We start from the raw sequence: 139637 nt of genomic DNA, 5'->3' as shown, positions 1-139637 counted from the left end.
TTCTATTCCGCGTTTGTGCGTAGGCTACGAGCATAATTTGGTGTTTTGGTTTTGTTGCGTGTATGGCTTTCTGTAGAGCACCTTGTTTAGCTCGGAATAGGCTGGTGAGGACCCGCGAGGTGATGTCGGAAGCTTCAATAGTCTTTTGTGGGTGGCCGATTGCAGCAACGACCATGAGATGCCTATGACAGTTAAGTTGAAATGTTGTGATGAACTGAAGAATATATCGGGAGTTGCTTTTGGCTTCATTTGGACTGTGTTGTAGCGCAGGCGCCTGATACCTATCGTTGTAAAGAGGCCGGTTACAAAGGAGGCTATGTAAGTGTATATGCGTTCCATTGAGGATGTCTAGGCGAGACCTTCCAAAAAGATGATATGTGGTTTTATCAAAAACATATTTGCTATACTTCGCCGATAATGCTTTCTAGCCATATTTGTTGGGGAGTATTCGTATATTTTCATACATGAATGATTATTTCATGCGAGAATAGGTAAATGCAGACGCTCCATCATATGTACAAGGTACATGCTATTTCAATTGTCTGGCTGAAGATGTGTTTGGCGCTATCCTCCAAGAAGTTAGGGATAAACGGAAAATAATTGTGTTCGTCACCTCATTTATTTACGTGCTCATTTCACTTCTAAAATTAAGAAACAACCAGCGTAAGACAGACGAGGACGAGCAAGGCCAAAAACACAGCACTGCCTATCTCGTCCTCTCTTTTCTTGCGCTGGTTGTTTCTTCATCATGAATCCATACCAACTCGCCCAACTTGCCATCTTGGTACAATCTCTATAAAATAGTAAGCATTATTATCCCTTCCGGCAAACTTCCGACGGGAGTTTTTCACACCTGTAAATGTATAGGTAATACTCTTTTCTGTTTTCAAACTATCGAAAAGCTTTGTTTTTACTTGCTTGACCAAATCGTCGGTATGACTTAATATATTTTAACCTATTTTCAGACTGGCCACTTTTTTGTTTGCGCACTTTGACAGCCTAATTGATGCTACAGACATTCCAGATGTAGAAGAGTGCGGAGACCAAACAGTAAGTGAAATTTGGAACCCTTTAAACTATACAAAAATAAAAATAAAACAAAGCACACTAACTTGCGCACATTGTCGCGCACAAAATTTAGTTGGGCACTTATTCTGTTTGGGTGCTTTAATGAGGATGTACTACTGCAACACCCCTAGGGTAAGCAGGAATGTCCGGTGCACGTTTCGGCTTAGATTGGAAATCTGATTACACTAATCTGCGGCAAGAAACTGGACAAAACCTTGTTATTAGCATATGCACGCAGCGTCCTAATATATACGGGAGAATACGCGTTTTTTAGCAATAACTATATGTGCTGTGAACGAAAGTGATGTAGCGTTAAGGGATCGTGAAACTAAAAAAACGTGCACTTGCCGGCTCACACGTGGAGTACTAATGAGTCACAGAAATATAACTGAGAGTCCCTGGGATCGATTTCCGTTCCGGCCATTATTTTGCGTATTGGATACCACGCGATATTTTGTCGCCTTCTTCACCTCACAAAGGCGCAATCCTCACCTCCTACGGTACATTTTAGTTTTGGAGGAAAAATTACGGTGGCAGCTGAGAACAATCTAAGACTCTACAGTCAAAAACCGAGTTAGTAGGATTTCGCCTCCTACGTATTCTTGATACTATAGAAAAGCGTTACCTGTTGTCATGGCGAAAGCTTGCGCGTTTTCTTGTTAACGAGAATAATGTGGTTACAATGTGCGTTTGCAACCTATCTCTCATGCCTTCATTGTGTTTTGTGGGGATTCTGTACGCTGTGGATATTATTGACACTCGCCTCTTAACCAACTTCAGGGATTCCTCTCTTGTTATTTCCCTTTCTTGCATTTTCCGTGCCTATTCCAACTTACATATTCCACAAACTCCAGCGAGACAAACGCAGACCATCGCTTATGGTATCAACACTGGCTGCCACTCAAGTTTGAGTCAGCCACCACAGAGCATTCCGTAATGACATTCTATCAAATGGTCTGACATGTCGCCATCCGACCTCAAAACCCAACAGGAGGGCTACCATCTCTAGGGGTTAGAAAAAGATGGGGCTATTAGCTTTTGCCCTAATTACTGCCAGCTTAACAAGGTCCCCAGGGAAGATATTTCTCTTTCGCCAGGCGTCGATGATGCCTTTGACTCGGTATAAAGTGATGGTTTCTCTTCGTTCTAGCTCCGCTTCGGATAATTGGAGGGGCTAATCCAGACACTTACCGCACCAAATCGCTGTTGTTTACAGCACGACGGCTCTTTCAAGTTTTAAGTTACACCATTCGTATTATGCGAGGCACCCACCACTTTTGAGAACATGTTGTATGGGACGGTGTGTACACGTGAATAAACTATATGTATTTGCTTTTAAAAAGATTTTGCTTTAGTTGCGCCTGTTTTTGGGAACAATATTACCCTAGGCCGTAAAAAGGTCTGGAGTATGTAACTAACAGGAGGCTACAGACGAATGCTAAAAGTTTATTTTGTGTCTCAGAAACTGACAATAGCAGGCCGGATTATTTTAAAGGAGGGTGTTTTACCATTGCTTTATAGGCTACAAGTTTTTTTTTGAGTTCTCAAAGCAAACCACTCTCGAAACCCAGCGCGGTTCCTTTGAGTTATTTCATATTGCCTTGCTTAATTCCAAAATTTTATTTCGTTATTGCTGCAGTGACGAACACTGGGCGAAAATCAGGGCGTGCACCTATGGCCTTTTTCACGCTACAAACCATTTCTGACCCTACATTACGGGCTTATGTCACCCTTCATGCAGCGCCATTTCAATACTAGCGCACACTAATAGAAACATATCAATGCCGTTCACATTATTCTCAGTCACAGAGCAAGAGGAAGATAAGAGGGGACACAAAGCTTCCAAGCGCGGCCAGATAATGTCACAAGAGCCCGTCATAGGGTAAACTAGCGGCATCTGCAGCGGATAAAGAAACTGCGCGGCCACCACAATCGGTAATTCACTGCGCAGCCACGGAATGAATTGCGGCCACTATCCACACGTCCATCAGGTGCCGCTAACTTCTCCCTCGCCATCCAAGCTATGAAGCTTTGCAGTGCGCCTTGTGTTTTTTCTCAGATTACCTAGACACTCTCACGCGGTTCATGCCGTGGGCCGTTTCGCCTCCTAAATATTTTTGCTCCGTGTCTGAGTGCAGTGTTCGCCCAAAGGAAGAAGGGATTTTACAAGTACATCGTCCGTACAAGTTCCGCACTCTTACATAACTGGAAACCATCTAATAGGTATTAAAAAAACTCACACCATCTCCATGCCGGGAAGGATGCCGAGGGTGCGAAGCACTGAGACAGAAATTGTGTGTATTATGTGGATGAGTGTTATGTTCCGTGCACGATGATGCCCTGAAAGTTTATTAAATGATTTATGGTGCATTACGTGCACTGCAAAGGGCAAACGTCACATGCAAGAAAAGTCACATCCAAGTGCTTCACACTTTTGGTGTCGTTCACGGCATGAAGATGGTGTGATTTATTTGCCCGAAATGAAACAAAGTGAAACGACGGCTTGCGTGTTTAGAATGCTGTAAACTAGCGTTGAACTGCACGAGCCAGTTTTTGTCCAAGTCCATGTTCAGAAGGTTAACGTTGGAGTCTCAGGACAAGTATAAATGGGGCGTTGTTCCACGCCCCATTCGAACCCACCAAACCTGAACTTTGATTTTGTGTTTTGGCGCAGCGCCCTCTTGTATAGCTCGCTGTAGTCACTGCGCACGGACAACGAGGAACTTGAAGAGACACCGTTGGTCGGCAGACGGACATTGCGAGGCCTTCAGGCGCTCCGCACCTAATAATGACAGAAACTGAGGGCGAGTTTAGATTTCTTAAGGAGATAATACGCAAAAGCTAAGAATTAAAGCATCGAAATGGGATATGAAACCCCGCTGAAAGTAGCACAACAAAACCTTGTGGACGAGTGCTGAGCGTAAAAAACAAGCTTTTAAACTAGATAACTAAATCGCTGCAATAAAATCACTGCAATTAAACAATATTTCAAAAATTGAAACCTTGACTATGAAGGTGAAAACAATTCGGACACTCTGCGGCAAATAGCCGGCGCCAAACTTTACCTTTCGAAGAAATAGAAACTGAAGTTTGTCAACGCGTACCTCTCAAGAATCCTAGCACACAGCCAAACATGTTTCTGGAGTTGGAGAGTAGTCCTAAGTGAGATTCAGTGCTACAAAACGCAAAAAAAGGCCCTCTCGAAGTGAAGGTCTCGGTTATTCACACCCCTCGCCATCGTATATGGAGGCGCATTCGCCGAACTCTCACGAAGATCCTTCGAATGGCTATTGAGCAAAAGAAGGCAAAGGGGTGGCGACAGTAACATTCTGCCCAGAAAACAGGTGGCGTGACCCATCGGGGACATTCACACTAAAGAGTATGTGGAAAACACAGGATAATTCATCAGTTTCCTGCTGAATTTCCTTTTTTCTAGTATTGTTTCTGTGTTCGCGCGCGTATAAAATGCATCACTTTCTCCCAAAAAACCTTCTGATTTATTAACCTAAACCTTCCATCAGAGCAACATTAAGAACAGGAACTTCTTGTTCTTCTCTATCAATTTATTTTCATTGTCGATATCAGAATGCTCACGGTAATATAAAACCCCTCTAGCAAGGAACTTTGCAGGTTTGATGGCTATAAAAAAGTGCTCATAAGTGGCCTGAGTAAGCAAGGTGGCCCCTTCAAAATAAGTATAAGGAAATAATATTATAAAGAAACAATTTCACATTTTTCTTCAATAGCACCAGATTTGGAATGTCTAGTTATTGTGTGTCACAAATTTTTTTAGGCTTATGAAGCGGCCGCCAAATAAACCGACAAACAACTTCTTTTGCACTTTGAAGGCATAAACTACCTTACCAGAAATACTATAAAACTATTACTGGGTGGCGACTTCAACATTGGTGAACAGAAGCCGCGGGCTCTGCAAGAGCCTTTCAGACTAGTTATAATAGCAAACGGCTTTATGATTTAAACTGAAAAAGGGATCGGTGTCACAATGCAAACAGAAATTGTAAATAATATTTTTATCACCATCCCTATTCTGAGCAAAATGGGATCCTGCTGTTTTTTCTCAGGCGAAAGTGACCTCCTACACATTAATTTTTTGCAAAACATCGTGATCACGAAACGGAAGGAAAAGTAGCGCCTTCTCAAATATTTCAGCAAAGAACACCATCAACATTGGATTATTTTATAGCCGCCTTACCAAAGAAACCTAGACTAGCATATACCGCGGCGAAACGTCATAGGACCAGTTATATAAGTTTTATGCGCGTTTAAGTGATGTTGGACAGTTACATACCGCTGCGAAAATGCAGATCCGGCGTACAACATGGTCATTTCAGTCTGTATGTTCCTTCAATTTAAGAGCTTCAAATTATTTTTAAAACAAAATGCCAAATTACACACCCTACATCAAACACGAATGCTTAAAAGGGATAAAGCATCACAATAAATAATACAAAAATTTCAAACAAAATGTACCTTCAGATGTACCAAATTTTGAGCAATATTGTAAGTGACCCCTGTATCAAAAAAAAAAAAATCGGCATTACTTGAACAGTAAATTGCAGCAAGATGTCTGTACAAAATGTGCAGACGTGTGCAGGAAGAACAACAAGTGACTCAGTGGGCTAGTCGACTACCCTAGTGTCAAAAAACGTCTTTGCAATAGCCATCGTGTGCACGGAAAAGAACGTTCCCAGCATACAAATGTATTTTTGAAGCGATCGTTAGGAGTACAACTATCCTAAGAGCAGAAAATGGAATACCTGCAAATTCCAAACAATGCAATATCTACAAATAATCTACAAATTTAGAAACAAAGCAACGCCGGCCAATTCCATGTGCATATATCTTGAACCTACAGACGACAGAGAAATTCGGGCATTATTCTCTCTCCACAACAAAAACGCGCAGGACTTTGACGGCACTTAAATAAGTCCGCTAAATTCTGCCAGTAACGTTTTTGCTCCAGATTTGAATTATATCTACAGTTTAGCATTCTCCATACGTTGATTTTTAAAGTATATGGCATCTTACAGGGTTGTAGTTATTTTTAAAATACGTGATAATAATAAATGGCCAACTACAGTCCTCATTTTATCCTCCCAGAATTTAAAGGTACTAGAAAATGTAATTCCTACTGTAAATGCTACTTTTTGAACTATAACCTAACAATTGAATCCTGAGCACAAGGGCTCTTGCTCTGCAGTTTGGGAGAAATGCAGCGCCCCTCGTACCCATCGGGTCTTGGTAGTATAGGCGCAGACGAACCAAGCAGCATTTCAAGTGTCTTCAATTACAAGCGAAACAAAACTTGGTTTTACTTAATTTACATACGTTTTTGTCCGTTTTAATGATACCATACTGAATAAAAGAGGCCTAAAGTAGTTGCAGAAAAAATATCCTCCAGAACATGCTGATTTAGACAATTTCTTTCGAGCGAGCGGCCGAGACCGACTCCGTTACGATCGGAATACTGACATTGTGACCACCGTCTGCAATGTTATCGGGTTCAATCACCCAACCCTCCCGTCGTCTGGTTTTTGCCGGTTCTTCCCTTCCCCCCTCATTCACGGGAAGCGACGAGGCTTTCTACGCAAGGACAAGGGGGCGACTAGTTCTTCTACTGGACACAAGCCGCTTACTGCAAGCAGCTTACACCGCTTACAGCAAGCAGCTAGGCATGCCTACCTGCTTCCTTTAACAGGTGTACCGTACTGCCGGCGAGTACATTTGAGGAGCGCAGAACACTCCTCCCAGTGATTATTTCCATTTTTTCGTCGCACTACAGGCCAGCATTATTCCGTTGCCGCGACCAGCTACGCCGTAGCGGCAGTTGCATTGCCCCTGTGGCTGCACCTGAGACGTTATTTTTAACTGTGGTTATCCGTGTATGAATGAATCTCAATAGTTTAAGGTGGGTGAAATAGCGGCTCAAAGCTGTTTTATCCGCATGATCGCTGTATACGTGTAAATAAAAAGAACTCCGCCGAACAGTTATGAAACGCGTGTACAGAAACTTCGGAGACGGGCGCCAATCAGAACAGCGCTTTGAAAAGCTTCATGTGTTATTTTATCCGACTAAGTTGCAAATTAATGTTGGGACATAATATGTGGTCGCATGACACATGCCCATGCAGAGGCCACTCTGCAATACTTGTCCAATTTACCAATAAAGCTGTTCTGGTCTCAGGAGAGGCTTCCCGGCCTCATAAACCGCCACGGCGAGAAACGCGTTTTCTAAGGTCAGCAGTGGCGAGTGACGTCACGCTCTCCAACATGGCTGCGCACTGGCCTTTTAACTGTAAACGATATGCAACCCTAAACTACGTTGCCTACGTGGGTGAGCTTCTATCACGTACATACTGCTGCAAGCAGCATTGTGACTGACCCCTGCCTTCCGGCCGCGGCGGCTGCTCTTCAGAGGGAGTCGAAAGGCAACAACGCCCGAGTGTACGAAAATTCGGCGCACGTTAAAGATCCCCAGGCGGTCAAAATTAATTCAGAGCCCTCCACTACGGCGCGACTAATCGCCTGCGTTGCGCCGGCGCGTTAAACCGTGCAATCAATCAATCAGTGACCCCTGGCACTGTGGGAAGTTGCCGCAAGCGTCAAGAGGACGCTAAATACTACAGCCAAAGCCCAACGAAAGTTTCCCCTGAGCGATCGTGCGGAACGCTATACGTATATACGCGCTCACCACCCGCACTCCACCTTCCGAATCTTTCCATTAGCGCAGAAGGTCTCCTGAGATGATGCGACGGCTGTTCAATGCACAATCTCGGGTCGTGCGCTGGGGAACGCAAGGCACTACCACTCCACACTTATGCACCGGTAAGCTTCGATGGGGCCAAATGCCTCGACAGCGTGATCAAGAAGTTTGCGGGGAGAAATTTGTCACAGTTGGCTCACGACCGGGGTAATTGGAAAATTCTGGGAGAGGCGCCCTGCACTGGGCGTAGATAGGCTGGTGGGGATGATGATGATGATGATGATGAAGCTTCAAAACCTCAGTGTGCCCTCTTGGACTACCGCGCACGTACCGCAGCTAGTGACGTTGGGAACAACCCCCGCCTCAGCTGCAGGCAGCCGCTAGCGCAGCAGCGTGAGTTACGCTGTTTCAGCAGATTTCACGGGAATTTGTTCCTCTGTATAAGATGCGAAGCATCTCAAGTTCGGCGCTGTGTCCCCACCTCTCTTGTTGTCGTTGTTGTGCGCCATCCGCACTCTTCTGCGCATGCGCGTCTCTTCAGCCCCATGAGCATTTGGCCTGACGTCAGCGCCGTCCACTAAAAAGATATAGTTAGGCGGCGCCCGGTTTCGATCCCACGACTCTGGTCGCAACGGGAGGTACGTGGCGCTCTTCCCGCTGCGCTACAAACCGAGACGAGAGCATGTGCTACGAACTCGGCTTAGGTCCCTCACTCATTCAAACTTCGTCAACAAGCTACAGATACAACGAAGGCACGCGAAGCTGAACGTCAACGGCAATGACGAACTGAAAACTTTAGAGGAGGATATTGAATTTCCCGTGGGAAAGCTTTGGCGGGAAGTGCCACGCACCTTGCAGCTCAACCATAGAAGTGGACAAAGAGGGCGGGAAACGGGGTAAGAGCGTGAGCACGCAATCAAGAACGACGAGAATCCGGAGGTGTTCGATCAGGTAACGTGGGTGTCGTTCTCTTCGCAGTCTCTACATTTCTCTGCATTTCTGTATCTCTACATGGGGGTTCACACTAAGTACCCATTCGTGCTCAGAATAATGAAACAACATAACGGCAACACAATAGAACCTACACAGAACCCCCATGATGCTTCGCATCCTCCTCATGGATCCGCAGGGGAATATGGTGCAATTCTTTTTATTATTTAGGAGTAGCAGAAAGTGCTAAGATGCAAAAGGCCACTGCCTTTAGTTGGTTTGATTTTTTGTGTTCGTTTCTCACTTATTCTATTTGTTATGACGGTAACGTTGTTTTTCTATATGCATATATGCGTTTTTTGGTGAACAAGATTTCTTTGCCTCATAAAAACTCTAACCCATGCACCTATCTTCGTTTTTCTGCACAATTGCCCTGAATGAATACGTTGATGTTAGGCTGATTGCAATCCTACGGGGGCTTAACCCTAATTTTCAGAAGGGAAATAGCTGCGACATATCATCTGATATATTTTCTTCAAGGTCGGATATCGATGTATTTTTGTTGAGCCAAAGCGACATCTTTGAACCGCCTATGTTCTTCGGAAATGGTGTTTAGTGTTCTGGGTCCAATTATACTTGTCCATTTATTGAGAATTTTTTCTTTGTTTTCAGTGTGATTCAAAAAATGGCCACAACTGCCCGGAGGACTGTTTCTGCCTTTCTGTGGGTAACAATACTGGTAAATGTTACAAATTTGTAGGCGATGAAGACTACACGATCCAAGGGTAGCTTTCTAAATAGGTGTTTCTTTCACTGTAAATGGTGCTTCGGACACAACCCCGCCAAGGCCACACTGAAAATAAACGACTTTAAAAACCTTATTGTTGGATCTTCACGACTCGCCCAGCGCATTTTTGTGGCATTATATGTATTGAGGTTACATTGAAAGTATTCGTGTTGGTTTTACCGATACACACTTTATAGATCCAAGCTCTTTTCAGACAGCACTTCAGACTCTATTCAGACAGAAAGTCAGAGCATATTTACACAAAATCTTGGGGCTATATTGTGGAAAAAAAGACCCGAATACGTTCTCCGTTCAGTGTGACGTCGGGTTCTGGATTAATTTCACGCTGTCTTGTGAATGAAACACATGTACGTTTTTTTAGGATTCAATTTAAAACCATCTTTTTCCGTCCGATTTCCAGTTCTGTTCACGCCAAATTGTATCTGGCTTTCACATATGGACCGATCGCATGACTCAAGCTAATCTCAAAGTCGTAAACATACATTCAGTAGTAGAGTGAGGGTGGCAACAATTCGCAAAGTGAATTCGTTATTATTACGAATAGAGTACAGTGTAATACTTCACCCTGGGGAACACCGTTTTTATGTATGTATGTTCTTGATACCACAGTCCCAACTCTTCCCGTAATGGTTCGCTCCGACAAACAACTTTCAACAGTGTTTAGCGCATGTCCACACACACCGAATGTGTCGAGATCAATCAGTATGCCGTGACGCCAACTTCTGTGGTAGGGTTTTTCTAGCTCAATAAAAACCGAAAGACAGTGCTTTTTCTTGATAATAGCTTCTTGTACATACTACTCAAAGGTCACTAGCTGGTCAGTGGTGCTTCGACCTCAGCGGACACCTGCTTGCCAACTATCCATGATGTCGTTATATTCAAGGAAATGTATTAGCCTCTTGTGTATCTTTTTTTTCAAAACCCTTTCCTAGGCAACTTTTCCGAGATATTGGTCGGTAACTGGCGGGTAGTGCGACATCTTTCCCCTCTTTTAATACGGCAACTACAACTGCGTCTCTCCAAGCGCTCGGAAAGTACCCTGCTGCCGGTGGTTTGTTAAATAGGTGTAAGAGTGTTCAGAGAGTTCTTGAGTGCAGATATCGAATCATTGTGTACGATATGCTATCTGCTGCAAGCGCTGAAGCCTTACAATTTCCCAAGGCGACCAAAAGCTCTTTGATAAAAAAATTGTTGTTGTATGGTTCATCGAATTTTTGTTATCACGAATCGTTTTTTTCTTCATTGATGTTTTGTGTCATAAGAAAGCGTTCGTGTAATGAGTAGAACTTGATACATATGAAAAATGTTTGGCAAGTGTATCTTCTGTAGTTTTGACCAAAGGTAGGCTGTGTGTTTTCAGTCCAATAAACCTTTAAATTCCGTTCGATTCCTTGCATGCATCTGTATAAAAATTCATAGAATTAACGGCAGAGTGCCAGCTTTCCTTTTTTGTTTGATGACGAAGGCGCCTTCCTTGTGCTTTCGCACGTTTTAAGTACTTCAGGTTTTGTGACCTGGGAGACCTGCGCAGGCACCCCATGCCTTATTTTGAGCCTGCCGTGCATGCCTACACTTCCTAATACCAGCACGGTCTCCTAGTATTAGGTGTCGCACCAGATGTTTGCGGAATTGAGCCCTCGTCAGCATGAAGAATATGTGCCGGTACCAGTTCACATGCTTCGTAAATGCCCAAATGGATTAAAGATGTGTATGAAAGTTGTGATAGTTGTTTAAAATTTAACAAATCAGCAACATTTTCCTTAAACCTTTTTATGACAGACGGAACTGTTACGGGCTTTGTCAAGACTTTCATGATGACAGGAAGCGTTCGCTCCAATTACGGTTGTCGCCCACTTCCTATGGAACAGCCTGAACGCGGACAGAAGAGCCTATTGCCAGATCAGTGATTGAGTATGTGTTGCGTGTAGTGTTGTGGTATTTCAGCTCGTTTTTGTGGAAGAGATAAGCTCCGGATGAGAAGAGGAATTTTTCTATGAAGGGGCCCCGGGAAACTGTGCATTGAGATACCCGTAGTGGGCTGGGTGCTTTTAGGTCACCTACTTGTAGAAAAGGTTCCGGCAGCTCATATACGGGATACCCAAATTCAGAGCGGTATAGACGAGATTCCGGGAGAATGTATAGTGAGAAAATTGTGGTTAACCTGTTGAGAATATTTGCCCGGACTACAGCCGCTTTTACGGTGGTGCGCACCTGAAGAGATTGTCAAGGGATAGAGTTTTGCATAACCATAGCTACGCGGCCTTGATTAGTTGCTTCGCAGCCACTGGAGACTGACCAGCCGCGGTGGCTCAGTGGCTAAGGCGTTGCGCTGCTGAGCAGGAGGTAGCGAGTTCGATTCCCGGCCGCGGCGGCCGCTTTTCTGATGGAGGTGAAAAGCAAAAACGGCCGTGTGCACGAGATTTCAGCGCACGGTGATGATCCCCAGGTGGTCAAATATAATGCGGAGCCCTCCACTACAGCGCGCCTCATCCCCTGCGTTGCGTCGGTGCGTTAAAGCCTACAATCAACAACGATCAATCACTGGAGACTGAGAGCCGTGTGAAGTGGGTCTGGAAACAAACGCGTGTTATGGATATATTAGTGTAACTTAAGAAGAAATGGACGTGGGCAGGGTATGTAATGTATTTAATGGTAACAGAGGGAATCCTTAGAGAAGGGACGGGTAGCCGGAGCCGGCACTTAGTTAGATTGGAAGGTGAGATCAAGAAGTTTGCAGAGATAAAATCGCCGCACTTAGCAGAGGACCGGTTTGATTGCAGACTAATGGGAGAGGCCTTTGCCCTGCAGTGAGCGAATATAGGCTGCTGATGATGGTGATTATGATAATAGCTGCGCCACCAGAGCAGAGCGTGCAGCTATCTCTGTCTTCCCTAAGGACTATTGGTTCATAAAATTGGTGTACTTAGGTGCGAAATGTGTCTCCTATAAACATAGGATGGCTGCGTTTTTTTGTAGAATTGAATATATATCATATTGGTTTTTGATGCAGACCCGGAAGTTCCACTGTGTAATGATTTGTTTCAACATAAATGTTTAGATAAAAGATTTTGGCTTGGTTAGATGAGGATTAAGGCTGGGTGTATACTATCCCACTCAATTCCTAATTGGGCTTGTGACAATTGCGGCTGGTGGCTTTTTCCCTCATCCCACCATGATGCGCTGTTCTCTTGCTGCCTTTGGCACTGGCCGAGATGGTGTTAGCTCCACGTCATCGTCTCAGTGCTGTGACAGTGACGAGATGTAGTCCTTCCGGGCTCCGAATCGTGATATATTTATGGTGGAGGCAGAGGCTTCTGCGCCCTCCCCGACTGTTGTATATAGGGCACAGAAGCGATCATGGGACCCACCACATCTACGTCCATGGCCGTCTGCACTCTGGCAGCCAGAAGAGGAGGACTGGTGGCACAACTGTCGCTCCTGATATTCGCAGCTAACACTACACTTGCGGGCGCCACAGGTGTGTCAAATGGTTAGGCTGCCTTGGGTAGCACCTAGGGTTGGGGCGGCAGCAAGTGTTCTTCGCAGTACTGTGAGGCCGCCGTTTCAAGACGCCGCTCGTCCCCCCGGGGAGCTGCGTAGGCATTTGTTTGCGAAAACATCAAGTGGTTTTGCGCACTTCTTGGTAGGTACTTTTCTGGTGACCGCCAGGTTTATGCGTTTTTTCTAGGCTTTGAATTAACCACATAAGAGGGAGTATGCAGTATATTGTTGTTCATACTTGGCAGAGTTCAATACGCTAGAAGCACGGTTCTCTGAAGTGTCATGATGTCCTCTGCACTTGGCGCATGTCAGTTTTCCGCAAAAGGTGGTAGTACTGTTTCCATACCGATGACCCTAAAAGCAGGGGCGTGGGTTTGGTATGCAGAGTCGCACGTTGCAATGAAGGAAGCCCGCACTGAAAGACTGGTCGGACACATCGGTCAAAAGTTGGGAGCACCTGTTTCGTTTTTCCTTCTTTGCCGTCGCGTTTGATCGTTAGTCTTCTTAATGCAGTAACGCCCTGGTCACGCGCGCCCTCGAGACGGTCAAAGTCATTTTCATTAAGCAGGTCCATCTCGGAAATCACGCCATGCGAGGTGTAATGATCCGATGTGGTGTTGCAGTTATTTCAAGGCCGAGTAAGTCGGTCTGGTTCAAGAGATTGTACGGTTGTTTTTACTAGATAGTTCAAAAAGCACGTCGCCTGATGTCAGCTTCTTTGTCTTGTAATTCGCACCAACCGCACTCTCAATTACCTTGGCAGTTAAGAAGACCGACTTTCTTGGTAACTGCCAATTCGTTGTTCTTGGATTGTATCACCAAAAGGAGTAAAGTGTTCTAGGGTTTTGATGATGATGATGATGATGATATCTGGATTTTAATGGCGCAAGGCCAGCTAAGGGCAAAGAGCGCCAAACAAAAGTGATTTCATGACAGCGATGTGAAATTAAAAGTTGAGGGGTTCAGTAAACATACACAAACTAAAACAACCTAATGAAGATGACTGGTGTAAAGGGCCAGGTTGTCATGATGCCTGATTTGAGGTGAGATGTAAAAAATTGACATGGGTGAGAAACTTAAAAACAAGCTTGGTGGAAAACATGAGCTCATATCCTAGAAAGTAAAATGGGTGAAACGGAACGTGTTGACTGTATAGTTGTGGGAAGTGTTTGCGTCGTGTTGTGTCAAGTGCCTTGCATTGGATGAGTACGTGGATTACGGATAGGCCCTCTCCACACCTGCTGCACATGGGTCTTGGAGATCCAGTGAGCAAGTGCGAGTGTATTGCATGTGTGTGGCCTATCCGTTAACTTTGCTAGGGTCACTTCGGTGTGTCTGTTGTGTGAGTCAGTTGTGTATCGTCCCAAATGTGGCTTTATTACATGTAGCTTGTTGTCTGACTGTTCACTCCAGTGTGTTTCCCATGTTTTACGTAAGTGTTGTCTGATGACTGGCTTCATGTCAGTGTACGGTGCTGTTGCTATGTCTAGAGTATTTCTCAGTGCAGCAGCAGCGGCATTTCATCAACAAACTCAGTGCCCGCGATGCCAGCGTGGCCTGGAACCCAGCAGATGGTAACATTCAGACCTGACGCATATGCCGACATCAAAGATTTAAAAACCAGATTGACAATGTAATTTTTGGAAGACCTTTGGGATGATAATGTACGCACGCTTAGTGAGCCCGTGAAAATGATGGAGTTTGCGATGTTATGTTCATTGATGTGATTTAAAACAAGGAGTATACCATATGCCTCCCCTGTAAAAATGCTAGAATTCACATTCATGGTTTTAGAAGCACTAAAATTGGGTCCGTGTTCAGCACAAGACACCGCAATGGATGTTTTTGAAGCATCAGTAAAAAATTCTGTTGCCCCATATTTCGCCTTCAGATACATGAAATGCTGCAAAACAGCAGTTGTGGGCACCGTGTTTTTCTTAAATTGTGTAAACGACAAATCACACAATACAGGACGAAGATGCCATGGGGCTATAGAATCAATGACAGATGTTGTAAAAGTGTCTAAAAACGAGACAGAAAGTTCAGAGGCTTTCTCCATCACCCTGAGCGAGAAAGGCGCAGAAATAGATGGACGATTGAAAAACAGTTGGATGTAGATGTATCGTTCATTATAGACTTAATGGGGTGGTGAGACATTGATTAAAATTTAAAAGCATATAGCAAATCGACATACTCGCGCTGGTACCCCAGGCACCATCTGTCACACTCGACGTACAGACTTTACACGGGGCTAGTCTAGAAAGCACCAGACGCAAGTCGAAGGCCCAAGTGCTGCACTGGGTCGAGCATTTTCAAAGACGTTTCCCTTCCTGAACCATACAAGACACTCCCATAGTCTTACCTCGAGCCTACCAGGCTGGTAAACACTCGCCGCAGAAGTTGTTTGTCATCACCGTACGAGGGATGCGACAAGACCTTTAGAATATCCAGTGTTTTATTACATTTTTGTTTCAGTTGTTTGATATGAGGGATAAAGGAACGTTTATCATCAAGGCCTATACCTAGGAACTTGTGTTCTTTTTTGACCGGTATCGAGACACCATTCAGTTTGATGTCTGGATCTGGCCTGATCCCACGCCTTTTGGAGAACACAACACAAGTGCTCTTAACTGGGTTTAGCTTAAAACCGTTCTGATAAGCCCAGCCAGCTAGCTTATTAACACCAACCTGGACTTTGCGTTCGCAAATTGACATATTACACGACCCTAAAGATATCTGGACATCATCTACATACATTGTACAGGACATGGTTCGTGGCAACGCCTTTCGAAGTGAGTTCATCTTGACTATGAACAACGTACAACTCAAAACGGCACCTTGAGGCACACCATTTTCCTGCACAAAAACATATGAAAGGGCAGTACCAACTCTTACACGAAAGGTTCGTTCTGCCAGGTAGCTTTAAAGAGTGTTAAACAGATTGCCCGAAACACCGAATGATTTCAGGTCGCTAAGTATCCCGTATCGCCAAGCAGTGTCGTAGGCTTTCTCAAGATCAAAAAAGACCATAGCACAAAACTGTTTGTGGACAAAGGCATCCTTTATATACGACTCAAGGGCGACGAGTTGGTCGTTTGTGGATCGCCCCACCGTGAAGCCGGCCTGGCAGCTCTCGAGAAGACCATTGTATTCTAAGAAGTACACGAGTCTCCTGTTAATCATCTTCCCGAGAAGCTTGCACAGGCAGCTTGTACGGGCGATGGGTCGGTAACTGGCGGGAGAAGAAGGGTCCTTACCCTCCTTCAGGAACGCCACTACAATAGCCTCCCTCCAAGATTTCGGAATGTGCTCCGAAAGCCATATGTTGTTGTATAAGTGTAGGAGTGTTTCAAGAGTATCTGGGTGTAGGTGTTGTATCATTGTGTATGTAATCTGATCTGCGCCTGGAGCTGAAGGTTTACATGTGCTCAGGGCAGCCTTCAGCTTATAGAGAGTAAATTCAGAATTGTAACCAGACTTTGACCTGTTATTATCATGTAAGTACATCTTTTCACAAGTGGTTTTATGTCTCAGGAAAGTGTTTGTGTAGTGTGCAGAGCTTGAAACGTGTTGAAAGTGTTGTACAATTGTGTTAGCCTGGTCTTCCAGTGTGTCCCCTGTTGTACTAACCAGGGGCAGGCTGTGAGTCTGTTGTCCTTTTTGTTTTCGTATTCGTGTCCAGACTTTGTGTGTGTCTGTGTAAGAGTTTATGGATGTCAAGAAGGTGTGCCAACTCTCTCGTTTTGCCTCACGGCGCACAAGTTTTCCTAACGCCTTGGCCCGTTTGAACAAGAGGAGGTTTTTTGACGTGGCGTATCGACGAAGGACACTCCACGCCTTGTTCTGGGCCTCTCGCGCCCGCCTACAGTCCTCATTCCACCACGGCCTCCGCTGGTTGCGCGGGGCACCAGAGGCGTGGGCAATGGACTTTTCGGCGGCGTCGAGGATGTGCGCCGTGAGGAGTTGGGTAGCTTCTTCAACGTGCAGGTGTCCTATGGATGTGTGGTGTAGTTTCGATGTCTCTGTAAATGTGTTCCAGTTAGCTCGAGGCTTAATAAACCTATTATGGGAAGATGAACTGCTTGGGCCTTTACCTATAAATGTCAGTGAAGTGGGGAAGTGGTCACTGCCATATGGGTCAGTGCCCACACCCCACTCAAGGCATGGAAAGAGAATTGTCGATCCAATATTCAAGTCAAGATTTGAGTATGTGTTGTGTCGTATGGTATGGTATGTAGGCTGTTTATTGTTGAAAAGACATGCTCCAGAGGATGTAAGAAACCTCTCTATCAGGTGACCCCCGGCATCCGTACGAGAAGAGCCCCATAAGGAATTGTGAGCATTAAGGTCGCCTCTTAAGATGTATGGTTCGGGCAGCTGGTCAACCAGCGCCTCGAAGTCAGAGCTCAAAAGTGTAACATCAGGAAGAATGTATATGGAGCATACCGTTATCAACGTATAAATATTATTAAGCGTATTGCTACAGCCTCAAGGATAGTGTTCAGAGTGACAGGGTGGCAGGCTAAGGATTTCCAGGCAATTATGGCCACACCGCAAGAAGAGTGTGTGTAGCCATCCCTGTCATTTCTGAAGACCATGTAACTATTCAAGAAATTTGTGTGCTTGGAATTCAAATGCGTTTCCTGAACACACATTACACTGGGCTGATTAGCATGCAGTATTTCGTATACATCGTCAAGGTTTTTAGGAAGGCCTCTACAGTTCCATTGAATTATGTTTCATCTTCCCATTATTTAGTGTGAGAGCTACTTGAGTGTGTGTGTTTTTTTATGTCTCCTCTTTCGGGCCTGTAACTCTCGCCTTTTTTGGCTTGTCTGGAGGCTTTGGCGTCGGGACGCGTTCCTTGCGGTGCACCGCAGGCAAGAACGGCTTGACGTCCATCTCGTCGTCCAATATCCTGGGTGTGCCCTTCAAACTCGGCCCCCCGGACTTGGCCCCCCTTCGGGGGCCCTTCGTTTGTCCCGCCACCACCGGTGGTGTCGGTGGCACCAGAAGTGGCACGGGCGGTGCGGTGGCGGTGGGAGCTGGTGCGGGGCTCGTGGTGTCCATGGCGCCCTCCAACGCACTGGACGATGGGGAGTCAGGGACGGGGGCGGCACCGGTCCCGACGGAAGAGGTTGCCACCGCAACTGCTGCTGGCTCAGCGAGCGGTGCGGAGGCGGGTTGGGCTGCCAGAGGCAACCCAGGGGGGGGGGGGCGGGGACGGCACCAAGTGCGACTCGCGGTACTGGGTACCCGCCGAAACCAGACGCCGCTCCGCCCCCCGGCGAGCTGCGTCGGCGTACCTCCCCAGGGGGAAAGAGGTGAACCTCTTTCGCGCCTCTGGGAAGGTAAGGTTCTAAGTGACTTTCACTCTGATGATTTCCTTCTCCTGCTTGAATTTCTCACATGTTCTAGCGTAGGCCCCGTGAGGTCCCTGGCAGTTAACACAGATGATTGTTTGCGATGGGCAGTTTTCTGATGCATGATCATGTTGTGCACACTTGGCGCATGTTAGTTGACCATGGCCGGCGGTAGTGCCATTCCCGAACCGTTGGCACTTGAAACAGCGCCGCGGGTTCGGGATGTATGGCCGGACAGAACAATGAATGAAACCTGCTTTGATGGATTCGGGGAGTGCGGAACGGTCAAATGTCAAGATAATATGCTTTGTCATGATCTGTTTATCATCTCGCTGCATGGTGATGCGCCTCACTGCCGTCACGCCCTCGCCTTTCAGACCTTCGAGCAGATCAGCTTCCGTCTCATTTATCAGATCTGGCTCAGAAATCACACCCTGAGAGCTATTGAGGCTATGGTGGGGTGTGACTCTGATGTCCAGATCTGCCATGTGATTCTGGGTAAGGAGGCTTGTGGCTTGCTGGTGAGTGTTCACCTCGACCAGTACTTCGCCGGTTCTCAGTTTCTTGGCTTGGAAAGACTTGCCCAAGATGCCTTCAAGGAATTTGGCGGTAAAGAACACTGACTGGGAGGCGATAGGATTTGACTTATCAAGAGATTTAAGAATCAAGAAGCGCGGATAGTTATCTGGCTTTTGGGATGCGATTGTTGGCAAGGGTGGGAATGAAGCTTCGGTGCGGCCCCTTTTCTGGGGCCGATCACGTTTGGGGGGGGGGGGTGTTGAAAAATGCCATATGATACATTGGAAAGCAGGGAGACGGGGGTACTTTCTCCTTTGACTTTACCCTGGTAGTCAAAGAGGTCCCGGAGCTCTTTGCCTGGTAGAAAGGCAGGGAGCTCATCGGCCGGAGCTTGACCAAGGCTCCGACGGCTACCGTTCGTGGTTTCTAACCCTCCACCTATAAACACATCGGCACGGTTGGATCCAGCTTATGTTTGGGGGCTTGGGGTCCGCGGTATCGCCAGTACCGTCACCAAGATTGCTCAAGGTGCCCCGTGCGGGGTGTTCTAGGGTTTTAAACTTCAAGTTAGGCAGATGTTTGAATTTTACATCGGTGCGGGCCCTTCTCGTGGCTATCTCGTTTGGAAGAGGGGGTTCCCAAAATACCATGCGACAGTATAAAGCAGGCAAATGATGTACTTTCTTCTTTGGCGTTACCCTGGTGGTGAAAGAGGAACCGCAGCTCCCTGCCTGGTAGAGAGACAGGGAGCACATCGGCCGGAGCTTGACCAGCCACCTTTGACGGATTCTTACCCTTCACCTTTCAACTAATCGCCCCTGTAGGTAACCGGAAAGGTGTGGGGGGCTCGGAGTACACAATGTCACCACTAGCCCTCACCAAGGTTACTCAATGTGCTCGTGTAGGGAAGAAGTGGTAATTAGCGAATGTGTAGAGGGGCTGCAAGAGTTCGAATCCTAAAACTTAAGCAAGCCAGCCCAGCCTTACTCGTGGTTGCCAGTGAAATATTTTATCCTCATCCCCTGTATTTTCGAAATAAATGAAACAATCACCCACATATAAAGTTTGTATGCAAAGGGACCCATTGCAAGAACTGTCATATAATGTGCACTAGCATATTGATGCCTATCTGTGCCGTGACAAAATCTGCATTGTTTCTTCGGTATTAGCCATTGATGGTTTAAACATTTGTTTCTTCCGGTATTAGCATATGAGGGTTTAAACGTTCGGTAACGACAATAAATGTCCTCTACCAAAGCATTATATTCAGAAAACACCTGCATCATAAGCATCCTAAAATATTGGTGCCAAACTGTTCATATTGCCACAGCTAAAGCTCAATCGAAAACGTGGTTTCTATTATACTAGTCATTTACGCCTTAGCGCGCTCTGTGCGCGCTCAAAAAAGAGGACGTAGACTCGGTCGCGCTATAGCTGCTGACTGTGGCCTAATTAAAGTATTGTGATTGGGCTCTGTTGTTCTCCCTCAAAAATAGCTACTGATGCACCGTGGATCAGAGGTTCGCGGTATGTACTGATGAAGGACTTGGGTACGTGTGGTGATCCCCGCTTGCATCGGTTGGACATGCTCGCTGAAAGCGAAGCGCCAAGGAGAAGCTGACATCTGTCAACAAATGTGGCAGTCGTCCACTTCCGAGTGCGTCTGCCAAGTTCGGAGTACTGCCAGCGCAACCACGGGACCGTCGATGCGCCACGCGTAAACGCAACAATGGAAACCACAAAATCATGACATGCCGTGTCGCTGCCCAAAGTTTTAATGCGCCGTGTTTGAAGACGCAGAGTACTGGCCAGACCGATACGAATGAGTAGCGAAATAAAACTGATCAGTCAAGGACACGAAGTTGCACAATGCATGCTTCACGCTATGCGATTACGCAACGACTTGGCAGAAAACTGTAACAACAACGTTGCAAACTGGCGTAGATTTTTTTGCGTAGATTTTTTTCAAACTGGCGTAGAGACGTTTTTACGAGAACGCTGCCCTGCGTGCTCAAACGTAACCCTAAAAAGTTTTGGAAAACGATAAACCCACGTAACACAACGCCAATAGCCATATCAGATCCCAACGATGAATCTTTAGGTGACGTAGACGAGGCTGATACCTTAAACAGCGTCTTTTGTGCTGCGTTCACGATTGATCGCCACACTACCGTAGCTTGTAATACTGATATTGGCATACCAGATCCCATGTCAGCAATTGTCATTTCCGCAAACGTAATACTTAACATAATTAACAACATAAAAACTTCATCTGCAAGTAGAAATGTGTATATAAACAGCAAAGTAATAAAAACACGAAGCTAATAATTAGTTCTCTCCTGGCATTACTCTTCTCTCAGTCGCTTTCTTTCATCATCATCATCATCATCATCCTCATCCACTTTATTTCTACGTGCCCACCAACGGCCAATGGCCTTGAGCGGTGGTGCACAGGATGAAACACAAAATTTGATGCATACAAAAACAACTATATATGTATAGTTTGAGTGACATTGCCGATGACTGGAAACTGGGGAAAATCACTACATGATATAAAAGCGGCATCAAGTCGTCCACATATAACGACAGACCAATATCACTAACGAGTGTCCCATCCAAAATTTTGGAGCATAATTTATTCACCCACATTATCAATCACCTGGAACAGTACAGCTCCATCACCCTTCACAACATGGTTTCTGAGGAGGAGTATCTTGCGAAACGCAACTTGTCGCCTTCATTCATGATTTACATACAAATCTCGACCACAATATTAAGACCGATGCCATTTTCATCGACTTCGAAAAAGCGTTTGACAATGTTCCACATCAAAACCTAATGACCAAACTTTCGTTGCTTAACCTCATCCGTCCGTCTTATCCTGGAATAATAACTTCCGCAGTAATAGAAAACAGTTTGTCATTATCAACAATCCCCGATCTACAACTTCTTCCGTTCTTTCGGTGTTCCTCAAGGAATACTACGTGGTACCCTACTGTTCTTGATATATATTAATGACCTTCCGCAATGCATAGCTAACAAGATCCGCTTATTTGCAGACGACTGCGTTCTTTATGCAACCATCACCACTAAAGCCGATCAATTATCCTTACAAAGAGACCTTATAACCGTGAAGCACTGGTGCGAGATCTGGCAGATGTTTTTAAATGTGTCTAAATGTAAATCATTTTGCTTTCATAGGCGCCATAACCCATTTTTCTCCAACTACTCTCTTTGTGGTTCCTTACTATAATCAATAATTGCTAAAAATACCTCCGCGTACACATTACAAGCGGTCTGTCTTGGTCAGTTCATATTAACCAGATTATTTCTGCAGCTAATACATCTCTAGGGTATTTGCAGCATGCCTTGAAGTTTGCTCCCACCCCTTTGAAAACACAGGCATTTACCACGTCCACCCAACCAAACCTTGAGTACGCCGCACAAGTGTGGGACCCACAACAGAGTTACCTGATAGAAAACATTCAAGCTTTTCAGAGCCGAGGTGCCAGACTCGCATTCTGAGATTATTCATTATTCACAAGTGTTACGAATTAACAAAACGTGCCGACCTCCCTCCCCTCAGCCACAGCCGAAAAATATCAAGACTTACTCCGTTCCACAAACTCTATTACGCATATACACCGAACATTTACATCACACCACGCCCCATTATTCTGATCGTAGTAGCAACTCAAAGCAGGTTCTATACCCTCGACCAAAAGCCAACACATTCGTGCTGTCATTCTTTATTCGAACTGCTAAGGACTGGAACGCTCTACCGGATAACGTTGTTATAACAAAGGTAAAGAAACATTCAAAAAGTTACAAACAACCCTTTCGGAGCCCCAGTGACCTATTGCGTTTATTGTTTTTGTGCTCTTTTTTTTCGCCCCAAACCATTTTGTATAATGTATGTTGAATTAGAGTACTGATTTTCGCGGTTGGCCTTTTGCTGTTCACATGTAGTTACTAATAATTTGTGCCACTGCGATTATGTCTCCCCCAACCGTGTAAAGGATTCTGCTATGTCACGCAGCATTCCGAGTGTATTTGCATGCCTGTTTGTCATTTGCAGTTGCTAATGTTTGCCACTGCGGTTATATCCCCCCCAACCGTGTCAAGAATTCTGCCTATCTTACGCAACATTCAAAATGTATTCACACATTTTAGTGTCTGCGTTTACGCAGACGTTTGTTTGCTGTTTTTGCTGTTTTTTACACGTCTCCTGTTGTAACACTCAAATCTTTGTATCCCCACCCCTCATGTTGTGTCCGGTCCAGGGACCCTTGAGAAAGTAAAAAAAAATAAATAAATAGATACCGCCGCACGTTTATAGCAACGTAAGCACGCAACAATCGGAGAGAAAGGGATGATGTCGCGCAGAGTTGCTTAATAGAGCGTTCATTCGAGAACGTAGCCATGTGCTATGCGGACATGTGCCATTTCTTCAGATGTGCGGCCCTGAGCGTTTCCGTTGACGAAATCCGCATCACCTAATGCCAGACATTCAGCAGAAATCGTTTGCCGATCTCGGGTGCATACCTGCTCTTACTGTTAGTTTTACACGAAGCACCGACAATTGAAACTATGATAGAGCAGAGTCGCAGGCTCTAAGACATTAACCAAGATGGCGCATTATCAAAAACGCAAGCTGCTTGCTTCGGTGCCAGCCCTGGCACTTTACGTGATTTCATCAGCACAGTAGTTTGTGAGGAACTTTGCCTAACAAAACTAGCGAAGACTACGCCGACGTCTGCCTCTCTAGCGCACGTTCTTTGACAGGAAGTAGGGCAACTGGGTCTAGAACCTGTGCAGCACGATCTGCGGCCGCTGCCAAGCACTGTTACGACATAAGCAATAGCTCTGCAATAACCCCTTCATACGCTGTTTCAAATTGCGCCGTAGCCACGCCCGCAGCCTCTGTTGTGCCCAGTAACGCCATTATTACTTTATACAGCCTAGGATCCAGCCGGCACAGCTTGCTGGACAGGCGACCGCCCGCAAGATGGATTTATGACGTGTACAACGGCCACTCTTCTATCACTCAGGTTAGGCTCGCCATATCGACAGTTTGGGCCCATATCGCCGCGCGTGACTTCACGACTTCCTCCCAATGCAGCCTACCCCCAAGATACAGAAAATCCCGTTGAAAAATCAGGAACAGCCATTTGCACACCACGCGTCACCTAAGTACACCATCGGGAAGCCCGGCAGGCATCATCTACCCATTACCGCTAGCAGAGCCCTCTGGCTTCTGTCACACTCTCCTGGGCAACTGTCGGCCTGCCCGCATCCGGCAGGCCTAGCGGTACCGAATAGCGCTCAGCGACCTCTGGATGCTGGGTAACTCATAGGTGAGTCCGCGTAGACCTCCATTATGTTGACGATGACACACGTGGAGCTTACGCAGCCAAACTATACCAGTAAAGGACCTACTCCTGATGTCGCCGTGACTATCGACAATTGAGACGTCATTGCGCTGGTGGACACAGGGAAGCGCTACTCAGTTATAAGCAGCAACCTTCAAAAGCAGTTCAAGAACGTAGTAGTGCAGTGGAACGGCCGTGTCATTCCTGCGGCCGGCGGATACCTGATTGCCTATACGGGTATATGTATGGCCTCGGTTGTATCCGTGGCTACACCGACGTCGTGACCTGACTGTATTTCTTAACTGCGCGAGAAGCGCTATACTGGGCATGCCCTTTCTACAAACAAAGGCTGCATCATTGACTAAAAGACGTCTTCTGTAACTTTCTCGAGAAAGGTACCCATCGCCACAAACGACTTGAAAAGGTGGCGTACGGGCCCTCTGCATCGTAGACGAAGACAGCGGTACCAGCAAGATCAGTACTGTGTTGCGGTAATAGGCGACTCTTGTGGACCTTGTAAAATCTTGGTGGACACGAAAGTTGGATTCTTTCGAACAACTTAAATTTCTGTTGGAAGGAGCCGTGGTCTCTTGCGAGATGGCTTCGCAGACACCCTGCTGAGAAATATTGCCAACAAGCTCCAAAAAGACCTCAATAATACCATCATCGCCACTAATCACGAGTTTGTTCGATCGACGAATTTGTGCCCGGTGGGGTCAGGTTTCCGTGAACATTTGGCTCCAGAAGGGGTTTTCAGGATGCTCCATATATATTCGACCTGGAAACAGATGGTGAGACAAGTACAAGAGAATTTCCGAGAATTTTCTGTTACTTGAACTAAGGAGCAACAACGGGTGTTTTTGCTCAACTGCTCTTACAACAGAGGTTTTGCAAACACGTGTTGTAGAACATCTAATCGTGTACGCAACCATGACGCCTATATACAAAGACCTGTACCGCATATCCTATACGGAGCTAGACGCCCCCCTAAACCAAGTAAATGAAGTGGTACAAGTCCGTGTATTTACACCGCCAATAATTGCCTGAGCACTCGTGTGCAACAAGATGTGTGCTTGCAGCCAGCGCTAGCGCCTTGGACTGGCTACGGAAAGCAAAGTATTTCTAATCATTACATATCAAAATTGGGTACTGGCAGGTTGCGGTTCACTACAGGAACTGAAATATTACCGCATTTGTCACGCCTAATAAACTTTGTGAACTTACAGTGCTTTTGTTGAGTTCCTGCACGGAAGCAGGGAAAATCCACCGAATTATTGACACTGTCTTAGCTCGTTTAAAATGACAGCCAAGACTCTTTTGTGTGGACGATGTCCGTGTCTCCTCAGCCACCTTTGGAGAAAATTCGGGCAAGTTGCGGCTAGAACTAAAGGCCATAAAACCAGCTGGCTAACTATAAAATCTGACAACGGCAAGCTTGGCTACAAAAGCCACCTGTTCCTGAGAAAGGGAATCCCCGCACAAGGAACCTTACCCCAAGTTCAGACTGTAGTCGAAAGTGTAGAAATATCCGTAAATATTGACGCAATTTGTGGGATCACTAAACCGAACTGCACGAAATGCTATTTCGTACACCCAGAGCTGATTATGTGCCTGTTACGTAGGTAGGGGAAACATAGTAATACGTTAACGTCGGAAGATGGCTGTTTTAGCAGTTTTTCCGAGGTATGCTGACAAAAAGGCTTTCAGGCACTTTCTGGGCTTTCCGGAATGCAACAGGCGCTCTGTTGAGAATAATTGCAACCGGTTTGCTGGTGCAATAAGCGCATGTCAATGAAAAAATAAACTCTATAAGTGCCACGAACTGTTGGCCACCGCTAAACAAGCCAAGCGCTGCCAGTCTACGCTGCGCGCGCCTCCAATCTTATCTCCCTCTTCTCCTTCCCTCACCTTTCGTTATAAAAACCCAAGCCGGACAATAAACGCTCTCTTTTGGCCCTGGGCACTCTGTTCGTGCATTTCCGGGCGCGGCCCAGCCGCGGGGCAGGTTGCAACAGTGCCGACGAGTATTTCAACAAAGAACGAGACCCAGCTGCTTCCTGAAGGCGGGCAAGCAGCCACCCCATCGACAGGCTTGAGTCACCGCCTCCCGGAATTCAACGATGACACAGATAAGTGGCAAGCGTACCTCGTGAAGGTTGAGGCATATTTTGAAGCAAACGAAGTCACTGACGTTGCCAGGAAAAGAGCCCTGCTGGTCGCCGCACTTGAGTCGCGAACGATTGATGTGCTATGCGGTAGAGTGGCACCGCAGAAGCCAAACGCACTCGGCTACGATGCGGTCGTGAAAGTTTTAAGCGAGTATTATGACCCACGACCAAACGAAATTTCAGAAAGCTTCAAGTTTTGCCACCGAAACCAGAAGGAAGGAGAGTCTGTTCACGCATTCATTGTGGAAATACGGCACCTAGCGCATAACTGCATCTTCTCGTCCATGCTGGATAGGATGTTAAGGGACCGTATCGTGTGCGGGGTACGTTCAAGAAATTTGCAAAAGCAGCTGCTCGCGAAACCTGAGTTGACATTACAAGAAGCAGAGACACTTGCGTTAGCGGCAGAAAGTGCAGAGTTAGATGCGGAGAACATAAATCGAGAAACGCCCCCGGTAACAGTGTCGGCAAAGAAGGAGCAACGCTGGGTGCCGCGAGGCCAGAAGAAAAACGATGGCGGAAAGCCATGCGAGTGCTGCGGAAAGCGTAATCATAAGCGCGCGACCTGTTCAATGCGTGGGAGGCACTGTTACAAATGTGGAAAACAAGGGCACTTGGCACGAAAGTACCACAGGATCGACAACGCGCTGAATGTAACAGTCCAAGCCGACGACAGTGATAGCAGCGCGTCGCAACTTTGGTCCGTAACTTCGAAGAATTCAATGGTGTCACCGATTCACGAAACGTTCACGTGGAACGGCGTAAAGCTGAAGATAGACGTTGATACCGGCTCGCCCGTATGCGTCATTCCTAGAGCAACCTACAAAGCCCACCGTCATCAATGGCCGAAGTTGCAGGAGCCGAAGATAAAGCTGGCGTGCTATTTGGGGAAGCTACCCGTACTCGGAGTACTGTGAATGCGTGTATGCCACAAATAGGCGGAGGTTGATTGTAACCTAATCGTCTTGGACTGCGAAGGTCCTCTCCTGTGCGGTCGTGATTTGTTGCAGAAACTACAAGAGCAGGGCGCAGCAGTACTCCACGTAGCTGTGCCCCCACTCGGGTCGAGCCCGGAGTCTCCGCCAGCGCCTGCTGTGTTGGACCGCTACTCCGACCTGTGCATGGAGGGCGTAGGACTCATGAAAGGCCCACCGGTGCGCCTTGACATCAAGCCTGGAGTGACGCCAAAGTTCTTTAAGGCAAGAAAGGTACCCTACGCTCTGTTGGATAAAGTTTCAGAGGCTATAGATCGACTCGTGGCAGCTGGCATTATATCACCAGTGACGCACTCGGAACGGGCTATGCCCATTGTTCCAGTCTTAAAGAAAGACGGCACAGTTCACATTTGCGGTGACTTCAAGATTACTTAGAACTTGGTATGCGAGCTGGAACAATACCCGCTGCCTCTTATCGAGGCAATTTTTGCGCAATTAGGTGGGGGGAGCGGTTCAGCATTTTGGATCTGCGCGACGCCTACAACCAGATCCCGCTGGACGAAGAGTCACGCAAATTGGCCGTGATAAACACCCACATGGGCCTGTTTTGCTTCAACCGCCTCCCGTTTGGGATTGCTTCGGCACCGGCGATATTTCAAAGGCGGATTGAATCAATCCTGCAGGGCTTGCCTGGGGTGCAAGCGTACCTCGATGACGTGTTGATAGCGGAAGAGGGTGACAGTCAAAACCGCAATCTGATGGCTGTGCTCGAGCGCTTTCGTGAACATGGCATTAAGCTTCGTGCTGATAAGTGCCGGGTTAGCGAGCCCTCTGTTGCATATCTAGGTCACCGTATTGACGCGAACGGTCTTCATCCCATGGAAAAGAATGTGAATGCTATCAGGCTAGCCCCCTCTCCACAGAACGTCGGCGAGCTACGCTCATTTCTGGGCATGGTAACCTTTTACAACAAGTTTATGCCCGACTTGTCTACCATTTCGGCACCGTTGTACAAACTGCTGGAAAAGGGCGCTAAGTGGACGTGGAGCACAAAAGAAAAAAAAGCATTTGTCCAGTTGAAAAATGCGTTGTGTGCGGCACCCGTACTGAGTCATTTTGACCGGAACCGTGAGCTCTTCTTGGAGTGTGATGCGTCTCCATACGAATTGGTGCTGCACTTTTTCATCGCACCGAAGGCGAGAAGCGACCAGTAGGGTTTCGATCGAGAACGCTGACAACTGCCGAAAGAAAGTACTCTCAGGTCGAGCGCGAGGCGTTAGCCTTGATATTTGGGGCCGTATTCTGCTGGGCATCCGGCGCGCCTCGGATTAGATCCGAGACGCAATCCGGTGCGGTCACGTGAGGAGGCGCTCGGATGGGGTGTCACGCGATTGGCTCGGAGCGTTGACGTCAGCCGGCCTGCGTCACGCGGCTTTATTTTTGATATATTTTTGCGGTTTTGGTGACGTCACGTAGCCAAAGCCTCCCGCTCGTTCTCCCGCCACCGGCGCGTGAAATCCGGCGCGGTTGACAGCGCATCGGATTCTGAGATGGCTGCGTATATGCCGCCTGTCTTTGCACTTTTGTTGGAGCTGCTCCCGTGCCTGAGCGTCGACTGAGCGACGGCGACTTTCAGCGCCGTTTCCGTGTCAACAAGGGCCCGGCGCGGATGCTGTGCGACGCACTTGACGAGCACGTTAGGCCTTGAGGTGCGACGGGGCTATCTACGGAAGCGAACGTGATGTGCGCGCTGAGGTTCTTCGCTACCGGCAGCTTTCACAGATTGTCGGTAGCGGTGATACTCTTGGCATGACGCAGCCGTCGGTCAGCCGCAGCATTCACGCCGTTGCCGAGGCGCTGAAATTGAAAGCCCTTATCGGCCATCGAGGTGCAGCGAAGTGTCAACAGATACGAAGGTGCTGTGCGTGCTTTGCCCCTCTTCGCAACTGACAGTGTGCAAAGTGTTTTCTGCCACCATGAAACACGGTCGCACCCCGCCGCCAGTCGCAGCGTTCACACTGTGGTGTCGGCACTGACGGAGCTCCACACACGGGGGTTTTGGATACCCCGGCGACGTAAGCACGGTGTAAGTACTATTTCTGGCTACGTTTGTTACGGAAGCAAAAAATGATGTAGCCCCATTGTTTTGCATCGAAGGGAAAAGAAGCGCGATGTCTGAAAAGCAGTCACTGAAATGCTTTTGTTTTGAGCGGTGTCGTGTGGTGGCAGTGATCTCCCATAAATTTCGCAATTGTGAATGATCAAATAGTGTGTAAAAAAAACAACTTAGCAGATGCATGCGTATGTAAATAATCTGTTAACTCTCCGGCCTATGTTCGCCTAAGTGAAATTATATCGAAAAGGTATGTCAAAAAATGTAGCTAAAATGAACACGTTCACAGGTATCGAATAGGGTGGCGTCTTGAAAGAAAAAATGCTTATAAAGAAAGATGAAGTATCGTGTTGGGCGTCTAAAAGACTTCATAACGAACCGTGTAATATATTCTTAACGTATGTCGCCCTCGCCCCGCCCCCCATCATCTGTCAACTGCTTCGGCGCCTTGTCACTTCGGCTGACATGTTTTGCCCTCCTTGACACATAGTGAAAAAGTGACAAGTTCAGCTTGTCGGCTCGTTTTAAGGGTTTACCGATTTCGAAATGCGGGGTGGGGAGGGGAGGTTGTGTTCCCCAGTTGTACCGCATAGACGGGTGGGAGGGCCCTTTCTATAGTTGTAAGTAACCAATTTTCCTCTCAGGTCGCCTGCATGCTCTAATTCCCCTGCTACGCGAAACAACGAAGATTAAAGAAAAGGCACATACAACACACCGACGTCGTTCGTCGTTGCATGCAGTTGCGGAATGAATCAGTTCTGAGTAACCCAGTTCTTTGTATTCTTGCTCTTGTTTATTACCTTTTCCTTTTTTATAACTGTGTACTTGTTTAATGCTTTAGTACATAATTGTGTTGTGTATTTCTTTCAGGTGTGCGACGCCTGTATTAAGGCCCTGACCGTGACTGCCGACTACAGTGCCTTTGTGTGACTGTGGCTGTTCACTGTTGCGCGCGACGTGTAAAGTCTGGTGCGAGTTCTGGGGTTGATGGTGGCCACCTGTTGGAGTCGTGGCTCATGACACCCCCCGCTCGTCATCCAGGCCCCAGACACCTGAAGAAAAGTACAGTGCCGCACATGCTTCGATGTGGTCTGTCGTGAAGTGCAACATTGCAGTTCTCAAGAGCTGTTTTCCTTGCCTGCAGTAGCACCAGCTTTTCTTCATAGGCCTCCTCTAGCAGCCAACATTGTCAATGTGTGTTGTGTGGCTGCCTGTTGGAACGACAGACAATAGCTGCAGCAGCAGCAAGTGGACGAGGGCAGTGATACAGACGACGCGGCTGAGGAGGTGCCTGCCCCCGACATGTGGATTCTTGCTCCTGAAGGACAGGCAGGTGCAGAGCAGGGCAACCAAAGCATCATCAGACAGCTTGGTGGCACTAAACGTGTCATTTTTAACTTTCGTTTCTGATTGTGTGTGGTGTGCGGTGTTTGTTTTGTTGGGAGAAAGTGGTTTTGTTGTTGTTTCAAGCAGCATATACTATGCCCTGACGCGTCATTGTTTCCTGTAGAGAAGCTTCTTGTCGTTTTGTGTTTGACATGGTGGTGTGAGGATAACAGAAAAAGTTGCTTTGCTTTCGACCACTATATACTATGTCTTGACACGGTGTTGCTTGATCTGGGATAGCCAGTGACTACTGTTTTGATGGGTCGTGAGGCCTTGTGAATATAGGGACCGGGCAAGATTCTCTTCAGAAAATTCTGTTTATTACACTGTAACCGTCATTCTGCTGTGAAGCAAAGAATGATGATGCATGTACCACAAACAAAAAAAAATCAGTATACTGATGACTCTTCTGGACACATTTAGTTCAGTCCTGTCAAGAGTTATATTATGACATAGCGCAACCATTGCACGGTGACTTTGTTTGGCAATCCCTGACAGATCAGTTTACTTAAGAGAACACGACACGCAAGTATGCATCTCCAGTGTTGATACAAAAAAATAAACATGCTTAAAATGTTGGAGGCTGTCTCTTAACGCAGAGTTCACTGTCATGGTTTACTCTGACATTCTCATGATAAGTGGAAAAATGGTTACAAAAGTTTCATTTACCCCATAGTCGCCTGTATTCTAGCACTCAGTGCTTTGATGACTGCTTGCTTAGGTTTGTGAAGAGTGATATTGCGATTTTTTATCATGTAGGACACCTGCTTGTAAAAAATAATTATGATATGCCAACAGCAGCATCTACAAAGGTGTATTGAATTTTTCCTCAATAAATCAGAGTGTGACAAGTTATGTTGAACTGTTTCCTTTTCCCCTGCATGCAGCAGCACCGTCCAAGAGTAACCAACACTTGGAAAAAAATAATCGTGACAAACTCAACTATAGCATTTCTGTAGTGATCGTACACAGCGTTATTTAAAGTGCACAGGGACCAATGCTATCTTCATTGCAAAAATAAAAAAGGGCACATTGATGTGTGATGCAATGCCAAAACTGCTTTCTCTACTCCAGCTTGGTGAAGTGCTCATAGTTGGCACCTATTGTTAAGGGCCACAGTACTGCTTGGTCGTGCAGGGCCTTCCACGTCCAGCAGCTATCCAGATGCAGTGTGTCTGAAAATGTGTTCATTATGAGCTTAACGGCCAAACAACAACCAAGGGTTGAAAATTTGGTCTCTATCTTAGTTAACGAAGCGTATTGCGATATGCTTTACCTATTTAACCCTCAAGGATAGAGGCATTAAATAGGGAAGTGGAATTACAAAATATGCTAACGTAAGGATACAACTTACAAAAATTACACCTCATTGCATAGTTGTACCTATGCTTGTAGAAAGAAGTGGTTATCGCGGATGAAAACAATACCTGCGGGAAGGCGGTTTGATTCTCGGGATGTTTTAAGAAAAAAAACTGAGCAAACTACTTCAAGTTGCATGATTAAACACAAAATTTTATGGGCGTGGTCAATGTGACGTGATACATGCTGAGGCTGTTAGAGCAGTTCGTCACGCAGAATAGCACGTTAATATAGCTCATGAAACAAAGCTAGGCGGGTAACGTATCCTCGGGACGCTAAAGATTGGAGGTCAGTACTATTTTTCATTGACGTTGCACTTGCAGCCCTGCTTTCATTCAAAAAATTAAAACGAGCTTGCCATGATATTGCCGGGAACCATGTATGGGTTTGTTTATTCTTTGTTTTTACCGCCAGGCCACGCCTGGCCCTGTTATCTGTGTCCGCGAAGCGCGTCTTCCATTCTTTATTTTTATGCCGCACGGGCTATCTCATTCCGATAAGCAGACTGTTTCGCCCTAACGGCACTAGCCCAGAATAATCTTCTCTGATCTACAATGTTCTGTATTTCAATGGACGGTTCGAGAAACACTTGCGCCGAAAGATAAAAGCGTGCAGAGCAGACGCCGCGGCATTCGATTCGACGACACTCGCCTGCACAAGTCACTCTGTTGACCGCTGCTTCGCCGCCTCTGTATTCTTTTGAGCTGTTAGGGGAGCACAAGTTCGCTACAATAAACGTACTTTTCCTTCAAGACAACTGCGTCATCCTTGGCTTCGTGACAATATAAGTACGCAATCTGATCGTGTGCAAAACGCGCACACATGCGTTTTGAAAAACGGGTTTAATTCACTGCACAAGCGAGAGTGGCCCTACAATGACATGGCGTTAGAAAATCGATCAAAATATCGTACTCACGTCACAGTCCTCTTATATATAACTGACGGGCAACAGCGTACCGTTTACGTCGCTTTTCGTCCCAAGAGAACGCCCTTGTGGGACGAAATCTTTGTGCAGCAACTGTACTGAGCGTTCAAATATGCCTCCTTTAAAAACAGCTGTGCGGCGCGCAGCGCTCCCTGGCGCCTCATAACGGAACAAAGTAAAAACATAAATGCGTGTAAACCTGTTAAACTAGCATTAGCAGCAACGGCAGTGCCCGTGAAAACACACAAACAGCAAAGGCTTTGTTATATTTAAACAATTTTATTCATTCTAGCAGCATTTCAAAGTTATGAGATTGTCCCGGAAGGCGTTGACACGCACTTCCCGGACATGACGTACTGCCCGCGATCTCCCGAGGCATGCTCCGAGGGCGGAGCTTTGGCGATTTTACGTCATTTTGACGTCACGAGCATCCGAGGCGCATCGGATCAGCAGAATACGGCATTTGGTGTTACTAGGTTTCGGGACTACCTTTTGGGGCGAGAGTTCACTCTGGTTACGGATCACCAGCCGTTGCTAGGCCTGTTAAAACACGACCGTCAGACCCCCGACATGGCGGCAGCCAGAATCCAAAGATGGGCGCTACTACTTGGTGCATACAAGTATAAACTGCAGTACAAGCCTGGAAAATTTATGCTCAACGCCGATGCATTAAGCCGGTTACCCCAATCTCTTGAACAGGAGCTGCAGGACGCCGAGGATACGGCCGAGTACGTCCTCGTCGTGGACCAGTGGGACGAGCCTGCGGTGCCAATGGAAGAGCTTCAAGCCCTCACGCAGTCAGACGGCGTACTGTCAAGTGTGTGCAAGTACGTCATCCAAGGTTGGCCACAACGCACTGCTGAGGAAGGCACAGAGATGCGGGAGTACCACAAAAGGCGGAACGAGCTGTCCGTGCAGTATAACTTGCTTCACTGGGGCCATCGTGTTGTCGTTCCGGCGGAAGCCAGGAAGAAGCTACTGAAGTTATTACATGGAGCTCATCAAGGAGTTTCTGCAATTAAGGCAGTTGCACGGTCAAAATTTTGGTGGCCTGGCTTGGTCCACGATATTGAGCGCATAGCCGCTGTGTGTCAGCGCTGCGTACAGGCGTTGCCCATGCCACCCGCGCAAGCACCCATCCGCTGGCCAGAGACGCAGGAAAGATGGTCGCGACTGCATGTCGACTTCGCGGGCCCGATCCAAAACAAGATGCTGCTTGTCGTCGTGGACACTCACAGTAAATGGATTGAGGCAATTCCCGTGGCTCACGCGACCTCGCGCAACACAGTTGATGCTCTGCCAACGCTGTTCAGTAGATTCGGTCTGCCACACACAATAGTGCCTGATAATGGTACGCCATTCACCGGGGGGGAGTTCAACGAGTTCTTGCAACAGAACGGGGTAGTTCACGTGCGGGCACCCCCCTACCATCCACAGAGTAATGGGCTCGCCGAACGTGCGGTGCGAACCATCAAAGACGGACTAAAGAAGTGTGCGGACGCAGACTTGTCAAAGACGCTGGCTAGAACCCTGTGCCGCTATAGAAACACGCCGCTCTCGTCCGGACGCTCACCATCAGAAATGTTGTTGGGTTACCGGCTCCGCACCCGATTAGACATGTGTTTTCCTCGCAGGAGCCGAGCAACAGGGGATGTCAACTCTGCTGACAGCTACGGGTGGAACTTCGCACCGGGAGATCCTGTGTACCTTCGCAATTACGGCCGCGGTGACAAGTGGACACCTGGGATGGTCCGGTCAACCTATGGTGCACGCATCGTGTCTGTCGATACGGAGAACGGGCTTGTTCACCGGCACATGGACCAGCTCAGGCGGAGAAGCATCGAAGAACCTTCGAGTCCAGAGGCTCTCGCTAGCCCCCAGATAAGCCTGGACCCGCCAGTACAAGACCGCGAAGCTCCAACGGCTACTGGCCCCGGGATTCCGGGCCACCCGCCCCCAGAGCTACGACGTTCCACACGTATCAAGAAGCCAGAGAAGCGTTATGGATTCTAAGGAAGAAGGAATGCCACGAACTGTTGGCCACCGCTAAACAAGCCAAGCGCTGCCAGTCTACGCTCTGCGCGCCTCCAATCTTATCTCCCTCTTCCCCTCCCCTCACCTTTCGTTATAAAAACCCAAGCCGGTATATAAACATTCTCTTTTTGCCCTGGCCACTCTGTTCGTGCATTTCTGGGTGCGGCCCAGCCGCGGGGCAGGTTGCAACAATAAGTATTCACGGGATAGGCACCCACGTCACGCCAGGTGCGTATATCTCCGGTTGAAGGCACAAAGATTTCAAGCAGGAAATATTTTGCAAGTCGAATAATCAATTTACTCATCTTGCCTGGAGCTACTGAATTTGTCAGAAGAATTTTAATAGCGCATTACCAATACAGTATATCCACTTTCACCTGAACATCGCCGATTAATTTAGTTTTCGAGGAACTCAAACTGTGCTATGATTTCATTATCTTAGTAGGTTACCTGAGTGCTCATAAATGTTTCTTCCAACCTTTCCGGTCATGTGCTCCCTAGTAAAGAATTATAGGCGTAAGTAAGTAAAAATCAACATACAGATTGAAAATATCGCAAAACATGTTTTCTCCTTTCACAACGACGATTTTTACCACTTCTCTAACCATTTCAAGAAGAGTGGTTGAATGCAGAGCGATACAGTTGTGACCTTTCAGCAACATTATACCATTTACGTTCAAATACTTTGGCTTCCTTTAAGTCGAACCAGAATCACAAAAACTCTAAATCTTAAAAATCAGTGATTTTTCTTCAACTTTTTAAAGATGCAATTCGACATTCCTACAAAGCGAAAGAAACAAGGAACAGCAAAACTCGTGGTCAAAGTTCCAACCCAGAACCAGACCCCAAAACGCTTGTGTCATACTGGCGCCGCCTGTCTTGACACCAAAGTGACGCCACACCGCAGCGTTAAAAACTCCAGGCCGTGATTTGGATCCCGGTATAAGAAACGCAGCTGAAGCTGATCACCGTAGGGCATTCGAGGTGAGCGCGGAGCAGCAGTAAGGCGGTAAGAGGCTTAAGCACACGCAGAGAAAAGAAGGAATTCGCAACCAAACGCTTTCTCTTTTACTTATGGCCAGTAAACACTCCAGCAATTTGTAAATGCAGGTTTAGTTTGATGTCTAGTTCAGCCTCACATCCCTAACCCGCGTCGCTTATTTCCAATTAGAGGTTCAATAACGGCATATGTCCTTCCATGGCTGATTTATCTACTCTAAATATGCCCAACGGGCCATTAAAAAACTTCGATTCATAGGAGAGCTCCGGGGATCACTCATTAGTCAATTGACTCAGCTCAGAAGTCCGCGCTCGTGCTCACCAAATCCAATTCAAGAAATCGAAAAGCGTGCGGTACACCGACACAGCAAGCTACTCAAAGAGGCCAGCTATGGTCATCAGCGTTAGTGATGACGACATGCGAGAACGAGCAACCGCGACAGTCAATACACAACGCGCTTTAGATGCAGACATAACTGAAAGGGGGCTAGCCACCACGTCCGCCGTTCGAGCCAAACACTTATCAACCGACTCCAAACAGTCGGATACTAAACGATTTATTATCCGACTCTCACGAAGCCCGTTGCAGCTTTAGCAAAGCGGAATTTTTAAATCGGCCGTGAAATACATACAAACCCTTTGCCCAGTCAACTCCCCACAACCTCCGTAATCGGAACACCAGGACAGAGCGCCCTGTACGGGAGCAAACAAGCACATGCATCAGCCCCAAGCTATGATTATCCGGACCCCGAATACTCAGGGCACCCGTTCCAGTATTCCCTTTGAGATATCATGACATTCTGCAGCATCAGAGTTTGAGTAGCCGCTCTCGCCCTCCGCCACATAAACATCTAACCAAAGAAGAAACAGTGGAATGGCACCTGCTGCAGAAAAAACGTACCCTCATCTTAGTCTGCTACACTTGATATACTCCGCAGTGTACCCCTCAAATCAATGACCTCTCTGCGGACGAGAAAAAGCGACTCTTTAGCCCGTCACATGGTCATATCACAAAACTACGACAGTACCCGTGAACGAAAACCTAACGACTGAATGGTGGGAAGCCGTGCTGTTCAGCTGGGCTCTGGAAGATCCGTGCAGCCTGTTCAAGAGGGCCCTGGCTGCAGCAAAAGCTACGTGGCTTGCGGTATGACAGCTCTCCTAAACTAGGAAGACGAAGATCTATTTTTGGACGTCGATAAACCTCTTCCTCTGCTCCTCCTAACTTTGGATGAAGCTTAGCGTTAGTTTGAAGGATCGTGAAGATAATGTGTAATCGTGAGATTCAGGCACGCGTAGGTTTGAGCGCGAGTGATTACGAATGCGTTTGAGCTCAAGTAAGCCCCACTGAAATTGCGTAGGCCTGATTCCTAGCAAGTTCGAACCGGAGTGAACACAAGTGAGTGGGAGTACAAGTGCGACTACTTGACAATGCTTGAGACTGCTTGTCGCTAAGTCATTATGAAACTGCAGAGCTGAACCGGCCGTTGTGAATTACGGGTCTCAGCAAATTTCCTACATCGCGAACAAAGGCTGCACTTGCGGAATATGGGTTTTTTATTAAACCCAAAGACGTGTCATCTGTTTAACTGAACCTATCAGATTATAGTATAGCCGATGGCTTGCAGCTCATCTTGTAGGAGCTATAAAACAGCGCTGGAAACAATGCTGCAGAAAGGGCACACAGACGGAACGGACTAACAACTGAGTTTATTGTCACTGAACGCGCAATAAATACGAAAAAAAAGAAAGACACTTGAAGAAAGAAATGGCCACCGCTTGCCACCGCGCCACCACCCGTTGTAGAAAGGTTACTACAACGGGTGCTGGCGGGGGGGCCAAGCTGCTCAAGACCTGGAAAGACGCGCGGACGGTACTGATCCCGAAGTCGGGGAAGCCAACACATCAAGAACCTGCGGCCGATCTCGCTGACGTCCCGCGTGGGGAAGGTGCTTGAGCCCGTGTTACTCAACCGTTGGCAGACGTACCTGAGGAGGCAGGGCTGTACCCGGACACGATGCTACGCTTCAGGGCCAAGCTGAGCACGCAAGACGCGATGCTGCTGATCAAGCACGAGGTGATGGACCAACCGAACCGTTCCATGGAAAACCGCGCGGTGCTGGCACTGTACCTGCAGAGCGCGTTCATCAAAGTCCACCACTCGGTGGTAATCGAGCAAGTGTCCCGACTGAACATGGAGAATGCAGGTTCGCTTACGTCAAAGACTTTTTGACGACCGTCCGACGACGATCGTGGCCGGCGACATAGAACTACCGAACAAGACGCTGCGGAGCATGGGCAAGCCGCAGGGCGGCGTGATCTTGCCGGTGCTGTTTAACATGGTAATGATCGGGGTGGCCGAGGGACTGCGGAGTCTCCCGAACGTCAAGAACTTTATATACGCAGACGACATAACGCTCTGGGTGACCGGCGGCAGCGATGGCGAGATCGAGGCGCCACTGCAGCGGGCGATCAACGAGATAGAAGACCAGCTGCGGGGCACGGGGCTGATGTGTCCGCCGGTGAAGTCGGAGCTCCTGATCATACCGCAGCGCGGGAATAGCCGGAGTGACACGACCGAGCCAGATATCAACCTAAGACCGAGGGACGGGACGGCCATCCCGCATGTGAAGACGCTAGGGGTGCTGTGGCTGCACATCGATGTGCTGAGGCACAACGGTCTTACAATTGCGAAGCTGGACGCGAAGGTGCCTACGCCATTCGTCTCATCAGGAAGGTGTCGACGCGGCACGCGGGAATAAAAGAAGCCAATCTCTTGAAGCTGGTGCAGTCGTTTGCGGTCAGCCACGCGGCCTACGTCGCGGCTTTTCACAACTGGAAGGCGGCGGAGCGCCAGAAGGTGGACGCGATTATACGCAAAGCATAGAAGGCGGCACTGTGCTGTACACGCACAGGAGCACAGAGCGACTCCTAGAGCTGGGGGTGCATAACACGCTAGATGAGATAGCCGCGGAGCAGCGAACGGCGCAGCTGGGTAGGTTAGCGAGAACTAGAACGGGGCGTTCGATACTGGAGAGAGTGGAATACTGCGGGGGGCTGCAAGGGAGTGCGGGCTGGTCGCCGTTGCCGTGCGTGCTGCTCCGCTCGTTGCAGGTGCCGCCGATCCCGAGACACATGCATCCCGAGGTGGACCGAGAGCGTCGACTGGCGGGGGCGAAACCTCTCACGGCCACGCACGTGCCGGACAACGGAGCCTTCTACGTCGACGTGGCGAGGTACTCGGACCGCCCGGGCACGTACGCGGCGGCCGTGGTAGCGGCGACCTCCGGGGAGCTGTGCATGGCGGGCAGCGTGCGGGCGCGGAGCTCGGAGCATGCGAAAGAGCTGGCCATTGCGCTGGCGCTGAAGAACCCGAGGTGTACGACGGTGATAAGCGACTCGCAGAGTGCGATCGTTAACTTTGCGACGGACAACGTGTCCCCGTGCTCGGCGAGGTTGTGCGGGGCCCTAGGACACACAGCAGTGTCAGTGACGGTGAAAGGGTTTCCGGCACACATGGGCCCGTTGAGCATGGGCGAGAACCGCAACGAGGATGCGGACCGATCGGCGCGCGCGCTCACCAGCCACGGCGCGAGCCCGAGCCCCCAACTTGCGGTGGATGGCGACGAGGTGGTGCCGATCGCCTCGTACAAGGACGTGTTGGACTGGTACCGGGAGGGCAGGCGGACGTACCCACCGCCCCACCGTAAGCTCACAAGACAGGAGGCGGTGATGCTGCGGCAGCTACAGACGCTAGTGGTGTGAACACCGGTGGTGGCGAAACATGTGTGCCCAGTGGTGTATGCGAGTGACGTGTGTGCGGTGTGTGGCGAGGACCGAGCCACCATGGCGCACATGCTATGGAACTGCAAGGTGCAAGACGGTGTTACAGACGCGCTGCCGCCGCGCCTAGCGAGTGCGGTGCGAGTTGGACTACGACACACATCGCGAGGCAGTCCAGCAAGCGCTGGAGGCCCTCCAGTGCCATCGGTCGACAGCACCGTCTCCTCGGAGGCTGGGTGGGAGTAGCAAGCGAGCGCTGGGTGGCAGTCCAGCGTGACGTTTAGGCCGCGCCTTTTTGCCGGACAATAAAGATGTTGTTTCTCTCTCTCTCTCTTGCCTCAGTGACTCCGCGTCGTCCCATCGGTTAAACAGCCTGACCTGTTCGACTTGCTCCAACCAGCCTTCGGCGTCCTCCGAAGGTTACCCAAAGAATGGTAGGGGCTCCCTGGGTTGCTGAAGAACAGAGGCAGTATTGGTAGCGCTGGTCATGCAGCCTGCGCTGAACATGGTGGTGATCACGACGTCTTGTTTCTTCACTTTATCCGGAAGCAGTCCAAACTCCGGCTGAATACCTTGCTGCCAGCTGCTTACACGAGTGGGGATTGTTTGTGGGCTTGACGAGGGCTTAGGGTGCATCTACCTAGCACCTCCACCAGATGTCACGAAGTCAAAGACGACGCCGTTGTCTTTAAGGAAAACACGTTTCCTGGAGCGACCTTGTGGTCCATGAACAACTCCAACAATACACCGGCGGCGAAGCAGCAGTAAACAAAGTGACGTATGCAGGCGAGCTGCAGCGATTCGAATGCCGCGGCGTCTGCTCTGCAGGCTTTTATCTTTCACCGCTAGTGTTTCTGGAACTGCCGATTTACATCAAGAACATTGTAGATCGGGTAAGATCATTCTGGGCTAGTGAATTTAGGGCGAAAGAGTCTGCTTATCTGAATGAGATAGCGCGTGCGGCGTAAAAATAAAGAATGGAAGACGCGCTTTGCATGGGACACAGTTAACAGAGCCGAGCTTGGCCGGGCAGTAAACAATCTTCAAATAAACAAACCCATACATGGTTTGCGGAACTATCTTGCCCATAATATTTAAAACGGAAGATTGGGCGAGTTGGTACATGTTCATAGCAACAGCGCTAACAATACAAGACAAAGCAAAGGGGGCACAAAATTCAGCACCACCATGTTTGTGCCCTCTTTTCATTGTCTCGTTTCGTTAGAGCTGTTACGGTGACCAGATTATTTATTTTATTATAATAATAAACTGATTCTGATTCTGGAGACAACAACCTCACGCTTTCCAATGAGGATTCCAAAACTTCAATCCCGAACAATTCCCAGTGACCCGGTGACCCTGCAGTCCGGTTGACCCTTCGAATGACTTCACTGTCAGAGCCACTCTCTTGACAACAACGCCTCCGCGCCTCCGGCGCACTAATGCGTTAATTAGCCCTGGCAATATACGGTAGCTTCACAAGGTACCTTTAGCACCGCTCTCACTTACAAACCTCTCCCGAGCATGTAACTATTTTATCGTTCAGACGCGTATCGTGTCCTCCCCTGACAAACGATGAAAGGTGAAAAGAATCCTCTCTGCTCCGCTATTTATCCGTCGAACGTCGCGTAAACTCATGGAAGCAAGCGGAAGTTGCCGCCCGCTGCGTGGTTACTCTTCTGCATTTCACCTTCGAGGAAACATATACCGCTGAAGGGCTGGCAAACAGGCCAGATTATAGGAAGAGAAACAGTTGCGACATCTAGATTTGTGTGCTCGAGCTTTTGCAACAAAAAAACCGCCAATTCCTATCGATGTATTGTTTCCTGAAAGAGCGCCGTTCCTGCCGCTCCTTCATAAACCTAACGAGTTACCATTACAGCTCCACCGACCAACAATGAAACGTTGGCGTTCCTTCGTTCCTTAAAAAAGAACTAGTTCAAAGAACGCCGTTCCTTGGAACGTCATTCTGTACAACACTGATGCTAGGTCAATCTGCCTTATAACTCTTATAGCCTATCACCTTCTGTTTACTCCGCTTGTCGACCCCTGCATCCTCCCCAGATTTTATAGCCCATGGGGTAGTCGTCTAATTTACTGCTCTCATTGCACTCATGCAACTCGTTAATGTGTACCACCGCCCAGGCAACGGGGTTCCGCCCCTTGATTCACTGTTCCCCGCAAACACTCGTCAGACACCACCAAGTCTAGTCCTGGGGACTGTAATAGCCCCCACCACCCTTTGGTGTTACCGTCGAATCGGGATTGGTGGCCGTGCTCTTGCGCAAATAGTACAGCTCAAATCGTACTCCCTTCTCACAGATCTCAATTTGCCCACACGTATTAGCCCCAGTGTTCCCCGAGACACAACTCCAGACTTAGCTTTCTACGTAGGCTCAGGCTGCCCAACATGGTCAGACACGCATGAGTTACTTGGCAGTGACCATGCTATCTTGGAAGTCACGTTATCATCCAGTGGTCTACGCGCCGAGCGCGTAGCCCACTAAATTAAGATTGGCATGCAGTAAGACAGGCCTCTTTCCTCCGTTAATACCCGCGGACCCAGATGCTTGGCTTCAACAGATGCAGGATCTTTTCCAGCGGTACACTAAACGCGTCTACACGATAACAGCGGCGCCTTACACCGACACCCACCTTCTGCACCTATTGGATGCCTGACATTCTCTTAGGCGTTGGCGCTGCAAGAAACACAATCCGAAACTGCGCCTCCGCATAAATACCTTAACCCAGGAAGCTTAAAAGTAAGCTTATTAACTTTTTCGCTCGAACTGGTTGAATATTTGTGATGAACTTAACCCACGAATACACACTTAACGTGCTTGGCGCCTCTTCTGTATCCTTATTAACCCGTCCTGCCCCAATTGACCAATCCTTGTATCCCGCTCAAAGCTGGGGCTTGTCCTACAAAACTCGCTAATGATCTGCGGATCCTCCACTTCCCTGCCAGTTCCGATAACCCGCTGCCTGGTCTTCTAATTCACATATTTTCGCCATTTTCTCTGGATAATCTCTTTATGTTGACCGACCTACGCAATGCTCCGGACCGTCCACGACGAGATATCGCACCATGGGAGGATGGTATGTAATATATTCTCCTCCCGAACTTCCCAGATGCGGGTATTCAAAGATCTTCTCCACCTTTTCAATAGCATATGGGAAAGTGACCGAGTTCCAGAAGCTTGGAAACGTACAAAAATTGTTCTTTCTAGATCTGGCAAGACCCATACGCCCACCAAATTAGGCCTATTTCGCTTACCTCTTGTGTCTGGAAGCTACCCGAGCGTAGGGCTCTCACTCGTCTTAAGTGGCATCTCACACATCACGCTCTCTTACCTGCCACCCAGACTGGCTTCCGAGCGCACCCCTCCACCTAAGTACCCTACTCCACCTCAAAGAGGTTGTGTGCAAAATTTCGAGCGTAGCCCAATTGTGGGATATTCTATCTCTAGGCTTCGAAAAGGTCTTCGATCACGTAGCTCATGCCCCCACCCTCGACACATTGGCATCAACGTGGTGCCGCAGCTCTATATACAATTACATTCAGGATTTCCCCTCGAAGCGCTCGGGCGCCTATTTGATTCCTGGTTCACAGGCTACCATTTTTTATCTCACATCAGGAACCTCTCAGGGCTTTATACTCCCCCCACTATTTCAACCGTGCCTTGTCGTCACGGCCCCCGCGACTAACCGAGATCCTCGGCCTCAACCATTCCATCTACGCGGATGACATTACCCTTTGGGTGAATGCCGGTAGTCCCACAGATATTGAGAAAATCTGACAATTGTCCTGCGATACCATTCTCAAGCATGGATCTTTTATTGTGCTTAACATATTAGCTTCTAAATATGTTTTTTGTGGTGTCTAACCGAACAAGCCCCGGCCCGGAGCGTTTTTTAATACCGCTGTCAATTGGCGGAGCCTCCATACCAAAAGTGGATTCACTAAGGATTTTGGGCCCCACCCTTGCACGCAGTGCATCTGCCATTCCTCAACTACAAATACTCCACTCCCAGATCTCTCAGGTCCCTCATTCCCTCAAGCGTGTTTCTAACTGCACACACGACAATAAATAGCCTCAACTTTTAGGCATTGTGGACTCTTTCGCGAAATCACGTCGTGTACACTGTGCCCTACCTCCGCCTCTCACTTGCCCAGACAAACCGTCGTTTAAGGAGCCCTCTATATCCTGCGTTTGGCACTGCGGATACCTCATTATGCCGTCACGCAAGGAGTCTTAGCCCTAGGCATCCACAATACCCTCGAGCAACCGGTCGCATCTCAGCTCCAGGCCCAGCTCGAGCGCCTAAATCTCTAGGCTTCAGGTAGGACAATTCTCACCCTCTTAAACTACCCAACATACACTCTTGCCCTAATCTCTCCGGATTCTCCCTGGTCCTTCTTCCCAAACCTACTGATTGGGCATATTTCGTGCCGTATGCACCCTGCTCAAAACTTGGTCCGCAGGCAACAAGGCACGAAAGCATTGCGCAGGAGAAATTATTGGATTAAACAAAATAGTGTGGCAATCTACTTCACGGATGCCAGTTTTGACCCAAATTCTAGAGATGGTGCTATCGCCCTCCATAGCTCTACCCGATCCATAGAAACCATTGTCCACTTCAAAAAGCCCAACTTTTGCAGGCCTATAAGAATTCTCCATAGCCGCCGCCGTCGAATACTCTGTGAAAATTGAGCCCCCTGCCTCCCTACTTTTCGTTTTTAGTGACTCGCCGGAGGCGCTACGAAATATTTTTCTATACACCACGCACCCTCATACCTCTGACACCCTCAACTGCGCCCTTCGCGCCCATCCTCCATACAAGATAACGCTGGTATGGGTGCCCGGCCACGCCAAGTGAGAGTGCACTGCTCGAGCGCAGGAGCTTACCCTTGTACTCTCCCCGGGTCCGTCCGTATTGTGGTCACATTTGTACCACCCTGGCACTCAAAAGAGTTAACAACATTAGACACGCATTCATCGTTTCTGCACGCTACGCTAAGCATGCAGTGTTTTCCGATCCCCCACCTCATCCTCTCCCGTAAACCACCACCTTTGTCCAGAAAGCAGAAACCTCCTCTCTTATCACTCTATTCTGTGAACACTAGATGCATGGCATCCTCTCCCGTCCTAATTGCCCTACACCCAACTGCACTTAATGCCCATCAGTACGACACCTTTATTGGGAGTGCCATCCGCCAGACCTACCACCACCCTGCGTTGGCTCATCCCTTTCTGGGAGGACTGGTTGAACCCGGGTCCTGGCATAGATGTTGAATCAGCGCAAGAACTTCTGGCGGCCCACTGCCTTCGTGTTCGTGCGAACCTCTGGGAGTTTTACGGACCAGCCGCCCCTAATGACGAGACTTTGGCGCGACGGCCCGGAATAAGGCTGCTTTGAGAATAAAGTTTTATTTCTGTTTCTCTCTCTGCCACAGAAAAAATACGGGTAAACGCCGCTCAGATTTCTTTCCTCAGCTGATCGCAAAGCAATGAGAGGCAAAATTCTTAACAATATTTGAACTCTCAACGCCACAACTAAGCCCGTGAAAACAGAATCAATATTGGTCCCACAAATCATGCTTTTTTTCAAAGCAACCAAACTGTGCAACCGTAGCATGCCAATGCTGGACCTTTATTTTAAAAATGAAGCCCTGTTTATGTTTATTTCTTGGTTCTGTAAGCAAGGAAACATTTCGCTCGTATGACGCTTACTTCTTACTGCAACAAATTATGCGTAATTCTGGTTTATAAGAGGTAGTAAATACTGGGTGCGGAGGGAATTTAGGGACGCTATTCTTTATCGCCATAGACACCAGCAGGGTGATGATATATATTTCGGCGTACAGTTTCCTATTTTTCGACCCCTTATGATGCATACTGCGCAGTTTGTTCGGAGATGGAAGTGTACGAGTTGTAGGAGGTAATAAAACGCCATGCAGTCCTCGTCGTCCTGGCTGTGCACCCCAGAGACTTGGAAACTGCTACCTTTATGAAAGGAACAAGGTGTTTCGTTTACAAACTGCGGACGGAGGTGGTGTATGTGGCGGTAACGTGCCCTGTGTTGCGTAAATGAGAAAGCACAGTCAGCGGTCAGACATCGTCAGAACCCCTAATTCTCCGGTGGTGGTGTTATTTGTTGCCCGCAATGAAGGTGACGGCATGCTGCTACACTTTTTCCATGACTCAGGGTTATTTCTGCTGCTTACGTGCATGTGCTTACGTGGCCGTGGAAAGCTATAGATAGAGAGTGTTTCGAAAGAAAGATCTTATGTCTTCCAGCAAAATTTGACCACTGTCCTCACCGTCTCCGATACCCAATATTGCCAGGCTCACAACGTCTGCGACCCCGTCGCTCCCAACTTTTATCCTCCTATGTCTCCAGATTTAAATCTTCTTTACTACCATTTCTGGGACGACGTTGAGAGAGGAAAACGAAGGACCGCCTCATATAAAATACTGGCTGAGGGCCGCCATTTCTAACACAGCGGCCAACATCTCTAAGGGACACCAGATCCTTGCATGCTGCCGTTAGCGAAGCCGCACGAATCACTTATTGCTGCCGATGGCGGATTTATTAAGAAGTTATGAAATTAAACTATAACAGAATTACTTCGCAAATTTTGCTAAAAATATGTCTGATTTTTCTGTAGATATTCTGTTGTTCCTGACGTCAACGTTCTGTTCTCCAATACCTCGTGCACCCGGTATATGAAAAAATCTAATTACGCTAACTTTTCTGACTACACTGAGATCTCTATAATGAAAGCATTGAGCGGATTACGTTTTAAGGACGTTGCCCTTACGCAGCACAAAAGTGCCATTTATGTACGCTGGTGCTCTAAATACCACTGATCAGTTTCGAAACCGAGGCTTTTAATATGACTCGCCCGGAAAGCCCCGGACCCCAGGCGGAGCCCCAAGTGCAGCACTGCGTCAAGCATCTTTAGAGGTGTTTTTGAGACAGACGCATACACTACACTTCCGTAGTTCATACAGGACCTCACAAGAATGTTAAAATGCGTGTTGTATCTGCACCATACGACTGGGGGCAAAAGAGTTGTAAGATGTTCATAGTCGTCATGCCTTACATTTTAAGTTGTTTAATATGTCGGATGAATGGAAGCCTATTTAAAACTACTTCAAGAAGCATGTGTTCTCTTTTTACAGGTATGTCAACTCCCTTAAGTTGTATGGTCGGTTGCAGATGCAGCCCAAGCTTCTTGAAAAAGAGAACACAAGTGCTTTTCTACGGATATAGGTTAAAACCATTTTTGTCTGCCCACTTGGCTAGTCTGTTCACAGCAACTTGGATCTGCCGTTCACATATAGAGGAGTTGCATGACTTGAAGCTGATGTGAACGCCGTCAACGTAGATTGAATAAAAAATGGTGGGTAGTAGTGCTCTCCCTAACGTATTCACTTTTACAATGAAAAACGTGTAGCTATGCACTACTATTTGGGGAACGCCATTTTCGTGCGTATACGTCCTATATAATGTTGCACCAACTCGTACCCGAAATGTTCTATCTGACAGGTAGCTTTCCAGTGTGTTTAACATATTTCCACAAATGCCGAACAATTGGACGTCATGCAGGATGCCATACCGCCAGGCGGTGTCATAGGTCTTTTCAATGTCAAAGAATGCAGATATACACTTTTGTTTTATGAGCAAAAACTTCTTTACCATAAGACTCAACAGCTATAATATTGTCAGTTGTTGATCTGCCCAAACGAAATGAACTCGGCAAAGTCGGCTGTATGAGATTCAGATAAGAAAACCTCAAGTTCCTCTGCCTCCACTCTCACTCGGATAGAGAAAGCAGAGGAAGTGACGAACGGCTCCAAAACAGCCTTTCTCAGGATGTGTTTACAATATTAGCATTAAGCAGATTACGTTTTAAGGATGTTGCCCTTACGCAGTACAAAAGTGCCTGGCAGCTATCAAGAACAGCATGATATTCTAAGAAATAGATAAGCTACCTGAAGATGATCTTTTCAAAGAGCTTGCTCAAGAAGCTTGTCCAGGCAATAGGCTATATCTTTTCGCACAAGAAGCGTCTTTTCCCGCTTTCAATATAGCTAACACGATTGCCTCTTTCCAAGCCTGATGAAACTACCAAGCACACCATATCTTGAGGTACAAGAAGAGAAGAGTATTGAGGGCATCCACGTGCAGGTGCTGAATCATTGTGTATGTTATTTTATCGGCCCCGGCACTGAAAAACCGAATGAGCTGCGAGCTACCATAAGTTCCTGCAGCGAAAAAGGACGGGTATAACCGTCATTAAATCTCTTGTTTTCACAACAGGCTTCCTTTCAATTGATTCTTTGTATTGTAGGAATGTCTGGTTGTAGTGGGAGGAGCTGAAAATATGTTCAAGGTGTTCTCCCATGGTGTTTGCTTGGTCTTCAATTGTATGGCCAGTGGTCCTGAGAAGAGATGTGATATACGTTTTCTGCCCCTGCAGTTTCCGTATCCTGTTTGAAGTTTGCACGCGTGTGTATAGGAATTTATTATGGATAGAAAACACCAACAACTATCTGTTTTTGACTGACGCCGGATTCGCCGTCCCACGGCTTTTCCGCACTTGGCGTAAATTATCTCATGTCTTTGACATAGAAAGCGTCTTTTCGCCGACTACACAATCACTATTCGGAGGATTCTTCTAATATATGTCTGTGACCTTTAAAGCCCGGAGTGCTGCCGGTGACCAAATCGACTTTTTGAAAGGCGGATGCCTCTCGAGTCCCTCTAGTACCTTTTCTCTCGCACTTTCTGCAATGTACTCTGCGGCGGATGCAGTGTCGGGCGATAGTGCATCAATGCTGCTCTGTCGATGCGGTGGATGCTGTGCAGAGCTTAGTCTGGATCAGTCATTCACTGATAGTTGTGCATTCAACACGCAAGTCACTGCCGTCCTCTCAAGCGCCGGAGTCAGTTTGCCGACCGGGCCTTGCAGCGTCCACCCAACCGAAGTCTTTACCTTGGCTAATCCTTTCTGTTGCTCGATTCTAATACCTTCTCCTGCCAATGTTGTCCACAGTCGGTCGGGTCCTACGAGCAAGTCGATGTCTCGGTCCGTACTTCCTTGGGGAACACTTTGTTCGTCCGTAAGTCGATAGCCTAGCTTTCTTAAATATATCGTAGAAGCACTCATGATATTCGTATTTAGAAATTCATATTTAGAACGTTCGGACAAATGGTTGGTATGGTAATGGTCGGTACGGTCATTGCCTGTAATCTATGCCCTGCGTCATTAAACTGGCTACGCAGTCACAGTTCCACCAATTTTTGTCGCCATTCCTCCAAAGGCGCTGCCGACGCAAATGCGTTTACGGCTAGATTCGTCTCTCCAACTACTTTTATTCCCAATTTTGCCACGAGGTCTTCTTTATTATAAATTCCCTGGCTGTTACCGTCTAAAATGGCTCGTGCGTAACTAACGTCGTTGGAGGTGCCCTCCTTTGTCCTGCTGGCAGCTAGCGAGGGCAGAAGATGCCAACTTGGTGTTCTGCACCTGCACCCCGAACTTGGAGGTAGTTTTATTTTAGTCATCGTTTTGTCTCGCCTTCTAGCTTGGGCCGCACATGAAGGTTGCGCGCCATCGCTTGAATATACGACACGATACATTTCGCCGGCACTCCTTTGATCGATGGCCAAGCATCGTGCATCTATAGCATCGCCTCTCCTTTGCAAGCCGCTTCTTAATTTCTTCAATGCTCTCGAAGCCTTGCATGCCTGAGTGAGGTGCTTTGCCGATTTGAAAACGAAGCACTCGTTACGTTCCAGCATCAATTCTTCAGAGGAGTGCAGAACCGCCGTTGACTGGCTGTTACGTGGGAGGGGTGACTCGATACGGCAGATGTCCCCATTGGAGTACATTTCTCTCTTTCCTCGAGCTCCATCTGCGCGTACTGCTAGAGTTGCTCTACCTGATGGCAAGCCGTCACCTTATCTTCTCCAGAAGATGATGCCATGCGCGGTGCTTTCTCCTGGAGGCGGACGTGCCGATGAAATGCAACCTCGATATCCTACGGCAAGACCCCGATCCAAATGTCGTACACCATCGCGGCGAAGCTGCTCGTCGGAGCGTCCACAATTTTGAGGCAGTGAACATTCAGCTGGACGCAGTCGTAACGTCTGCGCAGCTCCGTCTCCTCAGAGAGAGCCGTCACCTGCTGTAGCTTGTGTAGAAAGGCCGCTGTACGATCCAGTGCTTCTCCCCGAACCTGTACTGGAGCTGCTGGATAGCACTATCATAGCATGCCTTTGTTGTTGGCAGTGCGGTAATGGCAACTGCTTCGTCAGCTCCTCGGTAGTTTCGGAGGTATTGAACCTTGTCCCTTGTGCTGAGAGTCAGATTCCAGTGGACTGCGCCGCTAAACTGCTCCCCGAATGGCGTCTGTTGACTCACGTCCTCATAAAAAGGTTTGATGGTAAGCGCTCGGTGAGAAGGTCCGAGGAGGGGCGAAGGAGATGTCGGTGGAGCAAATGGCGTAGTAGTCCCAGCCGAGGGGGGAAGCCTGCACCGTACTGCTGACGTTGAGTTCCTCGAGCCAGCACGTAAGGCGAGTCAGAGCCTCGGGCATCTTGTCATTGTAATGCGGAGCCGACTCATACCCCCTTTCCATCTCGTCGACAGGGATCGCGTCCTCGACATGGTCGTCGATCTTGTGAAGATCGCTGGGGCTTGGGGCTGGCCATGAGCTTGTCCATCACCTTACGGAGCGCTATTCGGTCAAAGCAGCCGCTCTCAATGAGTGCTGTCGCCTCGATCAAAATATTTGTCGCTTGGGCTTACGTATCAGCGCGTTTCGCTTTCAGCCGTTCCATAGTTGAGTGAATATTCAAGCTTACTCGCTCGGCAGGCACGAACACAATGCAAGGTTGGAGTGACTACTCGAGGTCATCCGTACGTCGGGGTTAACGCTGAAGCCTGAAAATCGCCGCCTCGCGAACAAGGAACTGAAGTTTTTGGGCCACGTCGCCAACGCCGCTGTCCTCCTGTCTGATCGGGCGAAAACGTACGCCATAGTGAACTTCCCAAGACGTAAATACAAGAAAGGCGTCCGAAGAATTCTCGGACTGTGTGCATACTACCGGCACTTCGTAAACTTCGCACGCATTGCCGAGCCACTTACACACTTGTGGAAAGACAGCACCCCTTTCCGCTGAGAAAGTGACGCCAGTGATATATGCTTGCGTGCGGTTCTCATCTCAAACCAAAGCGGCGTCGAAAAGGTAATCGCCTATGCCAACCGTGGTCTGTCCAAGGTGGGGAAAAACTAGTCCGCCTCTGTGAAAGAGTACCGAGCTATCATATGTGCCATCTCAAAATTTCGCCAATACGTGTATTCTTGATAAAACCAGCGCGAATTCAGACGAAGACAGAAGGAAGTAACCACAAGGACAGCTGCTGGTCTAACAACTGAAATTTAATATCAGAAAGGGTGAATATAAATACTGAACACAAACAATAAAGTAATCAAAAGACAATGCGCATGAGCAAACAAGTTAGCAAAGGTCACATTGATACCACAAGTAGATGTGCACATGTTACAATCAAGGCATATGTAGATACGCTATAGGTTTAGGATGGAGACACATGGTTGTTTTGCTTACACACTTCTCACCTCGTCATCTATGTGGAATGCCTCCATGATTTCGCGGGTGGTTTGATTACGGTGCCGGAGTAAAATGTTAGTGGCAGGAAAATAATCTCGCATCGGCTGCACTTAGCGCATTGCAAAGAAAGATGGGAAGATACAGGGCCTTTCAAGGGAAATTCATGTTCTCTTAAACGCACGTCGATACATCGGCCAGTTTGCCCATCATAGGTTCGGCCACAAGGCAAAGCAATGCTGTACACAACTCCCATTGCGCATGCGACCTACCGGTTCTTGTGGTTGACACCACAACCAAGCCCTTTCTTCTCACCTCCTGCTCTATCTTTCTGTCAAGCCTGCCACATACAGAACGAAACTTGTTGCGGGCCGTGATAGCCACTTGCACTCCATAGCTATGGCCCACTTTTTTAGGCGGTGTGTGATCGTATGAATGTATGAAATCACGGCGACTTTTTTTATCTTTTCTGTGTCCTCAGCAACATCCCGGCCGCCAGACTTTGTTTTCAGGAGTTTTAGAAATTTTTCACATGAGCATGACAAGAGATGCTGTGAAAATCCCGCCTCCCTTAACTTTCTAACTTGCTCATTGAAGCTGTTTGTCATCAAGTGCAGGCACGATTTCAAAATGGCTGAGCGAAAACATGTCAAGGCAATAGCGTTTTTAACGAGCTTGGTATGGCCAGATGAGTATTTCATCAAAGGCTTGACCGATCGTGGCGCATACATCCAGCAAACATACTCCTTCTCAAACCGAAGATAGAGACCCAGATACTGGATGCCATTCGGTTTTGCAGTTTCAAGCGTGAAATTGAGTCCCAAACCCCTTTGCTTAAATACCTTTAAAATATCCACAGTCGCTCTTAGGCTGGACGAATCCTCAAAAATAGGCAAGCAGTCGTCTACGTAAAGGAAAACTTTTTTGACCATACCGTTCAGGTCCCTCTCAAGATAGCGATCAACTTTGGCAAGAAAAATGTCGTTTAGAATTGGAGCCGCTCGCGAGCCGATAATTACTCCCGACTTCTGAGTGTACACTGCACCGTCCCGGCAAACAACCAAAGAGTTTCGATAAAAAGTGAAATGTTCCAAGAAAGCTGGAACAGGTATGCCGCTTACATTTTTAAACGCCATTTCGTCGTTATCATTTGTAATGCACTCCTTCACTGCGGGCAAAAGGTCGGCATGGGGAAGCGAATAGAACAGATCTTCCACATCTATGCATACTCCTTGTTGGTAGACATGAATTGGGGCAAGTTGGCCGAATCGGTAAAAAAGGCTAATAAGCTTCACCTTGACGTTTTCTACACACCCAAAACCTATAAGGCAGGAAACCCATTTAGGGTAATTGTTACTGAGTGGCAGACATTGCAGTACTGTGCATCTGGGTTTTTACAGAAGTGTCTTCCCACTGTGCACGTTGATGGTCCTTCCTTGTTCCAAATTTCCATGCTGTAGTCAACTATTTGGAAATGCATCACCTTTCTCACTGCTTTGCTATTAGCATAGAAGTGGAAGATCTGTTCTATTCGCTTTCCCATGCCCACCTTTTGCCCGCTGTGAAGGAGTGCAACACGAATGATAACGAAGAAATGGTGTTTAAAAATGTAGGCGGCATACCTGTTCCAGCTTTCTTGGAACTTTTCACTTTTTATTTAAACTCTTCGGTTGTTTGCCGGGACGGTGCAGTGTACACTCAGAAGTCGGGAGTATGTATCGGCTCGCGAGCGGCTCCAATTAAAAGCGACATTTTTCTTGCAAAAGTTGATCGCTCTCTTGAGAGGGACCTGAACGGTATGGCCACTAACGTTTTCCGTTACGTAGACGACTACCTGGTTATTTTTGAGGATTCCTCCAGCCTAAGAGCGACTGTGGATGTTTTAGAGGTGTTTAAGCAAAGGGGTTTGGGACTCAATTTAACGCTTAAAACTACAAAACAGAATGGCATCCAGTATCTGGATCTCTATCTTCGGTTTGAGAAGGAGCATGTTTGCTTGATGTATCCGCCACGATCGGTCAAGCCTTTGATGAATTACTCATCCGGCCATACCAAGCTTGTAAAAAACGCTATTGCCTCGTCATGTTTTCACTCAGCCATTTCAAAATGTTGCCAGCACTTGATGACAAACAGCTTCAATGAGGAAGTTAAAAAGTTAAGGGAGGTGCGATTTCCACCACATCTCTTGTCATGGTCGTGTGAAAAACTTGTAAAAATCCTAAAAACAAAGACCGGCGGCCAGGATGCTGCTGAGACACACAAAAGACCAAAAAAGTTGCCGTCATTCCATTCATTCATACGATCACACACCGCCTAAAAAAAAGTTGGCCATCGCTATGGAGTGCAAGTGGCTATCACGGCCCGCAACGAGTTGCGTTCTGTATGTGGCAGGCTTGACAGAAAGATAGAGCAGGGAGGTGAGAAGAAAGGCGTTGGTTGTGGTGTCAACCGCAAGAACCGGTACGTCGCATGCGCAACGGGAGTTGTGTACAGCATTCCTTTGCCTTGAGGCCGGATCTATGTTGGGCAAACTGCCCGCCGTATCAATGTACTTTTAAGAAAACTTGAATTGTCATTGAAAGACCCCGTATCATCCCATCTTTCTTTGCATTGCGCTAAGTGCAGCCCATGCGAACCTAGTTTTCCTACCACTAACATCTTATTCCGGCACCGTAATCAAACAACCTGCGAAATCATGGAGGCATTCCACATAGCTGAACGAAGTGACAAGTGTGTAAGCAAAACAAACATGTGTCTCAATCCTAAAGGGATTGCGTATCTTCGTCTGCCTTGATTGTAACATGCGCACATCTACTTGTGGTATCAACGTGACCTTTGGTAACTTGTTTGCTCATGCGTATTGTCTTTTTATTACTTTATGTTGGTGTTCAGTATTTACATTCACCCTATCTGATATTAAAATTCAGTTGTTAGACCAGCGGCTGTCCTTGTGGTTACTTCGTCTGAATTCGCGCTGGTTTTATCCAAGAATGTCTCAATTCCAACTAGCCCAGCTTGCAACCCTCCTGCAATACGTGTATAGTAGACCGCTCAATGTTGTGACAGACTACCATGCGCTGTGTTGGCTATCCGATTTGAAGGACCCCTCCGGTCGTATTGGGAGATGGAGCCTGCGCCTAGAAGAATTCGACGTTACAAATCTGGCAGGAAACACTCCGACGCAGACTGCCGGTAGCGCCCCCGTCGACCCACCACCTCAACACTCCAATGCGGACAGCGCATCATGCGGAGTCGTGCCGGAGAGCAACCTAGCCGACCAGCAGCGGGCCGACCCCGAGTTACGCTTCATGATCGACTACCTCGAAGGACGCAGTGTCGCCCTGCCTAGGCTCCTTCAAACGCAACTTACCCGCAATGTGTCTCAAAACCTCCCTCCTCGTGAAAAAATTATCAGCCTCAGAACGAGAACAAAGTATGTTCTTGTAATCCCTTCACACCTTCGCGACGAAATTTTTGAAGAGTGCCACGACGAGTCGTCGTCGTGGCACTGGAACTGGAACGCTGGAACTGTTTTTGCGAACCCGTCTACCATCAAAAGATTTTGATTGAAATGCGGAAGAGTGCGCGATGGCTCATGACTCTCTTCAAACCTCGCTTCCTATTGAAGGCGTTGACTCTTCACTAGAGGCGTGGAGAGCTCAAAGTAGAAGACGATATCTGAATTCGGACTGTCACTGAAGCAGGTGATTCTGTTTTTAGAAATTCCACTGACATTCCCAACTCGTGGGGTCCTCGGATAGACGCTCTTTTTGTGTGGAAGGAATGGAGTCGGCATTGGATATCTTCAAGCTATCTTCACCATCTGTGGGCGATGGAGTCACATATGCCACCCTCAGCCACATTGTAAACGACGCGCAGCACACCATTTTAAGCCATTTTAAATGGCGAGGGGAATGCAAGGAACGCGGGATCCTTTATAAGCCAGTAGCGGTACAAGGTCAATGTCGGCAAAATAGCCGAAAGGCATATGCTGCCGCTTCTCGGCTGCTACCGAACCTATTCAATACAACCCGTCTTCGGTGCGGGAAATCAAAACATATCGGAAAACCATTGAGCATTGAGCTCCTACTCTAAATCGTTCTAAAATTATACTTTGACTTTCCCATGTACCACCGATCGTTAATGTGTACCTAAGGGTAACTTTGCTTAATGTTTCTACGTTATGGTATGCCAACATTTATGGCAATATCCAGAAAAACATCACTAATATAGGAGTGACATACACATAGAAATTGTTTCCAGCCTAAATTACTCCGTTTTTTTTATATTTTCTCCTAAGCCGGCGATCGGGCACTGGTGCAGTGTTCGCAAGGATGGAGACATTTCTTACAGTGACATTTCTGCTTCAGAAGTACAAAGTTGTACCAAAGAATCCTATTCAGTCTTACCTGGACAATCCCGACATTTTTGTGCCCCCGACAGGTAGATGTGAGGCTGCGGTTCCGGCCTCGCGATCCTTCAAATGTTTCAGATATTCTCAGCCCTTCCATCTAAAGTAGGTGTGCCGTTAAAAAGAGCACTTTCAAGACGAATGAAATATTCAGTGCATAGTAATCGGTTCATGTAAAAGCAGTTAGAGGAATGAAATTAATCGATTATTGTTATCATAGGCACCTGTTTTGATGTCCATGGCATGATTAAATATTTTCCCAAAGTTTTCTGTTGCTGCTAAAGGAATGAAAGAGCAGTGGTGACGCTGGTCCTTCGCTTCAGCACAAATTTAACTCGAACACTAGTTTCATGTGTAAATTGAATCTGGATTCATCGCCCCCTTGTAAACGTGTGGTGTGCTTGGTGGTGTCAGATACTTCATGGATTGACCAGTTCGTGTGATACAGCACTCAGCTTTACTTAAAGAACTTCGCAGAGGGACGACGTCGCCTTCCTCTTTCGATGACATGCCAGTCCCAAAAGGGTCATGGACCGCTGAGGCGGAGCATCTTGCATCTTGCCTAGAATACCTTGACTGACAGAAACCAGTGTGACTTCTGGTGATTGGCCTTGAACCAATGTAAATGGTAGTTTAGGTTGGAGCACTTTTCTTACTCGCAAGCTAGGCAACCTGCATGCGTTCGTGAATATATCACTCATTCATTCACTTAAACTGCTGCTATTATGTCATTTCATTCTGCTTTTTGACTCGAAATTTTCTCATCGCTTACCTTAGCCAGGTTATTGGTCCCTAACACGCGTGTGTATTTATTGTTGCTCTCCGAAATTTGATGTGTGTGCCTAAGGTATTAATTAGGTGCGTGGAAAGTCGCAACTTTTGACGTGTAAAGATATCCTCGTGTGCTGTACATTTCTCAGTCCCTACAGTGCATCTGGTTGCCGCAATTTTATGCGAGGTTTGACCGACCGTTATTTAAGTCGTCCTTATCATCATTATCAACATCGACAGATTATTCAAGTCCACTGCACGACGATGCCATCTCCCTATACCCTCCACCGGCTGCTGTCCTGTGCGGCCTGAGTTTGTTGTTTGCTCAAGGCATTTCTTATTTATTCTGCTCGACGTCTTAATGTCCTTCGTTTTCTTCTAGTCCCGAATCTTGGTATCCATGCTATTACCGCATCTTCTCCGCCTGGACGACACGCCGGCCCACACAATGGGACCCGTTTTGAATCCAAAGCTGGTCTTTTTTTCTTTTCACCGCTTTATCACCGATGTACCTCCGATCTCACGTGCCTGCTATCTTCACGAGCGAATAAATCTCGATAGTCAACTAGAATGGCAGCACAACCTCGTCTAAGACGGCGTTGCCGCACATTTTTACCTTTCCTAAAAGTTCTACTGGCCCCAATAAAGGATGCTTTTTCCGAAAAAACGCTAGTTCTGCTCGGAGCAGAAGGCACGAAAATTTAGACGTAGACGCCCTTGTAAACCCTTAGAACCCCGACAGGAGGCCTGATTAAAACGCTCAAGCAAAAAACCAACGAGTAAAATACCTTCACCGCGGTTGTCTATAGTTTCGAGGACACTTCGCACATAGCGACAACCTCATCTGTAAAGTTGCCATTCTAAACAATCGCGTCTGGATTGACGGCGAGTACCGAAAATTTTCAACGACAGCCAGGCACAAAATAGGCCATACGTGCGTTTAAGAATAGTGCCTCAAAGACGCAATCAGTGACAGACTAATCGCTAGCACCAAAAACCTCGAACACAATGAGAGAGAGAGAGCTCTTTCTTAGAAGAAACGGAGAGATCTGCACGTATGTATTCGGCTGCATGATACCCTACGGAGATTTGGTGAATAGAATAAAGGAACCTGAAGGAAGCATGGCGGAAGAAACGGAAAAAAAGGGAGAGGTAAAAATCAAGTAACCTGGAGTGTTCCTTCGGTTACGTAAAAGTTCAGGTGGTCTCACCGTAAGACAATGTGTAGCTTTACATTGACTCTGCTACCCCCATATTGTGTAAATAATCACAAACTGCATCTAATTTTTGCGCTGGGATGATAGTTATGACCATGGGCCAAGAAGATCTTTCAGTAATGAAATTACGTTGTTGAGGCACTCCATCTTCTTGGCGAGGTAGTTCCTTTCCTGGCTGTACGCCTGCCACTCTAATATGTTCAACAGTTTCTGGCCCACCACCGAAACCAGAATAATGGTTTGTGGTTTGACCGAGACGATGTCGATGTTAAGTGTTGTGTTCAGGCGCTACCGATGTTAAAGCCTCTTAAGTCGACGTGGGATTCACTGTGGAAGCCTTATTCTCAGGTCGGAGTCTATATGCTACGCCCTTTGTGTACCGCATAGTGTACCATATGCTTACCATATGTGTACCTCATTGAAACTCATCACCCTTTGGTGATAAGTTTCCGGGAAAGACAAGAGGCGATTTTGTTCCTCTAAGGAAAGCTGCTTCACTAGCGCAGCAGCCTAGTGCTTTTTAAGGAAAATTTTCCTAAAATTGCGCAGTTGAAGCCCTCTGCGAGCAGCCTCATCTGCCTTCTCGTTGCCGAGAATGCCACAATGCGCGGGTATCTATGTAATGTCGCACGATGACCAGCGGCCTAGGCAAGATGGTGTGGGTAGGTGACGTCGCGGGATACATGGCCGTGAAGACTGAAGCAACTGGCATGCCGCAGAGTTTCTAGCACTGTCTTCGAATTCGTGAATATAGCCCATCCTGCTGGTGGCTGACGAACAATCTAGCGGAGTGCTTGCTTATTTCATGTAGCTGGACCTACGTGAATGAGGTTGCATGTTCAAACCAGCAGGACAGCGCTTGGCCGGTTGACGAAACTTAGATAACAGAAGAATTACTCTGAGGTGTAGATGAGGCCTCCATAAAAATGTGGGTCATATGTTAACAACGGCCACTGATGTGGGCAAGCGCTAGTTGAAGAAGGCAGAGTTGTTGGAGAGGTTGCTTTGATTTGACACTGGATATGCTGAGTTTTATGAACACTGGTGAGAGAGTCCGGGGGGAGGAACCAGACGGCATGGTTGGACGAGCTTGGGCACATATATGTTAATACAGTTCATCATCTCTGCGAACCTGGAGCTTTTGTTGCGCGATACAGCACGGGTCAATGCTTGGTTGTGTGTAATTTATACCTCCAGTATATTAGGATTGCCTCCTCCAGCCGAAAAGCCTCTAAGAGCAAGCTACCAGCGTCCGCAACGGTACCAGCGCAGGACGATCTCCTAGGAAAGCCAAGGCAGGTGCTCAGAAAAGGATTTCTTGCCCCATCAAGCTCCTTTTTCCTGGTTGTCGACAGCCGTTGCAAAACAGGCAGGCTGTAACGCAGCAAGCAATTGAGATAAGCCTTTGAAAGAAGCACCATCGATCGACAGTCACTTCCCATTGACTTCGGCAAGGTATCCACTGACTTGCGCCGCAGCGGAAATGTGATTACGTAGTTTCCGATCCTTAAGGGGCCCAGGAGGGGTTTCGATCCATGGTTATCCCGAGCTGTCTTTGAGTGCACACATAATGCAGGCAACGACATCCGAGGTGTAATGGGCACTAAGTCATCCGCTTGCAGGTGAATACCACTACAACCCTCTTCTCAGGTGAGAGGCAGAGGCCCGTCGGTACAAGAAATTCAGATACATTTTTAGATCTTCGCGAAGCCTCCGTTGTGTATATAGACGTGGCTTTTCTGCACTCCAAATGCAGATGTCATCGGCCGAACTTGTGACCATGACGTCAGGAGGAAGCACCCGCTTTAGGACGATTAGTTTAATGTTGACTTACAGATGACCTCAACGGCTTTGAAATACCCTTTCATTATACGTTAACACGACGTAAGAACTTCTGGTGTGCTCATAAAAACCACTCCTTCTTCCAAGTAGCTGAAAATCTATGCATACAGCCTCTTACAAAGACCGAGTGCAGCAAGGAACTCTAGAATGGCTGTATGAGAGACTGAATACATGGCCACTTTATGCCTAGATACACCCCTGTTGGTATGTGTCTGTGGTGTAATTCCTTTTCTAGGGACCCCACGTGAGTAAGGATGTTGTCGATGGCAGACCGGTATTCTCAAAATGCATTTATTTCCGACGAATAAAGACAGCTTCCCATGTACCCAGTCATTCTTTTGAAGATCTTTTTTTATGATTTCACCACTACAGCTATAACACAACTATTGGGCGGAAAGAGTCGTATCGTGATGGGTGTTTTCCAGGTTTTAGGATTGCTGTAATTTTGGCTCTTTTTCATTCTGCAAGGAGAGCACCCCGCAGTCGCAACGAGGCATAATACTCCAAAATGCTTAAGCGGGAGTGATGAGAGGGAGAAATCGCCTCATATGTTATGGCGTCGCAAACTGGAGAAGAGCGTTTTTTAACGTTGGAGATTGCCGCATTCAGTTCGCCTATCTAAAATGAGAGGCCCATGGCTGGTACTGATGATAGTGGCACTGCATCAGAAACAGGTAGAGAGGCAACAACCTCCAAATTTTTGTTATCTCTATTCAGCCCCTCCTGTCCACACGCTCTACGTGACGGTATCTCTCCGACTGCTTGACTGAGCTGGCACGGACGAACTGCTCCCTCTGTTGTCGCTGATGGTTAGTTTGTTCCCGCTAGCGAACTCGTCCGTGCATGTTCAGACGGGAACTCCATCTTTTGGTGAGCAGCAAGCTGCCATATGATGTTCATGAACTATTTCATTACTCGCCAGAGTCTGTCTGTCCTGTTAAATTTGCGGTGTACGTGCGTGTACAAGCCTTCCAAATTGTGAAGAGCGCCAGGAATTCAATGCTGAATATCTTCTGTGTCGCAACGAGGGCACCTTCGTCAAACATTTGCGAAACATGGAACGTCAGGCTTCGGTTGGCTGCAGGAATTCTCATACGCTTGCCTATAACCGGAAGGTTACCAAGCTGTTGACTCCATCCCCAAGCAGAGGAAGGCAGACGTCGAACACTGACGATGATGTTGGACGCCATGGCGATCATGATCCTGGACAACAACGCAGTGCAATTGCAAAGGGGACTTTTCCAAGTGTAACTGCCACATGAGAAGTTTCAAGTGAAACTTTCCTGGATAAAAACTGCACGTTTGTGAACTCGCCGACTGACCATCTTGGGCCAGCGGGAAGATGTTGCAAATAAAAAAGAGGGGAAAGCGGACCGGGGCACGCGGCGCATTATCATCATTAGGATAAGTGGTTCGATGACATGGAATAAAGGAGCATGTATCCCTCCGTCTAGGGCTGCGGGCCTTTGATTCGCGCTAGCTTGCGCGACCTCTTTGTCAGCCTCGTCATCATCATCAGTACACCATCGGAATCATCATCGACTGACGGCCTCGGGAAGACCATGTTGTTTGCTCTCGACAAGCGTGCGGCCGCTGTTTTAGAACCCAACGAGCTCGTGGCAATAAAGCCGATTCGATCAGCCTTAAACCCCCAAGATCCATCGTCGTATCGGTGAGATACTGTTGGAGGAGCTGGGTACGTTCACACGATTCCCGGTGGCTATCGGCGATCCCGCCAGCCGAGTCCAATTCTAAGCCCAGGCCAGCACGCCTTCGTGGAGAACGAGGCTGGCACAAGGAGGCGCCTGCAAGGCCGTAGTCCGGAGTTCAGACTGCTACCACACGGCCCCAGGGCCACAAAATTTGCAGGATAACTTTAGAGGCACAGCAAACGGGTGCTTTTTACTTCCCCGTTGTGAACTCGCCCATTAACCCGAGCAATGTTGCGACATTCCATGGCAACTCTTATGAGGAAGTCGATGACTGGAGAGGTCAGTATGAACGGGTGGGTCGTAACAACGGATTGACCTCAGATCTTTGCCGGCAAAGCTTCTATTTTTCATTGGATAATACGGCCCGTACATGGCATTAAAACAACGAAGCATCGCTGACCACGTGGGAGGTTTGCAAGGAGAGATTGACGCGAGCATCCTGTACCATCACCAACGGCAAAGGGCCGAAGACCTCTTTCAACGCCGAATCCAGGGCCCTAACAAAAGTTTGATCAGCTTTGTCGAAGACGTCCTTCGGCTGAGTACTCACGCCGACCCACAACCTACTGAAGAAAAGAAGTTACGTGCATTGGTGAGGGGCGTGCGAAGTGATATCTTTGGTGGCCTTCTTCGCAATCCACCAGCAACAGTCAATGGATTTGTCATGGAGGCAACGAATATGAAGGGAGTATTGACAGCCAGGAAGGATTACTACCACCGATTGACAGTTGCCCCGACAATTTCAGCTTTCGAATCGGCCCACTTCTCAAACCATGCATTCGAGGATGCATCCGGGAGATTGCCCTGGACGTTGTTTTAAAAGGGCTCCAGAAGCTGCTGCCTTGTTCGAAGTCGCCAGCTTTTATTTCTCTGTTTCAGACTGTCCATAAAGAGGTGCAACGACCTCTTCTTCCTGGTTGCTCAGTTGATGTGACCTTCTAGCGCCCGGCTGCAACCTAAGCTGCCGTTGCCAACCAACCGCATTTGCTTACTGCTGGGCCGGACATGAGCACACCGCGACGGGATAGATTTGACCATACAAAGTTACCAGCAGCCTAGGCAACAGAAGCGTGTGCCCCGAAAGACGGTTTTCTGGAGGACGGCAACAACCGCACACTCTGCTTCCACTGTGGTGAAGCCGATCACGTGACCAGCCAGTGCCCTACCCAGAGCTTGGGCTTCAAGGGTTCCGTCCTAAAGACCCACGCCCAAATTATGGTCAGCAGCCTCGAGAAATCGAGGACTACCTTCGACGCTCACCTCCGCGGCGCGTGGAGTACCTTCTTCGCTCGTCTCCGCCGCGCGAAGAGTACTTTCGACGCTCTGTACCGCCGCGATAGCACTACTTTCGACGTCCGTCCTCACCTCTACCCCCTAATGTTCGAGGACCTCGCTCGCCGTCCCTTCATAGCCCCGCCTCTCGTCTTCAACAATCTCGCCTCGAGAGTCAGTCTCCGCTTCCTCACCGGGAAAACTAACCCCGGCAACTCCTGGAGGTTGTGTTGCCGATGTCAAATAACCTTAACATAATTATCTACGGCCTCGGCGTGACGGCGCTCGTCGAAACAGGGGCAGACTATTTCGTTTTGAGGGCCACGTTATCTCGCTGCTTGAGAAAAGTAACCACGCAGTGGGACGGTCCCCACATGCGCACCACCGGAGGCCACACTGTGGCGCCAATAAGACGTTGCACCGCCCGTGTCGAAATTAATGGTGAAGAGCGCCCAGTGAAGTTCTCCCTACTCGAGAACTGCTCCATGGACGTTATCCTTTGGGCGGACTTTTTGACGGAATATGGCGCAGTTATTGACCTAGGAACGAAAAGGCTCACCCTTCGGACACCTACACAAATTCAAGAGATCCCTTCGTTGACGGCAGCACCGGTAGGTGTCATCGCCGATAACATCAAGCTGCCCCGCGCACCAACGTATTCTTGTAAGTACAGGCAAACATGCCACATAGCGGAGAGGCTGTGATTGCCGGCAGCGTCCAACGTCTTCTAGAAAAGGGGGTCTGCATTGCTCGAGGCATCGCACACCGTCATGAAGGAACATTTGGATGTCCATGTTAGGAACTTCAGGAATGAGTCCACTCTTCCCGGCGCCTTGTTTTCTTTCGCTGCGACATCTGTATTGTAACGTCTAAAACGGTGCACGCTAACAGGAGATGCGCGGAAACTAAATCGCGGTGCGCGGCACCCAAAAGCGCAGGGGTAACCACACCCCACCACATATGTGATGATCGCTTATCCACCGTATGCTGGACTGAAAAATATTGATATAACTCGGCAGATCTAATATGTAATCGTACGACGACAATTTCAAAAACACAAACAAAAATGACCGCGAGAAACAGTACACACTACAACATGAGCCTCTAGAATGATTTGGTTTCCGTTGCGTTAAAGAAACGCAGCGCCAAAATCTTCCTTGTTTGCTCGCCCGATGTCCTGCCACGTGTCTCACGATTTATCTTCTACTCGCAACGTTTACGAGGGTCGTCCGCAGTATGCGTTTAGCATGCGGCAATGATGCATACATTTCAACACAAGAAATATACGGCAGCCGCCTTGCAATGAATATAGACAGGCGCTATCAGCGTGGTTAGGCGACCAAGAATTCCGAACGCTCTTTGTTTTAACCCACGCCGAAACTTAGGGCCCAATGTTCACTGTCCCTGTGCGGTCGTGCATGCCGACAGCTCATAATGCCAAAATCATTGCTGAGCCATGTGTTTTGATGACATCGTTTATGAAAATAGCGTTCTAGAAAAGAAAGCCAAGCTGGATAATGACCTATAGTGCGTAGTAAGTGCATGCGTATTTTTGATAATTTGATTATTTTGGAATAAATCTGTAACACGCACTGATATCCCCACGTATCCTTATCTTAATAATAGTGGCTTCCGCTGAGTCTGCCCTCTGCATGCCGTATCTGCGTGTCGTAGTTTACAGCCGGACCAACGGTTGAGTGGTGGCCCGTGTTCGGATGTTGAAGAGCTAAGGGGAGGGACAAGTTACACGTCGTAAAGCGTGGTACTATGCGCAGTCGTGACAGGGGAAAGCTTTCTTCAAGGGTACCCCCTCTTGCCCTTCAGTGCTAGTTAAAGGAATACTGAAAACTAGTCTGGATTTACGAAGGAGCAGCTGTTCGTGCAATTCAAAGGGTTGGGGTGATTTGACATTTAGTGTTGCATTCAGAAGCACCTAGCCGCAGTAATCATTTTTCAAGCAGCACTCAGTCTTTTACGTAAGTTCTGCAGCAAGAAGCATCTGGTTGGGACGTTTTGAGTGTAGTTTCCTGGAGCGCAGTGAATTATACAGTATTGTGGTATGAGAGAGAGAGAGAGTAAACATTATGAAGTAGGCATAATTCAATGTGTGCGGTCACAGGCACTTCCAAAAAAGACGAAAAGAAGCTCTGGGCTACAGCTCCGCATGACACGAGTAGAGATACTGAAACAATACGACATGTCAGCTGAGTAGTTAGTATTCATACCGAGGTTGCGCCAATAAGTTTAGTCTACAAAAGCTGAAAAAGTAGCGGACACTTTTAAAATCGCTATTTGGAACAGCTGGATGGCTTCTGTAGTTTTGTAATACATGCAAACTACAACCAAACTACTATGCACCAATTGACGAAATGTAGTCTAATTTTTGGGACGCAGGGAGCAAAAGTAGCGCTTCTCTAGCGTCCAGACGTAAGAAGCAGAAATACCGCGGGTAACGGAATACAGATATCTGGGTACATGGATAAATCAAGGTCAATTGCATCTAAAAACTCATGAGGAGCATGTATGAATGAAAGGCAAAACAAACACCTCTATCATGAAGACCTCTATCATGAAGACCTCTATCATGAAGTCTTTGACCTTGGGACCTCCTTCTGTATATAAACCCCATGTATCATTTGGAGATATTAATAAATTGATTGATTGATTGATTGATTGATTGATTGATTGATGGAGCACTGTGGGGATATAACAGATATGAAGTGGCGAGATCAATGTGAAAGGGAGGAGTGGTACCAGTATTCACCTTTTTAAACGGAGTTGTGTGTGTCAAATCAGAAATTCAATCAGGGAAAGGAGAAAATCAGAGGTCGATAGGTCGATTGGCATTAGGAGCACAGAGTAAAACAATAAATGATGCAGATTAGGGAGACATGGAATGGGACTCCTTTGAAGGAAGAGTAGCGAAGACTAAAATATGTTTTGAAGCACGACTTCGAAATATTGATGACCAGAGGGGCGGCCAAAGTGGTACGGTATTTTTACATGAAAAGCGTAGACACACAGTGGAGGAAGCGTACCAGAAGGCTCAGGACAATGTATATGAAACCTCAAAGTGCAGGGAAAACACCAAGGCAATAAAAAATGAAGTGAAAGAGTCAGAGACAACGACCTGGAAAAAGAGAATGAAAGCGAAGAAGTATTTTGATACCTACAGGATCGGGAAGCAGGAAATCACAGGGGAAAAATGTTTCGATAATACTAATGGGAGTGCGTTGCTTTTTGAAGCACGGGCGGGTTGCTTGAGGACACAAACGCTTACACGAGCGCAGCTACAGGAACAACTGTGCTCAGGTTGTGGCAGAGAGCCAGAAACCGGAGCGTAAAATATTGCAACGGAGCGTAAACGTATCCCTCCAGTACTTAGTGAGGGAGCCGTCCAGCTTCCGGAGGCCCTTGGGTTTACGGTTAAAGGAAAAGTCAATTAGACAGCAGTAGAGGTTAGTAAACGAAGTTTAGAATGTTGGTTGGAAAAGAGCAGAGAACAAACTGGGAAGACATGCGAAGAAAAGACTCACACTAGCACAAAAATTTCATAAAGGTATTTTCTTCTTACTTTATTTTATTTTATGTTTTTATTTTTTATTTTATAATTTTTTTCGGTGAGGTGATTGTACAGAGGCTTTGCGATTAAGGCCTCTGTGCAACGCCACACCGTTTCAAAGAAAAGCCGCCAAGCATCCTCATCATCATCATCATCGCCGCGCGTGAGCGCTTTCAGTTGGGTTCCCCAAACTCTCTGGGGGGCCCCAAATGCCGCGTTCCCCCTTTCTAAAACTATCTTAATAATTACACTCTGCTTTTAGTGCAGCTCCTCCGTCAACTGAGCGCTCTGCAGGTAGCAGTCATCCGGGAGGTCAACTTGCTTTGGCGACCACTTATTGCGGCCGCTGCCACACGCGACCTCAGTCCACGTTTGGGGCTGCGCGTCGTCGCGGGGAAATATTGGATCTTGGCGTTGGCCGTCGATTCGATTGAACAGCCTTTCCACTGAGCAGTATTTCCCATTCCGTGAGATTGCCATAGCAGAACTTTCGCGATTTCGATGACGCCGGCCCAGTGAAAGGAAACACCAGGCGCGGGCCACGAACTCAAGAGCGAAGACGTCGAACACAAAAAGTGCGCGAAGTTTACAAGCATTGCTCGCAGATCTACACCCGTGCTATACCCACGCCTCCTGCCGAACAGAAGACTACCGACAACAGGAGCGCAGGCTATCGTTTCCGCTTTAAAAAACGACTATATGTTGTCACCCTGAACCGGCAAGATACGCTGGAAGGTGTTTCGTCATTCCGATAGCGGTTTCGTTAGTGCTGCCGATTTGTAGTAGCTGCGGAGTAGCTGGAGAACTAAAATCGATTTTTAATGTGATTTCAGCGTTGGATCGCTGCACACCTATCTGTGAGGCATCTGTTGAAACGACTGAAGCCAATTAATTATTCCTTAGGCGTCAAATGTTGGTGTCAGTACTCTTTTCAATTTTCTTAACGCATATGCTTCCTCTAGTTTATTCATTACTTCCACTTTTCTTACTTATATCAAAAGAAATGAGTGTTCAAGCATTACAAAACTCGCACATTCCCTCGCCAAACCTCTAGTTAACCTTAAAAAATTACGCCTACGGGAGTTTAAAAAAAAAGGATAGCCCAAATAGCAAAATAGGTGCACATGTAATAGATGTGTAGGTATGAAGTAAAAAACTGAAACACTAGCAATATCTGAAGTACTTCGGCATATTATGTCGGAATAGCGCTCAGAAATAAAATATCCGCAATATGCAGCGTAAGGCTTTCCTGTAGTCAAAATAACGTCCGAATATAAAGTATCAGCAACATAATCTCCACATCGACAAAATTTTTATAAAAAACTTGCATGTATTGCGGACCTCTAATAGATATAGTGCTGGGAAAAGACTTTCAGACCGTTTTAGGATTTCGCAAAGATATCAGTGATTTGTTCAGTAGGCCCGCTTACAGACATATTACTCAGTGGAGATAAGACTAATAAGATCTGTAAGAAGAAATCCAACTGAAGTGCAAGGCATCAGCATATTTACGAGTGATTCGTAAAAAAAAACGAGTGGACCTAGCCTTGAGTGGGGATAAATAATTGTTCCACCCGAGAGCTCTTTTTAACACCTATAATGGCCAATCACCAAAAGTCCGCTTGGTATGTGTGATTCATACATTTCAGGACAAGACGTCAGATGTCCTGAGTCAACAATCTAGGGTTCTTTAACAATATTCTGGCGTCAAAAGAGGATGACAGAGCTGTTATTTATTGAAGTTCCTTAAATATACCTGAGCGCTCTCTTGCGCGCCCACGTTGCACACAGGTCCGATGAGGTCAGATTCAAACCGGTAAGACAGGCGAGTGTTCGGGAAAAATTTATCCGGATGAGAAACAGTAGTGGTTCTTCTGCTGTTTCCATTCCTTTAATAAAAAGATGCTTTGGGAGATTTCTAAATCCCGCAGTGGGCATAAATTAGTCAGAATGTGATAACAATAAATGCTTTATTTTCTTCTTCCAGCTGTTTTTCTCATTATCGCATTATAAGGCACTCTTTATTTAAGTTTTCTTTAGGTCGTTGTTTTAAGGTTATTCTCCCGACTGAGAAAGCCACGCCGGCATTAGACTGGTCGAGTAAGAATCCGTCCATCATTTCAAGGACGGCGAGGCAGGAACCGGAGTCTCACATCAACCTCTCGGGGTACAAAAATGTCGGGATTGTCCAGGTCACGCTGAATAGGATGTTCTGGTGCAATGTTGTACTTTTGCAGCAAAAATGTCACCATCAAGAATATCTCCATCGAGGCGAACATTTCGCCGGGGCACGATCGGCGGCCTGGGGAGAAATAAGAAAACAACCGACCACGATGGGTTTACTTTTGTGGTTATGTTAGACATACGAATGTAATTCTTTTCCAGATATGGCCGTACACTTTGCAAGATCGTCACTCTCAAACATGACAAAAAACATGGCAATCTTTACTCATAAGCCCGAGATATTACACTGCAAAATCAAGTTTTGAGTTCAAAAAGCTTAAGAATCGAGAATTACATCTCAGTGGGTTTTTGAACCTACAGAGTGCATGCACAGGATAAAAGTCGTTCTGTACTCTTTGGCAAGTGGTAGGGATTTTGACGATGCTGGCGCGCCCCAGTGCTATCCTAAAAAAGCTTCGGTGTGTTAGATAAGTCTTCCCGCCAAAAGAAAAGATATTTATTCTTATTTATTTATTTATTTTTACACATCCTAGGGACCCGAGAAGGGAATACACAGTTGGGTGATTTACCCCATTACTTGTGCAAAATACGCACAATGAAGCCATACATAATTTTATAGAGCTTTTATGCAAAAGCTCAGGCAAATACCACACGACGGAAGAGAAAGGGTCAAAAGAAAATATGTATTATTGTCTCTATGCGCAAAAACGTATGCTTTTATACACTACAAAATGCCTGATGTAGTAAAGTAGAGGTGCATAAAAACATACATGCAGAACAATCAAACAACATCTGCCACATTTCCGCGGAGCTGCACTAATCAATGAAAATTTATGAAAATTATTTTCAGGGATTGAGAAGGGATGAAAACACTGTTTTATTGGCTATATAATGCCAATAGACCCCATTCCACCATAAAGAGAGCTAGAGGGTGGTTTCGGCATTCCTTTGTTCTTCGTTCTTGAAAAGGTGGTCTCTACATTGTTAGTTACCATTACTGGCTTAACTGTGTATATGCGGAATGATAATTCTGCACTCAGGCGCTGAATTAGGAAGGTAGATTAAGTTGAAAAATGACAGCAGCTCATGTTTGCAACGGAATTCAAGGCAGGACAGATTACGAATTATGAAATTTGAGCTAAGTGGACATACAGAAAAAGGAAGATAAACAATGCGCAACTCATAACTATTTATGTGCATGAAAGGAAGTGGCCCAAAATACCAATTTACATTAACATAAAATCGTAAAGGCACATAGTAAAAGCGATAAAAACTCCGCAATACTACAAGCCCATATTGTCACGAAGCCAAGGACGACGCAGTTGTCTTGCAGGAGAAACAAGTTTATTGGACTGAACTTGTGCTACCCTAACAACTCAAAAGAATACAGAGGCGGCGCAGCAGCGGTCAACAAAGTGACTTGCGTCAGCGAGCGTCGCAGAATCGAATGCCCCGGCGTCTGCTCTGCAGGCTTTTTATCTTTCGGCGCGCGTGGTTCTGGAACCGTCGATTCACATCGAGAACATCGTAGATGCAAGAAGATTATTCCGGGATGTTCACGTTAGATCGGAATGCTCTCCCTATCAGAACAGATAACACATGCGGCACAGAAGGAAAGAATGGAACACGCGCTTCCCTTTGCACGGAGATAACACAGACCGGCGCAGCCGGGCGGTAAAAGCAAAACACAAATAAACAAACCCAATGCATGGTTCGCGGCATTACCCCCCCCCCCTCCCCCCTCTAAGAGTGCATCGACCCGATGCTAACATAAGCGACAGTCCGAAAATGAAAAAAGTTCGTCATCGTTCGTAGAAAGGTTTTAAGCGAACCACGTGGGCGACTTCGGGCCGCTACGTCGTCGTGATATGCCGGAGCCACCATCGGGGATCACTTCGTAGGTAAGTTGGTCAACACGTCGCAGAATCTTGTAGGGTCCGAAATACCGTCGCAGAAGTTTCTCGCTCAGTCCGCGTCGTCGGATGGGAGTCCAAACCCACACACGATCCCCTGGTTGGTACTCGGCGTCTCGGCGTCGGAGGTTGTAGCGGCCGGCATCCACCAGCTGCTGGTCTCTTATACGAACTCGAGCGAGCTGGCGGGCCTCCTCCGCACGTTGAAGGTATCCTTGGACGTCGGCGTTGAGGTCGTCGTCTTCTACATGCGGAAGCATGGCGTCGAGCATCGTAGTCGGTCGTCTTCCGTAGACAAGCTCGAACGGTGTCATCTGCGTAGTTTCCTCCGTCGCTGTATTGTACGCAAACGTGACATACGGGAGGACTTCGTCCCAAGTCTTATGTTCAACGTCGACGTAGATGGACAGCATATCCGCAATTGTCTTGTTCAGACGTTCTGTTAGTCCGTTCGTTGGGGGTGGTACGCCGTCGTTCTTCGGTGATCCGTGTTGCTGTAGCGTAAGATTCCTTGCATCAGCTCCGCGGTAAAGGCCGTTCCGCGGTCCGTGATTAGGACATCAGGGGCTCCATGTCGCAGCACAACTTGGTTTATAGAGAACTTGGCGACTTCTTGTGCAGTCCCCCGCGGAAGAGCGGCGGTCACTGCGTAGCGCGTCATGTAGTCTGTCGCTACGACAATCCACTTGTTCTCCGATCGTGACGTCGGGAACGGGCCTAGAAGGTCCATTCCAATCTGTTGAAAGGGCCTCTACGGGACGGTGATCGGTTGTAGAAGTCCGGCGGGTCTTGTCGGCGGCGTTTTTCGTCGCTGGCAGTCCCGGAAACTCCGAACGTAGTGGGTGACGTCGGATGTAAGGCGGGGCCAGAAGTACTTCGTCTTAATTTTTGCAATAGTGCGAGCTGTGCCAAGATGTCCGGAAGACGGGTCGTCGTGGGACGCTTCCAAAATTTCGTCACGAAGGTCTGCGGGGATGACAAGTAGATAATTCATTCTTGTTCCCGGGCTGAAATTCTTCTTCACGAGGACGGAGTTTTTGAGGCTGAATGCTGGTAAGAGACGCTTGAACGCTATAGGCACGGCGACGTTTCGTCCTTCGAGGTAGTTGATCATTACTCGCAAGTAGGGGTCGGAACGCTGCTGGGCGGCTAGGTCGCTCTCCGTAACAACCCCGAAGAACGCACTGTCTTCATCGGAGTCTTGTGGTGGCGGGTCCACAGGGGCGCGGGACAGGCAGTCGGCGTCGGAGTGTTTCCTGCCGGATTTGTAGACGATTGTAACGTAGAACTCTTGAAGGCGCAAACTCCACCGCCCAAGACGGCCAGAGGGGTCCTTCAAATTGGCGAGCTAACACAGCGCATGGTGGTCTGTTACAACCTTGAACGGTCTGCCATACACGTATCGGCGAAATTTTTAAATGGCCCACATAATACCCAGCACCTTCACCAGATGTCACGAAACCAAGGACGACGCAGTTGTCTTGCAGGAGAAACAAGTTTATTGGAGCGAACTTGTGCTCCCCTAACAACTCAAAAGAATACAAAGGCGGCGAAGCAGCGGTCAACAAAGTGACTTGCGTCAGCGAGTGTCGCAGAATCGAATGCCCCGGCGTCTGCTCTGCAGGCTTTTTATCTTTCGGCGCGCGTGGTTCTGGAACCGTCGATTCGCATCGAGAACATTGTAGATGCAAGAAGGTTATTTCGGGATGTTCACGTTAGATCGGAATGCTCTCCCTATCAGAACAGATAACACATGCGCACAGAAACAAAGAATGGAACACGCGCTTCCCTTGGCACGGAGATAACAAAGACCGGCGCAGCCGGGCGGTAAAAGCAAAACACAAATAGACAAACCCAATGCATGGTTCGCGGCAATATACCGCATTCTGTGTAGAAAACAGAATTTATTGCTAAAAAGTGATGGCAATAATTATGAGTGCGCGGATTCAAACGAAAGGAGTCCTTTGGTCGCACGGGCACAAAAAATCCAACACCCATCCTTTTTCTGCTACGCAGAAGACAACGTTAAAAACCTCAGGTTATGCCCTTTTTGCTTTTCATTTGTAAAGTTCAAGCTGCCGCCCGAATTCCTGAAGGTCTCTCATACTTCTGCAACGCTTTCTCCGTAACACAGACCCTTCGGCCTTTTCCGCACAATCTAGCAGTCGTCTACATATCTAAAGATTTTTGGACCATTTCATTGTTCACGTCGCGTAGTAAATCTCGGTCTAACTGTTAAAGAAAAATAGTTGGCAGAACCGGGGCCACGCATGAACCGCTACAGATTCATTTTTTTCTCTGTGTATGGCCAATCGTCATGCTTCACGACCTTGGCCGAAAGGTAGAACTCGAGGACGGACAGAAAATTACTAACAAAAATACCCGCAGCATTCGGAAACCTTGTTAAGCCATTCTCCTCAATACATTCTTATACGCATGTCAATTATTCAGCATGTGGTTTTGAAAGAAACCTCTTCTATATCTACAAAAAAGTGCACCAACTGCGCCATTTTTCTGTAAATAGTTTACTTCATGCAAATTCCTCGCGCCAGACGGATCATTGGTGTTTACCATATTGTTTGTAGGTACCTGCTTAGCTACCGTGACCAACTTTCCTTTCCACTAACAATACATCAGAACGGAATCCCAGCTTTATGGGTCTTGGCAGAAAATAATCGACAAGCAGGTCCCTCTACTTCCCCTAATGCATTTTATTTCGTAGTAACCCTTAACCTTTTACTTGCCAATGTTCCAAAAATGAAATGCAGAAAACGTGACTTTGTATTTCCTTCCCTATATACCGAATTTCCGTATTTTTGTTTTCGCATACTCACTGATGTTTGTGGAACACATCACAGTTGTAATTTTTGTTAACAGCCTATTTAGAAGCTTTGAATAAATGTTTACAAAAAGGCATATTTTGTGTTTGTTCACCACCACGTTATTGTTGCGACATTTTGCAGCAAAATGTAATGTTGCAATGTGCAAAGCAGAACCAAAATATTAGGAGATATTTAGCGATTACTCTGCGAGTAATATAAAGAAGAATATAGACACTCAAGCTTTTTTTGGAGAGTTTTGTGCGAATGTTCTTTTTTTGGAACATTGGCGTTTCATAGAGCCAGAAATACGGAGACCGACCAGCGCACTTCGCGTCTCTTTTTCTTCTCATTTTCACTGTGTTGGTGGCACCCTCTAGTTAACACTTGCAGAAGCTTCATTGCTACCTCACGGCCGGGCTGGAGGAGCGGCGGGCGCGCACTTTCATACGGCGTGCGCTTCGGGTATGGTTCCCACCATCGCCGGCGCTAGTTCGTGGCGCTGCGGACCAACCCTCGCCGGTTGACCTATAGCACGGGCGGGGTAGAGCGGCGGCGCGCGCATTTGCCACTGCCCTAGCCCTGCCGTGGCTACACGTGATATCTGTCTGTGTAAATTTACATGTGCGTCATTAAAATGGGCGACTCCTTCCCCCCTTCTGAAATTTCCGTCTAATATGGTCAAACAGTCTAATATTATCACTCGGAAGCGCCTAATCAATAAATTGAAAGAAACATTTTAACTCGGGGCACAAGAAGAAAAATATGCGAAGCCTTCATATCTTATCAGCGATTGTATTATATGAGAATGGTGAGGCGGGTATTAAACTCGCCATTTTCCGTAACTGAAATATCAGTTCTTAATTTTCCTTTCGGATGATGCCTTGGTTTGCACGCGCACAGGGCATGACCACTGACGCCAATGATTTCCCGCCGAGCGAGATACGGTTATCGCTTAGCTAAACGTGTTTCTGCTGCTCACGCTCCGGTCGGGCTGAGCGGACCGCTGGCAGTGAGCGCACTGTCAAAAACACAGCTAAAACTCTTAATCATGCAACTGAAGTGCACAACGAGTCCTCTTTTTGGTGAGATATAGCAGCGAAGGCATTCATTGGTAGCGGTGATATTCCGCGGCAGATCCAAAACACGTGCGGCAAGCGTTGTCGGCTCGCTCGGCCAGAGACGATGCGTCGACTAAGAAAAAAGAGGGTTGGGAGGGTAGAGGGTTGGTTCGAAGCGCCCTCACTCTGTCAAGAATCTGCTGTATTGTTTCCTTATTGGGTGCGCAGGCCGGATGAAAGTGCGCGCTCGTCGCTCCTCCAGTCCGGCCGTGGCTACCTTGTGGCCTCCGCGATCGGCTACCGGCGGCGCGCCGTTGCTCCGGCCGCCGTCCCAATCGCCCGGAGAGAGCGTAAGTTGAAAAGGGGCGTCGCCGCGTTTTTCCCACACCACGGCGCGCGTAACCTGAGGTCGCTTTTTATGGCGCGGGCGGGCGCAGAGGACGAAAACTCGGCCTTCGCAGCCAACTGCAGCCAACTCGGACACACGTCGCGGCGTGTGTCGGAGTTGGCAAAATTTCACCGCTCCCCTTGCTTCCGCGCCGAATGGGACGGTCGGAGCAACGGCGCGCCACCGGCAGAAAATCGCGGACGCCACAACTACCTTTCCCGCCTTTCCTTGGCATTATTTTGAGATTCTCTGGCCCGTCGAAGGGGCGCCATTCAACTGCAGCGAATAGCCGCCTCAGTCCTCGTGATTGTAAGGGGGAGCGACTTTTTTGCTACCATACTTCTGCATAACAAAATTTTCGTTTATAGGTTATGACTCAACGCTTCCTGAGCTGAGTTCGGAGGCTGCAATTAACCTTTTTTTCGGCTTTTCCGATGAGGATCGCGAAGGTGCATCTATATTCCAATTGCCTCCTGATGAAGATGGCAACATCACTGACGAGAAGCACGTGCAGGAAAACGACTTTTCTGAAGTTGTTCCCGATGGTATTTGCGGGTATGCAGAATTTACGCAGTGCAGCGATGAAGCCGTGTCGCCTACTAAATGTTTGAATCCTGAGCCACGAAGAAGAAAGCCATCGCGAAGGCAACTGACTGTAGAAAAAGCCCGCAAATCTTCAGCTATGACAAGGAAAACGAAACCCTTACAGCCGTCGCTTGGAGCAGACTGGGGCGACCAGGTCACGTTCTATAAACCACTGGCCAGCCACAACCCTCAGATGTTGCTAGAGACATTGCCTGAGCTTGCGAACATGAGCCTATTTGAGTTGTTCAGCAAATAATTTCCCCGGAATACCTTTACTTACTGGCTGACATGACTACAATGTACGCACTCCAAAAGGGGACAGAGGTACCAGATACCTCCAACCAGCAACGAAGTGGAGGTGAGCGCAGTGTATAAAAAAGATAAAAACTAACCAGTGCCAAGAGTGCCAAATGCGCCTGCGCAGCACGTGCTTCATATCCTACAACGGTGTGTGAAATTCTGACTGACCTACAGTGAGGACGATTTTTCTAGATAATTGCTTTCACTCTTTATACTCTTTGGAGTCATTTCAAAAAGATGCCTTGCCTTCGGTTACTAAGAGCAAGCAATTCTACTTTGAAGGCAATAAAATTTGTACCAGAGAAATTTTGCGTCTTGTGTTTTGGAAACGCCGATGTTCCAAAAACGAAACATTCCCAAAAACGTGCGTAGTTATTGTGAATGTGGCTGGATTTTTTGTCACGGGTAATGTATAAGGCAAATTGAAATTATCAACACCAATTTCAGTTTTTTGAATGTTCCTTCTTATTACGGCGTTTAAAGGTTTAAGGCCCTCACTGGAGGGTATTACATATAGGAGGGGGGAGGGGGCAGATACACACTGACAATACAGATATCTTGACCGCAGTGTTAAAAAAATAGAACAAAAAATAATGATAGAAAATAACAAAAAAAGAAAACTTCGGTACAGCAAAATGTGGAAGGAATGCAATGGGATTTAGGAGAAAAATTTTGAACTAATAAACGAATTGCCCTTGCGAAAGAAGGCTCTTACCGACCACACGAAAATTACTCAACCGAACCACTAAAATGCAGTAAAATAGAGAAAAGCGACGAAGAGCGAAAACAGAGAAGAGCGCTTCTGCATGAGAATATATTTCAAGGAACAATGCTATTTTACGCATCACAATTGGCCAAGCAACTGTTGAAATTTAGGGATGTCTGTTTGGGTTGCTAAATGTGAGGGTATATTGCTCTAGTAAGTTATGGTGTGGGGCAGGAATGAGTGTGCATACAAGTACGAGTAACACAGTGGGCGCTTGAAATCTTTGGGATAATCCCTGAGCAGAAAAATAGCTGATGGAGGCTGAAAAAAATCGCTGTGAAGTGTTTGGTGGAAGTAGATTTTACCAAAAAGGGACAAGTGAACGTATGCGCGACAAACACATAATTTCTCCAATTCACCACGCTGTGTTAATGCTGTGACGCTAGAAAATCAGGAATAATTGAAAGAAAGATGAAGGGAGCAGCACGGTTAAGTAATGACTCGGTGTTTTTGGTTATATACGATTTAGGAGGACCCCAGATTTCAGAGGCATATTCTATTTTTGGACGAATAAGGGTGCGTGTGCAAGCCTTTTTAGATAAGATGGGGCTTGTTTTAGATTACGCCTCAGTAGTCCTAAAAAGTGATTTGCTAAGGCACAAGGGTGACGTTAGTATGGTGCTGCCATTATTAATTATTTCCTAAATGAAGACAAAGATGTTTCTTAGTGTTCGTTACCTCTATTGCATTATGAATTATTTTGTAAGTAGGTGCAAAAAGGGGTTCCACCGAAAAATGACATTGCTCTTGTTTTATATATATTAGAGGAATAAACTATCTTAAGCACCAAGAGTTCGAGTGTATTGTTTAATGCGCCGACAAACGAAGGCGATGAGGTGTGCCAAAGTGAAGGGGTGCGTTTTGGCCACAGCAGGTCAAACGTCAGATCACAGCCGAAAGCACAGCGAGGCCTGAGGTGGTATCATATTCCTGCAAGTCGCTCACAACATTCAGCGAGTCACTACGAAATAGCGAGTGCTATTGTGTTTTTGGCACCACGCAAGCTAGGTTGGTTGTACAGCCGTATCAGCGAGAAAAACAAACCTAATATATGCCGGAAAAACATGCCATGAATTATGTGGGATGCAAAGTTTCCGTTTATAACCAGATACCGCTCATATGTGACGAGCTATATGTTGGGCAAAGTGGACGTTGTTTAAATAATCGCCTCAAAGAACACGATTTATCAATCAAGACCAATCAAGGATGGCACTGGATCACACTTGCCCATTCACTGCCGTGATGGCGATTCTACGCCAGGTCTCACAGAAACTATTATCATTGACAGAATCCGCGACACTGTGGCGCGTGATCTTTCGTAATAGTACGTCAGTAAAAGAAATCGCGAGGAGTGCATCACTCAATCGTCATTATCGCTTTTTAGTAATGAATTTCGCCTAATAAAGAACATGCCATAGGCGGACTCTTATTATTGTGGTGGTGTTATAGCTTTTACCATCTGCTTTTGTGGTTTTAAGTAATGTATGAGCCTATTTAGGGCAAATTCCTTTCCTGCAAATAAATAGTGAGTTGCGCATTTTTTGTCTTCCTACGTCTGAATGTCCAGTTTGTGCAATTTTCGTAATCTATAATGCACAAACTAGCCCAAGCGCACATTTTAATGGGTTCCGATTAAGGTATTTATTTCTGCAAGTTACGGTTTCACAACGCGAAGATGACAATGTGATGGAGCGGGCAGCGTTGTTCCTGATAGATACAGCCAGGTTAGGTAACTCTGCAATGGGAGGATGCCATAAGGGTTGGAGCATATTCAGGCGATGGTCTGATCTGGGAAGTGAATGAATAAATTCCGGTTTCCTTGTCAGCGAGACGTAGTCGCCATTTGAGGATGCCAGCTTCCTTTCTTGCCCTAGTAGTGACATGTTCAGTGTGAATGATCCAGTTTAAACTGAGTGTGAAAAATACCGCAAGGTATTTAAACAACAACGCTAATTCAATGCGAATATCATTTATGGTGTGTGTGTTGCGGGAAGGTAAGAAGCAAAACTAAATTTTAAAGGCTTAGTTTTTCCACAGTTATTTCTATTTTCGGTGTGTCACTCGAATCGGTCAACCTATGCAGGTCATATTGTAATGTGGTAATGTCCGCACTGCTATTTATTTCTCCGAAGACAACGCAACCGTGAGCAAATAGTCGAATTTTTTAGCGTATGCTACACGCGATGTCATTATTCTCTATTAAAATATTAGCGCTCTGAAACTTCACCTGTCCCAACTCCTGATAAAACACTAGCAAGGTTAGAGACAGAGTTACTTTATCTTAAAGATCAGTTAGTAAGAAATTCTAAGGTCCATTTTTTGAGTAATGGTCTCTCTTGAAATTTTGTATTTTCAGTTCTAAAAATTTGTAGCGAACCCTTTCAAATGCGTTTGAGAATTCAATAAAGATGGCAATGACACCACGAAAAGGCTTTAGCACAGAAAAAAAAGCTCAGTTACTAGTTCGAAGACCTGCAATTGACATGACGAGCTTTGCTCACAACCGTGTTGGGTGTTTATGAGCAATTTACGTAAACTGAGACCAGCCATTACAGTTACGAAGACGGTATATAGTGAAACTTGAAGAAGCACGCGGTTCTGTGGAACGAACGGGGGCGTACCTTTCTCGCATCAACATTATGGGCTACCCCTGTAGATCAGTGGCGGCTCTCTCGTATGATTTGCAATAACTGCATCCAGCTAGAAACGCAGGGCGCTTTATCTGCACGTCCAAACAATATTAAAGTCCTACGTTGTGCGGCCCCGACCATCTACAACCAAGCCGCTGCTAATCAGGATCGCAACGCCGTGAGCGGATGCAGCAAGCCGCTGGCTGCACGAGCAACCCAAATTAAGCCACTGCAGTTACAGCTTGTCGCTGCCGGCAGTTTATAGGTAATGGCGAAACAGTTACACAAGAAAAAACGCATGTGCGGTGTTGAGAAAATTGCGCTGGGTGTCGCCATCTGCACTGCTAGTAAAGTCAGCGAACAAATAAACATGGCAACACTTAAGCAAACCTCTTTACGTGTACTGCCTGGGAAGAATCTGTTGACTGACGTGGTTGAAACTTTTGCTAATAGCGACCGTTTCTAGTTGGTGCTTCCATTTTGGGCTTGTTAAGTATTTATCGTCCCCTAAAGCCCAGTTTACCTATTCTAAAACACCCTCATGAATCAACTGGAACATCAGAGCCTGCATATCAGTTGCGTGACAAAGCACTTGCGACGCCTCCTTTCACTAACAAAACATGCGGCTGAAACGTGTGAAGGATGATTTTTATTTAGCTCTGTTGATTCCCCTATAGGTGTGGCTTATGTTGCTTTATTTGCCGCGACAAATGTCAACCGAACTTCAACCATGGAGATGCTCCTCTCCACGCACTTGATAATTACACCAATGGACGAAATATTTTCAGTAATTCAAACTTAGGCGGCACCAAAGAAATGCCGCATATTTTCCCCTCGCCTGCCTACATACCATAATTTGATTGCATAAAATATTCTGCAGCAGGGTCGGTGGGTGTAATATGTTTGAGAATCGTCAGAAAAAATTACAAACCGCTGGTCCAGGTTGTAATGCCTTAGACCACTCTAGGACATAGCACGGTCGATAAGCTCTTAAAAAACCACAATATAAATACCGTATGGTGGTCGTGCAACGTTTTTCACTCCTAAAAATGTCACGAACAAGGTACCTGGAGTCATTTGCCACGAGCGAGAAAATTCAGAATTACGACTACTATTGTCTCCTCACCAATGCTAAACGGTATCAGTTGTTCTGGCTTCTGTGATAATTTTCCATCGTCGTTCAAAAAGCGTTGTGGGTTATATTTGTGAGGGTCTTCCCAGAAAACAGGGTCATTGTGACATGCCCATATATTTGGGATCACAGTAGTGCCTTTCGGAATGAAGTATCCGTCAATCACGACGTCATCAGAGCTCCTGAAATAGACAGATGAGTTACCGCATCTTTGTGAATCGACATAAATAAAGCAATGCAAAATTTGCCCCCAATACCGAATGTTACATCACCATTGATGCCTAAGCAGATACTACAAGTGCATAGGAAGTGAATTTAAAATTCCTATCAAGTAACGAACATACTGAAATAGAATAACACTGAGAATTGAATACTGACAATAACGTTGTTTTATTTTGAGGTAATTGTAAGTATCGCGCTGAGTCATTGTACACACCCATTATGCGTATCATATAACATGGTCAACTATGCGAAAATATTCCTCCTCAGTTCTTCTCTTTGTCTCACGTTCTCTTCACCACCCACGCAAGTGCATTGTAATTAGCTTCTGACCTTTTCGTCTGCTGAAAGATTTACAGCTCATTAAACCACATATTTCAAACACACTTGATTTGTAAACCGAGGAAAAGATGCTGAGCCCAGAGGTTACTCAGCTAGTGTGGTAATGTATATTACAAAAATTTACAGGTTTTTATTTCATAGGCTATGTTATTGCATCAGGTTGGCACATGTGGTTGTCTGAGTAGACGATGAATACTAAACTCCTCTGTTAGGTGCAGCTTGGCGAAAATATAAACTCTAAACCTATAAACTCAAAAAAGCCGCTTTCGAAAAGGTGAGCGGAGAAATTGAAAGGGCGGAAACAAGGTGAATTGGGGTATTGTGTAGGATAACCATTGCTGCAAAACCGCTGGAGAAATCAAACACCGACTCACGCCTTCCTCCTAGTCTAGACTACTGGCGAAAGCTTCGTGACTTCGGTGAACTACACGCCTCTTACGATCAAACGTACTGCCCAGAACTGGCCTTCACTATCCGAAGAGAAATCACGTCAAGGACATCGCCATTCCTCGAAATTCGACCAACGCACGTGTGATTTTTATTAAGGAAACTTTGTCGGAACAACTAGTGACACTACAGTGGGCACCTATTTTTTCCAGTTATTAGCACACTTTCTGAAGTACGTGTGGAGTAAGTGTAAGTGGTGTGGATATGTTCTCTTTCTTCGCAGCTACTCGTCTTACCCTTTTTCGCCTGTGAGCTTACAACCTTTTCCAAACAAAATCGCGCCGCAGAAATGACGTCCGAAGCCGGTTTTGTCAAAATTGCCTGATAGCTTACAAGGAAATGTTCTGACGGATAGGCGAGTGCTGTGAGCTGGATATGGTGCACAAAGAAAGTCTTATTTATTAGAAGAGCTCAGTATGACTGGAACTGAGCTGTGAATGGTTGCAGCGAGTGCAAACGCCACATGGGAATAAAATGGGAAAGAGAGAAAGATAGGCAGAGACCAATTCTGCTAAAAAATTGAGCGCTGGTGAGATCTGCTGAGTGTTGCAAACTTGGCCGCTGAGAAAGAACCAGCGAGAGAGCCCGCTGTTTTTGCCAATATTCAGGTTGGGAGTCTGTTTGGACCACAGTGGTTTGGATACCCGGGTGTACGCTCTCTAGCGCCTCTTCGCACTGGTCATTCGAAGGAAACGCGAGGAAAGGGTCTCTGATACGTGCTAATATTATGTGGGGAATGGCGTCGGGGGTGGGCCTGCTTTGCACTTCGGTTAGGTTTAAAATTGATGGTGGTGAAGGTGAGTGTGGCTTGGATCGGGAAGGTATTGGTTTTGTTTAATCGCCACGTCTGTCCATGTGAACGTGTGAGAAGCGCGTTGGCCAATGGGACGTTATCGCGAGCAAGGCTGTAGTGCGTGATTAATTCTCGATATGAGACGATCCTGTGTGTGTTGGATGTGGCACTATGAAATGGGAACGTTCTTGCCCGACACGTATAGTACGTTTTCAAGCCATGCAGTGAACGGCCTCTTTACCCTCCAGACGAGCGTACGGAGGAGTTCATACTAGTTCAACTGGGGATTGCAATGTGTGTAGTTGCATAATATTGACTGCCTATAGTGAGGACAAGCCTCGGGCAATGTGTTAAAAACCCATCTTACGTAGAAGGGTGTGATGTAACGGCTTGATCTTTGTGCAGGCGGGATAGCTATAGTCGACTCCTCCGGAGTTGTAAAATTGAAGGTGAGTTGGCTTGGAAAGCTTAGAGAAGGGTGTTGTGTGTTGATTCAAGCTACCGCGAATATAGAACGATGTTCATTTTCCCACGTCTACATTGGTCGTCTCCACGTGTGTGTGAAATTGTTTCTCTAAAAGGTTCCCCCTCTGCTCCTTGCAGCTGGCGTGGTAGAATGTATTAAAATTTCTCGGGATCGGTGTTGCAGTCAGATTTTTTAATTTTTAGTGGTAGAGGAAGCTTTTCATTCCGGTACATGATCAGGTTTATTTCCAGTTGTTTTAGGATGCGGTTCTGAGTTGGAGTTTTGTTTCAAACCAGCTATTTGATATCAATGAGACCTTTTGTAAGCTCTTGAGCTGTGTTGTGTACCCCTAAAACCTAGAAACTGGCAGTGGAATTACAAATAGGCGATGAAGCACCCATTTGAAGAACGAAGAAAGTCTGGGAGAACAAGTGATTCTGCTTCCGAATAACAATTGTATGGGCTTGATTTTTTCTTGTTTTCAGATAAAACGAACTTCGGCTTCATAATAATAAATGCAGAAGAAAATACAATTTCACTGGCACTGCTGACCAGTTATAAAAATATTAACTAGTAGTGCCCTTGTTGACGGTGACATCTTCATGGCAAAGGTGTTTAAGGTGAGTCCATATTTTGCTCAATGAACTGCATCCACCTTGATGGCTTCTCGGTCATGACACGGTGCGCATTCTAAAGCCAGCTGTGGTGCCCCTTACTGCCCTTCTTCGGCGGAGGGCCGTAATTAAAGTCAAATATTTTGTTGAAAGTCTTGAAGTTTTTACAAGATCACTGTCGGCGTCAGCAAGAATCGTCGGAAGAACAGTTTTTTAACGTGAGAAAAGAATTGAGCAGTCGGTAAGTGAGGTTGAACAAGAGATTACGCTGAATAAACAAAAACGTTTAACCTACTCTCTGGCTACGCCAAGCGGTGTTGGAGTTTTCCAGCGTTCCACCTCCCAGATGCAGGCCATGGTATATGGCAATTGGTTGCGGTCTTCCCACGTTGGCCTTCGCTCTGATCCGACACCTTCGTCAATCTCTCGCTGAATCCTTGCCTGAATTGTATCCGGGTATTTGGCAAAAACTAGTAGGAGCCACCACATTGTCCAGGTTGTGCTCGTTGTGCCTGCTATTGTGAAGTCGTTCACGTTCCCCAGCAGGGTTCGGTCTGAATTGTGCGGCATTAAAAGTAATTATCACACAGCGTCATACGTCGAATCATCAACATAGGCTAACGCAGCTAAAACCAAGTAAATTTCACGACATAGAAACGGACATCACATGTTAGTGCTCATGATACAATGTTCCGCGGCAATGGACTGTTTCACCCTCGTAAATAAATATTACTGCGTTGCACATCTTAGACAAGAGGTACCCAAATGTTGAAGAATTCAGAAAATAGCCCTCAAATAATGAAAAACGGGACTCTTTCACACTTCAATCATAAGAAAACTGGTATGGCCCCGTAATGTGGGATAAGATTCGATTGCGGACATTGTTTATAACGAGACGCCCAAGCAATGCGAACGATCCCAGCTGCGTTGGTTAATCGCTATTCCATCTTAAATTATATAATGCGTTGTTGCGGGTTCACGTTTATGGCAGGGTGAAAGCCCGAATGCCACAGATTTTGTCCTTCATGGCCCTTTGCAGAGTGAGTGAGGTTGCCATGTTGACGATGACCAACCCGAAGGTTGCGGAGGGTATTTTTATTTTTTAATCACACCACTACATTCACCCACAGGACATTGTTGCATGAGATACCTAGAAACTGTCGTCGATTCAAAAACAGCAACATGAATCTCACACACTGTAAAATATAGAAACATAAAAAAGAAGAGAGGAATTTCTTAAAAAATGAATGCAGCCAAGAGCATTCTACAACACAAAACGACAACGCACACGAAGGAAAGGAAAAGAAAAAAAGGAAACAAGACAGAAGGCGAAAAAAGAAAAGAAAAAAAAAACAGCAACCTATAAAAATCATTCACAGAGGTAACGAAATATTGCAATGAACAACACTATCCAGCTGCAACCGTGGATAAAAATTTAAACAAATAAGAGAAAGGATAAAGATCACTGCAAACTAAGACACTGTTTTCCTTGCCGTCACGAAGATAACGCTTTAGAGTGCTGTCATATCTAACATCAGATGCGCAAACAAAGTTTTCCGGCAGCCTATTGGAAAACGCACGTGCGCGCGGAAAGAAAGGGCGATTTTTAAAAAACGACGTTTGCAAAATTATTTTTCCTAATTTAGGGCTATTGTCTGTCCTCTTTGATCCATAAGCGGGCAGTTTTAAACGTCTGGCGGTTAATACCTGTTAAATAAGGGGAGCTCTTTCACCACATTTGCAATGTCAGTCAATGGCTGATCGATAACTGAGCCATTTGCGAAAGGCTATCGCATGCCGGCCACTTTCAAATTTGTCCCGGCGTACCCACCGCGTATCGAGGTCACAGATACGTATCGTTTTTTTTTGTATTCGCGGGAAAACTATTGCCCAAGATACTTCCGGCACGCCTGCTCTCTCCAAATTTCCCTAATGGCTACGCTTGATTGCAGATTCACGAGGGCGGTTGTTTAGGTCTGCCGCGTCGTCATTTCCGCTTCACCGAGATGACATCCTCCGATGGAAGTGCGACGAGAAAGGCTGATTACCACAGCTGCCCACACGTCTTGCGCCCCCAGAAGACCGCTTTAGTGGTCGTAACTGTGGAGTGGCCTTTAGTGGCTTTAGTGGCCTTAAGTGTTTTGCCTAAACAGCGACACACTGCAGCCCTGCACTTCCCCTTAGGCTAGCCAAAAACGGACAACACAGCACTGTGCTTCGTTAGAAAAAGGTTTGTTTTTGTCTACTGAATAGGTATGGGAGAATTGGGACGGTAAATTGCGAGATTTCCGCACCGCGGTGGTTGATTGGTTAATGCATTGTGCTAGTGAGCGCGAGTACATGGGTTCGATTATCTGCCGCGGCGGCCGCTATTCGGATGGAGGCAAAAAGCAAAACCGCCTGTTTGTACGAGATTTTGGCGCATGTTAAAGGTCCAGAGCCGTCTACTACGCCGTGCCTCATCGCCTGCGTTGCGTCGGTGCGTTACACTCAATCAATCAATCAATCAATCAATCAATCAATCAATCAATCAATCAATCAATCAATCAATCAATCAATCAATCAATCAATCAATCAATCAATCAATCAATCAATCAATCAATCAATCAATCAATCAACAATCAATCAATCAATCAATCAATCAATCAAAAAATCAATCAATCAATCGATAAATCATTAAATAAATCAATATATAAATCAATCAATCAGTCATCAATCCATCGATCGATGAGATTTCAGCCACTGCCTTGTAGTACGACTTAGGAGTGGTAAACTAAACACTTCTTAAAAGAATAAGGCGTGGTTTACACAGACCTGTCTGTCTAGCGAGAATGACTGGGGTTTTTCTTCTCAGCTGAGGGTGGCAAATAAAGGGGATCCTAGGGAAACGATCTTAATGTCCGCAATTTTAGTCCAAAAGCAGTATTTTTTGGTAAAAAAACACTTTCGTGCAGCGTCCTATCAAACATTTGTTACGATTGGAAGAATCCGAGCAATACTTAGGGTCGTGTTGTATCTCGGCTGGCATTGGAATGCAACATCTCATGTTACCCCAGGTCGCCGGAATAATTGCACGTACCGCATGTGCGCTCAATTCAGGGTAAACAGATTATTCGTAATGCTTTTCTTATATTAGTCACCAATCTACGACCTACATGCATGAACATACTCAGTTTCTATGGCCGTGAACAGAACAGTTTCTCTTACCCAGTGCATGTACCCTGCCCGGGAATCTCTTTGATTCTTGCGCTTGACGCGCCAACGCAAGGCATGCGATGAGGCACGCCGTAGTGGAGGGCTCCGGATTAATTTTGACTTCTGGGGATATTTACGTGCGCCAAAATGTCGTACACACGGCCGTTTTTGCTTTTCGGGTGCATCAGAAAAGCGGCCGCCGTGGCCGGAAATCGAACCCCCGTCCTCGTGCTCAGCCGCACAACGCCATAGCCACTGAGCCACCACCGTGGGGCTGACCGGGAACCTACATCCTCGCCTAGGGTTTTGTGTATCTAAGTATCAAGTATTGTTTGTTTTTAAAGCTATATAATATTTACGAAGGCAGATGGTTTCTGTAACATTCTCCTGATAATTTTCTTCTTTTTTATAGTTTTTGTTTGTTGCTTTCAATGTTTTCCTGTCTAACGGTTGCCTTTTGACATTCCCCCATTCTAACCAATAAAAATGGTTTACTGAAACGTTTCTTTATGCGTCGGCATTCTCTGCTACTTGTTTTTACGGATATAGGTAGTTTTTTTACTGCTTTTCATATGAGTTTTCAAGAGATGAGCAGCAAATATAGCACAAAACTGACGTAACTGAGATAAAACACGGTAAATGTAGGCCTGTTTGGGAATTCAACCCACAACCCGCGCACAGAAGCCTACCGAATGCGTTGCATTGCACGGCCAGCATTCATTTTCAGGTAGGGTAGGTTGTGGTAAAACGCATGGGTCAGGATGGGCAGTCAGAAAACAGGTACAAAGGGGATGAGAGGCTTGTATGGAGCTTGCGTTTTTGACGCTGGATTCACACGCGGCATAGCATACTATGTGGCTATGCTGCGAATGCGGATAATTTTATTGAATAAACAAAACGCGTGCCTTGCGAAAAACCTCATGCGTGTCTGCAGACATATCCCAAAGCAACGTGACGACGAAGCTTGTCATAGCTTGCCCTTAGCTAAACTACAACTCAAAAAAGAATCGCGCCCCTAGCGAATAATATTGCCTTCCACGTTTATATGCCGCGTACATCGCCTAATACAGCAGAGCGTGAGCTGATAGCTAAAGTTAGGGCACGCGCACAGGCTCACACTTTAAATGCCACATGATTCGTAAAATCTTCAGACAATGAAACCAGCGATTAAGGCAATGCCAGGGGTGCCGTGTAGTATAGCTATAAGGTTTGACGGATCTGCATCATCTTCAGCCTCGTCCGCGGAAGAAGGGAAAGGGAGCGGCTATGCCGGCTGACTCACAAAGCGTGGTCCCCTAGAAAAATCTACATTCCGCGCAAAGAAATTGGTGCAAGAAGGGAGAAGAACCCGACCTGACGAGGCCACTGTTCCTTACAATGGTGGATCTGGGAACCTGCTCCCACCTCTGCGCGCCGTACCACCTTAAGCAGACGGACAAAAAAGGCGCGGCGTGTTTCACCGCCGTTTATATTTCTGGGGGAACTGAAAGAAGCTGTGAAGACAAAATGCAAGTTTGATTCATTCAAAAGATTGCCTCGTTGTAATACCCAAGACATAACTTTTAACGTAAACTTCACTCAAAAAAGAAATGTAGTTAGGCAAAATGAGAAAGGCCATTTCCGCTCATTTCCACAGTACAAGATATGAGGTATGTGCGATTGGATGCGCAATTGGCTGAGGCCAGCAAAAGCAAACACAAGTTAAGCAGGGCTTCTAAGCTTGCAGAACAAGCTACTTGCGCCTAAATGTTACTCATAGCTTTTTTATACCAGAAGGAATGGTGAGTATACAACGCAAGTAACGAGCACAAACGTAAACACTAAAGCACCAGTGTGCATTCCATAAAGTCTGCCGGTAATAGATGCGCAACCGTTCGGCGAGTTGAGCCTACACTGGCAAACTGGCACAAGCGACCTCTACTCCGTGACAACGATTGTTGAGCATACCCAATGTTTCACGAAACCATTGCTATTAACCACAAAACTTAAGTCGGGAACAAATCCAGGCAAAAAACACGAGTGAGGAAAGCCGCCCTGAGCAACAGTAAACAAAGCTTTTCACTTTTCGCTCCAGGCCCAGTCAGCATAATCACGTCCGCTTAAGTATCGGCCTCGATACGACATCGCAGACCTCAGTAAACATGCGACACGGCGGGCGAATAGAAATATTAGCTGAATATGTTTTCGTTGTCATTAATTAAAGCATCGCTTGCTGCCGGACAATAAAACATCAAACATTTTGAAGAAAAGAAACCTGTACATTGTTTTTACCACGCATCTCAATCTGCTTACCCGCTTGAAGGCGAAATTGTGGTTTTACTTATTTACGACGTCTTTAGTCCTCGGTCACATTGGCTTCACTTCATCTGCCGCTACATCGTGTTTGGGGCAAACATTTCAACGCACACGCTCCTATCGGGAGGTAAGCTTCCCTACCCTTAAGAGTATTGAGCAACTTCACTGCCACTGTTCTACTCGTTCACTTTCATTTATACAAAGTGAACGGGTAGAACAGGAGCGCGGTGATCGCGCATTGTGCTTCTACGCTGGATAAAAGCGTTCAAATTCCATACCATAACCCCAGTTTTCAAGCGAAACTGGCATTGAATGACTGGCGCAGTTGCCAAAACTTCTTGCGGTACAGCTACGTTTATACACCTGGGCTGCTGATAATGATGGCCGCGAAGTAATTTTTATGTACGCACTCAGGGGAATTGGCCTTTCATGAAGCCCTTGGTGACTTTCTTCTGCTGGAGCATGCACATTTACTGGATCTTAGGGCGCAGCTCTTACTCGCCTTTTGGAGATTACGCGAGCGCGCGCACAAGGGCTGCCCGAGATCACCTTAAAATGGGACCCAAGAAGCGCCTTCGCTTACATCACGCCTCATCTCAGGTGCGGTCGCAAGCTCTCGTCGGCCGGTTCACCATCTAGCGCGGCGTGATTAGATTTGCTAATCACGCGGAAAAACGGGCAATCATTTAAGGTAATCTTTTTGCGACAGTTACAGGAGAATGACCAACAATAGCATGTAGCAAATATTTGCATTCACGTAAGGCTCAGTCAAATAAAAGAATTTTGGTCACTTCGTGTTGATTTTGGATGTAGTGTTTGCGTTTTTCTTTTTCGCGGTCGTAGTGTTTAAATTTCGGTAGTTTTTGTTTTCACTTCAAGTCAAGCTTTGTATGCACCCCTGTTTCCAGGTGGAAGGTGTCGGTCGTTTCTTTTTTTAATTTTAACACCCGCGGCTATTTTCTTGAACACAAATTGATGGCTTCTCGCAAAATTTTTTCACTTTACGCTTTCCACTTCCAAACAAATGAAAACTATAGGCCCACAACTCAAGCTTCATTCTTAAATACTTACGCGTAAACGGAGAACGAGGATCTTGCGTGGTTTCCTCTATCTTTTTCATGTACCCGTGAATAAAATCCTGGTTGACATCGACGCCTACATCAGCTTTATAATCCAAAATAAGCTTTCTGCAAAGTAAATCGAAAGGTGATGGCGATGAGCCAATTTAACAATCTTGAGATAATTTAGGATATCTATTAAATTGAAAACTCTTATATAAGCACGAGACAAGAGGTTATTCTTCAAGCCGAATCGAAACTACACTTTAGAATAGTTTTTTTCTAGATTTTAAACACCACAGAAAAAGTAATGGAAGGGCTGGAGGCCTGTATTGTTAATCAAATTGATACTACTTTCCCTATGGGGCGCTTATGTCTATACAACATAGGTAGTACGATCACCTTGCCAACACTTTTTGGGGTATTGGCGGTTTACGGGAATCCACTGGGGAATCCCGGAAGACTCTCCAGATTAATAATACAAGATACTTGTGTTTTTATACTGCGGCAATTTAGGTGCTTTGTTTTTTGTAATTAAAAACTATTACATCGTCACGCTGCGAGACGCGGCCAAAACTACAATGTACAAAAAAGTATGGTCTTGAAACAGCAGGTAAATATATGTGAAGCATAAATAAATGATATGACAATCGGCCAACTTAGCGAAAGTGTGTCGTGTAAAAGGAAAATGTGGTTAAAAAGTTGAAATAATGACCGAGGTTAAAAGCAAACTTTTCATGCATTTAGGTACCTTGAAAAAGTAAACATCACACACAAATATCTCTACAAGTGATGTTATTATTTCGTATCTGTTTAGGTACGTTGCCAAACACGCCACGAGTATTTTTTGGGGCTTCTCATAGGCATCCGCTAGAATTCACTATTTTTACAGCTCCCCGAAACTATCTTTCATCAGACGCTTACTTGTGTAGTTATTTCTACTTGTAATACAGTGCTTGCGGAGTTTGCAAATTCGTGTGGCGCGCTGGCTTTGGATCGGGGAGAAAGCCGCTGCTGTGACGGCGCGAGGGATTCCGCCATGGCGCAGGAGGCTGTTGCTCATAGAGCGGAGAGGCAAACCTTTGCAGTGAATACCTTATGTTGTGTGTCCAGAACGTTCGACTACCCTTTTCGGACGTCGGATAGAGGGCACAATTTATCGCAGACATTATAGGAACGAAGAAATTATTAACCTAAAAAGGACTGCAAAGTCGTTGCCGCAAGGTTGCGGTCAATATTTCGAATAGCAGTTCTCAGAATGTTGTTAACGTAGAATTCTGCGTCGTGCACCGTTTTGGCTGGGCTGAGTGGTGGTCCAAATGAGCTCCTTGTTCCAGTAGCTACCGGGACTCTGCAGTTTTGTATATCGTGTTGTGTCCCTTTTTTTAGTCAACTACTTTTTCACAATGACCACAAGTGTCCCCACCATGTATTACCGAGCTGGTTCATTGTTGCAGAATTTTTTTCAGCGTCCTGTAAAGCTGCGTTAGAACGCTATCTCCCCAAAGTTCTGGTAGAAGCAGCGACACCCGCTGTATTCTAAAAATCTTTGATTCGCAACCTTTACATTCAATTTCGCTATCGATTCCTGCGCTTTCGATATGATAAACACGGAAAAGTGAGCCTGCTCAACAACGTGACACGGTAACACTATACTGCGCTCCTTTAATGTTGATATAGACCTTTGCGCCCCTGAATGGTGAAGCGGATGAGGTTTGACATTGCCACGCCATGCACAGACCAGACTTTGATTAATTGGGGATGCTCAGTCAAAAGTCCGGCTCAAAAAATATGAGCCATTGCCGTTGAAGAGTAGTCATGGGTGGATCCGCTTGTCCCAATGTCGTCAGTATGCCCGTCCGAGTGGTTCATCCCGTTAAAACAATTTAACATTCTAAATGGTATTCGAACTCTTTTTTGCCGCTTGCAACTAGAAAAATACTTGGTAAATGTAAAGGATGCCTATATTCCAACCAAGAATATTTATGTACGGATCGGAAGACAGAGCAATTTATTTAGGTAACGCCTGCTTTCTATCTGCTTGCAACATTTTCTGTTAGTGCATTTTCTCCTAGAAAAAAAGTCTGCCAAATAAAGAGTTCTCTACGAAAGCTCGTTGAAATGATTGAGCATCGACTACCTAAAACAGGTCGTTTAACAAAAAAACGTACGTTTCATTACAAAATTTCACGCAATAAAAAGCAAAGCGCATTCATTTTTTTTAATTTTAGACCCATCTGGAAATTTTAAATAGACGTGCCGGAAGTTTCGTACTGAAACTGGGAGTACAACATGAGTATGTTTTTCAAAAATATCTAGAGTCTGGCAATGCTTGGAATATATCTTTTCAGATACAATTAGTGTGTATCGTACTAGCAAGTCCTTATTTATAAGGCCCACCATTTCTAATTGCTATAAATATGCTAGTAAAACGGGATGAGTTTTCCAGAAAAGAAATGGATCTTTTGAACATTTATAGGGGAATTATTTCTCACCACGTAACACAGCCACCCATATTTATACCAGATGTGCGACGTCGTGATAAATTTTTCTTACTCTGTGAAAGTGCCGAAGGCGGTCACGGCGGCATTCAGTTGACCAATCTTCGTGAATGGCAGGCAGCGCAAAATCCTAAATAGGGGTATCGGGCAGAAATGTAGCATCGGTAAAGTCTGAATATTTGCGAGCATGTCCAAAATAAATTTTTGAAGTTCCTGGCGAGTCGGATGATCACTGGGCAATCGACGGGCGTAGAAGAAGGAGGCGATGTTGCTGGAGGCGCAGTACAGAATATATTCTCTTATGTAGATTGGTGCTCCATCGGTTTTTCTGATCTTTTTGTCGAGGTAGTCGAATTCCATCTGCAATTTTCACAATAAAAACACGCTCTAACTCCACGCCTGCTGGATACGTCACTTGGGACAATACCTACGATGCAAAATGAATTGGATGTAAACGGAGTTTGGTTGTTGGTACGGCTTCTTTGTCAATATAGATATTTAGATAGGCTAAAACCGTACTTTAAGCGAAAACAATGGCATTGTGGTTCTGTCATGCCATGGAAAACAAATCCTATCAAAATGGCTTTACATTTTGATCATAAGACAAACAAGAAACAGTCGACGTTCGGAGTTAAATGTCCTTTTATGCACCTCCTCAACGATCGTGCTCTATGCGGAGCAAACATTGGTATTGTCTTAGCATAAGTATTTTTGCTTACGTGTTTCAAATCCCAGGTAGGTCAACCATGTTTCTAGGTCAACTAAATACCTCAATCGATCATGATGCACCCCCCTACAACAGGGGACAATTAGCCTTTTCCAGAAATGACCTGACTGAGACAAATTTACAGACATAAAGCAAATATTGCCCTAATTAGGGCTATGAATCATTCACCCCTATGAACGTGAATGACCAACCTAGCTATTTAGCAAAAAACATAGATGAGATTGATAAATAAGTGTAAATATATTGTGGTTAAACGCCGTTAACCCAAAGTTGTCGAGTAATGGCTCGGTTCCCTCCGCGAGATCGACCAGTCAGTGCGCACACATTCCCACCGCACCACAAAACACACACCGTGCTCAGAGTAGTCTCCGCTCTAGCGCAAAAAAACTAGGAACATAACGCTAACTCACTGCGCTAACCCACAGAACACCTCCTTGCATCCTTTCTTCTTAGATAGGGGAAAGAGCAGTGGCACGTTACACCTCATGTTCGCGCCCTTTCTGTGGGAACTACCCAATGATTAGACACTTTTCCTGCGTACACGCTCTATGTGCTGGCGCCGCCTTGCATATTTTCTGACAGCAAGCGCAGTTATTTTGAGCCCATTATGATCTTCTAACCACTCCTGTTGGAGGGAACCAGCCAATAGACGCTACGCTTAAAGTTGAGATTGACGTTATGTAAAAAGACGAGAATTCTCTTGACTTGACTTGGACTATAAATCTTCGCTTATAATAGCTATTTGTGCTCTTGCGTAACAAACCTCCACAAAGCGCGGCGAGGATAGCATCATCGTTTGAACTCCTGGAAATTAGTAGCATTGACAGGGTAGACGTCGCACTAGCACCCTTAAATTTGCGTACTTGATTTGAATAGGAACGATTAGTGGAAATAATAACATTTCTGTCATACGTTTTACCTGACAGTACTAATAGTGTTGCAACGTTTTTAAGACACGGGTTCACAATTCAAACTTATCGAAATAGCTAGGAATACTCCCTCTGTAAAACGCACAAAGCAACAGCAGTGCGAATTATTTACTTTTTGGGATGCTCATGCTTTGATAACCAAGACGCACACACCGATATATGCTCCTAATGTATGTGAAGCCATGGTGTAAGAATACAAGCGCCGAATTTGAGCTGGATATATTGTAACCGAGCAGCGATACATGTATTTAAACTCGGTCGTATTATGTAATGGGTGCATCAAAACAGGAGGCTTTCAGAATGTATCGTTATTTTTTGAGTCAGCAGCCCAGTATTTCACAGCCTAATTACAATTGTCGCGTATCTTTCCTTTGAGAGTTTTCCTTAAGCGAAGCGAAACACTGTATCGAAGCACCAGTGTTGCTTTTTTGTCAAAGTATCGCCCATGCCGGATATATTCACCATCATCTTGTCTTCCATGGTCGTTTTGGCAAATCCCAAGTCTCGCAACATACTCATGCAAAACCGTTTGTTTACATTCCAAGGTTCACCACTGATGGATCCAAGTCCTGAAAAAATCAGTAAACTGTTTATTTACAATAAATAAATAGATGTATCATTTTGCCGCAAACAATGCCTTGGATTTGCTTGTTTATGTTTTGTTTTTATGGCCCGGCCGCGCCCGGCTGCGTTATCTGTGTCCCAAGTGAACCGCGTGCTCCGTTCTTTGTTTTTATGCCACACACGGGTTATTTCATTTTGATAAGGAGAGCGTTTCACCATAACGTCACAAGCCTAGAACATTCTTCTTTGATCTAAAATGTTCAGGTTGTAAATCGCCGGTTCCAGAAACACTCGCACCCAAACATAAAAGACTGCTGAGCAGACGCTGTGGTGTTCGAGTGGCCTCCACCAGGCGTACACGCACGTCAGTTTGCTGACTGTTGTTTCACCACCTGTGTATTCTTTGAGTTGTTAGGGGAGCTCAAGTTTGCTCTAATAAACTTGCTACGTGACATCTGGTTAAGGTGCTATGTACGGGGCGGGGTGCGTCGTGGGAGAACACTCGCAAACCGAGCCTCTTGTAGGGGTACCGACGGTAGCTGTGGTGGGCCTCTCCGCATGGATACGGACGATTATCGGGGGATCGCATATGTCCGTTTTCCTCGGCTTCTGGTTTTGAACTACAGGGGGTCCGGCGGGCGACAGTGGACGGCGGTACAGCGGGGCTTCCTGAAGACGAGTTGGAGCTGGCCGGGGCCGAAGAACAGCTTCGAAATAGGCCTTAGCTTGTGGCTCACGGGGTGCTTTGGACGGCATACAAGTTCCCAGTTCGTGTTGATCTTCTCCGATCGTCTCGGTCAAGGAGGCTACTTGGGGTTTCGGCGTCTTGGGGAAACGTTTCCGCAAATCCTCCCTGACTACGGCGCGGATGGTTTGGCGTAGTGTATCGGAGCTAGTAGCCCCGGCTCCGCTCGCCCCGAAAACCAGTGCATGGACTGGACGTTTCTGCTGGCTTGTTCGAATTATGAGCGTCTTCTTCATCGCGGAAGCCTCAGACGCAAATTCGGACACAGTCTTGGGGAAGATACGAACAAGGCACGCGAAGAGCTCTTGCTTTACCCCTCTCAACAGAAACCTTAGCTTCTTTTCCTTTGTCATTTCTGCGTCTGCACGGCGAAAAAGTCGCTTCAGCTCATCGACAACGATCATCAACCCTTCGTTGGGGCGCTGTGTCCGAGCAAGAGAGAGAGAGAGAGAGCGAGAGAGGGACAAACGTTATGGTACAAGGCAGTTAAGAGGGCGTGGTCGCCGCTGGAATGAGCCTGACGTCGATAGTTAATTATTTATTTATTTATTTATTTATTTATTTATTTATTTATTTATTTATTTATTTATTTATTTATTTATTTATTTTACCTTCAGGGCCAGAGGCATTACAGAGGGGAGTGGTTACAAGTCAAAGAAATACAGAATACAAATACAGTGTAATTGTTAATAAGAACGATACATGACGTTGCTCCTAATTATACAATCTTTGCTACGCATGCGCGAAACAAATGGTTACCGGCAATGGTAACAATATCTTCGGGAAGGTGGTTCCGTTCACGAGATGTAAGCGGCAAAAAAGACTGATAAAACGATTTCATGTTGCTTGGCTGAAAACCAACTTTGTGACGATGATCGATGCGAGAAGAAAGGTACAGAGGCCGGGGGATTAGTTCATCGCGAAGAGCAACATGATGATAAAGCTTATGAAACAAGGTTAAGCGAGAAATCTTTCGGCGAGATGTTATAAGGATGGAAGCCCAATGTTTGACTTCATAGCACTTTTACTTGCACGTCGGTTATAAATCGATAGTATAAATCGAACACAGTTGTCCTGTACCAATTCAAGTGCGTTAATTAGATTAGCGTGGTGAGGGTCCCAAACACTCGTAGCGTATTCCAATTTTGGTCGAATTAGTGTTTTGAACAGTAGTAATTTAAGCTCTAGCGGTGCGTTATAGAAGTTTCGTCGTAACTAACCTAACATGTGGTTAGCGCTGTTCATTATATTTGGAATATGAAGGGACCAGATTAGGTTACTTGTTATGTGGTTACTTAAATACTTATACAACTCTACAGCTTCTAACGGATTGTCGTTTATATAGTAAGAAAATGTAGTGGTATTAGAGCGGGATATTCGCTTAGCTCTGCATTTGTTAATATTTAGTTCCATACGCCACGAATTACACCAGTTAGCGACAACATTGAGGTAAGATTGAAGAGTGGTAGTGTCATAATCGGAGAGTACTTCACGAAATATTACGCAGTCATCGGCAAAAAGGTGTACGTTAGAAATTACAAGAGAAGGAAGGTCTATAATGTATATTAGAAATAAGAGGGCACCAAGAGCCGATCCCTGTGGTACACCTGAATGAACCTGGCCGGGTAGAGAGTTATGACCGTTGGCTGAAACGAACTGCAATCGGTTAGTTAGAAAGCATTCAATCCACTTTAATAAATTCGAGTCGATATTTTGTTGCTGAAGCTTATGAAGTAGTAATTTGTGAGATACTTTGTCGAAGGCTTTCGAAAAATCTAAAAAAATACAATCAACACACGAAGAACGTTCTAAAATGCAATGTAGTTTGTGTGTGAATGATATGAGCTGGGTCTCGCAGGAATATGATTTCCGAAAATCATGTAGAGCTGGTGTGAAAAAACAGTTTCTTTCAAGAAAATTTACTAGGTTTGTAAAAGTGACGTGTTCTAGTAATTTACAACACACACTTGTGAGGGAGATAGGTCTGTAACTCATGGCGTTGGTATTGTCCGCTGATTTATAAACTCTGACTATCTTACCAATTTTCCACATACACGGTAGTGAAGACAAGTTTATTGATTGCTGAGAAATTCTTGTTAATACTATTGAACTTAAGGCGCTGTTATTTTTTAGAAATTTCGCATTGATGCCATCATGGCCAGGTGAGGAGTGATTAGGCTGAGTTTCAATGAGTATAGTAATATCAGGTACATCAAATACCACGGGTGGCATAATAACGTAATCATAATGATGCGTGATAGGGAGATCCAAGTCAGAAGTTGTCGAAAAATGTTTAATAAAGGTGTCATTAAGAATAGACGCACAATCGCTGGCAGGAATAGGGTTCTTAAATGAGTCAAAAAGCGTAATGGAATTGTTGGTTGGTGGGTTAATAACACGCCAAAATTTTCGTGTATAATTTGTCAGCATAGAAGGTAGCACACTAGTTAAGAATTAATTTTTTGCATCCTTGAGTGCCGAAACGTAGGTTTCTGAGGCCAACTTGTTATCTGTCCAGCGTGCTTCACTAGGGGCAAGTTTCGCACGATGATACGTAAGTTTCTTTTTATTAGACAGGCGTTTAATATGAGCGTTATACTATGGCGCAGGAACGTTGGAGGTGATGGTGCGGCTTGGGATGAACTTTTCAATTAGCTCATTATCTTACAGGCAAGAATGTTCCAGTCAGATTCCACTGATCATTATCAAAATCTTAAAAAAAGGGGTCAGTGAATATCGATAATTTCTTATTTATGGCGGCAAAGGTAGCTTTTCCGTAGTCGTGAATTTTTTTCCTGGTTATGCTCGCTTTTGGCCTGGTTACATTTACAGAAAACGTAAGGAGTGATCGCTTACACCAGGGAGATGTGAAATGGAGGAAATGAAATCGGGTCTGCTTGTTAAATATAAGTCCAGAATATTCGCTACGTTAGATGTGCGTCTGGTAGGCTGTGCTACTAACTGAGATAATGAAAACATCGAGCACAAGTCAATGAAGTCATTTGCCAGCGTTGAGAATGGTGACAAGGATGGTGGCTGGGTGTTTCACGGGATATTAGAAAAATTGAAATCACCCAGTAGGATTACTTTGGAGGTAGGAAAACGAGTGTAAACCAGGGTAAGTGCGTCGTGCAATTCATTAAGAAAATCGTGCGAGGAAGACGGAGGCCGGTAGCACGCGCCAAGAATTATTGTATAATGACTGAGAGTTAGTGAAACTCAGATAATTTCCAGATAACTGCGAATGTGTATTGGTGAGGACGAAATATATTTTTTTGAAATGGCCAACAGGACTCCGCCACCGCGATGCGCTGTCCTGTCGCAACGGTATATGTTAAACTGAGATGAGGTGTAAAACATTTCGTGGTCGCGGACATAATCGTGAGGCCAGGTTTCAGTTAATGCCACGATATCAGCTGAACAAAAGTCGACAGCAGATAATAACTGGTGATGTTTGTTGAGCACGCTTCGTACATTGGCAAAAAGGACAGATACTTGGGGTGAAGAGGTTGGCTGCGATATTTTGCCACTTCCCCTCGCACTTTCCTAGCTAGTCATGGGCTACGGAGGCTGTGTGCTCTGGCTCACAGGTTCATTGGGCTGCTCAATCTGTTGCAGGCTATCGGTGGTTGTCTCGTAGATAAAACATTTTTTGTTGACAAATAGTTTGTTGTGCCGTAGTTCACCAGGGAGATTTGGATCATCGAATCTGAGCTACCCAGCGCCCCCTCCCAGTGGTTGTCACGCGCTATGGAGGGGAAGGGATCCTTTGGACATGCCCACATAGAGTGCGAAACGGTGGCTAGAGCACCGCACGAAGGGTCATTAGGGGAGGGAAACAGTGTGGGGTGAATATGGTGCTCCACTGCACGACATGAAAGAGTTTCGGTCTGCAAGAGCTGCCACGTGCGTTCCAGGGTGTTATTAAGGCTGACACGAGCGGGGAAAAACGCGCGTTGGGAGAGACGGTAGTGTAGGACCAAGTCGGGATAGCTGAGGAGGCCAGAACCGATATGGCATATTGAGCCGATATGGCACCATGTTAGATGACAAGACTAGGGTCCACTCGGATAGTGAGTGCTCGAGCTGTAGTGTGGGCCACCTCGTTACCACCCTCCCGCCCCCACCGGAGTGGGCTAGGGTCCAGATCAGCTCTACCGAGGTGGTGGGTCGATTTTTGGAGAGAATTTGGAGGGCGTGCGCGGTTAGAAGACCCCGGACAAAATTTTCAACAGCCGCCTTGGAATCAGAAATTACGGTTGCGGGGCCTGGCTGTTGAGTATTTCTAGTGCAATTGCCGTCTCTTCCGCCGTCGAGGAACCGGTGGTACGGACGGAGAGAGAGAGGTGACAGGGGGGTATGCCTGGATGTATTAGAAAGCGCCGGCACAGCTCTCGTGCTCTATGCTCCCTGCGACCATTGTGATAAATGGGGTGCGTGTTGCGCGGTATGGGGTGGACTATATGCCACCCATGCGTATCGCGGGGAATGGGGAGTCTTATCAGTAATTAAAAAGGTGCATAGCTTCAGATGATCTAGTATGTACCTTCCGGTGGGGGCTGCCGAAAGCCTCCGCAGTTGATTAATATGATGGGCTTCTACGAGTTCCTCCTCGGTATTATAGACGCCCAGACGTTCGAGTCTAGCAGTCGATGAGTGCGTGGGCACTTGTAACGCGGCTGTAAAACTTTTCTATTGAGGCAATCAATTTTCTTGAATTTAGTTTTCTTACATGAAGATAAGAGATGGAGTAGAGGATGCGGCTTGTGCCGCCTGGAGTTTTCCTTTCTCCGTGAGGTTTTTGTGACTGGTGGTTTTTCGTCGAGTTAGGCCGATAGTTTGGTTTACATGTGCGATGTAATTTGCGATATAAATTGAGTGTTTGATCTGTTACGCTGTATAAAAAGAACCAGAACTTTCATACTTCCTACAGTTGGTACGGTGTTGGTACCTAATCACAATTTTTATGTCCGGTGGGGATTGTGATCTACGCTTTGCGGGTAGAAGAAGGAGCTCAGATTTCTCAGGTTTTTTGTAACCACTATAGTAAAGGTCTTAAGAAACTCGCATTTTAATTGAGTCCAGTTGGCCAATACACCTCGTGGTTATCGAACCAAGTTCCAGCCTTGTCTACTATGTAAAAAAACATGTCGGAACGCTTCTTTTTCGTGCAACTTGTTAAATATCCGGACGCGCTCCAGTTTCTCCAACCATTCATGTGGGTCTTCGGCGGGGGCTCCTCGGAATGATGGCAGTTCTCGGGGATGCTGCAGGGCGATTGGCGACATTGCTTCTTGCAGTACGGTGGTGGGTGCAGCTGTCGTTCTCTTGGGTCTTCTGGCAGGAGACCAAACTCGGGCGGCAGACCTTGCAATCGGGGGCTGGCTCTAGTTGGACTGGCTTAGCGGATTCAATAGGACGTTGGGAACATAAAGGGTGCATACCCCGCACCTCACCAGATGTCACGAAGCCGAAGTTGACGCAGCTTTCTTGAAGGAAAAACAACCTTATTGGAGCGAACTTGAGCTCCCCTAATAACTCAAAGAATACGCAGACGCCGAAACAACACTCAACAAAGTGACGTGCGGGGACTGGTGTCGGCGAATCGAATACCGCGGAGTCAGCTCTACAGGCTTTTATCATTCGGCGCGAGTGTTTCTGGAACTGTCGATTTACATCCAGCACATTATACATCAAAAAAGATTATTGTAGGATTGTGACGTTAGGGGGAAACGCTCTCCTTATCAGAATAAAATAAACCGTGCGGCAGAAAAGTGAAGAATAGAACACACGGTTCGCTTGCTACACAGATAACACAGTCGGGCGCAACCAGGCAGTAAAGGGCAATTCGCACACAAACAAACCCAATGCATGGTTTGCGGCATTCCTTTGGCATTACACTTGCACTACCCATAACTATGTGTCAGAAAATGTGTTTCTTCTTGCATTTTTTCGAGACCCAACAATAAACCATCTTTTATAGATAACGTTTTTACCCTCAGCATATGGAAATGACTGCTGGATGTACTTTCGTTATCTTTATGTAGAAATGCAAGATTTGTTACCAAAGAAATATAAAACAAGGAATCTTGCACAAAATTCAAATCTGGTCAGCCCGTGAAAGAGAAATTGCCACATTGGGATTGTTTCTTGCCTGAAACACAGCACCAAGTAGTGTCATTCTCCCTAATTACTTTCTTACGCGGTAAAACAATTTTAGACCAATACACTCGAACAGGGCACGCAACCCTAAAATTTGACTTTTCACTTTACTGTTACATGTTAACACAAAACTTTAAAAATCAGGACGACGTTCTACGTCGCAAATTACTTCAACGCATATTATATTCCAATAATATAAGACTATAATAATGGCGTGGTTATTTTTTTAGAGAGACACAATCGTTGTTATTGAAATTCTAATCTTCTGAGAGGTTTTATATCGAAACACAAGCAACGTTGCGCAACAACCTACTTTGAAACAAGCACATTCGATGAAACTACACGTGCAATTGCTTTGTTTTGTATCCTCTAAACGACTTCGACTTGCATAGGATGGTAGCATGCCGCTGGTAATAGAAATGACGGTGGTCACGTCTCCGACAAAAACGAAACGCTCTCCAAACGCCAGAACGCCCATACACAGAAAAAAATAGGGATAAATAGCGGTGGCTCGGGCATACAACTGTTTTAGGTACGCGTGCACGCGTATTTAGGCTGTGCCTCAGCGTTAGTTATGGCCTCGGAGAGAGCGAACCCACGCTGCTTAGGGCTCCGCCTTGCACTTCGAAATTTTGAACACACACGTTATATTTTGTTAACCCTCCCTACCCTTACGCTTCGTTTCATCGCGTAAGAGAAAGGGCGTTGTTTTTTTTTACTGTTTACTGTCTAATAAGAAAAGCCTACCCGCGGAGTCCACAAATATTTGTATACAAACTTCTTTGTAATGTCTTATAGCAACGCCATGTATCCTGTCCTTCAAGCCAATGTTATGTAGTCATATTGCTAATAACAGCAATTTTGAGGTCCCAGCATAACTATGTAACAGCTAATAAACACGGGTTTAAAACGAGGATACAGAGATATTATAATAAAAATACGATGTGAAAATGAGCATAACAAAATTTGCGCCAACAACGTGTCTGGCTGTTTTAAACCACACATACCGGCGCTGTTACACACTCTCGCCTACAAAAAACCAGAAGTATGACTGATTAGCATTCGATGCCATTGAATAATGATAATTGTTCAAGACAAGTTTATGCGGGAGATTTTTTGTTGGTAATATCTTGCAAAGTACTTTTCCTCCGGTTTGAAGAATGTACAGTGGACATTTTTCCTGATCCAATGACATAATGGTCGAAAGAAAATTACAATTTCTAGGTTTATTTAAACGAACTCTTATTGGCAAAGTAGGTACCTCTCAACCTGTTGAACTGTGATAATTTCGAGAGAACCAAACACTGCACTGTTGCAATAAATGCCTAGATTTCGAAAAACTTCATTTCCTGCCAACAATACTAACTTTGCAGTTCTTACGGCCTTTATTCCTTTAAGCCTAATTTTGTGTGTTGGGGAGGGCGAGGCTTAATGCGTGCAATATTTCGTGCAGTGCATATGGTTACCCTTAGAGAAGCTGAAACAACATAAACTAAAACAACCATTTGAGTACATTTAGCTTCCCAACAATGTAGTATCGAGGATCCTATAACTATTGCCTGCAAGAATCATATACACGTAGTCTGTGCCATTATGGAAAGTTCATCGAGCGCAGGGTTTGAGTAGAGCCGTGACGTTAATTTTTTTTGCAAATGAGTCACTGAGAATACAAAGCAATTGAAGTACAACAGGGCGCTGATAAACTGTTTGGTCGCACACATCGAAATTGAAAACGTGTTTCTGACATACTATTACTCCAAACTGTAACAGTGTTTCTGTAACCAAAGTCCCATTCATTTAAAGCAGTGGCCTTTTTTGCCAGACAGAAGCAACCATCATTATTAGAAATTTGTAGAAATTCAGGCAAACATTTCTCCCGTTTTACCGTAATTTTATGTGAAGGAAAGTTTGACATCCACCTAAATGCAGCCATACGGCTACAAAGGCTACAATTTTATACAAGAAAACTATAGGGTAACATATTTTGCTGGTAAAGTCTCGTAAATTTAAATAGTAAATCTAACGAACCAAGTCCGCTTTCCTTGGTACTTTGGGCAACTTACGGCATTACCGGAGTATTCTCAACAAGATAATTGGTTTGCTTACTCTGCCCGAGTAAAAGGTACACAAGGTCAAGTAAAACATATGATCCTAGAATTGGCAAAATTTCCTCTCACGTACTACTGCAAGGTAGCGTAGAAACGTCAGTACTGCAATGTGCATATCAGGCCGTTGTTCAAAACAAAAAATATTAGCTTTTTGTTTTTCCCTATTACTAACGTTTTTATCTCAAGATTTGCACTTGTGGTGACATATTACAATGTGACTAACAGGCTTGTAATCTACCCAAAAACCGAGCGTTTTCAAATAATTGCTGTTTGTTTATATCTTACGTCGATATACGAATGTTGTGTAATATGTATTATGTGTAGCATGTACGCTAATACTCAGGGATAAAGTATTGTTTCCTTTATATGCCAGGTAAAAGCAAACTTTGAACTTACCCTGAAAATATTCCGAACGAACCTCGAGGCATCGGCCACGATTAAGAATTTCCTTCGTTTTCAGAAACTTTTTGATGCTGTTAAAATCGTTTAGAACAACCATCTCCCAGCCATTCAACTTCAGTCTGGAGAGGCATTGAAGAGACGAAGAAAATGTATTATATTTACATTGTTTTACATCGGCTTTTTGAAGTTACTTTTTGGTGTCAGAAATATTTCTGCAATATTATTTTATTTCATCTAGAACAATAAGCTGTACCGTGGAACAGAAGCGTCATAGTGTTCTCAAGTTTGCATTTCAGTCTACAGAAAAGAAAAGCTATCCGGAGAATGTATCTGTGTAATAGTAAGAAGTGTTCGCAACAACACTTACACACAAAACATTCAAGTATTTTTATACAAGAACAGTGAATGAGGCAGACAATACGTGTGGAAGGGACGTAGTCAATCCTAAACCTTGTTAAACAAGTAGTAATATCAGCAAGAAAACAAATCTTCGGTATAAAGAGAACGGTTCTAGATTATTTATTGATGCCTAGCTGTAAACGCTAACAATATTACCCCAAAGAAAAACAATACCAGCGTATCTAAACACACCAACATGTATATCTTTTAACTACTGTCACTTTTTGAACTAGAAACAAACAATATCTTTTTTTTTAAAAACAGCAAGGCTTGATGGATAACAATGAAGCTTTTTCATGGCTGCAATATTACAAGTATAATCGTTTTACGAAGTTTGCAGAAACATTACTAGCGCGAATAAAACGATACACAGTATCACATTTGGCTGTGAACGTTGTTCGGTATCGTCAAGTGTTTAAAGAGCAAAGCCTACGCTCTGCTTTTTGCGTACTAATCAGCCTGAGAAGTAAATTTGACTCTTATAAGCCCCGCGCTACCAAAACAGCATCTTCTTCCGGGGAACGCTGCGGACCGCTATACTACCCTAACTGTGTTCGTACATTTTGCGAGTCGTGCGGAAGAAAGTGAAAAGAATGAAGTGAATATGCAAGCATCCGTGTCCCACCCGAATGCAGCCGTGTACACACGCGAACACCTGCCCGGACGGTGCGGAGCGCGGCCCCGGTAGGATCCTGGCAGTGCTTGAGTGCAGCGATGCACGCAGGCAGGGCGATTGCAGTTTGTTGCCGGTTATCAAAAACGAAATCACAACGAAAACAATTGTGTGGGGAAAATTGCGCAGGTGATCATTGTCCACGTTACTACTCAAATAGCGAATCAAATATCTGCAGCTATTTTAGGCCAAGGCTGTCGTTCACGGGTAGGGGCAGTTCAACTGTGGGCTCGGAACCGTCGCCACAGGGCGTCCTTTCCGATTAAAGAACAGCAGCCTATTCCTGCTTGTACTCTGCATGCGATTAAAAGTGTTCGGAGGTGCCTAGCGTGCTAAAAAAATTGCCTTTCATAACTGCTCTGTATGAACGTTAGAACGTCAGGGCACGCCTCTCTTATTTTTGTCGAGTTTCAATCCGTACCAAGCAGGCCTTGCGGGACTAATTTGGTTCGCTTGCAAACCCGGGAGAATTTTAGGCAAGTACTCAAACGTGTAAAGACTCACATAAGAAAGCAGCACTTCTTTTAACTATGCTACGTTGAAAGACCAACCAAAACTATCAGACTTCATGACACGTTTGCATTCGAAGGCGTGAGTTTTTCTGCTACCACTGTTAAGCTGGAAAGCATTTCGTTACAGCCGTTTATTTGTAGCATTGTTGAAAGCAGACAACATTTGCCCCGTTCTCCTGATTCTGAATTACTAACCCCATTGTACTTTCCGCGAATATTTATATTCCCACAATGTGACGCATCACTGGTGATTGCCAGAAATAGAAAGAAAGATAAACTTTAGGACACCATCGATACATCTTCAGGTCCTCCAGTCTCTCACGACCATCTGCACGCCTAATTTCACACGGACAAAAAGCTACTAGACTCCATGGGGCAATAAGTTTTTACTGGCCACAACATTCACAATTTGCACAGAGTACTTTTTTGCAAAAAAATGTACCCGAACGAAATGTATCCCGACCTGCCAAAACAACCGTCATTAGACCTACAACGGCCTTTATACGGTGCAAATTGACTCAAGATACAAGGCTTGCAACCTACCTATACACAGGACCGCAAACTTGGGCCCACTCAAGTGCTTTTGCCTTAAAGAAGTTGAAGGTCTGGACCTCGACGTGTCCCCTGAAACTACTGGTTGGTGGCATGGGCGGGAGTCGTGCTCCAGGCGGAAGTTGACGCTTGAGAAGGAGGCCTCGAAGACACCGAAGAGTGAACCAGACCAGCGGTGCAAACGACAGGCATAGTACGACGGCTGTTGTCAAGCCCATGACTGCGGATACCTTGAAGTCACTCCTCCCTCAATGCACTTCACTGATGGCTGCGAAGAAATCTGAACAAAAAATTCACACAAAATGTGAGAAAGTGAGCCTATAGACATTTATTTGCATGCATATTATTATTTCTGTCTTGCGAAATTCCGGTGCAGTCATTTCCGGCCAACCTACTATGTGTTGTTTCTGGTGAGGGCGTGTCTACGCTTTTTACCTGACGCGCACTGAAACTGCGCATGCAAAGCTTCATTAGGGTAACCATTTTCAGTCTAAAAGAGGCTAGAATGATACGATAGAGAGAGGTAGCAACTGTAGAAGGCATTAATCTATTCAAGGAAGAAATGTTCAGCAGAAATATTCTACAAGTAAAAGAAACTGTGGTTGATTCCTATGCCATAGGAATCTATAAAACACGAAAGTGAAATGTGCAGCGACATCTGCAGCTCAGCATGATTTGCTAGTCGGTGGCTGTCTTGTGGCCGTGCTTGCCAGAGACGTCGTCCTGGCTTGCCGCTTCTGCAAAAGTGTACCGGCGTCATTTCCATGACGGATATGATGTCAGCGAGATCTTGGCGTATACTGGCATAAAACAATTCGGTGTTAAAATATAAAACCAAAAACGAACAACCCAAAGTACACGCACTCTTTAGTAGTAAAGGTTCCTTCTCCGCAAGAACACCCAGTGCGCAGGGAGAAACCTTTACCAGTCCGTGCTTCATTGTAAAGGTGTCACTTCCGTGAAAGATATGACGACACCGAAATCTTGGTGTATCCGGGAAAACAACAGTTTCTTCTTACAAAATGGCATAAATTTGCGCAATAAACACATGTGGGCCGGAGCTGAGCATGCCTGCGTTTGGATATTCTATCACAAGAAAATCATAAACATTAAAGTGAAAATGTTACTGCGCTTTCACACTTCACGACATTCTGAAACAAAATAAGCAGCTTTAATGCCCGGTAAATTGTTTCTAATGATTTTTTTCAGCCAAAGAAGATGCATTGTTTTGATTGTTTAGAGGTGCAAAAAAACCATCGCCAAAAATAGGAACTAACGAGACTCCTGAAGAACCTCATCTTAAGGAGTTTCATTAGGCATCAGTGAAGCGTAAACGAAACATCAGGCATCAGTGAAGCGTAAACGGAAGTGATCCATGCTCATTCATTAATTGTAAACCAGTCTACTTGCTAGAATCCCAGTAATATTGAGAACATTGTCGACCAAAAACAACACCCTGGAGGAGATGTAAACTGATTTCAATGTTTTGCTAAAAAGTGAACAAGGCACACTTTGTCTAACACCAATCGAAACAGCCTGCTTTCAGCACGATATAAGAAACATCGCCGTGGGTAGACGTAGAAGAATGACAGAAAAGACTAATTTTGTGCTAATTTTGGAATCGCATCCTTTAAATGCTCGCGCTCACTGATCTTAAAAGAATACAACGTAAACAACAAGAAAGAAGTTAGAACTCAGTGTGATATCTGCCTATACAGCTGAGCCTCAGTTCTCTCGTATCTACTCGAACCTGAGCAGACGCTTGCTTGAAAACGTAAGTCTGTTCGCCGCCCGCATTCTACGTTTTACGCAAAGTAATAGGAGCTCAGGACCCTATTCTCGACTCCGTTTTTTCTCCGAACTGGCAGTGTGTTTTATGGAGTTAACTCATAAGTAGCCCGTGACGTGGGTACAATAGCACTGAAAACATGCACTGAACTTTTTTGTTATGACAGCAAATATTATAACATAACTGGGTCGCCGCCTGAGCACGCCATTCGACGCCGGTCAGGCTAAGAGGGCTAACGGGGGCGCCGCAATCACCTAGTCAGTGCAAGCTTGGACATGGATCAAAGCTAGGCCGGGCCGTTTTTTTCTGTGCGTTGTGAAGGAGCGTGAGGCTTTGAGCCACCGTCAGCAACCGGTGTCCGACCACCACCCAGATATCGCCCGGCGATCTCCTTCATTGGAGAGGGTACGGAACGCCAAGCGCACAAACGTAGCGTAGGAGATTGAGGAACAGCGAGCCGTTTGGCTCGCAAAACGGCTGAAGCGGGACCACAACAACAAGCACTTCCATAAACATAAGTTAACGATGAGTGTATACCGAAGTATAAAAATTACATATAAATCAAAGATTTACCAGGTGAAAGCAAGCCTTAACCCGGATAAATCAACATTTGCCTTTGCATAGCTACCATTAGATGGGCTTACCTGCAGCCGTTTTTTTCTGGGCTCTTTTCCTCCCAAATTTTATCATGTGGCCAACCAGCTCGACAAAAAGAGCCTAGACCACATCGGTACTTCTGGTTCTTTGAAATAGGCCGGATGTACGGTCCATTGTGTTGCTGTTACCCCAAACGAGGAATTGATACTTTATTGCCATAGGCAAAAACAAAAGACGGGGCGTTATTTTATGCTCTATTATTGCTGACTTTAAAGGCTCTTCAGATATTGTGGCTTCTGCTAGAAAAGAGTTTTTAACCGCACCTCGTTCGAAACTGAGCGTGTCGCAAATTCGCGGGGCGTCGTGGCGCTGAAGTTCACTCCAATTTATCGCCCCAACTTCCCCCGATTACAACTGCCATTTTCAAGTTATTCGGCAAAATAGAATAAATTTTTGTCAGGCTGTTTCAAACTATTGATTATTACGTTCCCGCCAACTGCTTATATCAAGTTACGTCTTCTCAACAGTCACATAATGAGCATGATCTACAAGCCATATTTTTGTTGAATAGCAAATACACACCGCCGTTTTTCTGTCCTTTCATTTCGCCTAATTTTTAAAGCCGACCAAGAATACTGTGCCTTCGTTACGAGAAAAAAAGCAAATTTCAGAAATGTCGACAAAAACAATATTATATGTCAAATTCAAGAAACTATACGTGGCCACTTTGTCAGTCAGAAGTGCGAGACAACAAAAAGTGTGGTTGATCTTTCTTTCAAAGGAATCAGTAAAACACAAAAATTAAATGTTTCTTTACAGGAGCATTTCAATGTTTACTGTGCATCGTTGTGAACTTCCACATCGCTATTTAAATTTTGTTGGCAAGGCACTGTTAGACCCACCAACATTTTACGCTGGATTACACGCGCCCGAGCACTGCGTAAATCCGATTGAAACCCCAAGCACTCGAAAACCGCGTGAACGAAACCGGACGGGTTGCAGCGAATCATTTCGTGAAGTCACAGTCTGCTACAGCGAAAGGAGCGTGATTTGCGGGTCGGCAGCAGTCTTGCGGGTGTGCTTGGCGAGTGGCATCCTGCTGGCGGGAACTTTCAGTAAAGGTGTGATCACATTGGTCCTGCTCCATAGCGTCTACGCCATACGCTTGTGTTGTGGAGAGCTCAGCCTGTGGAACGTGGCGACGGCGTTCCACAAATTCGGCAGACACATAAAATGCATATCATACGATGCCCTTTCGAGGACGAATAAACACAACTGGTATACGCTGCCGTGTCGAGGCGGCAACTATCGGCGCTCATTAGCATCATGACGCACTGCTTCGCTTCACCTCTCCTAGACCGCAGCACCATGTGAATGGAGAAGTCAGAGGGAAGGACATAAGGTGCGTTCGCACAGCTATCCAGGCATAACTTCATTGCTCAGTCGGTAGAGCGATCGCGGACTCGAAACCTTGCGCTGCCGCCGCAATGGTACTTCTGGTGGCATCATTTCCGAGACAGATATGACGTCGGTGAGGTTTGTGTAACCCGGCATAAAACACTTTCCGGTTAAAAACAATGCGAATCACAGGATGTTTCCGGCGAATTCGCAAATATATCGAGGATTCACGAAGTCAAGAACGAGGCCCAGAAGGTCAGCGGCGTGGTGTTCCCACCTCTCTCCTTCCACTTGCGTGACAAAGAGGAACCCGCCTCTGCGAGACTGTGGTGCCTCCTTTCGGTGGTTGTGGGAACGAGCTCCTACTCCTGCGTGACGCACATCCTTCAGGAGACGAACCAAAAGGATATCCCTGCGCGGAGTCTTGTCTAACAGTAGCGTTTAAAGCACGGGTTATATTCATACAAATTTCCCAGAATACCTTCGGCCATGGGCATTGTCCTACTGTCAAGGAAGGACCACCGGAGAGCGCCTTTGAGAAGCGTGTCAAAACGGCTTTGTAACGTGTAAGGCTTTATGTCGTTTTATTGATGTGGAAACTGACTGTTGTACATTGGTAGTTATTATTTCTATTGCGTGTACACCCATCTGGTGTCATAGATGACATCTTGGGAAGTTTGCGGAATCATCATCGAGTTTCAAAAACATTTGGTCACATATTGTCGGTCCAGTTTGTAATAAGGTGATCTTCAAGAACGTGGTAAGTTGGCACGTTGCTATCGCCGATTTAATTGTTTATTTGGCGAAGAAGTAAACGGTCCTCCTAGTTTTATTCTCAACAGTGGGGCAGGGCTCATTGCTGCTCGTTGCTTTCAATGGCCGTAGTAAGTGGGAAGGGACTTAGTGGTTGCCTTGATCTGCTAGAATAAATCAGATTCCGCTTCATATTTCCGGAGTATCTGTTCGGCAGACCTGCCAATGCTGCTTCTTGTGGAAGGGCTCTAAACGTTTCTCAGTTACTGAGGCGGGAGCGCTAACACCGTCCACTCGGTATTCACCAAAGATAACGGACAAACGCCTCAGCTCCCACCGCCTAATAATGATACAATCAACCCAATAAATATAACTGACGAAGGAATCTGTAGCCTTTTGCTTGAGCTAGACCCTAAAAAAGCTTCGGGGCCCGATTACATTCAACACGCATTTCTTCGGCGATATGCAGAATGGTGTAGTAAATATCTTGGCCTGGTTTTCCCCAAATCTTTCTCGTTGTCATAGCTTCCAGACGACTAGAAAAAGGCCAACGTTACACCAATTCCGAAGTCGGGGGATTGCGACGACCCTTGTAACAGTAGACCAATTTCGCTAACCAGCACATCGTGTAAAATATTTGAGCATGTTATCCTAAAACACTTAACAGTTTTCTTGGAAACAAAGGGCATCCTGTCACCTTGCCAACACGGATTTCGCAGCAGATTATCAACCATTACGCAACTAACAGAAGTTGTTCATGACCTAGCATTGTCTATTAACAACTGTTCCCACACTGATGTAATATTACTAGACTTTTCAAAGGATTTTGACTCCGTATGCCATAATAAATTAATTGCGAAGCTCCGACACACAATCGGGGACGCAACAATAACACACTGGATAAGATTATTCTTGATTGACCGTTCACAGTTTGTCATGTTTCCGCAAGTGGCGTCTGAAACCGTTCCTGTTACCTCTGGGGTACCACAAGGCTCCGTTCTTGGGCCACTGTTATTTCTCATCTTCATTAATATCACGAAGAACGTTTACTGTAACAGAACGCTATTCGCCGATGACTGCATTGTTTAAAAAGAAATTACCAGTTTTTCCGATCACCTTGAGCTGGCTGAATCATTAAACCATCTTGCCCAGTGGTGCACCGATTAGCAAATGCCGATTAACCTTAAGAAAACTGTGTGCATGAGTCTAACAAGAAAAAAAGATCCTATAAACTACGTTTACAGTATTAACGGCGCGAGTCTTCAAAGAGTAAATAAACACCAATACTTAGTTGTAACAATTACTTCACAACTTAGTTGGGATGCACACATTGACTAAATAATTTCAAATGTGCTGCGAAAGCTGCTTTATCTTCGCAGATGTCTTCGAATGGCTCCACACTCTGCCAAGCTTTTAGCATACATTACCTACGTGAGCCCAGTTCTAGAATATGCCAGTACAATATGGTTTCCCCAAACAGTCACTAGCGTAAATAAACTTGAAAAAGTACAAAGGAAGGCAGCGCGCTTCACCTGCAATAGATATAGGCGTACTGATTTCCCGACGAATATGTTATCAATCCGTGGCCTTCCAACACTCGCCGCTAGAGCAAAACAGGCGCGCCTGAAATTTCTTTTTAAGTTAATTCACAACCACTACAGAACCGACACATCCAGGTACATTCTCCTACTAGAATCCCGTACAACCCGGCATACACACCCCCATACTCTAAAAGAATATTCTTTCCAGAACGACACCTTCAAGAACTCTTTTTCCCCCTCGCTATAGGAGAATGGAATAGTTTAGACACCTCCGTTGCTAACAAAAATTCGCTAAAAGACTTTGCCTCAAAAAAAGAAAATGCAACATCTTAGCCCCCCTTGCCTTCATTGGTAGATGCATTACAGCCTCCTGTTAAACTATTTGAGTGGCCGAAAACGCTATATGTGTGCAGTTATTTGTAGTGTTTTATCCCGTTTCATGTAACATTCCTTATCAGCTAGTGTTACTGATGTTTGAAATGTGTTTTTCTGTATTTCCGGCTACAAATGAGTGTTTTGAAAGAATTAGCTTTTTGTGTGTTTATCCTTTGTTCTGTAAATATGTTTATGTATAACTATACTGAAACATATTTCGTATTCTGCTGTGTATACTTTAAAGGCCATCCGCGTTTAAGATTGCAGTTCTTCTCTCTCGTGCTTACCGCATTTTTCTGCTGTTTGTGTAGACTACGTGTATTTAAAATCTTCAAGCCCAGCTGCTATGGTCTCGGGAAGAGACTGGCAGTATTGTAAATAAATTTAAATAAATAAAGGTCGAAGTTCTTTTCGACAAGTGCGGTGCTTTTACTGCAGGACGCACTAAGGCTGCGATTTGACTCTGGGTGGGAAAAATGTTAGGCTGCCTTTTACGTCTCTGTCACCAAGCTTAAAACACCTCATAATCATTGGGCGCACATAGTTTCTCTGAGGTGCAGGGCGTTCGAGATGCACCTGATGCTGATTGGAACCGCACTTTAAGTAGGAAGATCTTTGTTTTTCGTCATGGTAGTATGTTGAGCCCTAGCCTGGCAATTGGGATTTATTTCACGGTATGTTTTCTTTATATTTTTGTGTTCGTCTCCGCTTTTGTTCTTTATCGTGGGCTGTCAGTCTTAAAATCATTTGAACATTCGTTCTTTCCAGCTATCAATAGTGTGTCTCCAACCCAAATAAAAAGCTATATGTAGTACGCCATTTAAAGTGCCGTATCCCACAGCGCAGTTGAAATAATTTCGCTGATACAGTATAGTGCCTTTTCCATTTGAAAACAAAACTAAAGGAAGGACGAGCCACTGAGTCCCTTTCTAAGGGCACAGTAAAGTAAGCGTTCACCTTGACGCAGCGCAGACCTACAGCCTTGGTGTATTACCGTTCAAAACACTTTATGAAAAACTAAGCCCCGAAGCCCTGCTGTTTAACAAATACGTATCCTTTCTTGGTTTAATCTCGCGCTTTTATTTTTTTATTTAGAAATTTTTATTGTCTCTTTATTTATTTATTTATTTATTTATTTATTTATTTATTTATTTATTTATTTATTTATTTATTTATTTATTTATTTATTACTTCAAACGAAAACACGTGGTCCAAGCAGGACGGGCAATCACGAATCACAATTAGCCAAATGGCGAACAACGCTTCATCACGAACGCAATAAATACCAGTAAGCCCAATGAGAAGATATATGCAGTGCTACATAGTGAAACATATACAATGCGACAAGTATACATGCTATGCTAGGCGTCACGCTCTGACAGGGAGTTTCACTGAGACATCGTGTGTGGAAAACAAGAAAATTTATAGGCATGTTTTTGGAAAATATGGTTTTGAAAAGTTTGGTTGGTGATGTCGTGTATGTCTGGTTGACAAAGGGGTTAAATTTAATGGGCGGTCAATCGCAAATTTATGGTTAAGAAATGAACTCAGGAAGTCCAAAAGGCGACGCCTTCTTCTCTACAGAAATAGTGGAATGTTGATCGCTGGCATTAGTTCCGATAGAGAGTCCGTGCGAAGAAATTTAGAATGCATAAAGCGGGCCGCTTTCCTCTAATTTCTTTCCAATATATCGATGTTACATTTTGTGTACGGATCCCTTAATATGCATGCGTGTTCTAAGTTTGATCGAATGAAGTATTGATAACAGAGACGTTTTACATTTGGTGGTGATTTGCGAAGCTTGTGTCTTAAGAAACGTAACTTTCTCAAAACAGACGCACACATGTTTTTAATGTGTGACTTCCAGGACAGATTAGCAGTGAATGTTACACCTAAATATTTCAGGGTATTGACCTGTATAACTGTAAATGAACCAATGGAATAAGAATACTGAAAGGAAGATGTTTTTTTTAGTTATAAACATGAAAACTGCTTTTTCTGCATTTACAATCATACCCCAATTGTTGCACCCTTTGTATAGGTAGTCCAGAATTTTTTAGCTTTATTTGAATATGTGTGTTATTAACTTCACGAATATAACAGAGTCATCTGCCAACAATGGAAGCTTGCAGGCTGGCTCAATTACATCGACAAAATCATTTATGTAACAGAAAAATAGCACGTGTCCCAATATACTGCATTGGGGTACAACTGACGTGATTGGCAAAACACTCGAATTGTGACCCTCGATGGCGACCTACTGCACCCGATTTTTCAAGTATTCAGCTACCCATGTGACAAATACCTTCGGAAAGCTACTTTGTTAAAATTTTCGATCACTTTTTTATAAGGAGTTCTAGCAAAGGTCTTAGAAAAGGCTAAAAAATGGTGTCTGAATGTTATTATCGAAAGCGCCGACAAACTCATCCCTAACGGTAACAAGGTGCGTCACGGTCGAATACTTTCTTGTAAAGCCGTGCAGAAAATGTGTTATTATAGAGTGTGTTTCTAGAAATTATGCAATCTGTTTCGCTATAATGTGTTCTATTGACACTTCCCAGCCATCGGACACACCAACTATGTTTATTGGGAGAGCGCCTTTTGCTTCACGGACCGTAAACATGTGCCAAATATACAGTAATGCATTCATTTTAGCTCTTGCTTTTTACCTGGCCGAATTCTTTCTACTTCATGGCCGTTCTTGTTGTCAGACAATTTAAGTGTCGTTTAACGAGAGCTCGAAAATTTAGCGTTTCGAACTCTTGATGCCAAAGCACGGAAATGAGAGTTGTAACTTCTGTATTGTAATTGTGGTTGTGCGGGTAAATTGAGGATCATGCGGGTGTTTTCCGAGCAGTTATTTTCCAGTGGATAGAACTGGCTATTCGCGAAACAGAAACCAGGACAGCTGTGCTCCACTGGCAGTTGTTCTTGTAAATTAGATATCGGCCAGTTCTTTTGTATGTATTTTTCTGCTACATTTTATGGTCTGTCCTATCTACGCGCTGACTTTATTTGAATTCTGATGGACGTTATCAGAGAATTCCGACCTTTTGTGACACGAGACACCTTAATTTCCATTTTCGCTACTACCGGGCCTTCAAGTCAAATGTGTCAATCATGTATGTTTCTAGGTTGGCAATGTCAACGACCTCTTCGAATCCACTGCTAATGGGGAAGAATAAATCTGCCAATGAAATGTCAACCATTTTTGTAGCCAGACACCAGATGAAAGAACATATTCGGAGTTGGGCTTTTCTATAAAAAAAGCTATTTCTCTGGCGACCACACATCCCTTAGAAGATCATTACCAATTGTGGCCTGTGATGTAAAAAATGATTCGATTGCACAAAGGCTGCCCTGAAAAAGCCTGGTAAGCGCTTCTTAAACTTTGAGCGCTTGCCGTTTTTTTACCGAAGTAGAAAATGTGGGAAATTGTAGGGCGATTCTTTTCTTTTTCTCTTATGAAACGAAGACAGTGGTACCTACGGAGTGGTACCTACGGAGTGTAGAAGGTCAAGTGCACTTCCTAGCTCTGATACTACAAAACTATATTTCAATCACTTCGATACTCTTATGCTTTGCGGGTTAGGCAGCAGGATGTGAATCGATTTTTGTATCGCTGGAGCCAGGAATTGCTTTCCACTCTCATAGGCACTGTCACGGTTTCTGGGGGTGCTGTTGAGAATACTCGGTGGCCGGCTGTGGTGAATAAACTAACCCATCGACGCCACAGATTACCAGTGATTGGGGGGGGGGGGTGCTGTCGTCTGATGGACGGCTTTCGCAGACAGGAGCGCACATCATAGATGAAGTAAGGAACAGGCACGAGGACACAAAACATACGAGACTGGAAACTCAAAATAGTACAGCCACAAGATGTCAAACGTTGCAGAAATGGTAGAGATGAGGAGAGTAAAGGCCAATGTTATGGAGTAAAGAAGTTAAGTAAAACAGAAACAGTTCAACACCTATGTGAGACGGAAGGGTCTTTTATTATCACAGACCAGGCCGCAGATGCGGCGCGGTCTCGTACTCAAAGTGGGCTACCTTCTAAGTGTTGATCCGGTTCAGGCCAGGTATTTCGGAGAGGAAGGCGAATATTCAGGAAGCCGGGACCACCTTGCAGTCCTCAAAGTCTCTGGTCGCCGTTGAAGATGCAGGCACGAAGAAATGCCACGGTGACATCACAACATTGCAAAGATACTACATGGTCTTGTCTTGAGCGGGCGTTTCATAGCCGCACCGAATCGGAAGAAGAAAAACAAAAAGAAGAGCGCCCGCCGAAGTCTTGCTGCCCCTTTTTAATTCGTCTGCCACCTGGCGCTCTTAGTTTCAGTGGCCTTTGTGAGACCGCCTGCTTTTTGTGGTGCCTGCTGAGGAGTGGGGTATACTTTGGGAGCTATTTGCCGGCGTGCTGGCTTTGCAATACAATAATGCGAGGATTTTGATCCCAACAAAGGGCGAAGTATTCGTAATACACGCCACAATTCTCCACGCAACCACAAGATTCCGAAAGCCTCTCGGGAGAAAGAAGGGACATCCGCATTTCTCAACCGCAGTCAACATAATAAGACGTGCACAGGGTGGTTGACGATCTACAATAGTTACAGATGCTGTACGCGGGTGTCTGTGACCGCCCATAAGGGTGCTGGTTCCTTTTTGAGGGAACTTGGCTTAGGAGCTGGACATTTAAGGCGATGAAAGCCGGAACGACTTCGTTTTTGTTTGTACGCTCGGTACAGCAAACACCACCACCGTCTACAGCCGACAATTCCGACCACACTTTTGGGTGGCCAGCTTACCGTTGCTGACGCTGGGTGGTTTGCCTTCTATAAATGTCACCGCTTCAGTTATGAAATTGTCATTAAGGAAGATGAGCGCCAGCTTTCCATGCGGTTCATGTCTCCTCTGCACGTTGTGTCTAACTTGAACTGTTTCTCTGGCAACTTCAGAGACGAGATGTCACGAGGTCGGTCCGCCCAGGTTATTTTCACCTGTGTCTAAACGTTTGTTTGTAATAACAAGGCTGTTGTCGGTTTCCCCCTGAATGAAGTTTTTGACAGACAATTCCCCAGTGGATTCTTCCTAAACTAGGTCTTCCTGCATAATACCCTTCAGTATAAGTGCGTTGCGGAACCACCCTCGGTTAGTCAGACACTCCCCCGCAGCCTCTGGCATCCGTTCGTCTAGGGTCTTCAGTTCCGGACGACTTGTTCCCCCGGTCAGTTATTCATCCAGAACAAAGCCCTCTGTCACAATCACTGTGCTCTACGTGTCTTGACTTACAACGACCGCATCATCGTCTGCAGCCGAGTCATCGAAGAGGGGCATCTAGATACCTTGTTTCTCAATCATGACCGACCATGGTTAATCTCCATCATTGGAATTATAAGGTCGTCCGGCGTCCTAGCTCCGGGTATACATTGCCGTGGATGAGCCTTTACATCCCCTTTCTATATAAAGGCGTGTTACTGTTCGCGTGCAGTAGGGAGCAGCCACCTTGGTCTTAGCTACCGGCCAGTGCCGCATTGAGCCGCCCATAAAGAAGACAGAGTTTGTTTCCCCGGTGAGATTTTCTCACTTAGTAAGTGCTTTCGAACAGTCACTGAGTGCGTACGTATGGAGCAAAAACAGTTATAATTTAGCGTGAAAATGTAACCGCTACCACAGCAAAATCTTCCACTCCGACGTCGTCATAGGGGATTTTCCTGTCCTTGTTATCCCCATTGATCTGGCAACGGGTTATGGTAATCCAAGTGCGCTACCGCCAGGCGCGATTCGATATTTGCTTTACGTCACTGTGCTCTGGGGCAATTATTGAGTGTCAGATATCGAGTATTCCTATCCTAAATAGTGGAGACTCTTCTATCTATGTGCCACATCGCCCACAAAAAAAGAACGACCTACCACAGCCATTTTGTTAGACTCCCGAAACTTGTAGCAGTGCACTTGGCTATAGAAACGCCATGTAGATTTCTGTGTACCACTGAAGCTTGGACCTTGTTTTTTTTCCTGACTTATGTTTGTCATGGGAGTACGGATGCCAACAAAGATTATCGTCATCGCACAGGTGGCAGGTGCCCTGATTAGGTAGGTTTATATTACCCGAACAAAGAGTTTCGCCATTTAAGACAGAACCACATACGAATTTTGTCGCGCTTTACATCGGTATCCAGAGAAACTATTAACTATCTGCTTGTTTACTCGCAGAAACAGTTCAAACCATGCACTCTGCACGCGCCAATCAGACTGGGTGCGGGGGTCACCAACCCACCAAGGGAAATCTCATTTCCATGTCTGTAGCAACAAAACCCCAGATGGCCATAGCTGCCGGCTCCCAAATGAAAGAGCACAGCCTGAAAGCGGAGCTTACACCGCCTATGACGTGCCGCTTTAGCAAAGTTAGTCCAATGTTAGCGCCCTTCTTTGGGCGCAGCAATATGATAGCATACACGACTGGTTACTTCTCTTAGTACTTGTACGAGAGTATTTAAAAATAGTTAGGTAATCTAAGTAAGCAGACCTGCGTTTATAGCCTAACCTTAATTCTGATGTCCTTGATGCTCTTGAAAAGCGGGGAGAAAATATTGAAAACCAACCTGCACCTGCACCATGGATGATTGCAGAAACCTAAACGAGAGGTGTCTTATGACCGATTTTTAAATTATAAGGGAACAGATAAGTGGTCTTTATTCACACAAGGTTCTCAAGACGTTAAACGCAGAAAAATATCTTAAAGGCAGTGAATTTACTTGCTCTCGTTCAACCGAAATTGCTTCCGGATGGCCCGCCCTAGGTGAATATGACGAGAATACAATATCCAAAAGCTATTTTTCGGCCACGGGTCATTTGTTCGGCCAACCAGCAGGCGTCATGGCCCGCACTAGTTAGGGTTTGTTTAAGAGAAATACAAAAAGAAAGGATTTATCACTAGCAGCAACATTACACATTAAATAATTTTATTTAAAATTAGGCATAAACTTTTATTTAATAGAAAAACTTGGGGTTTATGAATAGAAGTAACATCGATAGATGCGTATAGCAAAAACGCCCGTGTTTTTGAGATTCGGTACACGTTAAAGATCCCCAGATGGTATAAATTATTCCGGAGCCCTATACTACCGCACGCCTCATCACCTGTGCAGCTTCGGTGCGTTAAACATAAAACAATAACTTAAATAGGAAGCAACATTGTGCATCGATGTTTTATAAGTCGTTTTATGAAGTCCAGCCTGCTTTGTCGGGGTGCTTTGCCTATTTAACATCAGGTGTGAAGTGTCTAATTTTTTTTAGAAAAATATGGCTGATTTTATACACAAAAAACCTGACTTTTAGCAACATCGAAAATATTAAGAAAGCAGTTTTATCCATGGGGTGAAAACACCCGTCGTTGCCAGCAGCCAATAGCCCCCAAAAGTAAAATGCCTGCCAAACAAGGAACCAAACAAGACAACACAGTACCAGGGAAGGTACTAATCTCCATTAGTACCTTCCAGTGCGCTAATCTCGATACAAAAGAACCGGACATTCGTGGTACAATAGCACATGCTGACGCACATTGAATGAGAAAGCATTATAGCTTCTAAGGTGACACTTTCCGAGTAAACCTGGTATTTGCCCGCGGATTCTGTGAATCTACTATATTATAGAAGAATAGCACTTTATCCTAGTAGGCAGGTTATAATTGTCGTCAGAAGATACCGTGTCAGTCAGGGCTTTTGGCGAATTACGGTAACCTAAATTTTCAGATTATTTAAAGTGCAGGAAAAAGGAACTACAATGCACGGTACCGGCCTTAGTTTAATTGTATTTAAGAAACAATGGGCGTGAAATAGGCACGTGCACTCGTGCTGTGCAAATTCCCCTTGTTGTGTCCCTACTGTTTTGCAAGATTTACCACGTCCAAGCTCTATGATCAGCTAGCAAATATTTGTGTGTTCTATGTTGATATTTTCAAGTACACGTATGGCTGCTCATGTGCTTTGAATGCGGACGAATAATGCATTCTTTAGGCGAAACTTTATTGCCACATCGCGCGTCTGCCATGCCGTTTAAATGAAACTTCCAATCTTCAGAACAGAAGCTTCTCCTTACGCACTTAAGAAAGGTCTCGAGGCCGGTTACATGCCACTCAAGATAAGTTTCCAACAACGCTCTCAGCTGTGCTCAGGCAGTGAGGGCCGAATAAAAAATTCTCACTTTCTGCGAAGCCACCATGCCTACCCAGACTCTCCACGTACCTACTCTGATTGATTGGGCAGTGAAGATGCCACCTTCAGGGTGACTTTTATGGTGGATTAAAAATTCCCGTTGAATTTATAGAATTGCAGTGAAACTATATAAAATGACTTCAGTGCTCCCTAATCTTCCTTTGTGCGCAGGACTGCCAGCTCTAATTAAAAGCCAATGTACTCACGTACAAAGTTGACGAGGTACGATGCAGGCTCTCAGGCAGAAAAGGACGGCCTACTTTCCCCACAAAAATGGAGCCATATATGTGCACAATAGCTTGGCTTCAAGTACAGGTATACTATAAAATTTATTCACTGTCTGTCAGTCACAGGGTTTAGGAAGGGATGTCGCGTATCGTGTTCTCGTCTGGCAAATAAAAAACACTGCAGGTGAGTTTCTGCCTGTCTATCGGAGAGAAGCTGCCTGCGGTAATTAGTTTAGCATTTTTTATCACGAAACGATGCAGATTCAATTATACGTCCCTGGTCGACTAGCGTTACGACGTGCGGAATGTTTCTTAAAACAAAAACAAAACAAATGAGTTACCTATTTCACTCGATTTTAAATAGCGAAACGGGAACATATAGGGCGAGAGAACGAAATCACCGCAGTGTTTTCTATGTCTTATGAACTAGTTGTAGAACCGGCAGGCGCAAGAGTAGAAAAAACAATCTTGCGACGTCTCCCAGTGTCATCCGTTTGAAATGACTTCCCTTATAAGGTCCACTACGGGAAACCTTCGTCTCCCTAGCATAGAAATAGACACGCCAAGAGAGAAAGAGGATGTGAGAGATGGGGATAAATGGGGCCTGCTTTGACAGAAAAAACTGCATGACCAGCGTAGCTTTGACAAGAACGAGGTTACTAGAGAGAGACCGGGATTGTTTTTTAAAGCGTGTAATTGCGACTATGCACCGTTTAAGAACAACACATGTATAGAACACGAGGGTGCTTGAAGGCTGTTGGCAGTAATGGCGCCACCTTGAGCAATGCTTTGTGGAACTCAAGAAGTTGGACAAGTGATTCGTATGACGTGAATCAGAATTGTAAAAAAATGGCTATAAATCACGAAAAATACTAAAAGTATGACCTAGCAAAAATAATTTGCTTTAAAGGAGTGGGGTAACCAGGTGTACGCAAGTATTCTACATCACCGCTCTTATGCGACATTCCACTGATCGAGGGTCGGGATGTTAATTTCTGATTCCCAATGCCATTAGGATTTTTCTGGCTTTGTGCGTTAGCACGCATCTAGTATCTAAACGTCTTGGGGCGGGATGGATGCAGACAAAACTACGCCTCTAAAAGAAACGTAATTGTTGGACGTTGCGCCTCATTGCAAGAGCGAAGCCAATCTGGTCGCTAGCATGGCAGCTGTGAATAAGTCCTGAATAACCTTGGACAGGGTGTACTCACTACCCTTAGCCCGGTATTCTGCATGCAATCCAGAGATAACGATTAACGGCGCGTATCCATTACTGGGAGATTGAAGCATTGTGACGGATTGCCGACTTTGAAACAAGTACTACGTATCTTAAACATAGGTCACCTCTATTAAACAGATATGAAGAGGACATTGCAACCCATCCAAACAGCATCGGTCGATGCAGGAGCAGCTATCGAAAGTGATAATACGTGCGGTAAAGGCGTATGGAGTGTTTAGCAATGTGGTAAAGAGGTCTTTCGTCTCGCTACATGGAGGATTTGAAGTCGGAGGTTAGGAAAACATCGAGGAGAAAGTTTAAAATAAAACAATAAAATTAAAATAATAAAATAAAATTAAGCGCACATCGGTAACCTTGCGCGAGATCGTCAGTTTTGGTCAAGACTGTCTAAGGTCCAAGCTTTCGCCGAGGTAACTTTTGAGATTCTTCCACGCGCGGAAATAGTAGATACGCAAAGTTAGAAGCCCCCTGTGTAAACGGCAGTCGTGTGGTAGGGGTTGTAGCAGTCTGTGTCAGAGCCTGTTGCAGCCTTGCGCTTCCCGTTCGGTAATTTTTCACTGTGATGTTGTCGTTCGATGTTCTAGAGCAGCATTCCATATAAGGTAAGGGTTAATTTTTCGACTTAACAGAACGACAATAGTTCAGTTGTTTTTCAGATGTATTGCTACAGAAAGTTCATTGTCATGTGCTCGTGTTCCGGTTGAATACTGTGGACTTCCTCTCTACGGCACGCAAAACAACTCACGTTCACCGTAGTTTTGCAAAGAGTTCTTTACTCATATGATGACAGTCGTGACCCAAAAGCTGTAACCGAGTCCGTGTTCGAACATACGCGCGTACACCAAAAACACAGTGCCTTTCAACTCCATTCACTCAAGCACCAGACTGCCACCGCAGTAGAGATGTAATATTTCTCTATCACTTTACTGTATATGCCAAACCGCGCTCCCGCAATATGGCACACCCTCGCACCTCCGGCGACTTCACTCGGCTACAGTGCTGTTACTCTCCTCCTTCTGAGGCTACTTTGTGAGGCTACGCCACGTGAAGAAGGCCTAACAATGGTGTAAAGAGGTTGCTGGAGAGCTTTTGAGCAGGAGCAGTGAGCCATCCCAACATCTGTATACCCCACTGTCTACCGCGCTGAGCGTGGGTGCCTTAATAGAGACTGTCTATGGAGTCCTAGTGCGTATCAAACCAAGACAACTGTCTAGGGTAGGGCCCCTGGCTACCCTCTAGGGCTGCGCTATCGGCCCACACGGGGACTGAGCACTGCCTGGGTGGGGCGACATGCCACTCTGGTGCTGTCGCCACCATATGGGCGATCGCCGGAACACGTTCCCGTTCTCCCGGCTAGGGAAATTCTTCGCGTGGCCAGATTGGTTGAGACAACGCCCTGGTCACGAATCTCCTCTGCTCCGCGCTGCAATAATAGTTCCGCGATGACAAGCCCAAGACAAGTCAATGCCCTCGTTTCTTGCGCAGTCCCAAAGCCAGGAGTTAACTGCCAGCTCTGTGCCAACAGATGCCTCTCTGCCAGGGCCACAGCCATATATGTGTGGGGAAAAAACGATAACAAATTAAAAACTAGTTTTCAAGCAGGATAACATTAAAAAACGCATACCGAGCCCGTCCGGTGATATTTCTTGAGATGCGACTAATCTGCAGTGAGGTAACCGTTTTCTGAAATCAATGCATTGAGGTGACATCGTGAGCAGGTTTTGAGAGCGGAAGTTCTGCTAGACATTTGTGATGCAGCATGTAAAAATTATCTTTTTTTCAGTGTTAACACAAAAATTCATCGGGCACCTAAATCTGTTCGTGATTTAAACCCTAAAGCCAGCGAATATCGAAGAGTTCTTCATTTCCGCATGCTGTCGGCGGTGCCGTCACGTTCCCCTCTCACGCGGAACGCCTACTGACAATTCTTGCTAAATCCAACCGGCGTGACGCGCTGCCGGTGTAGTTACCAAAGTTGCCTGCGGCTCTGGAAATTTGCAATCAAACCTCACTCAACTCATTTATTTTAATATACATTTCTTTTCCGTATTTTCTTTTTGCGGCGTCCGTAATTTGTTTTTTTTAATGAATCATTGCGAAATCACCATCGTTTGATTTGTTTATTCTTTCTTGAAATGCATGAAAACCGTTTTTTCCCAATCCCCTTCAAATTTATGGGTACTTACACATCTAGCCGCAACTCCTCGAAAAGCTCAGTAGACCCCCAACCATAGAGCAGGCCCCGGTCGTCCAACACGGCCCCAACTAGAGCCTCCTCATACCTCCAAAGGCCAGTACGATCCCAGACCGTGGGAAGAGGTTCCGGGTTCGCACTTGAAGCGATTGCTGTGAGGCAGGCCCAGGCTTGTCTCAAGTCTAGTTTTTAAATCACGCTTCGCACAGCCACGTTGGGGCGCAATGAAACTTCAACTGATGATTCCGCAGCGCTCGCGGTTACTCCGGGGTAAATCCGCGTTAGACCTATCAGTTGTAGGTACTATACTACCTCACCCTGATGTCGTGGCGATGCGTGCGAACCCTACCAGCCATCATTTTTTTATTTGAGCGGGTAATCCTCCTTTCTGGTTCCCCAATCACCTGTTCGACATTGCTTCTTGAAACGTCATAATCATTGAGAAAGCTAATGTACACAGGACAAACCAGCTCGTGACACTACAGCGATTGCAATTTATTCTCGAGCGCCGTTTTTCCGCACATTAATTTGGCGTGGTCCTTCCCATTTAGCTGGGCAGGCTGCGGTAAATCCGTGCGCTGCAATGCTGATTGGGTGCGTCTCATTAGCACAATACCATCAATGCTGCAAACAAGCTCACTACGGCCTTTGCTATACTGCTCAGCTTGCTCTATGACGCTACACCGAAAATTAAAGATCAAGAAGTTAATTTCCAACAGATCCGAAACTGTTGGGCATCCTTCCGATGGGTTTCTGAAGCCATGTATCGCTTACAAAAAAGCGCTGTCGGAGCGTATCTGCATAGTGCGATAGCGAAGGTGTCGCGTTCAGCAGTGCGGTTTCCGATTCGAAACCAACCTTGTTTTCAATGTTCTCTTAAAGTGGTGTCAAATTCGTCGCGTATTTGCTCAATACTTGTCGCGAAAGCCAGCCAGGCAAAGACGCCCAGTTCATCATCATCATCACCATCAGCCTATGTACGCCCACTGCAAGGCAAAGGCCTTTCCCAATGTTCTCCAATTACCTCGGTGCGACTCTTGAAAACAACCCGAGAAGGATCTGCTTGCAAAATTTCATGCATTGTCAGTAATCACGTCCGAGGGGAAGCCGAAGCGAGTCATGGTATCTAACGGCTTCTCTACGACACGGTGAAATGATAGCATCCCAAGTTGAAACACTTCGAAAGATTCAGCAAGATTGCCGGGTATAACCAGAAAGAAGGGGTTTTCTCGCTTGGACTGTGGGAGTGGTCCCATCATGTCGAAAGTTGCATTCTGCAAAACTAGCTGCTTTTTACGAGCGTCGTCAAACCTACAAGTTTTCCGGTGCGCGGATTCTCTACTTCGAAAATAGGGAAAACGCAGTAAGCTCAGTACGTCTTCCCTCATGCTTGGCAGGATGGGGACACGCTATACATCTCGTAAGTCTGATTGGCGCTGCCACGGCCTGCCAACCCTGAGTAGTGAATGTACAAGAACCGTTTTCGCACCATTTTTGAAGTAACGACTTGGACGGGGGTGAAACCGCCTCTTCATTGTTTTGTTGAGGGATATAGCTAAGTAATATTATATTTTCTCTAAGAAAATATGTGTCAAACACATCAGCGTGAACGGTACAAGCTACGCCACTAGGCAGCCTGGTCAGCACTCCCTGGCATACACCATCTGCTTTCTGACCCTAAATAGGCTTTCTCACTCACCAACTCCCTCAGCGACACATTCGCTTCTGCCTATCTTCTCGCAGGGCGAGAAATCGCCGCTGCGAGGTCCAGCCTTTCTTTTTCTGTACGGCCGGCCTCGAACCTTCTGCCGGACTCCTGCCTACCCTTGTCGCGGCAGCGCGCACGGCGGATGATACCGCTTAGCTGAGCGCGCGAGCTGCCGCACCCCCTCCTCAGATGGGAGCAAACTTTCTCGGAACCTTCGGCGCTGATCATCGGGGACTAAAAATAATGTCACGATCGCTACGACAGACGCGCTAGTAATACCTGACAGGTACTCTCCTGCGCATTAGATGTTAGTTGCCCCTTGTAGTTGTTGCCCGTATATTATTGCGTTCGCGAAATGAAACTGAGGGAGTTCTGGCTCGCAATGATAGCCGTTCTTCCACATGTCGAGCACATTACCCTCATTCAAAGGAAATAATCTCCATAGAACAACTGGATCAAACAATCCAGGCAGGTAAACAGAACGCTGCCTGCGCATTGTGATATCAAAAGCGAGCGTGAATCACAGCAATCCCTCTGCTTTTCACGACCCCGCTGGTAAGCTTAAGTGTGCCTTGGAGGCCCTAACCAGGATTTCTCTTCTGGCCAGTCCTCGCAGATTTCGTCGCCATTAAGAAAAACTGACGAGCCTGTGTCGACGAAAGCCAAACGCTCGTGACGAACTTATTGCACAAGCATTAGCGCGACCAAAAAAATTCACGCCCTTAGTTCAGGTAACCTTATGTATGCAAAGCAAAAGCTTTGTCTAGTCTGGTTGAGTCTTGGTTTTGCTGGGTAACCTTTGATGTAGCTGTATTGCTGACCACGGCTAAAGCCATTTGGTCCCGTAAAACGCTCACAGATAGACGCCCGGCCTCATTTTCATTCTCGGCGATCGCGGCGTTCCTCTTTCACGGCGAACGCGGCGCAAGGCGTGTCACGTTGGCGGAGACGACCATTGGGAGCATTTGTTGGACGCTGCGCGAGTGGATGGGGGCCGATACGCTGATCGGTCGCAATTCACGTGGCTGCCTGTGCTCATGGTTGAACTGAACGAATGAAAAGGAGGCCTTGCAGGCATTGCCGAATGCTGGTCCCGCTGCTGACGCGAAGCCGTAAAAGGGAGTGTCAAAAGGAGGACTTGCGCGTTCGCGGCGAAACCACTGGACAAAAGTAGAAAAACTTTTCTTTAAAAAGGATTATTTGCCTTGAGCCATAGATGCGGAGGAACAATACCGTCGGCGCCACCTGGACGATGAGAGGCCCTCTTGTATTCCCTTGGTCTGGCGACCCTTTCCGCTTCCCACCGTCAAAAATGAGCAACCGCTTTTCACTGCTCCTTCTGATCCGTGTTTTCCTGTCCACTATGCCTAGTTCCCGGCATTCACATGTAAAGTAGCCAAGTCCGCGGCAAAACCAACACCAGCGGTTCGGTTCTTTATGCTGTTTCTACCGTCTGCGTACGACGTTTCCGACCAATTATAGGGCGAGCGCTTACGGAGTGGCGGAGTTAACATATGTTCTATCTGGCTTGACAGCTATTTTTATTTATTTATTTTATTTTCAATACTGCCAGTCTCGGGCGAGACCATAGCAGGTGGGCATTCATACAATTTCAGCAGGAACAACAGCGATGGGCCTAACATAGGCCAACAAGCAAAAACAACAATAAACCGTACAATAAAAGGGTATCACACACTTTCACTTCACGTGCAGAACCGCTGAGTTGTGCAGCATCGTCAATGTTGAGGTTACCCTCAGGTAGCCCTTGCGGGGTGTTACATAAGGGGAAGGTAAAAACAATGGTTTAGACGCAACAATGCTGTAGACACAAGAATACATACAACAATACGGACGTACAGACATGTAAGCAATGTAAAGACATAGACATACAAAGTCTTCGCGCACTGTAGACCACCGAAGTTTAGTTACGAAAAGCATCAAATTCCCTCCACCCCGACATCCAGTTCACGCTTCAAAGCGAACGCGATGGCTCCCTTCCCCCCCCCTTCCCCCCCCCTCCCTCTTATTTGATGTCCAAGTGACGAGTAGACCGAAAGGCCTCAGGTGTGTCCTCCCTATTCCCAGAGCGGCGACTGTGTGTTTCCCGTATTATGCCCGCAAAGAGAGCAGAATCGGGTAATTTCGGACCCAACAACAAGAAAGAAGAAAAAGAGAACCACTCTAAAGGTTTATCTTTTCCGTGTCCGCCGCCGTAAGCAAGAGAGGGCGGCTAACTGCGAGAGGGCATCGTCCGTCGGAGCCCTGGAACGCCGAAGCCGGTGCCCGGCGTGCCATGAGCAAGCGAGGCGCCAGACGGCTTATTCAGAAAAGAGGGGTGCAAGTCGTCCATAACCATCAACGGCGACGGGCTACCCGATCCCGGCCCCAAAGAGAGCGCCCGGAAGGCAGAAACAAAGTCGGCGGACAGAATAAAGGACGCAGCGCCGTCGACGAACAATGCGGGACAGGATACCAGGAAGTTGACCTTGCCGCAACGGCCGTCCTCGAAAGGGGAACGAACTGGGGGAAGCAGCCCCTCCCTTTGTTGCCCCACCAGGCCTGAATCATTCGGCTTAGCCCTGCCGACAGGCGGGGCTAAGCCGAATGATTCAGCGCCCGTCGGTCTGACGGGCGCTAGGCTTGGACCTCCCTCCCCCCCCCCCCTAAAAAGGCGCTGGCTGGTTCAAGCAAAAGCTCTGGCTTTGCTGGCAGCCTGTAGCGCAGCTCGTTCAGTAAATTGGCCTGAACTCCGTGTGCTTCAGGTTCAAAGGCATCCAGATTTTAAAAACTATGTTCCCTTTGTATGGTCTAAAACGCTGGGGCATTGTCTGCGCACGCGTGCTAGCTTGTCTGCGTAAGCTCCTTCGGGGTCGGTCCACTAGTACCGATTATACATCGCCCGCGCGCACCCTACGAGGCCACCTTTGGAATGAAGGAAGGAACGAAGCAAGTAAGCAAACGACTTTTATTCTCCATAATGAAATTAAGAGCGTTAAGCGCCTGATGGGTTGGCTTCCTATTCACGGGTTATATATGCTTCCAGTGCCTGCTGTCCCCTGTGGATCAGTTGGAGCTGGTCTTCTGGGGGGGGGGCTGGATAGTAACATCTCCCATTGCTCGACAAGGGTGAGGGTAATAGGGGATTACTTGTGGGCATAGGGGTGGTGTTTGGAAAACTTGCACTCTCGCATGACGTGCTGAAGAATGCCTAGTGTATTGCAGTGAGAGAAGGTCTCATATATTTCTGGGTACAATCTGTTCTGGAGACAGGGATGCGGAATGGCGCCTGCCTGGATTTGCCAGTCTATCGCTTGTTAGGCTCTAGTCAAGGAGTGATGTCGTGTGTAAATGTCTTCATACCCTCCTTGTTATACTTGACTATTTCTGTTTAACTGGTGGTGGGTCGCCATCCCCTTCTATGCTTCCCGGTGGCACGGGAGCTGAGCGCTTGGCAATGTTGATGAGAGCATTCATTGCCCTCAACTGTAGTGTGGGGTCGGCCCAAACTAGGTAAATGTTTTGATGAGGTGGCGTAGCTTTTTCTGGAGTTCTATTGCCGCAAGGGACACCCAGCCAGATCTGTAGCTCTTGTACGCAGCTTGTGAGTCACAAATAAAGCTGGTGATGTTAGGTGTCAGGAGTGCGAGGGATATCGCCACTTCTGCTCCCTCAGAACACGGAGTTTTCATCGATGCGCAGGTGACCATTTTGTGCAGCCCGATGACCGAGACCGCTGCCCTTGTCGAGTGTTTTGCTACAGAAGCGTCTATCTACAGGGCAGTCTCGTCTTCTCCCAGGGTCCTGGAGAGGCCTCTTGCCCGGGCTTCAAGTTGTTAGGCATGCCTCGTAGCGTTCATGTTTTACGGTAATTGTTTGCTTTCCAACTTCTCAGTCCAATCTTCGGTTAACCGGCCGATCCGGGTATAGTGGGATTGTTGCCACGTGATCTTTCGGAGAACACTCCTTCTACCAGATTACTCTGGCTAATGCAGACATTTCGATTGAACCGTTGGCTTCTATAAGCTCAGGTACTGTGTTGTAAACTGCCATTTGTAATATTTTTAGTGAATGATTTAATGGAATACCCGTGGATTTCCTGATTATAGTTAAAGTTGTCTGGCCATTTTTCAGGGGTCGCATGTACGGCGCTGAGTTGATAATTCCGAAGATAATATTGGACTAAACCAGGCACAAGGAGCCCAATTGTTTCACAACGTTCTGCCCGTTGGCCACTCGTCTGATCATTTTCAATACCTGGTCTGATGTGAGCTTGATTTTTCTAATCATAGCCATTGCCTTGCCGTCTGTCTCTATCAGGATACCCAGGATCTTGAATATAGGCACCGGTACGATCCGGATTTATTACTGAGTGATTTCATTTTTTATCCTCGTTTCCCCGATCTACGTGGTCTAACAATCGTCAGCTTTGGCTTTTGCGGTGAACACCAAAGGCTACATGCCTTCGCATATCTGTTGACCGCGTCAGCCGTTTTTCGGAGCGTGTCTTCCATCCAGCCATGCAACCCTCCCCTGCAGTCCAAAGGATGATGTTGGCATACAATTCATATCGAAGGCCATCAATTTATTCAACAAGATTGGGCTACGGCAGGAGACTCAGGTTTAACAGGAGTCTGGAGAAAACCGAACTTTGCGGTGTTCCTCTATCCCCATGAAGATCGATTGGGGTGTCTTAGCTCCCATTCTGATCTTGGCCGTTTTGATTGCTAACAAGGTCTTGGATGTAGTTGTACGTTCTCGCTCCGCAACTGGTGTTGCGTAGGTTGCGGAGGACACTTTCACGCGTGACGTTATCAAGGGCACATTTGAGGTGGACCGCTAGCATCGTTCGCAGTGCCTGCTTCATTGCCCGCTTCATTACTAGCTCTTTAAATTGTACGAGAACATCTTGCGTGGCCAGGTGTAGCCTAAAGCCGCACATTGTCTCCGGAATCTGGTGTGTGGCATCCAGGTGTCACTGCAGCCGGTTGAGTGCCATGTTGTTTCATGACCTTCACCATGCAGGAAGTGAGGGATATCGGTCGCATGTTGTCTATGTGAGCTGTCCTGCTGGGCTTGGGTATAAAGCGGACTTCTCCCTCTTTCCATTCCGGTAATCGTTTGCCAGACCCCCATCCCCAGTTGATGTACTCGAGCAGCTCTCTGCAAGCTTTGTCTACGAGGTTGTTGAGTAACCTGTATGCACGGGTATCGGGTTCCGGTGCGCTGCCCTTATTGCTCTCGAAAATTGCCGCGACCGATTAGGTGTCGGTGAATGGCTTGACTATTGCTTCGTTGGTATGTCCCGCGTAGTCGTGAGGTGCGATGTCGCCGTACTCAGTTTTCAAATACATGGCCTTCTTGTCGTTGGTAAGTCCGTCTGCACTGCCAGTATAGTTGTTGAGGGTGCTCATGAGGCTTAGATTAGTGGCGCTTTTGCTGCGGAAAGGATCGATCAGGTGACCGAGCCTGTCCAACACGTTCTAATGGTTGGCAGGGTGCCTGCAGTCCGCCACACACGCTCAGCCAGTTCTCTCTGCACAGCTGGGTCGCATACTGAGCGGCTTCCTTGCTGAGATCTTGGACGCATCTGCGAAGATTCTTGTGTCGTTTCTTCCCGTGTCTTCCAGTGGGCAAGCATTGCGTCCACAATAGGTGTCAGCATTGTAGTCGCAATTTTACAGCGGGGCTGTTAGCACCTCTTTGGTCGAAAATTTCACGTCGTAAGCAATAAACCCGGCAGGCCCTCGCAGCTCTCGCCGAACACGCCGAGAATATGCGCCAGGATAATAAGACCGTCAGCATAGAGCTCACATTTCATGTTAATAAAAAGCCTTGAAGCAAGCCCCGAAGCCACATGATGGATGATAACGTGGCAGTGAACAATTAGGCCATGTGTTCTGTTAGGATTAGGTTTGCGGCCGCTCTCGAAATGATGGGGGGTTAAGTCATTTGACGGCTAGTGCGTCCGCCAGGCTAGGTAGGACCCTGCACCAGCCCACCCAAACAACAAGGAACACTTCATACCCTTCGTCATCAGGATATGTAGCGGTTTGGAACAGCTTCGCTGGATATCCACTCTAGCAGGGCGGGATGGCGTGCATTTTGTAGGGGGATAATTCGCTGCCTGCTCGATTTGTTCTTTGGCCCATTCCTTATACAGTCTGTTGCTGTTCGTGCCCTCTCGTCCGTCGTCTGCTTGGTTTTGTTGAAGCATGCCCAGTCTGTTCGCTTTGGTGTTTCAATTCGTGCCTTGAACGTGTACCACCTGATCGTATTGAGTATATGGTGGTCCGACCTCAGGTTGACGCACGTGTTCTGCCACGACCCGTCCAAGCTTCCACTAAGCAGGGAAAGGTCTGCATTGGTGTCTCGGGACGTACTTGTGCCCATGTGTAAAGGAGTGTCTTTTTCGTGGTGGAGGGCTACGTTGTGCAGATCCACAAGGTTCGCAAGTACCTGAATTTTCTTGAGTAGACTTTGCAGCACCATGTTGAGTGAGGCGCATTGAAATATTCAAATTTAAGCGAACCTCGGTTTTCTCCATGTCTATGTCCTTTTTAGACGGCCAATAGTATGTGCTGAGTACAATGATGTTGTCTTTGCTTCGTATGCTTCTGCTGCGAACTTCCAAGAGAACGTTTTCACACTCTCTCTGGCTGGCCATCTGTAGCGTCGCAGCTATGTCGCTTCTAACTGGGATTGCTGTGCTTTAATCACTGGGATCTGTGTATGCGATGTACCCCGGTAGTTTCGGTCGCGAGTTCGTTTCTTGTATTGCAAGGATATCCAGCTTGTGTTCCGCATTATTTATCTACTGCTGCAATTCCCCAATTTGCTGTTTCATTCATCGGCAGCTTCATTGGGGGCTAAGTTGGTTTACTCTCCGTTTCTATTTTTTACGATCGTCCCCCTTCTTGGCTCAGGCTGGTGGTCGCGAGACTACTTCCCATCCATGCTTGTCCATTCGGGGCTCCAGTTTTGTATTTTTGAGTGGTTAGTATCAGCTAGTTGACATTAGCCTCTAGCACATCGAATTTGGTCATCCTGGACGTTACCAGACAAACGTGGTTGGTAAGCTGTGTGACCATCGCTATGAGGGCTTGAATAGGCTGGGCCTACGCCGCCTCCTCTAAGGGACGCGATTCAATTTTCTCTGTTTCCATAACTGTCACAGGGAGCTCCTGCTGAGAGTCCCTCTTGGCAATTTCAAATTTTGCGTCATCCTTGCTGCTTTTCGATTTTTTCAACGTCTGTATACGCGAAAGAAGCGCGCTGACTTGCTGATTCCGCTTCACTATAAGCGCTTTGACTTCCTTGAATTCCTGACAATAGTTTTAGTTGCATTGGGAAGCGGAGGAAAATCTCTGTTGCGAAAGGTGATAGGAGATCTATCTGCCCAGTCCACATGTGTAGCGGCAGTTTTTGTCGCCGTCTGTCTGCGGTTCTTCGACCTTGAGCGCGACGCCCGGTGGCGCGCGCTGTAGCTGCTCCCTGCCATTGCACCCGGTGACGACGCTATCAAGCCCGGCCTTTGGGCGCAGCTGGCGCTCCGCCCTTTCCTATTGTCACGGGATAGAGTGCGTTTCCGATTCCGTGACGTAACTGCTATCGGCTCTGTGACGTAACGGCTCTGCTGACATGTTGACGTTCCTCTCCTCCCACAGGCGTTCCTGTACCGCGTACGAGATCGTGAAGCGAGCTTTACACACCTTGTCTGCCGTCAAATATTTGCTTCCACAGAGGTCAAATTTGGGGGTAGACGTAGGGAGGTCATCAGGATTAGTATCACCGAATCCTCGGCAAATCCGGTCTGTCCGATTCAGGCAACCATACACGCGGTGACTCAGGTGGCCGCACTTGTAGCAGATATATTTCTTGTATAACGTGCATTTGACAAGCAGGTCCCCCATCGAAGGTAGTTGATTGATTGATTGTCGGCTATAATGCGCCTCGCAACGCAGGCTATGAGGGGCGCCGTAGTGGAGAGCTCCGGATTACTTTTGACCACCTGGGGATCTTTAACGTGGGCCGAAATCTCGTACACACGGGCGTTTTTGCTTTTCGCCTCCATCAGAAGTATCAAACGTAGTTCCGCACCTTGGTTCTATTAAAGGCGATGACCACAGACGTCATGTTGCCGATACGGTTGTCCTCTGCAGCAGTGGCATTAAATTCGTTTGATATTCACATTGATTTGTTTAACCGTGTCTCCGAAAGGAACGTCTCGTATGACTCTCTTGCTCATGCCATGGGGTGCCATTTTATCGGCGGTGACCTCGTGCCCATAGCCTTGCAAGATCGTGCACATAGCCTTGCACTTATCGGTTATCGTTTGCTCTCTTGGAAGTAGTGATGTTAACGATGTTTTGTTGGCAGTTCGGGTAAATCAAGCCCCAGATTCGTTCTTCCTTAGAGACTCCCACCGCAGCATAAATGGCTCGGCTAACTTCCACGTGGCCGACCTTGCTGATGTTTACACCCCCGCCTCGTCTCACCACGAAATCCGTATGGTCTCCTGGCAGCGCACGAATGCGCGCTTTCTTAATTCTGATGTATTTGGCCTTCTCGAGCCCACGACCGGCACGGGAGAGTTTGGATTGGAATGCGTTGGGTAGGCCTAGGTCGGGTTGACGTGGGGGAGATTTACGTTCACCGGCGATGCGCCATCCGAGTGTCTGGTGGCGTCTTTGTGGTTAATATCATCCGCCTCTATTTGGACACTCATGAAAGTGCGCATGATGCAGGTATAATCCTGAATAATGTCCGTTCGACAGCGTCCACCTGTGGGCGGAGACGCAGGTGAGCACAGCGGCCATTGGAACACGCCTAAGCTTAGGACTACTCGTCATAGGTGAGCGTAAAATTGTCCTTAGAGTCCTCAAAAATGGTTCCCTACTTCAAAGATGGGTATCCTCGTGGTCCTGATGATTCTACGAAACACTTGGTGGAACCATTTTTGGTGCACAAGGTGATAATACGGCACAATCAGGGAATGCAGAGAATTATGGTCGATTTAGCAGGAGTTCAGTTATAGATGTACCATACAAATCTGGCTTACAAGGAGTACACCTAGAAACTTGTGTCATTTTTGACTAAAATCGACACAAGATTGAGTTTGAAGTATGGATCCAGCCGAATTGCACGCCTTTTCGAAAACATCATGAGTACACTAACATGGAAAAAATTTAAAACCATTGCTCTCTGCCCAGGCAGCTAGCTTGGTAACACCAACCTGGACTTGGCGCTCGCAGATAGACAGGTTACAAGAATTACAGGATTATTGCATGTTGTCTACATATATTCAACAGAAAACTGATTATGGCAATTCCGTTCAGTGTGAATTTATTTTCGGAATAAACAAATTTCAGCTCAAAACTAGGCATTGCGGCACGCAATTTTCCTGCACATGAACCCTAGAGAGTGCACTTCCACTCTTCTTACACGAAAGGTTCCTTGGGAAAGTAACGGACAATCGTGTTGATCGTGGTACCCGACATGCCAAAGGACTTCACGTCGCTGAGGCTGCCGTACCGCACCGCGGTATCGTACGCTTTTTTCTATATCAATGAATACTGGCATGCAATACTGCTTGTGAAGGAAAGCATCTTTGACATACGACTCTGATGCAACTAGTTGGAAATTGGTAGATAGTCCCGCCCTGAAGCCTGCCTGACAGCTCTCGAGCAGGCTATTGTACTCAAGAAAGTACATGAGTCTCATGTTCACCATCTTCTCGAAGATCTTACACAGGCAGCTTTTCGGTACAAGGGACCATAACTTCCGGGAGTGCAAGGGTTCTTCTCCTATTTAAAAAAAATCACTACGATGACCTCCCTTCATGACACTGGAAGGCACAACAAAATAAATATTTTGGTGTAGAGGTGAAGGAGTGTTTCAAGTATATCTACATATCGGTGTTGTATCATAGTATATGTAATGTCTCCAGCTGGAGCTCAAGGCTTACAAGTACTGAGAGCAATCGAGCTCATGAAGTGAAAAGGGGGTGTTGTGAGAAGGAGGTAGACTTATTATCTCGAACGGATTCCTCTCACAGGATGTTTTGTGCTTCATGAAAGTGTTGGTGTAGTGTGCTGAACTGGACACATGTTGGAAGTGTTGTGCGAGTGTGTTAGCCTGGTCTTCCAGTGTAACACATGTTGTTCTAACAGGGGGCAGGTGTGTGTTTGTTGTCCTTTGACTTTTTGTGTGTGTGTCCCGACTTTGCGAGTGTCGGTATATAAATTTATGGATGTGAGGAAGTTGTGCATCTCTCCATTTTTGCCTCCCGCAGCACAAGCTCCCCAAGTTCTTTTTCCGGTTTAAAGGAGATAAGGTTGTCCGACGTGCGGTACCGACGAAGGACACCCCACACCTTGTTCTGGGCCTCCCGGGCTCACCTGGAGTCTTCCTTCCAACCGGGTCTCCTCGCGTTATGCGGTGCATCAGATACATAGGGAATGGACTTTTCGGCAGTGTCGAGAATCTGTGCCGTGAGTAGTTGGGCAGCTTCTTTCACGTTTAGGTATGTAATGGATGTGTGATGTAGATTTGATGTTTCTGTAAGCGTAGTCCGGTTTTTTCGAACTTCATTCAACCTTTTATGGGAAGTAGAACTGTTCGGGCGATTACCTATGTTAAGCTGGTTGGAAAGTGGTCAATATCAAATGGGTTAGTGCCAGCGCCCCAGTCAAGAGATGAAAAGAGCATTAGTGCCAGTGCCCTAGTCAGAGGTGAAAAGAGCATTGCAGAGGCAATAGCCAATTCGAGGTAAGGTAAGTTCTGCCGTATATTATGGTATGTGAGCTTTGATAAGCATGCTCCACAGGATGTTAGAAATTTTTCAATAAGGCCACTACGTTCATCCGTGCGGGACGAGTCCCAGAGTGGATTATGTGCATTAAGGTCGCCTATGAGAACGAAGGGCTCGGGCATCTTATGTATAGGGCCCTCGAAATAAGAGCTGAAAAGCTAGAAGCCAGGGGAGATGTCGAGGGAGCATATTGTTATCAACCTCATAAATGTTATCGTGCGGATGGTTACACCCTCAAGGACATTGTTCAAAGAGAAAGGGCGGCATGCTAATGATTTCTGGGCGACAATTGCCACACCAACCTAAGAGAGTGTGCAGCCAACCTTGTCCTTTCAGAAAACCATGTTACTATTTATGAAATTTGTTTGTAATTGGGGTGTTTTTCTGGGAGACACATGACGCTTGGCTGATTAGCGTGCACCATCTCGTACACATCGTCAAGAGTTTTAAGGAGACCTCTGCAGTTCCATTGAATGATGTTTTCAGCTCCTATTATTTACAGTTAGAATAATTGGAATGTGTGTGTGTGTGTGCGTGTGTGTGTGTATGTGTGTGTGTGTGTGTGTGTTTGTGTGTGTGTGTGTGTGTTTGTGTTATTCTGGGATTCTGGCTGTTAATCTGGGATTAGGCTTTTCAGGCAATTCTGTTAGCTTGGACGTCGTAGGCTGCTCCTTCCGCTGCGCCGTAGGGAGCAATGGCACGACATCCATCTCCCGGTCAGATGTCAGCGGGTACCCAGCAAACCTGGCCCCTTGATTTAGCACCCCCTCGGGTGCCCTTTTTTGACCCGCCACCACCGAGGGCGTCAGAAGCACCACAGGTGGCACGGGTGGTGCAGCGGGGGTGGGAGCAGATGCGGTGCCACCCGGTGTCGATCTCCTCGACACCCGCCAAAGTACTTGAGTACGTGGTGTCAGCCGAGGGAGCGGCATCCGTCCCGACAGAGGCGGATGGCACCACAACCCGCTGCTGCCTCAGCAAGCGGTGTGGTGACGCGTTGGGGTGCCAGAGGCAATACAGGGGGTGGCGGGCGGGAGCGGGACTAGGTCAGCGTCGCTGAACTGGGTCCCTGTGTGCATACGCCGCTCACCCCAACAGCGAGCTGCGTCGGCGTACTTCCGTAGGGGGAAAGAGGAGAACCTGTTCGGCGCTTTTAGGAAGGTCATGTTCTCAGTGACCTTGATGTTGACGATGTTTTTTTTTTCAGTTGTAATTTTTTTCCATTTGCAGAAGTATGCCGCATGCGGCCCCCCGCAGTTCACACAAGTGAGAGTGCTAGATGGACAACTGTCGCTCGGACAAGGTTGCATGTATACAGTCACCCTATAAAACGCCGACAAACCATTGCATCTTCTTTTATTCACTTTCTTACGCAGCTCTTGACCTAGCGCATGCCCGTACGGCTCACTGTCTTTGTGAAATACCAAAGGAGTGCCTTGGTATTCCGCTGGTTGGGTGACCCCATTGAGGTTAGCGAGAAAGTCTGTGGTTTTCAGCCACTCGCCCAACCAGAACCGCACGCACTTTCCCAGGTTTACCAGGCTTTTTGTGGCAAGATCAAACCGTTTCACCACTTCGATGAGAAGAAAACATTTTCCTCATATGCACAGAAAACTCCAACGTCATCCACCTGAGCGGGAAGCTTGACCTCGGACGCGTCTACACATAAACATAAAATCTGGTTATTTCTGGGTTGCTATGTAAACATTTCTATGTAAACTACGTTTCTATGTAAACAACAACAAAACGGCTGAGGGTTGCAGCCCTGGCGCACCAAACGTTGCACGGTAATTGGCGCACCCAGTGACGTATTTACGGTCAACCCTTCGTGCACCTGCGGAAAGCGAGGACCACACCATCACTAATGACAGATTTCACAATTGCATGGTACCGAAAACAAAAAAATAAATGATGGAACACGCATAGGTCAAGGCGGAGAAGCACTACGGCACCTCCGCTGGCGTCACAACTATCAAGAACACATCTCGCCGTATGTATATTTGGTTCACCATATGACCTTTAATACTGCACGGCTGGTGCGGCAGTACAAGAAGGGGGTTTGGAGGGGGCGCCGTCAAAGCAGCACACGACGAAAGGCCACGCGACAGAAGAGCACCGACATAACAGCATGGCGTCAAAAGGGCACGCGACAAAACAGCACGGCGTCAAAAGCGCACGTGACGGAAGAGCACATTAACAAAACGCACAGCGTCAAAACATCACAGCGACAGAAGGGCACGATTCTATAGAATACCTAACTGGGCAATTGTTTAGATTTTAAAGCGTACACAAATATTATAGAGGGCGCAAGATTCTCTGTAGGAGTGTGTCTTCACGTTCCGCTACCCTTTCTTGCATAGAACCAAAAAATTCAAAAATAAAAGACGACAGGTTGCGCTATATGCAACTCAAAAGTGCTTTCGTTTCCATTTCAACATCAAGGTTTATAGAAACTATCACTTACACTAATCGTTTTTGAAGTAGCCCTTGAATTTTTGGGGGGTAATATCAGAGTATAATAATAATAAATAATTATTATAAGAACAAGATATTGCCTTGAGACCCCCTTTACAAAACTTTTGGGAAGTCTCTGCTTATCACAGTTCTTTCCATTCTATTCAAATATTTTCCAGCCTTGCAGTTCCGATTTAATGTAGAGGTGCCGCAATATGTGGACGCTCTCTTCCATCTTATTTGACTCGGCGTTGCCTACACATTTTTTCTTCTTTAAAAATGGCGCAGCTTGCACTGCAAGAAAAAAAGCAGAGCAGGCGGCCCCCTCTCTTCGTCGGAGACCAGTCTGTTGCATCTCACATCTATTTCCGAACTTGCCGCTGAAAGGTCTCCAAGACTGGCAGGCCCGGATCGTTTCGTCCGCAAACTTCCACATC

At 46.3% G+C, this 139637-nt stretch overlaps 2 protein-coding genes across 3 annotated transcripts; one reads left to right on the top strand and one right to left on the bottom strand.

Annotated features, from left to right (window-relative positions):
* Window positions 1-33680: 33680 nt before the first annotated feature.
* Window positions 33681-35184, top strand: LOC144146715 (uncharacterized). The gene is made up of 2 exons (XM_077678643.1): window positions 33681-33998; window positions 34806-35184. The coding sequence occupies exons 1-2, from the start codon at window positions 33742-33744 to the stop codon at window positions 35182-35184; spliced, it is 636 nt and encodes a 211-aa protein (XP_077534769.1). The 5' UTR covers window positions 33681-33741.
* Window positions 35185-68379: 33195 nt separating this feature from the next.
* LOC144145627 (vitamin D 25-hydroxylase-like) lies at window positions 68380-120877 on the bottom strand. 2 transcript variants are annotated; one of them, XM_077677299.1, is made up of 9 exons: window positions 120778-120877; window positions 105893-106181; window positions 103760-103884; window positions 94247-94353; window positions 92184-92488; window positions 89641-89756; window positions 83375-83633; window positions 80193-80380; window positions 68380-68722 (listed from the first exon to the last, which is right to left on the bottom strand). In XM_077677299.1, the coding sequence occupies exons 2-9, from the start codon at window positions 106117-106119 to the stop codon at window positions 68541-68543; spliced, it is 1509 nt and encodes a 502-aa protein (XP_077533425.1). In that variant the 5' UTR covers window positions 106120-106181; window positions 120778-120877; the 3' UTR covers window positions 68380-68540. The 2 variants fall into 2 exon arrangements, with proteins under 2 accessions (XP_077533425.1, XP_077533424.1); XM_077677298.1 differs by having other exon boundaries at window positions 120774-120867.
* Between the last annotated feature and the right edge of the window lie 18760 nt (window positions 120878-139637).

Source organism: Haemaphysalis longicornis, unplaced genomic scaffold (assembly GCF_048455015.1).
Source record: "Haemaphysalis longicornis isolate Haplotype H1 unplaced genomic scaffold, Haemaphysalis longicornis Haplotype H1 scaffold_7, whole genome shotgun sequence".
Lineage (NCBI taxonomy): Eukaryota > Metazoa > Arthropoda > Arachnida > Ixodida > Ixodidae > Haemaphysalis > Haemaphysalis longicornis.
Note: the sequence above shows the minus strand (reverse complement) of the source record. Positions and strands in the feature narration are given on the sequence as shown.

Bases quoted from the DNA above. Each gene is read 5' to 3' on its own strand.
- LOC144146715 (XM_077678643.1), top strand. From the start codon at position 33,742: ATGGCGGCAGCCAGAATCCAAAGATGGGCGCTACTACTTGGTGCATAC. The intron at 33,999-34,805 runs GTACGTCATCCA...TTTTCCTCGCAG, and splicing joins GTACTGTCAAGTGTGTGCAA to GAGCCGAGCAACAGGGGATG.
- LOC144145627 (XM_077677299.1), bottom strand. From the start codon at position 106,119: ATGGGCTTGACAACAGCCGTCGTACTATGCCTGTCGTTTGCACCGCTG. The intron at 83,634-89,640 runs GTAAGTATTTAA...CGCACAATTCAG, and splicing joins TCCTCGTTCTCCGTTTACGC to ACCGAACCCTGCTGGGGAAC. The intron at 68,723-80,192 runs GTGAGGAGACAA...ATTTCTCCCCAG, and splicing joins ACTGATACCGTTTAGCATTG to GCCGCCGATCGTGCCCCGGC.